This window comes from Triturus cristatus, chromosome 7 (genome assembly GCF_964204655.1).
Source record: "Triturus cristatus chromosome 7, aTriCri1.1, whole genome shotgun sequence".
NCBI lineage: Eukaryota > Metazoa > Chordata > Amphibia > Caudata > Salamandridae > Triturus > Triturus cristatus.
In genome coordinates this window covers 1,375,430,651-1,375,574,829 of record NC_140590.1, presented here as the reverse complement: position 1 = coordinate 1,375,574,829, position 144,179 = coordinate 1,375,430,651, and positions in this window count along the sequence as shown.

The following is a 144,179-nucleotide window of genomic DNA, read 5'->3' as shown; positions in this document are numbered from 1 at the left end:
TCATAAGGTCTGTATTGGCCTGGCAAGGAAACTGATGTGTATGTGTGAAATGTTTTTTGCAGTGCCATCGAATGCAGGAAAGTGAACCCAAGAGTAGAATACCTCTGTCTTGTATACTTCGTGGGCCTCAACCACAAAGATAACATCTCCCACTATAACAGTGAGTACTGGTTGCAGCAATAGTGCTCTAACAGAATGTATGCAATTAACAGAAATAATAGCAGCTAGCACCATATTTAATTAACGGAATTCAAAGAAAGGAAAATTCCATAGTGCAGCGGTGGATCCTCGTTGTGGGCGGACGTGCGTCGCCCCACTACTCTCTTACAGAGCGAGAAGCAGAAACATAAAATGGTATTATGAATACCATTTTATATCTCTGCTTTTAGCACTGCGAGATAGCAGAAGGGTTTGGTTGGGGGTGGGCGGGTGGCCAGGTCTGCTCGAGGGCAGGGGAGTAGTGGCTAGCCCAAAGCTGCGGGCCCTGAGTGTTTGGTCGGCCCTCTGGGGCTGACCAAACCAGTCATGCGCATTCTCCCTTTTCTCCATGTTGGCTGAATGCAGCCTACATGGAGAAAATGGCCTCCCCATAGACGCCTGTGTGCTTGGCGTAGCAACCAATCAAAACGCTGCCATTGCAGCATAGTGATTGGCTTAGGGGAGGGAAGGGAGGCTGCCTGCTTCCTGTTCTTGCTGAGGCGGGAAAGCAGGAGCAGACCCAGCAGTGAAAACGTGGGACCCCGGAAAGCTACGTTTTAAAAAATTATTTAAACCCCACCTCCTGCGCGACCCCCCTTCTCTCGTTACCACTCGCCCGTCCCCCCCACCCGTGAGCCATGCCGCCCGCGACTGCTATAGTGCCGTAACCATTTTAAGGTTCAAGCTTGAACAACCATCAGACTAAAAAAGGATTAATCCCTAACACCACAAACGTCTCCATATAAGGTGAAAATGCGACCTTGAGTACATGCAAGAACTACTCAGGAGACCCTTTAAATAAGTACATGACCTAGAACATTGGTGGCACCATGTTATACAGTTCCTACAGATTAGGTAGGACTGTGTATCTGCACAAAAAAAAGTCAGAATATGGGAACTCAGTTCACACATATCATCAGGAAATGTTGGCCTAATTCCTAGCTAGCTGACAATGTCCCATCTGAACCCCTGAACTTACCAGGGTACCAGACGGCATCAGCAACCTCAAACATAAACACTCTTTATTGCCCAAGGAAATCATGGCAACAGATCTACCCTTTCATTGTTTATGTTTGCACGCCCAAGGTAAACATAAGAAAGATACAAATTGGTTTTTCAAACATTTATTCAAACAATCTTATTCTTGATTAACAAGAGAGTGGTGCAATTATTAAACAGAAGAAGCATATCATTGTAACCAGCATTACAAGAATTGTGAAAAAGATAAACAGTTCAACCATTGTAACATTAATAGGTCAATATATGATTACACTATTATTCTCCTACCTACCTCTGCCCATACTTTAGGGAGTACAGTGCGAGTACTCTTTGCCAGATCCCTAGCGATAGCCTAACCCCCATGCCTGAGTGGGATGTATCAGGAAGCCAGTCTGTCTAGAACAGGTTATAGTCCTTTGCAGGATAAGGTTCAGAGTCAGCAGGACTGCATCTGTGCCACTGTGTGTTGCGTTCCAGGACAAACAAAAAGTGCTCCTCTGCCGAAAGTAATGCAGAGGTGGTTTATATAATAAAGGCACTGTTCCAATTGCTCTGTGCCAAAGGTGTAGAGCTGATGTGATGGTGTGTCTGTAGTCTTAGAGCTGTCTCCAACCAGATAACCAAATACAAGGGCATTGCGTTCTATGTGCCTAGCCTTGGACAGAGTGTAAAAGCAACGTGATAATAATGCTTACTAAGAAATAAACTGCATGCAAAATACCTTCCTAGTACATTATTGTGTAAGTGTAAAACATGTAAAAAGTTACCATTAGAATGAAATGTTACGCTTAAAACATGAAGCTAAAATGGAGACTTAGAGTGGGACCTGTTGCGCCCCACAACAGTGAGAGCAATCTGCCTGTACCATGATGTGAGAACATAGGTACTCAGGAACTTGGCAGTGCCCAGCCTGTCGATGAACTCATCAGCTCGGGGGATGGGGTGTGTGTCGGTCTTCATAATGGAATTGAGTCCCCTGTGGTCCATACAGAACTTAAATTCTGAAGTGGTGCCGGGTGGGGGAGCATCTTGGAGACCTCCTCCTTGATACTGGCCGTCACCTTGTCTTACAGCCTGCAAATTTAGTTTTTAATAGGCAAACTGTCCCCAGTGTTGATGTCATGGATGGACAGGCGTGTGAGGGAGAACATTGAGGAGAACTGCCCTAGCAGCTTGTGACATTGACTCTGCTGTTCTGTGGTCAGAGTAGGGGAGAGGTCAACATGCTCTACTGACCCATCATGCTCTTGGGCAGACAGGAGGTCAGGGAGATGCTCGCTCTCCTCTTCCATTCCTTCATCCAGGAGCATGCCTACTTCAGACCTCTCAAAGTGTGGGTTGAGGCGGTTCATGTGGAGCACCAGGTAGGTGAACTCCCCCTTCTGCTCCTTCACCTCATATAAGCCTATCCAGTGATCTTGGATGGCTCTGGGCTCCAAAAGCTCCATGACCCACACTTTCTGACCATGTTGAAACTCTACCAGAATGGCTTTCTGGTTGTACCAGAGTTTCATAACTCCTTGACTGGCCTCAAGGTTGCTTTTTGCCTCTTCCCGAAGCAATGCATCTGGTTGCAGAGGGCCAGTACGTAGCTGACCACACCCCAAGTTGGTTTCCTGGGAGTTTGCACCCAACCCTCTCTCAGATGTACGATCTTTAAAGCTCTTTATGGTAATAGACCAGCCTTTATTTCATCTAAGATGCTACATTACGTCCCCACTCGTAACGTACGATCTATCCATTTGAATCTGCTAGTCACCCCCACCTTCAAACGCAAGAGACTTGGAGGTTCTCGATTTGGAGTTTTAGCTCCTCAGTTCTGGAATTTGCTCCCGATAGAGTTGAGGACAGTCACCTCCTATGCTCTGTTCAGGAAACAGCTGAAGACATGGCTGTTCTCTCAGGCATACGATAACTAGCTCTCTTTCCTCTAGTGCTTCATCACATCTTCCTTAGCGCCCAGAAGCCGTTGGTGAACAAGCGCTTGATAAGTCTCTTATAACATAACATAACATAACAGAAGGCTAAGAGTTCCCCTAACATGGTGGCCTCTGGGTAGCGGGTGGCATGGTCCACCAAGACTAGGATGAACCTGTTGCCTAAAGCTGTCTTGGGGTCCATGGGTGCTGACACAGAGGTCTGTCTCCTCAGCAAGCTTCCTGGGGTCAGTCAGCCTGCGGTCCACTAGGTCCTGCCACAGCTCTGTAAAAGATATTGAGCATGTGCCAAGTTGTACAGCCCATCATAGTCATTGACTTTGCTGCCCCTCACCTTGCCCTTCAGTGCCTCGCTGGAATAGTCCAAAACTTCCACCCAAGACTGATTTGGGAGCTTGTGGCTGTCCCTAAACCTCTGGCCATACTTTTCAGACGTCAGCCCAAATTTAGCTAGCAAGATGGCTTTCAAGGCTGTGTACCTGGTCTGGTCCTCAACGTCTAAGGTCAGAAGAGTGTCCCTCCCCACTAGAGGCATATGCTTTCACACACCACCCCCTGTGCTTCTCTGGGATTTTGTGTACTCTTAGCTCACCCCATTTGTCAATTTCTTCTAATGCTACATAACATGTTATGCTACATAACTGGGCACCCACTCTTTGGGTATCCGGACCATCTTGTCTCCTCCAGATACTGAGTGTATGCTGCCACCACTGCAATCAAGTAGCAAAGAGAGTAGATGTGGAAAAACAAAAATAGCCAACCAAGGAGAATTAAAAAATAAACTTAAATTGGTCTTAAATTATTTATGTGGGATGTTAGTGTAACACAAAATTACTGTAAGGCACTGCACAATCACAAGTACAAATCCTCACCACTGAACACCAGTATAAGAAATTGGGTTGTTGTTTGAGGGGGGTGAACCCCTTCCCAAGCAGCAACCACAATTCTTCTCAGGGCAAAGTCACAAGCAAACCCTAAATTAACCTGTGCTTAACCCTTGGGAAGCTTGGCATTGGCTTAACTCAGATGCAATGTGTAGAGTATTTAGCGGCAGCTCCTCCGCTAAGCCGGAGGAGCATCGCCCCACTCCAAACTAAAATGATAATAACTCCACATTATTATCATTTAATTTTTCAGAAGGCCCTGAAGGTGCGGGGCTGCCCACAGAGCAGGGAAATGAGTGGTGAGCAATTTGTAAGTGCGCATGACTGTTTGGTTGGCCGTCTTGGGCTCGCTAAACAGACATGCGCACTTAGCATGTTCTCCACCAGGCTGAAATGCGCAGCCTGGGTGGAAAACAAGCACAGGCTCCGACTGCCTGTGTTAATGCCGAACCACGGCACTTAGAGCAATCATGATACTGCTCTCATGGTGATAACAGCATCATTACTGGCTAGGGGAGTCTGCTTCCTGTTGGATCAAAGAGGATGGACAAGAAGTGGTGGCCGGCAGCGCAGGTAAGTGAATTTTTATTTTTTTCTTAACCCCAGCGCATCTCCCCCCTGCCCCACCACTGCGGCCCCCTAGCTGCCACTACTGAAAGTATTTGTGCAACACTTCAAACAGTAACACAGTAAAAATACACCACAAGAGGATCCCACAACAGGTTAAGAAAAATAGAGTAATATTTAATAAATACATCAAGACCAAAACAACAAAATTCCAATTAGTAGAACAGGATATATTCAATTTTAAAGATTTTAGTGTAAATAGCCCGCTGAATAAAGTGCCTTAAATCCTGGTTTGTGAAGTGTTACTGAGATCCGCATCGAAGATGCGTCATGCAGTTAAAGCGGTGCATCAGTTCCGGGATGCGCGACACTGCGACACTGCATCAACGAGTGCTTGCGATGCAAAGTTTGGCATTGAGAATGCATTGCACAGTTGGGGCAATGCGTCAGTTCCAAGAAGCTGGGAGGCTGCGATGCAAAGTCCAGTGGTGTAGACGAGGCTTCCGTTGACGAGAGATGTGAGGGCCTGCACCGAGGATGCGTTGCACAGTGTCAGTTCTAATGCAGCAGCAGGCTGTGATGTGATGCGGGTCTTGGCGATGGCTCTGATCCACGCAGTGACAACGATGCATCGGTTCAGCTTGGGGTTGTGCTGGACAGCAGAGGAGATGCGTCAGTTCTGCTGAATCCATAGGGGCTGGCAGAGAACCTCAGACCCACTTCCAAGGGCCCAGTACTGGGGTGGCACCACTTGGCATGGTAGACTCACAGATGGCAGAGTCCAGGTTTAGGTGCAAGGTTGTTGGAAGCCTGTTGTGTCTCTGACGCTTCAAATCAGGAGGCCAGCCAACTAGCTCTTGGAGTCACTCTGGGGTTCTGGGTTCAAGAAATGCAGGTCCAGCACTTCTCACCCAGGCAAGAGGGCAGCAGGCAGCAGGTCAGCACAGCAAGGCAGTAGTCCAGCAAGGCAGTAGTCCAGCAAGGCAGCAGTCCAGCAGAGTGGCAGTCATTTAACAGCACAGCAGTCCTTCTTATGATGGAGCAGAGTACAGAAGATAAGTTATAATAGTATTAATAATGAATTAATAATATTACAATTAATGGATTATTCATATTAATATAAACATGCAGAAATGGGGGAGGTATACAAAATGTTGTACTACCCGCTCCAGCACTTACATGTCTAAGTATCCACAGGTCCAGAAGTTTAATTGAGAGTTGGTGTCTAAGGTTCAGTATTTATACCCAGTTCTGCCTTTAAAGTGGTGGAGAAGCTTATGGAGGTTTCCCTTTGAAGTCACCAGGCATCCTGACTTCCTTGTCCTGGCTCCAGGTGAACTATCAGGGGTATGCAGCCCTTTGTGTGGAGGCAGGGCGCAGCCTATTCAGGTGGGACTGTGCCAAGTTCTTCCCTCCCATCCTGCCAGTGATAACCCACCCAGGCACACCTAAGCTCTCAATTGTGTGTGGCTGTCTAGGAAAATACACAAAGCCCAACTGTCAACTACACCCAGTCATGTGACTCAGATACAGGCTACATGCATGAAATGGCTGAGGCAGATAAATGCCCAAAAACGAGTTTGGGTCGTGCACAAACTGCAGGTTGAAAACGTTAAATATGTTGTCGGGTGCCACAGAGGTATCACTCTCATAACCCAAGGAGTGTGTATAATCTGAAAAGTCCCATGCGTTGGCTGACAACAGACAACGTCCCTCTGGGCGCGCCGTGGAAGCTTCGCTGAAAGCGAATGAAACGTTTGTGATAAAACGTTGAAACAAAACTAAGGTTGATGCTTGATTCCAAAATGTATTCACAAAACTCAAAGGTTGATTCCATGTAGTCATATACTGGAGACTATTCCATGAAATAACATTGTTGTGTTGAGCCTCATCCCCAATGTTAAACTTGATCCCAATGCATTTCGGGCCCCTCTGGCCCTTCGTCAGGGGAATCTACATAACAAAGAAATATGTGCATATAACTAAATGATACAATGAGGGGTTTGCCATTTAACAAAAGACAAAAGGACACTGCCTGAAAAGTGAGATTACCCTAAAGAAACCACAGTGTGACGGTGCTTTAGAAAGATAATCACCAAGACCTGGTTCGAGTGTAAATGTTATGAGTTCATCGTGTTGGACGGCATGAAACACAGTCAAAAAAATGTGAAGAAGTGCTAACAGTCCATTAAGAAGAATGAGCAAACATTGACGAAGCGGAAAAGAAAAGTTCACCCTTGAACGTGCTCCGTGACTTGTTTGGTGAAAAAGAAGGAAGGAAAAAGGAAAAGTTCCTACGGTGCCAAACACTATAAAAAACACCCGTGTGACGTATAAAACATGGCTGTGCTCAATCATTCCCGGGGAGTCGGTGCGAGTTTGAAAAAACCATGTTGTGAAAAGACAAACAAAAGTGCTCCGATTCAAAGGAACCGCATAGGTGAAAGAAACGCTTGTTTAAAACTCGCTGGTGAAGCGGAGCTCCATACCTGTTGTATACAACGGCGTCAAACAATCCTGTATCGGGTTTGTTGGTGCTCCAAGGGGCGTGCTCTTAAAGAGGATATCCGCAAGGACCGGAAGTGAAACAAAGGGATGTTAAACCGCGAGTGTGCATTGTCGTGATAGCTGAAAGTGGGCGCCATCTTACAAGTAGTGAAAAAGTATGAAAAGGGAAGAGTAAAGAGTGCCCAGGTTAATAAGAACCAATAAAAAGAGGAAAGCAAACATGGGTGGAAAACGAGAAAAACTGTGTTGTAATCATACGTAGATGATGAAAACTTTTAACAACTGTGCGTTGTTTGATGATATCATGAATCAAAGATAACAAGCAAATTCCAAGCGGTCATTGAGACCCTTTGGTTTCAAAGATTCCAATTTGTAAATCCAATGATTTTCACATTTCAACAAGAAAGAGTTATTGTCTCTGCCTTCCCTTTTCACCACAGTCTCTAGTATCATGAATTTCAGTTGTGCAATGTTATGCTGATTGTCAAGAAAGTGCATTGCTATGGTCGATTTTGAATTGCTGGTGCGTATGTTGCTCTTGTGTTCGTGTATGCGTGTCTTGATCTTCCTTTCGGTTTTGCCCACATATACGAGGCCACATGGGCATTTCAGTAAATAGATTACATTGGTGGTGTCACAGGTGGCATTTACTCTTAATTTGATCGGGGTGCCCCTCATGGGGTGTGCTATTATGTTGCCCTTAATGATGTTATTGCAGTTGCTGCAGTTTAAACAGGGGATTGTCCCCCGAAATTCCGCGATAGGTGTTCCGATGTTGGGTCGAATCAATTCTTGTATGTTTTTGCTCCTGGTGTGTGCGAACATTGGTGGGTCGCTGAAGATGCCATTGAAATCTGTTTCAAGGGCCAGGACTGGCCAGTGCCTTTTAATGGTTTGTTTGAATCTGTGGCTCATGGTGGAGAAACGGGAGACCACCACCATGCGATTTTGTACTTTTCGTATAGTTGGTTGCAGTAGAGTCTCACGTGATGTACTGGCCACTTTGGTGATAGCATTCTGTAAAATCACTTGAGGATAGCCACGGGTGGTGAACCGTTGTACCATTGCCTGTGTTTGTAACTCAGAATGATCTGACACTATTCTTTTCACCCTGAGCAGTTGCGAGAATGGTAAGTGGTTTTTCAGTGATGGTTGGTGAAAACTTGTGTAATGTAGAAGATTGTTGCGATCGGTTGGTTTCCTGAACATGGATGTAATGAGTTGTTTGTCACATATTTTCAACAGGACAGCCAAATAGGTGATGGATGTATCATGAAAATTGAAAGTGAACTGAATGCGATCGTTGATCAAGTTCAAATCATCCAAAGCTGACTGAAGGGAATTCAATGTGCCAAACCATAATACAAAAATTTCATCAATGTAACGCAAAAAAAGTCGTGCGTGTTTTTGCCAAGTGTCCAGACTTAAAATGAATTTGCTTTTTCAAACTCGCACCGACTCCCCGGGAATGCTTGAGCACAGCCATGTTTTATACGTCACACGGGTGTATTTTATAGTGTTTGGCACCGTAGGAACTTTTCCTTTTTCCTTCCTTCTTTTTCACCAAACAAGTCACGGAGCACGTTCAAGGGTGAACTTTTCTTTTCCGCTTCGTCAATGTTTGCTCATTCTTCTTAATGGACTGTTAGCACTTCTTCAAATTTTTTTGACTGTGTTTCATGCCGTCCAACACGATGAACTCATAACATTTACACACGAACCAGGTCTTGGTGATTATCTTTCTAAAGCACCATCACACTGTGGTTTCTTTAGCGTAATCTCACTTTTCAGGCAGTGTCCTTTTGTCTTTTGTTAAATGGCAAACCCCTCATTGTATCATTTAGTTATATGCACATATTTCTTTGTTATGTAGATTCCCCTGACGAAGGGCCAGAGGGGCCCGAAATGCATTGGGATCAAGTTTAACATTGGGGATGAGGCTCAACACAACGATGTTATTTCATGGAATAGTCTCCAGTATATGACTACACGGAATCAACCTTTGAGTTTTGTGAATACATTTTGGAATCAAGCATCAACCTTAGTTTTGTTTCAACGTTTTATCACAAACGTTTCATTCGCTTTCAGCGAAGCTTCCACGGCGCGCCCAGAGGGACGTTGTCTGTTGTCAGCCAACGCATGGGACTTTTGAGGCAGATAAATGCCAACTTTCTAAAAGTTGTACAAAATGGAGGTTTGGCACTGGGACCGTAGCGAGGTGGGGCCTTTTTATACTGAAAAACTAGGGGAGTTACCTTGTTCCTGCTCATTAATTCAACAGATACACATTTAAAATTTGACTTCACTATAAGTTAGGATTTTTCATTACAATCCCAAGAAACACCAAACATGAACTAGTTACCTGTTCCCATTTGGAAAATACAGCTTAATAAAAATAATAAGTTAACTCCAAGGTTATCCTGTGGAAGAGGTAGGCCTTGCAGTATTGAAAAACAAATTTAAGAATGTGTTACTACCAGGACATATAACAATTACATCTTCTACTTTTTAAATATATGGCTCACTGCCCTCTGGGCTGTCCAGGGCCTAAACTAGGGATGACTTATATGTATAAAAAGGAAGGTTTATGCCTGGCAAAAGGATTAATTTGGCAGGTAGGTTGAAATGATAGTTACAATTGCTCACACAGGCTGCAATGGCAGGCCTGAGACATGTTTAAAGGGCTACTTATGTGGGCGGCTCAATCAGTGCTGCAGGCCCACTAGTAGAAATTAATTTACAGATCCTGGGCAAATGTAGTGCCACTTTACTATGGGGGGCTTACAAGTAAATTAAATATAGCAATTGGGGAAAAGTCAATGTTAGCATTTTTTAAGGAGTTAACACATGTGCTTTAACACTGGTCAGCAGTGTTAAAGTGCGCAAAGCCCTAAGGCCAGCAAAAACGAGATCAGCAGAAATAGAGGAGGAAGGCAAAATGTTTGGGAGAATGCCACCCTAAGGGTGACAGGTCTAACAATTGCCGCATTTGCATAGTTTACCAGACTGTCTTTTAAGATTAGAGATCTTTAAATTCCGAATAGGTTGTCATCCATTGTTTTCTTATCCGTCACTGGAAGTTAGAGTTACAAAATAATGAGGGAAACTGTTTTGTGCTTTTAGTTGCAAAAGTTCTTGAATGCATGTGGTGTTCAATTGTTTACTATTTTTAGATCTATGGCGTAGGATTTTAAATCCCATATTTTTAATGTGTAATGCTATGCCTCATACAGCAGAAGACTATATTTGATTCACGAAGTGATGAAACATATCAGTTGTATTTTTCAGTTGTGTTTTGCAGAAAATCAATAAAAAGGAGGTTATTCCTTTAAGCAAATGGTTTACTTCATTGTAAGAACCATTTTGCAATAGAAAACTGTTATTTTTGCGAACGCCGGGGTTTGTGAACGCAAAATGCTTTTGTACATCTGGCCCATTGTTTTCTCAGTCAGTGGCCTTTACACAGACTATTTTATATTGTAATGTGACACTAATATGCCCAGATGCCTCGTTGCAACTCTTGGCTCCACTCTAGAGTAATAAATCTCATGCTCACATTGCACACAGCACCAAAGGTTCAGCCATCAAATTTCCGATCTTGCGATGTCGTCTGCCTTGCTAACAAGTTAACACATAACCTCAATGTGAGATCTATCCATAATAAAACCTTTAGTACTTTAGAGATTGTCTCTCGATAATATACATGCCCAAAATTACTAAAGCTTTATGCCAGCACTAGCGTGATGCAAAGCTGCTGGGATTTTCTTTCCATTGCAAAAGGTGCTGTGCTCCATAAAGGTTTATTTTTCCCAGCACAAAAACAACTTTGTACCACTTTACCTCAAGAGGGCATTACTGGTTTGGACACAAAGTCTTATTCACTAAGCTAGAGATATTGGGCTTTTTGTCAAAAACGAACTCTTGCTAGAAGCAGACTCAATCAAGAGGGAATTTGGTCATTTGTTGATGAAACACAGGCATTGAATGTACATGGAAGTGCAGTGCACATATCCAGTGCATCTGAGCCTACTGAGTTTGTCTGTGCTTGGGAATTTGTGCTAGTGTTATGTTCCGGGTTAGGCCCATGTAGCTCATTTTCTTCATCTTTTTCACAATAACATATCTGCAGTGAACTTTTGCACATATTTGCATGCATGACCATGTTGGATTAGTTTCTCTGAAACCACTTTGTTTACACATCTTGCTTTGCACAACATTATCACGATGCCTCGAACATCATGTACAAGGCCTCTTTACGCACTATGTACAAATGTCGTTCTATCTTCATCCACGGGCAACAGAGCTATCAAATATCCATAACATCGCTAATCTACAACGTGCATTGCAAGGCTGCTTTCTATTATAAATAATGAGCATCCTAATAGATTATCAAAGGAGGCACTTCAGCTGACACAGAGGGACCCTGCATGCGGGGCCTTCACCACGCAGCGGTCTGACATCTTGTGAAGGGTGTCCAGTTTGTGACCAAGACGGGGTCCTTCATTCTCCCTCGCCCGGTTATGGAGTTGGATCGGCCCTAGGGGAGATTCTTGGCTCTACATCTTCACACACTCTAGGTACACTTAGAGTAGAATTTGCATAGTAGTAGTACGCCTGATTACTGCCTTGTTTATATGCCTGCATATAAACATTGTTTTAGCACCATGGAAGAGATTTACCTATTATTTACTCTTTTGGTGCTCGTAATCACTTTCATCTCCTTTTGTCTGCTGATTATCGCAGCACATGTATTCTATACAAGAATACAGCTGGTTCAATAAATATATTGAAAGCGTCCCACTGTATATTTTGTATATTTCTCTGAGCACATGTACGCACAAGTGACTGAGCGAAAGGTTCAGATCTGTTTCCACGATCCCTGAGGGGTCAGGGTTGTCATGTTCAGTGGTTGCTAGAAACTATGTGCTCCCTGGCAAGGTTAGAGAGGGCTTACGGTGGCACTGTGCGCTAGCTGGTCTCTAGGACAACATATCTTACGGGGGTGCCCGTAATCAGTCTAGGCACCTCGCCTAAAGTTTATGTTGTCCAACAAACGCACAGGTCCAACAGATTAGTGGGAACTACACAACACTAGAAGGGTACAAATCCTACGCTAGACAGCGCACACTTGCCTCTGCAACATGGTGTAAGACTGTGTATTGTCAAGGCAGCTTCTGTGTGCCAGTGCATGGGATCACACCACAGCAGGCCATTGTTTGTAGATAAGGCACTGCACTGTTTTTCCGTTCACACAGCTCACCAAAACTTGAAGCCGCACTGCATTGTGTAAAGTTTTTCAAATCTGGACCACGGAGTCACACAGAGCTCAGCTCCTGGTAAGTAAGAGACGGACTCAGATCTTTGCTCTTGATGATTCTTGGAATCGCTCAAAAATTGCTGTTTGTAAGTTCCATCCATAAAACCCAAACTCACTCGGAGATCTGCTCTTGATAACACTGGTGCTCATTGTCTTTGATAGTCCCTAGATCCACTCGTAGTGTTTATTGCTCCTGATAATATCCCTACTTACTCAGGTCTCTGCTCCTGGTGATAAAGATTCACTCAGAGTGCCACTTCAGGTGATGATACATGTATGCAGATCTCAGCCTGTGCCGATACTCAGAACTTTTGATAATGCATACACTCACTCATAGGTCTGTCAATAATACTTGTACTCTACAACCGCCGCGGTCCGTGCAGGTAACAGCGGTGGGGCGGTGTAAGGGGGGATTTCGAGGGACAATGAGAGGATGTGGTCCGTCAGCTAGACTGCCAACTTTGGTGCTGGAAACCAGGGTTCGAGCCTCGTTGTCGCGTCCACATCCTGTGATTCTGGGCAAATCACTTAATCTCCCCATGCCTGAATATGTAATGTAAAGATGGTGCTCATGTACAGCGCTCCAAGACCTTCGGGTCGAGTTTGCGCTATATAAAAGATGCAACAAAAAAAAAATGCAGAGAGAAAATTAATTATTTATTTATTTCCCCTCTGCATCGTCACTCAAATCCACTCTCACCCGGCCCCACCGTCCCACCGCTGTTACCTGCACGGACCGCGGCTGCTCTACAATTGAGAGCGCAGTTATGAGTGAGTCTGAGTATGGTCAGGACTGAAGCTTGATAATGCACTGACTGTTTCAGAGCTCTGCTCGACAATAGATATATCAGTACATATCCATTCATTACAATGCAGATTTAGTTAGCTCTCTGCTCTTGCTGCATGCTAAATTCGCATGTGTTAGCCCATTAATGACAATATTTTGCTAATACCATACTTGTTTTTCTTTCATACTAGTTTAACTTTTTTTTTTTTATTGTATTCATTTCATCGCATGACCTCCAGCGTTGGCTGTTGAACATCGGGTTCTATTGTGACATGTGAGGAAGCTGACATCTTTGAGCAGAAGACAAAGAACGTAGGGATGCTAACTCATGGGTAAGAACATGCGTGTTTATTTACATTAAACAAATAAGGAATAACCCGCTCTAAGCAAGTGTGTGCCATAATAAACACCAGTCCTCATCGTGATCAAAATGGCAGTGACAAAAATGAAAGACTTGAAAGTGTGCCGACATAAATATAGCCATGATAAAACAAGAGACGCGCTGCACAGACTCTTTAAGAAGCTTGACAAACATCTCGCTCGTGACTCAGCCGGAAATTCCCTTTGAAAGGTGTTATCCATGTTCTGGAGGACAGGACCAAAGTGGAAACTGAAAGCAGCCCGGGCAGACCTGCCCACACATTACATACCGAGTGAGTGCAGAAAGCGAGCCTGACCGCTGCAAGGGGAGGTTTGGGGTGTCCTTTCCCAAAGAAAGTCAAAATAAAAATGCAAAAATGGAGCGTTTTGCTACACATTTTCAGTACAGAACCTTGTCCAATCATTGAATCGATGGAGGGGGAATGGAGACATGGCTATGTGGCTCAATGAATGAATAGTTGGATGGTGGAGGAGTGTGTAGATGAATTAATTCAAAAATGGATGACAAAGAATAGAGCCTTTTAGTTATGTGGATCAAATGGCCTCAATGCACCAATCAAGGATGGGTGCTCTAGTTTTCATTTTAGCCTTCACATTAAAACATCACCCTCCCCAAACACGAAAACCACCAAACCCTGTAAAAACATGTATAGCCCTGATGTATTTAACACAGTGTGCTAGTTTATTGTCTCAAATAATTCAACAAAATGCATTAAGCTTTGATCTAAAACGAGAGAGAGAAAGAGATAACCATGTAATGACCGAACTGCATAGTGCAAAACCAAGAAAAGCTTTGTCAATCCAAGCTATCACTTGACTGCATTGTATGATCCTAAACAATTACTTTTTATTAAAATGCCTCCTTCCCCTCTTCACCATATGACAGCACTTTTAAATAGGCCTGGGCGGTGAACACCACTCTATTCGTGGAGTTTGCAGAGTTTTTTGCACTCCGTACTCTGCAGGCGGTCACGGATGGTCGCTACCACTTGCGTTGAGAATCCTTCCGTTTGCTTTGAGGAAGCTGCCACTCGAGTAGAAATTCTAATCGAGTGGCTGAAAGAAGCAGCTCCCTCTTGCGCTGCATATGATGCCATTCACGCTGATTTTACAGCACAGAACAAACATCCAGCACTAAAAATGAGTGTGAACGGCGCAAGAAAACGTTCTCTGCCGCTCCTGGAACTCCACGTAGCTTGGCGGAGTTTTTTTTGTCACTTCGCAGAGTTTTGCGTAGCGGTAGTCCGCAAACTCTGCCCAGGTCTACTTTTAAATACATCAGTTCAGGTTGTGCTCCGCACAAAAACAAAAGATTGCAATGTTAATCAATCTATAGTAATACCCTAGGCCACATATCGGGTGAAAGACATAACTGACCTCCCTCTTCATTCACTAATAGCATCATCATCAGAGCAATGGCAGAGGAGCATTAATCTTTCTAAGTTCATAATTAGAATCACTTCTAACAATTCTCATTCAATTCAATATCTAATTTAATATACTTAACTGAAATGAGTTTCATGGCTCACATTATAAAGAAATACACTGTTCGGAATTTGAAGAGTCTTTATCATATATGTACTTGACTCTCTGAGACAAGCAACAACAGGAACCACCCAAATGCAAAACCAAATGGTTTTGAAATTAGCTTATTTTGATTGGGCATGATTTAAAACCATTTGTTTTGCACTGTTTGTAAAGCGCAAGAGCGCTACAGGCAGGAAATACGGCCAGGCTGGCCAATGCAACAAACCCGATCCCCATCAGCAAGTAAAACCACTCCCTGTCAGCCCACGGGGAAAATGCCTGGTGCCTGGTCCGGTGAGTCCAAGCCTACAAGAATACTATTGAGTCACTCTCTTAAATCGGCATGTGAAAGGAATAGAGAACTTTAAATGTTAACTCATCTGTATATCACTTGTTGCCACAATCTTGTGGCTCCTTGATGCTGTGTAACAGGCGTTACTATTGGCCTTCTCAATGATACCTGTAGTATCAGGCTCAGAAGTGCGATAAACTAGGTGAACCCCTGCTGAGATTCAAACCAGTGTTCTGCATGGTGACATCTCAGAAGTTGCATTAAATGATTGAGCTATCTCACACCTCTGCTAAGAACCATTGTCTTTACGAATTTGTGATGATTCCAAACCTGCCAATTCACATGATGGCACAGTATGTCACAAGATTTTTGCTGCTTTCACACGGTAACCAGGTGAGGAGGCGATATCACACGCTGTAAGACATTATGAGCTGGAAACCCCCACAGAGAGTAGGTTCTAGCTCCTTTGTGAAGGCTCTCACAGGGGCGTAGCTTTTTCAGTGAGATTCAGGGGGTGAATCTGAAATTTCCCAATTAAGAAAGCAGTGGGCTGCAGAGTGGGGGGGAGGAGATGTCCAAAGATCGGGATAGACTGTTTCCATGAAGAACAGGGGCAGTGCTGATTTCCATTAGGTGCCCTCTGGTTACCTTGGGACAGTGGTAGAAATACGATGGCATGGAATGCTACCTTGAGTGATTGCCACTGATAAGACCATTTGTAAGCATTCATCCCATCACCTTTTGGGTGTTTGATTGCAAGTAGTATGTTTGGAAACTTGAGACTGGTGAAGCTTTCCAAGCCTAGTACTGCTGCTGTATGTGAATTCAATAAAGTAGCAATTTTGCATCCATTCAAAGAATACTTCTACGGGTGTAGATTTCCAACTTTTTTGGTAAACCGGTCACTTTATATTTTTAAGATCCTGGTCAAATAAATGAACGTTAAAAACTCTTGAAAAATTAGAACAATAAGAAAAAATGACACGGATATAGCATACCAAACTCAGGGCTCCAGACATACCTACTAAATATGTCACACCCCTAACATCTCTGTTGAAGCTACGTCCATGCCCGTCCAACCTGGGCCTACTATTTCTCCCTAGGAACTCTGGTCACATATAACTCAATGGCCTGGAGTCCCTGCCCTAGTATAACTTATTTTAAATGTATTTTCACTGAACCCACACTTTTTTTCTCTGCCACAAGAAGTCTCAACTGTGCAGTTGTCAATACAGTGTATGCGGGAAGAGCTCTATGTTTCAGGTCCTCACATTTTACAAATAAAGTGATTGACGGCCCAATGTACTAAGCCCAAGTAGCAAATAGAGAAGGGAGCACAGGCAAATTAATATGGTGAGCTGAGCCAGAGCTGAGGCATGGGTCTGGCTTGGCTCTAAGAGTCTGTGCACAAGCAAATTCCTGAAAAAGTTTGTCATCTATAGCATGGAACAAATAATGTAAAAATATGATATAAGATCTTCAGAATAAAAAAAAGTACATTTCTTTAAGTTGCTGAAGCATTTCGTCTTATTACATTAGATTATATCACTACATAGACAGACATTTATTAAAAGTAATAGTTTTTAAAAACATTAATGGCTCGCTCACCAACGACAATGCTACTAGTGATCTAAGAGGCTAATCAGTAGTCACATAAAATGCTTCTCAAGGCTCTCCAAACACCTGCTGTGTCTGCATCCTGGTGCCTCGCAGAAGAGGGCTGTTTCATACTCAGTGCTTCGTAAATATGGCTAACTTTCTGTTAGAGAGTTCTTTCATGAAGCAAACGTCCTGCTGGCCCCGGACTGACCATCTACCTGTGACAGGGAATACCCTTTTGATACCTGTGCTGTTGGTGGGCACCCCATGCCAGACCATCCTTTCAGGAGGAGGTCACACCACCTTCCAGCCAGACCCACAAGATTCCTTTCCTGGAAGAATTCACACTTCCTTGCAGGGGGCCAGCAAGCTGCCAGGTGACAGTTGGGGATTAACTCTGAAAAGGCTACAAGAGAATTTAGGCAGAAAAATTACAACTTTCTAAAAGTGGCATTTCCAAAATAGTAATTTAAAATCCAGCTTGATTATTAGATTGGATTTTTTATTACTATTAATGTCAGTCCTTGAATCATGGTTCTTGCTATGACCAAACCAAAGTTATGCACTATTGGGTATTACAATGTAACCCAGGGCTTTTCTATGGGTGAGCTTGCTTTATCACAGTGGAAAAGAATTTTGGATTTTTTTAACTGGCAGGACACATGTTCAACTCTTTAAATACCATGCGCCCTGCCCTATGCGCATTTACGGGCATATTTATCAAAGAGTTGCATTGCTTTCTGTTAGAGAGTTCTTTCAAAATGCAAATGTCCTGCTGGACCCAGACTGACCATCTCTCTGACCACCTTTATTAATCACATAGGCAAAAATGCTGGCTATTTACACAATTGTTGTGAGAAAGTGCGTTTTTACTTGGAGGGGATGTGAGTCCTTACCAAAAAATAATGTCACAATTCCGTTTCAGGTCTAGTTAGGACTCAACAATTTAAATCTGAGCTCAACCTTTGGTATCTGTAGCACAGAGCAAAAAGACTTAACTTAGGAGAAACGTGTAAAGCATTTATCAGTAGCAAAACAGTCAAAAAGTAGAAAACACAACTCAATAAAAAGTTCACTTCAAATGATAAAAATAGAGAAAATGATAATGAACAAATAAACACAATAACAAACATCTGATTTAAGGAATCCAAGACATGCTTTTTCAAAGTTTCAGATATTTCTAGCGCCAAAAATGCACAAAAAGTCAACCGCAGGTATTTGGTCTCGCTAGACCGGGTCAAAGTTAAAAGTTAAGGCAGACCGTGATGGAGCATGAGTCGGATACAGGGACCAAGTTCTTCCCAGTGGAAATTTTACCTTGTGATTTAGTCATTTTTCTAAAGAAAGGTCCACGTAGATTAAGGCGTCAGCCGGTTGGGGTGCCAGCTGGATCTGAAGAGGGGCTTGTCACCGGTGGCCAGCTGAAGCACAAGACCTCGGTAGGAGCTTCGGCTCTCGCAGGAAGTGTGAGACTTTCAGATTTAACAGCTGGAAAACTCCTAGGGGGGCGAGGTCTGAAGTCCCGGCCCAAGAAGGTGTTGTCATGGTCTGGGTACTGCTCTGCATTAGTCTTAGTGAAATCCCCTACATTTGGTCGGAAGTCAGAATCCTTTCAGCAGGGCAAACCGACAAGTTAAGTCCGACCGGGCTGTTCAGTGTCAGCGGCTATGGCTTAGCAGTGATCCAATGGTAGCCTCAGGTTCTTTTGAAGAATAGTTTAGAAAGAATTTCTAAGTTTCCAATCTTGCAATTTTGGAAGGGAAAAGAGTGCACTCTAACACCAGCCAAGTGTCCAGGACCTTTTGGGCACCACTTGGTGGTTAGGACTCACTCTCCCAGAAGCCAACAAAAGGGTCCAGAGCAAATCCAGCTGGAACTGGTCAGGTAGCCTCAGCAGAGATTTCGGCTTCTTGCAGCTTTTCTGTTCCTTGAGCTAAAAAGGAGGCTAACCAGCTTGCTCATTGAGCCCACTCATCTGTCCTAGGTAAAAGTTGGGAACATTTCCAGCCCTTTGGGGTTTTTCTTCAAAGGTTTAACAGCAGATGCACCTTCTTCACGGGTCCAGATGTGTTCCAAAGAGGATTATAATGGTGTCACTTTTATGCCCTGTGCCAGCTAGTGGGTGAGGGAAAAATCTTGGCCACTGCATGAACAATGGGGTAAAAATTTCCAGGGGTACCCTTACCAATGATTGCAACACTTCCTGTGTGTTTTATTGGAAACTATCCCACAGTGCCCCTCTCTACCTAAAACCAATATGACAGAACATTTCTTCCCTTGTACAGAGCTCTAGGCACACCCATATGGTGTGTTTAGGAAAATGAGAGAACTTCCCCCAAAACCAATTCAAAAACAAGTTTTCTCTCCACTGTGATTGGTGCCACTCTTGATAATTGGACATTGAATGGGATAGGCCTAGGGGTGAATTCCATCTACCTGTGACAGGGAATACCCCTTTGAAGCTTGTGCAGTTGGTGGTCACCCCATGCTAGACCATCCTGTCAGGAGGAGGACATACCTCCTCTTAGCCAAGGTCCATTTTTCCTTTCCTGGGAGCCATTCACACCTCCTTGCAGGGGGGCAGCAGGCTGCCAGGTGACATCTGGGGATTAACTCTGAAAAAGCTACAAGAGGCTTTAGGCAAGAAAAAGATAATTTTCAAAAAGTAGCATTGCCAAAATAGTAATTTAAAATCCAACTTGACTTGATTGGATTTTTATTACTATTTATTTCAGTCCTTGAATCATGGTTCTTGCTGCGCCCAAACCAAAGTTATGCATTATTTGGTGTTACGATGCAGTCCAGTGCTTTTCTATGGGAGAGCCAGCCTCATCCCAGTGAAAAACAACTTTGGACATTTCTCATTGGCAGGACGCATGTCCAACTCTTTAAATATCATGCACCCTGCCCTGTGGGTATTTAGGGGCATATTTATCAAAGGGGTCTGTCGCCCTTGCGCCACGCAATGGGACACAAGTGCAACCAACAACTAAGGTATATTTATCCAGTTATGCAAGGCCACCGTGCATGGTGCTGCGTGGCTTGATGAATCTAGAGTAAAGCAATGCAGCGCAAATCGCCTTGTTGTGTTACTCTGCCCCATGGAGGAGTTCCATGGGTGCAGCGTGGGTGTTCTCATGCATCCACCCATGGCTTTTTGCACATTCTCAGATTTACCAACACTGGTAGTCCTGGGAATGCATCAAAATGCTACGCCTCCCCAGGTGAGACGGAACAAGGAGAAATATCTTTATTTCTCTTTGTTTTTCCTCTTTCTATGTGTGCTGCGTTCTGCACTATATAATGTTAAATACGCCCCATTCCTGCCCTTTACCTCTCATGCAGCCCAGCAAAGTAGCTTGCTGCGATGCGTGCTTTCCTGATAAATGTGCCCCTTAGGATCTACTTTAGGGTTACAATAGAATAGAAAGATTTTGATCTGGAAAATTTGCAGTTAAAAACTACACATTCAGGTTGCAGGGCCTGGCCTAAAGACATGCTTTGCCTTGATACTTCAGTGGTTGCACAATAGGTGCTGCAGTGTACTAGTGATATTTAACTTAAAAGCCATGGGTACACAGAGCACCATCCACTAAGGCCTTATAGTAAAGTTAAATATACCAAACAGGAGTTAGCCAATTGTACATGTTGTTAGGGGTCATAGCACATATACTAGGCATTGGGCAGCGGGACCCCAGTGTTCAGAATCCATACAGCAGCCATAAATCCAGCAAGAAGGGGAGGGTGATGATACATTATTAATATTTATTAGTTTATTATTTTATAGTCTTATAAAGCGCACAGCTATACAAAAAGGGTTTCCCAGTGCTAAGTATGACAAAAAAAACTGATTGTCAACTTAGTATAGCCAGGTCTTCTAGCTTTCAAGCTTCAAGTCTCTGAGGGATTTGGGAAGGGAGTTCCACAGTCTTGGACCTAACACTGCGAAAAAATATCCTCCCATCTGGGCCAGATAGAACCTAGGTAAAATGGAAAAGGCCAGGTTGTGAGATCTCAAGGTACGAGAAGGGATGTAAGGTATCACTAGGGCCAGAATGTAACGTGGACCTATTCTAGCTATGGCCTTAAACATGTAGCAGAGAGCCTTAAATTGAATCCATTTAGAGACTGTGAGCCAATACAGCTCAATGAAGAGATGTGAGACTGACGCATGCCTAGGAATCTGAAACAGCAATCTGGCCACCTAGTTCTGGACCATCTGCAGATGCCTGATAGATGCCTGGTGCATAAAGGGTGTCTTCCTATAATTGTTATCTACCTCCTACGTGTTCTTCCCTTACATCGTACCTTTTCAGCAGACACCAATGGCTAGATTTAGAGTAGAATTGCACTCAAAAACGTGTCACCAAACACCGGATCCTCCATCCATGGATCTGGTGGTCCAACTGTAGTGTACACCAAAGTGCAGTTTTAGAAACTCCACAAAAGATGGTGGCAATTGTGTGGTTGCGTCAGTTGCAGATCAAACACCATGATTAGCAGAGTTGGTACGAGAGAGCCATGAAAAGGGGAGCAGACTGTCATGATTGCCGGGAACAGAGGCACGACGCCGCTAGCGAATCTCCCACCGCGTCTAGCTATCGCGCATGCGCGATAGCGTCCAGCCAGTAGAAAAGCCTAACGTCCGGTAGTCTCGGGGCTTCGCGTTCTAGTGTTGCCCCGCAGGCTGTTCGTTGGACTTCCTGTTTCCTGTTTCCCTTGGATTGCGTGTTTCGTAGTATTGGACTTCCTCGCGGTACGGATCACATCGTGTGTGGCCGTTAGTACGTTCTTTTGTTGGGTGTACCCATGAGAGGCTTCTCTCTTTGACAGAGCTCTGTTTCTTTTTCCGTACTTCAGTCCGCTTTTTGTTGGTTCCCTCAGTAAGGCACGGCTGGACTTGGTTCTTCCGGTTTAGGATTTCCTGGTTCGCGAGGGTCAGAGCGCTCCGCCCGCCTTGCCGGATTTCGTCCCGCGGGCCGGCCGGGTGTCTCTGCCCTGTCTCCTTCCCACCCGGATTACAGCTGCTGACCTACCAGTTATCCCGGAGGGGGGTTCCGGTCTAGCTTACTCCAGTTTTTCTCCCAGTCCTCCATCCTGAACTACTCTTCGTCTTTCCCTGCTGCCTCGTCTGGAAACTGGCTGAAGACACCTCTGCACAAGCTTGTGAGATTCCTCTTACTGTGATGGCCTCCGGATTCCCCTTGTAAGATAAATGGTAAAGGGGTATGGGGGGTCTAAGAGTTTCCTTTGGTAGACTCAGGCTATTGTTTCTTTTTCTGTTATAGGGATGATACGTGAACACTACATCAAGAAAGGGGGATTACTAGCTTCCGCTTTCCTGACATCTTCTGTTATCCTGAACAACCCTATAGATATTTGCAGGCTTCTAGCAGTTAGGTAACCAAGGGAGAGAAGCTACATAGGGGTTTTCTACTAGGGTTATCGTAGGTGTGCTAGGGCTACTTATATTGTTCTTTTTTACACTTTTGCAGAAACACTGTTTCACAGACACAGACACAGTTCCACAGACACAGTAGAAGGAAGAGGACAGCAGCTCCTGAGTTTCTTTTCCCCTCTATCCTTGTTTTGTTTCCCCTCTTTCCGCCACTACCTATGCGCTCTAGGGATTGATAGAGGCACTAGGTTGGGGTAGAAGGTTGGGACTTCTCTACATCTACAGCTGGTGTTCCTTGGCGTCCCTGCAGAACTTTGACCGGGTAAGATCCTTACAGAACGCGAAGCCCACGTGGTGTGTTCTGCCCGGGCGTCATGGAACTACAACAGGTGACGTTGGCGGATCTCGCCAACATGATTGGGAATCTCCAGGCAGAAACCCAGGCATTGGCATCAAGGGTGAATTCTATACAAAGGGAGAGACATGGGGAAGGCCGTTCTAGGGACTCCGCTCCAGTAATACAGGTCACTACTCCTCCATCAATCCCTCTTGCCCCACCTGAGAGGTTTACTGGCGATTCCTCCAAGTTTTCCACGTTCATTAGTCAGTGTCAATTGCATTTCACTTGCAAAGCTCCCTGTTTTCCCACTGATCAGGCTAAGGTGGCCTTCTTGATATCGTACTTAGGGGGGTCTGCTGCCAATTGGGCGATTCCGTTAATAGAAAGGGATGACCCTCTTTTACAGAACTATGGGGCTTTCAAGGACGAATTCAAGAAGGTATTTGATAAGCATACGTATACGCTCTCTGCAGATACGGATTTGCTCTCCTTGAAGCAAGGGACCAATGAGATTGCCACCTACATCACTTCCTTTCAGCGGTTAGTAGTTGAGGCAGGTTGGCCCGAGGAAAAACGTGGTACTCTGTTTTATAGAGGTCTTAGAGATGAGATCAAGGACGCCTTGTCACACATAGTGGACCTTCCCCGTTCCTGTAAAGACCTAATTGATTTTGTAGTTCAAATCGACCATCGTTTACAGGAACGTAAGAAAGAGAGAGGAAAGACAGAGGTTCGGGTGGTGACGATAAGGGAGAAAAAACCTGACTTCCCCTCTACAGTAGAGGAAGCAGAGCCGATGCAGATTGGTATTGTGAGAGGCCCTCTGACCCCAGAAGAGAGACGCCGATGGAGAGAAAACAGGTTGTGTCTGTGTTGTGGTAAGGCGGGACATTTCTTGAGATCCTGTCCTACCAAGCCTGGGCCACCCAAGAAGTCGGAAAACTAGGAAGCCCGGAGACCTGTGAGACAAGGACTTCGGGTTATTCTGGATTGAGTGTCTCTTCTTCCGACCCCATAGCGACTTCTTCTGGTCATTTCTTTGTCCCGGCTGACTTGTTTTGGGAACAGGGAAAGGTTAAGACTCAAATTATGTTGGATTCAGGGGCTTCGGGGAACTTTATGGATAAGACATGGGCTCAGGAACATCACATTCAAACACAAGACAAAGGGTACGGAGAGACAGTCACCACCATAGACGGGAGTGTATTAAAATCAGGACCCATCACACATAAGACCGAATCCGTCAAGGTACTCCTAGAACCTAATCATGTTGAGCAGGTTGAATTCGATCTAATCCAGTCTCCGCAGTTTCCTGTTCTTCTAGACCTACCCTGGTTAAGGAAGCACAATCCCCTCATAGATTGGCATAAGGCCACTTTACAGTTCCGACCAGAGTGCTGCAAAGCACATACCCTAGCTGTCAGTCAAAACGAAGATGTTGTGATTACAGAGAGGGAAGAAGTGTTGCCTGAGGTGTATCAAGACTTAAGCTCCATTTTTGACCCTAAGGAAGCCACTTCCTTACCGCCTCACAGACCCTTCGACTGTCGTATCAATCTCCAAGCAGGAGCCAAGATACCATTCAGTCGAGTCTACTCCCTGACTGAAAAGGAAAACCTTTATCTACGTGAATATCTTGACAACATGCTATCGTTAGGGTTTATTCGTCCCTCCAAATCCCCTGCTTCTTCATCTCTGTTCTTTATCCCTAAGCGGGAAGGGGGTCTACGCTGTTGCATAGATTACAGGGCCTTAAACAAGATAACCATAAAGAACAGGTACCCTCTTCCACTCATCTCCTCTCTCCTAGATAGAGTAAAGGACGCCCGTGTGTTCACAAAATTGGACTTACGGGGGGCGTATCATTTGGTACGGGTAGTGGAGGGAGATGAGTGGAAGACGGCTTTTTGTACCAAGTATGGACTTTTTGAATATTTGGTAATGCCCTTTGGGCTTTGTAATGCGCCCTCTGCTTTTCAGTTCTTTATAAATGAAGTGTTAAAAGACTTGTTGGACATCTTTGTGATTGCCTATATCGACGATTTGTTGATATATTCGAAGTCACTACAAGAACACATACCACATGTAAGGCAGGTTTTGAAGCGCCTGCAGGACAACCAGCTGTACTGTAAGTTGGAAAAGTGTACGTTTCATGTACAGTCGGTTCCCTTTTTGGGGTTTATTATCTCTCCACAGGGGTTACGTATGGATCCACAGAAGGTGGAGGCCATTTCTCGGTGGCCTGCTCCCCAAAAGGTCAAAGAGATTCAAAGCTTCATTGGTTTTGCCAATTTTTATCGGCGCTTTATCGATGGCTTTTCAGGACTAGTGGCACCTATCACGCGGTTGCTCAGGAAGGGTATTCCGTTCATGTGGTCAGCTGAAGCCAATAAAGCGTTTCGAACCTTAAAGGAGGCATTCACCCAAGCCCCAGTACTCCAACACCCAGACCCGAGTTATCCCTTTGTGTTGGAAGCGGACGCTTCTCAAGTCGCAGTAGGTGGGGTACTGTCACAAGCGGATAAGACCACCGGAGAATTGCATCCAGTAGCCTTTTTTTCACACAAATTAAACCCAGCGGAAGTGAATTATGCTGTGGGAGACAAGGAGTTATTGGCCATTAAAAAGGCTTTTGAAGAATGGCGACAATACCTGCTGGGAACCAAATATACGGTGACTGTGTATACGGATCACCGTAATCTGCAATTCTTAAAATCAGCTAAGGCCTTATCCATGAGACAGCTCCGTTGGGCCCAGTTCTTTAGTGAGTACGACTTCACAATACAATACCGTGCGGGTAGAAAGAACGGCAAGGCCGATGCCATGTCTCGATTAGGGTTCGAGGTACAAGAAGAGCGGGTGGAACCTCCCCTAATCATCCCGCCAGACAAGATCATAGGAGTGTTATCTGAAGAAGAGTTCCTCATGGAAGTATTGAAGGAACAACAAAGTGAAAAGGGGCAGGAACTGATTAAGGCAGCAGAACATGAGAGTAGGGATGGGGTTGCGTATGTACAAGGAGGAATAGTCCTTACTACCCTAGACCTGCAGAAACAAGCTTTAGAGTGGTGCCATACTCATCCTTTGGCAGGTCATCCAGGAATAAAGAAAACCATAGACAATGTACGACGCCGGTTTTGGTGGTCAACATTAGGAAAGGATGCTGAGCAATATGTCAAGACGTGTCATGTATGTGCCCAAAGCAAAGTATCTCATCAAAACCCCGCGGGGTTGCTCCAACCATTACCCACTCCTCCTCTTCCCTGGCACACTGTGTCTTTAGATTTCATTGTAGAACTCCCACCTACTTCCAGGGGCCATAACACGCTGTTAGTAGTAGTGGACTTGTTTACGAAGACTGCTCACTTCATCCCCCTAAAGGGATTACCCACTGCAGCGGAACTTGCCACTGTTTTCTTACAGCATGTGGTTAGGTTACACGGATTCCCCTCGGTGGTAATTTCGGACAGAGGCGCCCAGTTTGTTTCCCGATTTTGGCGACAGCTATGCTCCTTACTACAAATTGATGTGAGACTGTCATCTAGTCGCCATCCACAGACAGACGGGCAGACCGAGAGGGTCAATCAGTGTTTTGAACAGTACGTGCAGAGTCAGTCCTTACACTCACACAGCGATTGGGATAAGATGGTGTGGGTGGCTGAATTCGCATACAATAACAGCCAACATGCATCCACGAAATACACACCCTTCTTTTGTTCATATGGTTTCCATCCTAAAGCTTTTCTCTCTCCGATTCTATCATCTTGCAACGCACCTGCGGTTAGTGAGTTCATTCACGATATCCAACACATACATCAGCTGACACAGATCAATCTAGACCAAGCAAAGGCAGCTTACAAGAAGGGAGCAGATCGACATAGACAGACAGAACCGAAGTATAAGGAGGGGGATGAGGTATGGTTATCCGCCAAATACATTCCATTGAGGGGGTCTTGTAAATTCAAACCCAAGTTCCTTGGACCCTACCCAATCTCTAGAGTCATAAATCCGGTGGCGATGGAACTAAAACTCCTTGAGACTATCAAAGTACACCCCGTTTTTCATGTCTCACTGATCAAACCTGTGGAACCCGGCACTCGTCTTCCTACTCACCCTGCTCCGGTGTTGGTTAACGGAGAGGAAGAATACGAAGTGGAATCCATTATTGACTCTCGACGGAGTAGACGCCGTTTACAATATTTGATACAGTGGAAAGGGTATGGAATAGAAGAACGCACATGGGAACCAGCCAGTCAGGTGCATGCTCCCAGATTGATACGTTTGTTCCACCGAAGACATCCTCACAAGCCCAAACCCGTGGGGGGAGTGTTGGGGGGGGTGTACTGTCATGATTGCCGGGAACAGAGGCACGACGCCGCTAGCGAATCTCCCACCGCGTCTAGCTATCGCGCATGCGCGATAGCGTCCAGCCAGTAGAAAAGCCTAACGTCCGGTAGTCTCGGGGCTTCGCGTTCTAGTGTTGCCCCGCAGGCTGTTCGTTGGACTTCCTGTTTCCTGTTTCCCTTGGATTGCGCGTTTCGTAGTATTGGACTTCCTCGCGGTACGGATCACATCGTGTGTGGCCGTTAGTACGTTCTTTTGTTGGGCGTACCCATGAGAGGCTTCTCTCTTTGACAGAGCTCTGTTTCTTTTTCCGTACTTCAGTCCGCTTTTTGTTGGTTCCCTCGGTAAGGCACGGCTGGACTTGGTTCTTCCGGTTTAGGATTTCCTGGTTCGCGAGGGTCAGAGCGCTCTGCCCGCCTTGCCGGATTTCGTCCCGCGGGTCGGCCGGGTGTCTCTGCCCTGTCTCCTTCCCACCCGGATTACAGCTGCTGACCTACCAGTTATCCCGGAGGGGGGTTCCGGTCTAGCTTACTCCAGTTTTTCTCCCAGTCCTCCATCCTGAACTACTCTTCGTCTTTCCCTGCTGCCTCGTCTGGAAACTGGCTGAAGACACCTCTGCACAAGCTTGTGAGATTCCTCTTACTGTGATGGCCTCCGGATTCCCCTTGTAAGATAAGTCGTAAAGGGGTATGGGGGGGTTCTAAGAGTTTCCTTTGGTAGACTCAGGCTATTGTTTATTTTTCTGTTATAGGGATGATACGTGAACACTACATCAAGAAAGGGGGATTACTAGCTTCCGCTTTCCTGACATCTTCTGTTATCCTGAACAACCCTATAGATATTTGCAGGCTTCTAGCAGTTAGGTAACCAAGGGAGAGAAGCTACATAGGGGTTTTCTACTAGGGTTATCGTAGGTGTGCTAGGGCTACTTATATTGTTCTTTTTTACCCTTTTGCAGAAACACTGTTTCACGGATACAGACACAGTTCCACAGACACAGTAGAAGGAAGAGGACAGCAGCTCCTGAGTTTCTTTTCCCCTCTATCCTTGTTTTGTTTCCCCTCTTTCCGCCACTACCTATGCGCTCTAGGGATTGATAGAGGCACTAGGTTGGGGTAGAAGGTTGGGACTTCTCTACATCTACAGCTGGTGTTCCTTGGCGTCCCTGCAGAACTTTGACCGGGTAAGATCCTTACACAGACTTTAACATTTGTGTCCCTAACATGTTGTGAAACACCCCCAATAAGTGAAGGTGACAGGGTATAGAGGCACTGACAATTTCCCCTTAATTTGGCTGATTAATTTCCAGTGTCTGTATCAAGTTGCACATATTTGACAATCCTATGCCGGTTCCAGGGACATTTCCAGAGAGGTCCTCCTTGCCACCCCCAATGTAGCTCCTCTGGACAGACAATTTAATGGAGAAACCTCCACTGCCATGGTGGAAAACTCAAAATGCACTGGTTGTTCCACAAGCAGTATGATCACGGACCTAGATCACTGACACGGCTGTATGGAAATTCTGCCAGGAATGCTCTTCATCAACTCCCACTGTTTTCGGATTTTGTTTTCTTAGTTGTTGTCCAGTGTTAGTCAACATACATTTCAACGACTGTATATGTATGTAAGTAAGCTCTTCAGGTGAAATAATCAAAGGGATGCTCTGTACAAAATACAATCTCCTTATTTGGTTTTGCCTTAAAGAATACAGTGTTCCATTCTGCAAGAAACCTTCTCCAGACAAGCTGATGCAACACGGTCTTAAAGTCATCTGTCTATGGACTGTTTCCCTTTTGACTTCCAATGCTGTAGGTGCAGCTCAGAACGGTTTAAAAAGTCAAATTTTACCCTTGTCCCTCTAACAGCTAATTTCTTGTTCAGGCCTTAGTTCAAAAGTGGATGATTTCTGCGCAGGTCCAATAAATAGGGATCATCGTGCCATTAATTTCCCTAACATTCCAACAAAGATTAGATTGTGTCAATCTAAGTTTATATATTTTTCCACCAGCCAAACAAATCTAAGCCATGCTCTATGGTGCTCCCACCTAATCTCCAAGTACTTGGAATACCATGTAATGTTCTCTTAGATGTTAGAGCACATAAGATTGAACATATCATGACACTGTGGATCTCTAAAGGAAATAACCTGCGTGTATCGCAAACTAATTTTCTTTTTGAGTTCTTTGATATTCTGTACAGTTTATTACATCCGTTTTTGTTGATAACTTTTATTTTTTGCATATTTTCTTTGGCAGTCAACCATGCTTGGAACATTCATGATCTTCATCTGCAAACCTTAACTAAGTTCTCACTTCTTAAAGTCATTTACTTCCTCCTTGAGAAAAAAATATGATGGAATATTTTAAGGTATCTGGCTCGTTGTTTTCGATGTCTGGGAATTCATCTGAATATTATTTTGACTGTATGCAATTTTAAACCCTATCAACCATCCCTACTCTGTGTTCTCTGTGTCTTCACTGTTTACCCCTAACCCTTCTAATATATTTCCTTCTTATTAAGCCTATCCTTAAATATTGATTGATGAAGAATTAATATCCTGATGGGCCAAGCTATTGTCAACATAGCGATGAAGAGCAATGTGACAGTAAAATTGAATCTACACTTTTTAATAAGTATTTGAAATATTCTGTTCGTAATGCTAATAGTATTATTTCTAACATTCCTCAGTAAAAACGATTTTACATTTTTAAAGAGTACTGTACTCAGAATTTAGACATAAGAATGAAACATCAAAAATATATTCAGTATCGGCTATTCATTGAAATAAACAGAGGCTAAAACATGCAGGGGCAGATTGACAAGCAACTTGCGCCACTTTTGCGTCACTTTTAACATGGGAAAAGTGACGCAAAAGTGGCGCAAGGGTCTTGTAAATATGCCCCACAGTACTTACTTTGTATATGTAAAAAAAAGCAAGTTCCCGGGCGCAAAATTTTAATTAGGACCCACCACCGGCACAAAGTTGCTGGAGAGCAAATCTGCCCAGTCTTGATTCCACCTCATGCCTCTTTCTTTCCAAGCTCTCTACACTGACGGTCTCTTTATCTCACGGTTTCAGGCCTTTCGTCCCCATTGAACTGTTGTCCCACCTTTCTCTTCCCACTCCTTTCTCCCTTTGCTGTTAAAAAAAGATACGTCCCAGTCCTCCAAATGTAATGCTAGTACCCAGCACCGCAATCACGGACACAAATTACATACCGATAACGCACAGCCCAAGAATAGTTGAAAAATGCAGACTCAACAATATTGGAAGCCATTTTTCTAAAGCAGCAAGATCATAAGGTATAATTATTGGGTGAATGTCACAGTATGTTTATTTGTGAAAAAAACCTTTACAAAACCGAGGGACACTAATTATAGTAAAATGCCATTAAGGATGCATGAATAATCCTGTTTAGCAGGATGACCTTTCACAATGCTATGGTGGTTAGTGATGTCATCATGGTTGCTGTAATAAACCTGCCTTCTTCAGCCAATAACAACTCCAAAAAAATACAGTCAAACCTGGGCCTCGTTAATGCATCCCGCCCTTCTCCCTTAATTAGTTATTATTTCATAAGACACATCTGAATGGCTTGATGAGAAGATTGTAAGGCTTTGTCTGACGAAACATCCTGACTGTTTTATACACACTCCACATGTCACTTCTAACAGGGGCGTAATAGGGGCCCCCAGAGGTGTGCCCCGCAGTGGTCACCCAAAAGGGGCATCTTTAAACAAATTAAACACTCAGAAGCAGAAAGGCAGTTAGGGAATGGGCAATAGGGCCCCCTCACCTTACCTCGCAGGGCGGACCCTGGGGTTCTGTTATGCCACTGCCTTATAAGGAAATTCAGAAATGACAAACGTGCAATCAATAAACTCCAACAAGCGTGTGCGTGTATGTACGACAAAAAACAACCCTGTAGAGAGAAACTAGTGAATTATTTACATATTTAGCCTTGACAAGGATTACGTTTGACTCTCAAGTAGATAGCTCCATTTTCTCCGAGGCCTGAGATAATTAGATACTCAAACCTATCTTCTGGCCCGTAGTACGGCCAGGTGTCTAGGAGGGAACCACAAGAGAACACGCCAAAAACTGCCCTACCAATCAAGCCAGACGAATTTATTTTGGCAGTAAAGGTCGACATTTCTTAGTTCCCCGAGCCAGGGCTTTACATGGGCACTACAAGGTATCGGTACCTGTACTAAGAGATGGACATGGAAAAAATTATCTCCGGACTCCCTTCAATTGGGATCAGGGGATGGCAGTTGGAAGGGGATGGACTCATCAGGGGGGGGGGGGGTGTCATGAGTAGTGGAGCCTGACACTCTACTCATACATTTATTTTTTTAAACTCTGCCAACAAAGCCAAATGTGAGAGTACATTTGTCTTGCTTACTTAATTGATGACAGGCTGCTTTTTAAAATATCTTATGGGATTAAGACACCTGCTGCAGAGATCCTTATGTACCCAGCAAGTTTCAGTGCATAATAGCAGTAAGATAACTCTGGTGGTTAATGCACTTGCTGGTGAGATCTATGTGCTGCTTTGTATGACATGTGGGTTACTGTTTGGGTTTCAGAGATCCTGCAGATCGCAAGTTTCAATCCTTGTAATATAGCTTAATGTGTTAGCAACTGACATCAAGGTGTAGCATGCAAACTGCAAGGCATGCGTTTAGAACCTTACTAGTTTGTTTCCAGTCTTTTATTAATCTACCGTTGCTAAAAAGGACACTGTAGAGTAGTAATAAAAGTAATAAACTCTTATCAGTAGGTGCTATATATATATGGTTATAAACATTTTCAGTGTTCCATCCATCATCTCCTTGTGTTTGCTTTGTTCACCCTAAGTTGGCAAAAAAGTCCTAGGATGCTTGTTTCTGGTCCAGGAAAAACCTGTCTTGGCAGTTCGGGCTGGACTGTTCCCATGAGGAACAGGGTCAACAGATTTGCATATGGCTGGGTCTGAATTGGGGTGGCAAGCTGAGCTAAAGAACGATGATGGATTCAACCCAGATATGTGACTGGGGGTGAGTATCTGAAAAGTTTCAGTGCTCTGTCCATCATCTCCTTGTGTTTGCTGTATAAGTGTAATTACTCATACAGACAGATACATCAGACATCTCTAACATACAAAGTTTGGAAAAGTCCAAAAACCTCAATTCCATTCCATGTTCTCCAACATTACCAGCAGTACACCTGGAAAACTAGTCAAGGGTCAGGTTTCCAATTGTAGAAGTGGGGAGGTCAGGTGACTTTTCACTAAGTCCCCTATTCCCGCTGAGCAGAGGTCTCCATTATGGAGATCCCCTTTTTAGACTCTCTTATGCAAACGCATATTTTTTCTGTGGAGAAAATCTTTTCCTTCATGGAGAAAGCCATCTCCTATAACCCACTGGGGGTGATCAGTATCCCTTCCCACTCTGAAAAAAGTTACTTCATCTCTCTCTACTTCCTAACTCACTTATGTCAACCTCACTTCTCTCTTAACCCTACTTCTGTACCTCTCAAATTTCACCTCTCTACTATTTTGTGAGCCTACTCTACATCTCTACCCTTTTTACTACCCCAACTGTCTACCTCACCCTTTTATGTGCCTCTCATTCCTGTTTCCATATCACCCTCCTGCATGTTTCCTTCTCTGTACCTCACCTCTCTTAGTACCTCACCTCTCTGTCACTCACTTCAAACTAACTAACTTCAGTACATCACCTCTCCAAATCCTCTAACTCTGTCGTCCTCTTTTCCCTTTACCTCAACTCCTTACTCATTTCAAGATACCTCTCTCTCTAATACTCCTCTTTTTCTCTAACATTACTTTTAGCTCTTCCTCTTTCTCTGTGACTCCTATTATTTCAACCCACCCTTTCACCTCATCTCTCTTTGTACATCTCTCTACCACTGTCTTTAACTTTGTATAGCACAACTCTCTAGCTCTTCATTTAAACCCCCTTATCAATCTTGCCTCTCTTTTTCTAACTCACCTGTCTCGACTTAAACTACTTTCTTTTTTTACCTCCTCTCTTTATACGCTTCACTCCATCACTACATTTCTCTGTGGCTCAGTACTCTTTTTTCCCATTTTGCCTTTCTCTTCAGCTCACTGCTTCTGATACTTCTCTAACTACTTCGTCTTGCTACCTGTCTACCTAGCCCTAACTCTCCTCTCTTTCTCATTTACCTTTCTATCTCAGCCCTTGTTGTACTCGCCCCTTACAGCAGTTTTACTGCCTTATCTGTAGCCCTTTGTACCTCACACTATTACCTATCGCTTTCTTTCTACCTCTTCTTCCTACCTCTTTATAGTTTTCTTTCTAGCTGCCTCAATGTTCTAACTCTCTTTTCTCTCTCTCTACCTCACCTATCTCTGTCCCTACCTCCCTTTCCGATCTACTTCACTGTTCTCACTACCCCACTCCCTTTATCTTTCTGACCGTTTCTTGCCTTATGTTGTGCCCCACAGTTTCTTAAAGGTTATGTTGTAGTTCAATAGTGTTTGGCATTACGAGGGCTTGAATTCGCTGAAAATGGGTCATAACAGTTGAAAGTAGTTAAAAATGGGGGGCCCCAAAATATACCTTGCCAAGTACCTCAAAGATCCTTCAGGTGGCACTGCGAGTGAATGGGGTTCGAAGATGTGCTTCAGACAAGGTGCTATCTGCTTTGAGGCACTTAAGCATGTAGTGTAGTGGAGAGTGGGAGAAAAATATGCAGCCTATAGCATCACGCATTGACCTGGGATACTTGGCAGGCCTGATAGAACTCTCACACTGACAAGACAGGCACTGAGACAAAAACAACAAAAACAGCACGCACTGGGTTTATGAGCAGTCACATAATAGCACCTCAAACAAATAGTATGCTACAAAAGTCTGTTCTCAAAAAACCAACCAGGGGGTGGCTGGGGTGTGCAAGAGTCTGTGCACGTGACAGCCTCGGGAGGACTTCAATGCACTGATGACAGGCGCTGAAAGTCCACATTCCTCGTCCCACAGTGTTTCTAGCGCACGCTTCCTGTTTCCGTCATAGCGTGCACCTGCCATGCCTGTTTCCAGTTGAGTGTCCACGCTCCAGTGACACCTGCCGGCCAGCCGCGTGCCACGCTGTGCGTCACACGCGAGTCATGGCATGTGTCTGAGTGACTGCGATGTTCTTCTAAGTCACACTTCTGTTTAGCCCTGTAGGTTGTTTTAAGGTAAGAAATTGACAACAACAAAAACGTTCGAAGTTAAGCGCCATAAAATGAATGCGGCTCCATAGTTTGCAGTTTGTTTAAAATATATTTATTTTAAGTGAAGCCTCTTAAGTGTTCTTTTTTTATATTTCAAAGTATTTTATTAATTTTATAAGCGGATACATTAGCATTTCTGTTACGAGGTTAACCAAACGTAGTTTGTGGTGCAGTGATTACATGTACTTGAAATATATGTTTAGCTAAACCCCTCTACCTTGACTTGCTGGAAAATAAGGCAAAGGATTATAGAAAGAAAGAGGCAGGAAAGAAAGGTGTGAAAAGAGGATAGAAGAGAGGCTCTATAGCAATGAGCCTAATTGGACTTGTAGGCATGTGACAAAGCCGACCGCCCACTGGTTAGCTTGTGGCAAGATTGGTAGTCATGTAAGGCCCCCCGACGCCTCTTCGGCCATGGTAGTAGTGTTCCGCTCACCCCCCTGCCCACGAGGGAGAGGAGGGAGGGAATCGGAATGGCCTCAAGGGGGTTCGTAAGAGTCTAGGTACGTGTCGAGTGACTTCCACATTCCCCTGGTTGCTGGCCTCCAGGGTGAGATCTGTAGAGCAATGTTATCCGCGCCTCTGAGGTGCGTCACCCAGTTGACCCAGCCTTTGTATGAGGTCTTAGTTGTGTCTTTCCAGTTGGTCAGGACCATTTTTACTGCCACGGTCAGAAGCAGGTCTAGTAGGTCTTTGCCATGCTCTGATCTTAGTCATGTAGTCATGAATGCAGTGGCGAGGGAGGAAAATTCAGCTGTTAGTGTGCAGCACAGTGCTTTATTTATGAAACCAAAGATTTTCTCCCAGAACGTTTTGAGTGTTGGGCAATAGTAGATAAGGTCTGCTAGGTCCCCTTTTTCCTTGCTACAGTTCCAGCATAGATCGTCTTCCCTGAGGCCTAGTGAGAATAATCCCTGCCTTGACGTTCTTTTTCTCTTGAACATCTATCACAATCTATCCTTGAGTCTCAAAGGACACATGGCCAGTGGCGTCGCCCCACTTTCAAACAGTGCGAGAAGAGGAAATATAACATGTGATGCAGCGCAAAGGACAACATTTTACATATTCTCCCTATGTCACAGATTCTTAACCACAAGATTCATTCATACATTTATTCATTGGTGGGGCCCATAACACCAACACTCACTCGCCATTCGATAAATCTCACCCGAATCTGTACACAGGAGAAAAGCCCTGGATATGTGGGTACCTTATTACCTATCAGGATTACATTTCTTTACCTTATTTACACATTGTACATATACCTTTTCAGAATCCTGACCTCAACATCAAGGCACTCCACCACTTGGTCGATGGATCAATTAGTTGGACTGGTTGATGTTGAATTAGAACCAGCTAAAACACAATTAAAGCCTAGGAGACATTTGATATTTTCTGTAAATAATTAAAGAACCACAAACTCATTTCTTATTATTTCAAATTTTGTTTATCTAATTTAGCATTTGAATTTATTTACTAAAGCTCATAATATAAAATTAGTTTTATTTAAAGAAAAATCTAACATTTGGTAAATAAACATGAATTTAGAAAAACGCAGTTAATTAATTACCAATTTGCAAGCGTCAACGACTTTCTGTTCAAACAGAGAGTTATCCGCATTTTCTGGTACAATTCCCAGGACAGGCTGTCTGACCCACAGCAAAGGATCAAACCGTCAGATGAAATATAGGATACACTGCAAACTTCTCTCCCAAGAGCCAAATAAACCCAAGACAAACCATTAAATCGCCACCAGCTCAATGCAGACCCAATGCCATGAAAGATCAAACCCGATGACCACCCCCCAATGGCAGATGAGGGCTTTATATACCCTTTTTTCCTCTTACTTCATATTAACATGCAACATTTTAGGGGTAGAACAAATGTTCTGATTGGACAGTTCGGGTTTATCTGTAAGTTTCTAAAAGTTTCCCAGGGCAAAACTGGTTCTTCATGAAAACTTGGCATAGGAAGGCGCACATTAAACAGTTTCATTTAGCTCCCAGGCGAGACAGCGAATGTAACAGTCTGAGGAAAAAGAAGTCATCTTTCCACAGGTTCTGTATTGTCCTTTCTGCTGTTCCCACACCGTCACTATTGGCAGGTAAACAAGTCACTATCCTTGACAGGGAACACGGTGTCATAAATTCGGGTCGTTTGGTGATCGTCAGAGCCATCCGGACATGCGCAGAAATCATCACGCTCACATGGTGGCATCTGCTTCAGAGTACGCCATCTTGGGAACTGCGGCCTAGTAGGCCCAAATGCCAATTTAAACAAAAACAGACATAACAGTAATTAAAATATAGAAATGAAGATTCTAATGTTTAAACCCACACTAATTACAATGTAATTTAGTATTTCCCTAGCTGTAGCAACATTTAAAGCAATAATACTTACCATTTGATAATTTTTAAAAGCACAAACAATCACAAAGCAACATAAATCATGCAATTTTCTATTTCACCACAATCTATGATTAGTTTGCGTACCATAATTAATTAATTAATTATTCTGCTATGCAATTAGCATTTTAGTCCCATGTGTATCTCGTGTTCATCAAGGTGCAAAGGTTGGTTAGAATGATTACATAATTAATTTCATGCAAATTAGAGGAGGTATACATAATTTTGTTTTACCTGCTCCATCAACCCCCCTTTGGTGATTGTTTTAAACATCACCACTATTCACTAAATTTTCTAAATTTCTCTACGGAAATGGATTTATTCAGTTCCAATTGCATTTGTTTAGGTTAAATCATTGTGTTTTCCATATTGTTCTCTTTTGCTTTCTTGTACACATTCTCTTGCAACTCTTCTAATTCTATTTCTTCTATCTCTATTTCTCTTATTTCCTTCTCTTTCCTTTTCTTGTTTTCTCTTATTTTGTAATTTTCTTCTTTTCATGCACACACATCCTAATCTTAATATTATCACTAAAAAGATCACAAAGGTCACAGGTATCAGTATTTTTCCCACAAAGGAGCTACCTAGTTTTGTTAATAAATTTTTAATAGTGGAAAAACCCTTACCAAGTTTCTCCCATACACCTTCAACCTCCATTTGAACATTTGTTTCACGCAAATCAGTTATATTCTTAATATATTTCTTTAGGTTCTGACTTTCGTCAGGAATATAAGTACAGCAATGTTGTACTTTCAGCATTCCACAGACTCCCGCCTTCTTTTGCCAATATAATATCAAGGGCAAGTCGATTTTGCATTATCATCGCTCTCATGGCAACCATTTCGGTATTGCATTATGTGCATTCAGAGATATTCCAACTGCTGGTATCAGTGCTCCAAAGATATCACCTATAATTTCTGACCAACTCTCCCTCCTTCTACGTGTTAGCTGTTTACCTATTTCGTGCAGTCCGTCATCTCCCCTTTCCACATGAAATATTTTTGGAAAGCCCAGGCCTAAGTAACATGTCCCGTACCAATGGTCCGGTAACCTATAATAAGCTCTGTTCCCACAGATGTAATATATTCCAGGGAATACCGGATCTTTTCCTCCTTTAAATCCCCATCCTCCCATGATTTTCTATAAGTCATGGCATTCACTTGCACCTACAAAATAATTATCATATACAGTATTATCTCTACTAATGCATAACTTCCCTTTCTGGGGCCAATCTAAAGCCATAGCTGGATTTGTTTCTCCCTTTAAATGATTTTCCTTCCCAACATCCCAAAATGTTGTTTCCATCTTTTCCCCAGACACCTTCTTTTGCATTTTAACTCTTCTCTCTTCTACCATGTTCAGGAAAGTTTTCTCTTCTTTTCTTAAACTACAAGTAAGGTTATTCTTAAACACTTCTTCTATAGTTAGTTCTCTTGTTTCCAGGAAAAATTAACTTAATGTTTTACCAGGAATCACCTTGTTTAGTTCAGGACCTACAGGAATCTGTGAGAAAATATTATCCGCATCAGTGTAATAGTATTCTAATTTTCCTGTTTTATAAAACAGACTAGCTAAAACACTACAAGTTATCCCATATGTCAAAGGAAGGTGATGATAAGTAACACCTTCTGATACAGATGCAGGTAACTGCATGCAGACGTAGCAGTCTCTAACCTCCATTGTTTTTACATATTCATACAACAACTTTGAAAAAACATTGTTAGAAAAATCGTTTATGGACTTATCCTTGTGAAATTCTGTTCTATCTACCAGTTTCGTAATATGACTTTCATCAGCCTTTTCATTATTAGTTCCGTTTACTGTGTGTTCATCTATATTTTCGAATGTTACTCTTAATGAAATTGATATTGCTAAAATGATCCAGACAAGCATTAGTAATCCTGTACAACAAAAACACATTTTACACCATCTTCGGAGAAATCCACATGTTGGATTTCTATTTTCATTGTTTGCCATTTTGGTAATGATCAGTGTCTTTTGACTTAGCCTCTTTCCTTCAACAATTTACCTTTGTCTAAACCTAAGGCTTTGGTTGCCTACTTGGTTCTTTTCTGGTCACGTGTCTTGTACGGGTTTTAATTCCTTTTCGATTTGTTTTGCCACTCAATCCATGTATGAATCGTCTTTGTCTTTAGGTTCACAGTCTTTGTTCAGAATTTCCTGATCATCCGTTTCTTCTCTGGTGTCAGACAAGATAACTCTCAGGATTTCCAAATCTTCTTCTCCTTTGTCCACCACCTAGACTTTCTTGGCTATCAACTTCCTCTTGTATATTAGGAAGTGCCACATTATGTCAATTCCGATGACTTGTACTTCTGGTTTGGTTTCTTTATCCTCTTTGCAAGTTTTTCTGATCAGTGTCCTTTTATTTCCCTTGACTAGACACTTCATTCACTTGTTCAGCATTATCAGACTTTATTCTGGTTAGTCGGTATCTCAACCTCTTGATTTTGTTGGGCCAAATATCTTCTTTCAAAGGCCTTTTCAATTTAGATCCTTTCCCTTCTCGTTCTGTCTTCCAAGCTCTTTTCCTCAAAGTTTTCCCACCTTTGCTTTCTTCTTCACTTTCTTCGGATTCTGTATCTGTCTGTATTTCACCTTCTTTGGATTTTATCCTCAAGATTTCAGGTTCACTGTCTGTATCTATCCCTCCTCGTGTTTCTTCCACGCAGTCTTCCTGCTGACTATCTGTCCCTTTTTCTACCTGTGTGTGTTGTGTCCCTACACCTCCTCGGGGATCTTCCGCAATTATCTCACCCTCACTCTCTGTATCTAATTCCTCACCTTCTATCTCTATGATTTTGGGGGGAATTTCTCTTATGCTTGTACTCGGCATTTCTTTTCCAAAGATTACTTGTTCAGTTTTTCCCGTATCGTCATTTATTCTTTCTTGTATTCCCACTGGTTCTGTCTCAGATTCAGAACTGGTATCAGAAATTTCAAGGCGTCTTCTTAGTGGTATATTCTCTTGTCCAAAAATTTGACTTAAACCCTTTTCTCCTGCTTCTGGGTTTGTCTTGTTCTCGTTTCTTCCGATTATGATTCAGAACTGGTATCTGATACTTCTCGTTGTTCCTCTTCAAATTGATCTTTCGGATTTGGGACTCGAAGAGTGTGACTGGCATGAATCCAGTTCTTCACTCCTGCACACTTCACAGCAGTTGTTGTTGTCAGAATCACTTGTCGTGGTCTTCCCCAGCGTGGAACCAGAGAATTTCTTCTTCGGTGTACTTTTGTGCGGACCCAATCTCCAGGACTCAAGTCATGAGCTGGCTTCATTTCAAGAGTGGTCGCATCTGGTCCAACCTGATGAAACACAGAATGTACCATATCAGCCAATCCTTTGCAATAATCCAAGACGAAGTCATCAGATATAGGCAGCAGTTTGTTGACAGGAATAAAAACGTGTCTCATCGCTCTACCCATGATAATTTCACGTGGGCTCAGACCAGTTTTCCTATCCGGAATTGATCTAATTGTCATTAAAACTAGAGGCAAGACATCTGGCCGTTTTAGACCGGTGGCCAAACACATTTTTCCCAATCTGTTCTTTATGGTGCCATTTATTTGCTCCACCACTCCAGAAGCCTCTGGTCGGTAGGCACAATGCAGTTTCTGTTGCACATTCAATGCTTCACAAATCAATTTTATAACCTCATTCTGGAAATGTGTTCCTCTATCTGTTTCAATCGTTACTGGGAAACCAAACCTAGGAATGAACTCTCTCAGTAGGAGTTTTGCTACAGTAACTCCATCATTCCTTCTGGTCGGGTAAGCCTCAACCCAACGTGAAAACAGACAGACAATCACCAGTACATATCTTAGCCTGTTACATGAGGGCATTTCAATGAAATCAAGCTGCATTCGAGTGAAAGGACCTCCCTCCTGTCCTATGGTTCCCAAGCTCACCACAGTTTTCCTTCCTGGATTAACCCCTTGAGTGCCCATGACGAGATGGTCTCGTCATGGGCCGTGGTTGCGCTGTGCCCATGACGAGACTGTCTCGTCATGAGCCCCGCCCGCTAATGAAACGCCCGGCACAGGGCGTGGAAAGGGCGGGGCACTCAAGGGGTTAAATTGCTGGCATATGAGACATCTCTGACAAAGGCTCTCAGCTATAAGCCGAAACTTTGCATTATACCAGGTCTGTTTAAAAAGTCTAATCATGGCATCTCTGCCTATGTGAGCCTGCCCATGGTACATCCGTGCCATGGTTGAGATCATGCTGTTAGGCATTACTGGTCTTCCATCTCTGTAAACCCAAACTCTGTCTACTTCTTGTGGTGCACATCCTGATTTCATCCTCTGTTTCTTCTCCTCTTCCCCTGCCTCTTCCTGTAACTGTCTCACTTCATCCCATGTACTTACAGTGTTAGTAAAAATCAAGGGACATCAATCCATTTTCTTCTCCCTGTTATGATTTAATGAAGTTTGGTTTTGTGCACAGTACTGCGCTAGATCATTGGCAAATTCATTGCCTGTTGACACGTAGTCAGTTCCCTTTCTGTGTGCACTACATTTAATAACATCATTCTGTTTAGGCAGCTGTATCGCCTCAAGGAATTTTCCAACTATATCTGCATTTCTGATTTGAGTTCCACTCGACGTCAAGAAACCTCTTTGGGACCAAATTTGCCCAAAATCATGCACCACTCCAAACCCATACTGACTGTCAGTAATCACAGTGACTCGCAAATTCTTTCCCAACTTGCATGCTCTAATCAGTGCAAACAATTCAGCAACTTGAGCAGATCGTACTCCTTTCAAACAAGATGCTTCCAATACAGTTGCTACAGTACACACAGCATATGCAGCACTCAAAATCCCTTCTCCAGTTCTTAGGCAAGACCCATCCACAAACATCACATAGTCACTCTCTTTCAAGGCCACATCTTTTATGTCCGGACGCGGTTTGGTGCAAAAATCAAGCACTTCCAAACAATCATGATCAACATCTTCTTTCACCTCTGCATTCACAGCATCAGGTAGCAATGTTGGGTTCACATTAGTGCATCTTCCAAGACTCACATTTGTAGCACCCAAAATCACCTTTTCATACTTAGACGACTATCCGTCATGAACTGTGTTTTACTTCTTGTCAAAAGGATCACCACATCATGGGAAACAAACACTCTCACAGGGTATCCCATTACAATTCCTTCACTTTGTTCCAAGCTCTTACAGGTGGCAGCCACGGCTTTCAAACATCCGGGCAATGCTACAGCTACTGGATCTAGTACAGCTGAAAAATAAGCAATCGGTCATCTCAATCGTCCATGTCTCTGCACTAATACAGAAAAAACACATCCATCTCTCTCACTGCAATAAAGTTCAAATTCTTTTTCATAATCAGGCCTTCCAAGTGCCGGTGCTTCACACAAGCTGTCTCTCAATTGTTTAAAAAATTTCATCTCTTCTTTGTTTAGCTCAAGGGGATCTTTCACATCACTCTTTGTAAACCGTACTAGTGGTTTTGCAATCAGCGAGAAATTGCTGATCCACTGACGACAGTATCCCACCATTCCAAGAAACATTCTGACTTCCCTCTGTGTCATTGGGGTTCTCATTCCTTTAATTATTTTAATTCTGTCCATTGTTACTTTCCTCAGGCCTTTTTCAATCTTATGACCTAAGTATTGTACTCTTTCTGACAAAACTGTAATTTTGATGGGGATACTTTAAGTCCTCCATCTGCCAAATGATTTAGCAGGGCAACTGTGTCAAGCACACATTCTTCTCGCGTTTTCGATGCCACTAATAGATCATCGATATACTGAACAAGCACTGAACTTTCTGGCATTTTTAAATCTTCCAGTGACTTCTTTAGAATCTGTTTAAATATTGAAGTACTCTCTGTATACCCTTGAGGGATACGCACCATGCCAAAATACGTTCACCGAACCAGAATGCAAACATTTGTTGGCTATCAGGGTGCAATGGAATAGAAAAGAAAGCATGACACAAGTCAATGACTGTGTACCATTCTGCATCATGGGGAATCTGATATAGAATTACTGAAGGGTTTGGCACGATGGGACAGCAAGGAACAACAATTGTATTCACCTTTCTCAAATCCTGTACTATCCTAAAAGTCCCATTTGGCTTTTTCAAACCCATTATCAGAGAGTTACATGGACTGCTCATTATTTCTCTCAGAATACCTTGTTCAATAATTCTGTCTATTACAGGGGTTACTCCTGCAATTATTTCTGGTGTTAATTTGTACTGAGGAATATTCAGGTAATTTACTCCTTCGTTTACAGTTATTTTTACAGGATCTACTCTTTTCATTAATCCAACATCCTCTCCTCTGAAGTACCACACTTTTGTTCTCACTGTTTCTTTCAATTCTTGAGGCAATCCTTCCAGATCAAATACAACAAATGCCTCAGTAATTTCAGGTTCTAAGTTTGCCATTGTCATTCTATACAGTACATCTTCATCGGGAGTTTCAAAGGCTATACCATCAGGTGTACATAAGATGGTGCAATTCATTTTGCTCAGTAAATCTCTCCCCAACAGATTTACAGGACTAGTGTCGCATACGACAAATCGATGCATATCAGTGAATTTCCCTATTCTAACCTTTACAGGATCAGTAAGATAAGCTTTTATCTGTCTGTTTGAAACTGCAACTACTTGGATAGTTTCACCCGAGAGAGGAAGATTTTTCACTTCAGCTGATCTAATAGTTGAACAAGTAGCACCAGTATCCACTAGGAAAGAAATGTTTACTTCATTCACTTTTCCATCTACAAAGGGTCCTGTCTGGTCTACCTCTAGAGTTGCGCCAAGTACGCACTCCTCTTCCTCTCCTAGGCACCGTCAATAATTATCTTCTGACTCACTCTCATCGCGTTGCAGCCAATACTGCGAAATGGCACCAGCGCGCTGTAGCTTTGTTACCTGTTCTTTGTTGTAGAATCCTGTCTCATTACTGTATCTTTGAGGATTTACGTTCTGTGGAAAAGGTGGCTTTGGCACCTGACACTGTTGGGTAACAACCTGCTGCTGTCGCGGCGGTTGGCAACTCACCTCTTTCTGCACCTGTGGATTTAATGATGAATTATCACCATTAGCTTTCGGTGGCAATTTACACTCAGATTTCCAATGCCCTAATTTTCCGCAATTATGACATGGCCATTTCTTTATAGCTTCCTCTATGCTAATCTGCCCTTTTCCTTTTCCAATATTAGGCTTTTGTTTTGCTTGCCCCATTCCATTAGCTTGCTCGATTAACTGGGCTTCTTGTCGCTCGCTACCTTCACCTGTGCCCACATTGCCTTTTCTTTCAACTTACGTTGTTCGGCTTCAATTTCATCACTAAAATATTTTGCATGTCGTAACACTTCGTCTATGTTTTTGTTTTGCCAATCTACTGTATGCTGTTTAATCATTTCACTAACTTCAGGCCTTAAACCATAAACAAATCTGTACACAAAATGACTCAAATCCTTTTCACTTAATTTCTCGTCTCCACTGTATTGTTTAACCCCTTTAGTGCCACGCCCTTTCCCCCTCCTGTGCCGGGCGTTGCATTAGTGGGTGGGGTTCATGACGAGATAGTCTCGTCATGGGCACAGCGGGACCGTGCTCCATGACGAGACTATCTCGTCATGGGCACAGAAGGGGTTAAAAGCCAACAATAACCTTTTCTAAAACGCATGCACTGATTCTTTAGCCTCCTGGTGAGTTCTGTCAATCTTTACCCAGTCAGTTTCTTTCAGAGGTACTTTATTTTTCAAAAAAGTAATTACCTGATCATATTTTTTCATTACTTCTGGATCGGGGGCTCCCGTTTTAGGATCCCTAGGATATTCTTGTGTTGGCCAATCTATTGTAATCTTACATTCTGCCCATAAATCTGCAGGCACAATTATATCAAAAAGACCATTCAGATCTATCCATAATACTTTTGAAAGTTTTACAAATCTGTCCACCTGTCGGTACCATTCAGCCGGTTTTTCTCTTAACCTTGGAAAATCATTGGTAAACGACAAAATATCCTGTCTAGTCCATGGAACATGCACATATCCTCCTCCAGGAATTTCTCTCCTGGGACATTCTGTTACCACTGGCTCTTTTTCTCTCACTGGGAAAGCTAGAGAGGCCTTATCTGTAGTTTCCTTTCTCCTTCTAAACCATCTACTTTTCCACCGATCCACATCACCCCATTTTCTTAACAATGCAATCAGTTCTTTAATTTGGGTCAATCTCCCTGCAGTATTCAAGTTTGCAATATCCTTTTCAGAAAAATCTGCCCTATATGGCTTCTGTAAAGACCTTATTTTCTCAAAATCGATTCCCATTTCACTCGCTGTCTCTTCTAACTTTTCATGCAAAGTCCTTGCTCTCCAAGTTATGCTTTCACATAAAAACATTAACTCCTCATCTTGCTATGCTTTTAATTTTTCAGTTGAAATGGTTCCTACAATTAACTCTTCTAATGTTACTTTTAATTTTGCTACATCTAAAGGTTGTGGTTCTGTATCTCTTTTCGGTAAACTTCTTAACCAATCACTTAATTCTTCCGAAGTTGGTCCTACAGGGGTTGTCTCTATTCTCATTTTATCTGTCATTCTCTCTGGGGTTTCCATTGCTGATTCTGTTGCAATAGGTGTTTTACTCGCTGGACTTTGATTTACAGTTCCATTTTTAGGTGTACTTAATCCTGATATTCCTGCCATAACCTTCCATTCATTTTCTCCTGAACCACTCCTTTCTTTCTCCTTTTGCATACCGCAATTATATGGGACTGTTAAACAATGCTCACTATCTTTTTGTTTATCAAAGACAGGTATCACTGGTCCTATAGTTACAGGCACAGTCACTGTTTCCATATTCTTAGTTAATTCTCTGATCTTTTCGGTTAATTCAAGTGTAGTTCTACCTAACTGTGCAGATTTTTAGTTTTCAGTTCTTCTGGTCTGGGACATTTCAGAATCTTTAAATGGATTATTTTTCCCCAAATTAGGTGGCATTTACTCAAAAAATGTATTCATTACAGTCTCCTTTGCCGGTGCACTCGGTGTCACCAACGCAGAATCCTGTTGATATGGAGGTTGTTTTTATAAAACATGTGCTCCAACGCTTCATCGTCTGATTCACTCACTCCACATCTGTAACCTTCTGACCCTGTGTTGTTTCTTTTTTCTGTGCATTTTCTGCCACTCATCTTTCCAGCATTTCTCAGAGGAAACATACCATCAGTCATGCTCGCATTTCTCCATCTTCTCATCCTATCATCATGACTTTCTTGACCACAATGTCTACCAAATATATAATTATACCTTCTCCCACTCCAATGCCTTTCCCTTTCATACAGCTCTTCTTCCCATTCAGTCACTGCCTCGAATTGGGTAGGTCTGGGTTTCGGTTCAAACCTCATTATTCTATCTCTTAAATTCCATAATACCGCCAAACTAAATGAACCATTTTTCAGAAACGCTAGCACTCCATCATCTTTGGTATACTTTGCCCAATTCTCCAACCAAATACATGTATGATAACCATATTTCGCTACCATAAAAAATGCTGGCGTGTTACTTGTTTATGAAGAGAGTAGTTGTACTTGAAGTGTGGTAGAGCTCAAAGTGGCTGAGAAATGTTAGGAACAACTCTCTCATGTTTTTATTTTTATAAAAACAGGTATTCAACTTAAAGAAATGTTCATGCAAGGGTTGGGACTGAGAGTATAAGGGGGTCCGCCCTTGGTGTAGGCTTAGGGGAGCTGACAGGCGGATAAAGAAGCATGCGTGGGTGGCAGCTAGCTCTTGCGTAAACTCAATTTTGTGCCTTTTCTGCTTGGACAGTGCACTCATCCTATTAAAGTGGTTCATTTCCTGCTGGGTAGGGAGACTTCCTTTTAGGGTTACTTTTTTTTAAGAGATGCGTGGACTTATTGCGAGATTAGTGGAGGATCCTCATCTGCAACTGCATTTCCAATTCCATTGGAAGATTATCACCATTTTCAAAAATAAACACAGAACATTTGGTTAATTAGTGGGAACATCCCTTTGAGTATGACATGTAGGCCTACCTCTCTTAGTTTTTTTTATGGTATTAAGTGTTGTTGCTTTGTCTGTTAAGCAGTTGATTACATATGTGTGTGCCAGATAGAGAGGATGCGATGCATGAAAATGGGTGAAATTCGAATGTTCTTTTTACATTTCTATGCATGATCCAAGACAGGCACGTGGAACAGTAGAACAACTTAGGATCACTGGAATGGTCCTTTTCCTATCTTTGCATGTGTATGTAATCGATTTTGTCGTTATTAATAATGCATATGCCTAATGCCGTCCGAGTTTATCACAAGCACAGTAATATAACTCATCAATAATTGATTGATGTTTGCTCTTTGCATAACATACGCATTTTATTGTATTACATCTTTCGTTTACCGAAATGGTTCTTTGTTGTTTGTATATTGCGCACGTTCTTGGCTTATATTCAAGGGTAAATTTTCGGTTTATTGTGATTGGCATGATTCAGTTAAGCAACATGTGCACAATTCTCACCAACAATGTGCTATTTGGTGCCTCATGCAGAGCAATGGTTCTCCTTTTGAATTGAATGTACTGTACTGGATATTTATTGTGCTTTTATGCCCGTTTAGGCCGAAATAAAGTTTTGTGATCATGATGCATGATGGTGTCCAGTTTGTTGTTGTACCGTACTGATTAAAGCTTACTGTGGTGGTAGGCCTCTGTGATTCCAGAATCCAGGTTCTGTTACATCCACTTTCATTGGTGTGCTGTTGAGTTGATGAGTTTCAAGTGTGAACGTTGGTGGCATAGAAGATGCAGATCTTCATGGGCAATCCTTGCAGTCCTTGGTCTTTGTTTTGTTGCATGGCAGGTGTGGTTGAATGTTTGTTAATGGGTTGTTTTGTTTGTGAAGTAATGGGTTGTTTTGAATGTGTGCTCATTTAGCTTTGTATCTTAACATATTCCTTAATTTATAGACAAATTGCTTACATATGACATATGCTTGGCTCAGTTTATGTCTCAGCTTTGGCAGGAGGGCATTGCTAGTCCCATAGGAGCCGACAGTATGATATAGTGGTAATATATATTTCTCTGTCAAAGTTACGCCATGCTTTGATCTGGGCTGGATGGTCTCTGCGTAATCATTTGCACCTTGTATCTGCTTTCAGACTTTAGGGGAGGTGGTTTGGATGGCATTGGTTAGTTGGCAGTACATGACAGGAATGAGTGGCTGCTTATGCAGTCTGGAGTAACTGGTCACTTTTTTTACCATTCAAACACTACTCTCCAGAAAAACTCAAGAGAGAAATAAAGGGTGCAGTGCCCTCACCTGGAACTGGAGAACATTGTGCAATATTCAAATTCAACAAACCTTACAAATAGCATAAAAGGAATTTTTTTAGGACAGGTCTGTAGTGGGATAAATTGGTTCAAATGCAGCTACAGCATAATATCAACCTTGCTAATACATCAAATTCTTGACAAACCCCCCTCCCTTAAACAACTTCCCAAAATATACAAACCATTCCCCAACCAACTCCCCCTTCCCCGAAACCTCATTCTGTCTTCTCATTCACCTGCTTTTCCTTACATTCACCACTCTCTCTCTCTCTCACATCCTACCAAGCACCACCAAGTAAAACCTCCTTGTCCTGCTCCAAAGTACCAAACATTGTCTTCCCCTCCCCTGTGCTCCCTGCTACTGCCCGAGGGGTGGATACACCTGCACCTGACTCTCCGTCCTTCCAAACTACAACCTGCACAAACCAAATTACAATCACCTGTCCTACTGTGGCATATCTTGCGTCCATCGCTCCCTTTCACTTTAAACTGCAGGGTGGGTGGGTGGCTCTGAAAACGTTCCCAGCCTGCCCACGTGGTAATAGAGTCAGCACTTGGCTGAACTCTTCACCTTATTGACCCTAAATACCCTGTCACCTAACCCCTCTCCCCCTACCCCTTACCATATCACCTGAATTACACCTTGTGGCCTGTTCCAATGGCACAAAGACACCAAGGGGGAGTCTGGCTTTGCCTTTGCTCCACCCAGGTCCCTTCATTCTCCATTCATGCTGTAGAGCTGAATTGCAAGGTGTCTGAAATCTCAGTTTTAAGATTAAAGGACTTGGCACTGTTAAACTGACTAGAGCAGCAGTAAATGAGTAAAAGGGACCATAAATTGCTCTGTCCTGTTTTAGAAGGTAGCCTCCTTTAATGCAACACAAGCATTAAATGTCATTTTAAATAAGAAAAGTCATTCACTGGGCTTTTCTTGCTTTCCAAGTGCGTAGTTGCTTGAGATGGACGGAGATGGGCCAAGTAGGAAAAGGCAGTGATTTGGTCTCAACTCACATAAACCTGTCCACTAGAAATGATGTCTATGAACTGGCCAGAATTCACCAGGACTACTGTGCTATCCTTTGGTGTATTGCAAAATGATGGCCCTTCTCTCTGCAGTGTTAAGAGGGGCTTGTGTCTCCCATGTCTCATAGATATTCATTAACATTGGTCTAAATAGAGGCATCTTAAAGAGCTGGGGCCCCTACTGCACCACGGGGGCTGCAGGGGCCTGCGTTATGACCCTGTGCAGTAGTGGCTTGTCGCAGGGGTGTAACACATGGGCCTTCAGCTCTTTTGGCACAGGGGGCTCCAATCCTTTGTGGACTCACACTGAGCCCAAGGCGACTGAATATATGTGAGGTACACACTGACATACTGCAATATGCTTGAGATTTGAGGGGCTACCTCTCTAACTGAATACTATACTGTTGTGTCCTTGCCCCACAGATACACAGGAGACAGGTAAGGATCTTATATTCTTTATTCAGGTGTAATATGTTGTGCTGTTCCCACGCACATCTGCCCACGATCTCTCCTCGCTCTGTAGTGTCCCCTCCCACATCCTTGACCGGATGTGGTGTCCGGTTCCCTTGGTGTTCCCACAGTCCACTACAGGGTCCTAGTGCCCTGCCTCAGGTCACTACATCTCCCCCTTTGTCACGAAGAAGTGATGAGAAAAGTGAAACACAGAGATCTGTTGATAGAGGTAGACGCTAGTCTGCCCTGGCACAGGTAGGTGCGCTTCCCATCAATACATTTCTTCTATTAGTCTTTTTGGCCATCTGCATGCTCTTCTCAGGCCGGCCTCTGTCTGTTGCTCTTTTGCTGGTAACCTCACCATTGTCTCTTTCCTTCCTGTTGTGCTCCTGCTCTTCTTGTTCTGCTGTTTCCTTATCTTGGTCTTCCCCTTTCTTCTCCTTTAGTTATTTGAAGTGTGAGCTGTTCCGTGTTATCCTCTGATGTTCTGACTCTGACTCTGCCGTGATCATTGAGCCTTCACTTTAGTTACTATTAGCGGATCTTTGGAGAACATGCTGTCAGATTGTCGTTGACGCACTACCACCGTGTCTCCTTCCTTTAGGTCTGACGAGCTGGCATGCTGCTTGGCATCTGCATATCTTTTCATTTTTTGTTTCTCCTCTCTGTCTTTTTCTGCAATGCTGCTGTGATCTGGCGCCATCGTTACTTCTACTTGTGGTAGCCTCGTTCTGCTTGCTCTTCCCAGTACTAGCTCTGCTGGGCACCTTCCTGTGGAGTTGTGGGGTGTTTTTTCTGTAGTCACGTAGTACCTGGCACAGAGCTTGGCTAAGTGATATCTGCGCTAGCTTCGCCCTTTGAACTGCCTTTTTGATGTTCCCCTTGAACCTCTCCACCATTCCATTCGCTTGAGGCCACAGCGGAGTTATCTTCCTGTGGTTTATCCCTAGATAGGCCATGAATCTGCAGAATTCTTCTCCTGAGAATGGAGGACCAATGTCTGTTTTTAGTGTTTCTGGTGAACCCCATGCTGCAAATATGTCATCTAATATCGGTAATGTTGCTGTTGCCGATGTCGATGGGACGTGTCGCACTATTGGAAATCGTGAATATTCATCGATGACCACAAGCAGGTAGTTGCCTGTTTCTAGGGGCCCAAAGAAATCAGCTGCTAGTGTCGTCCACACTGCTCTTGGAAGTTCTGACATTTTTAGTGGTTCGTGCCTAGCCGGTGGTCCTGTTACTTGACAGAGGTGGCATGTCGTTATGGTGTCCTCTACCATGCGATCTAGGCCAGGGAACCATACTTTCTCTCTTAGCATTTTCCTCGTTGCTACTACGCCTCGGTGTGACTCATGAGCCAGATTTATCAGTTGCCCCCTGAGTGAGCTTGGTATCACTATTCGTGTCCCTCTCATCAGTATTCCTGTGTCTGTCTCCGACAGTACTTTGTGTATCTTCTTTAGAGCTAGTACTTCTTCCTTGCATTCTTCTGCTCCCCAGGTGCAATTATTGTTAATGTGCCTCCATCTCTGCCTTCTCGTTACCTCCATGGCCATTTGCAGTGTGGCATCTTCCTTGGTCTCTCTTGCTAGCTCCGCGAGTGTTATTGGTGCTGGGGTGTTTTGTTTTAGTACGAAGTTGAGGTATTCCTCTGCCATCGATGTCGTCTCATGGGCTTGTGCTAATGGGTGTCTCGACATGTAGTCTGCTGGGTTGTGTTCTTTCCCCGGCTTGTGCACAATTGTGAAGTCATAGTCCATCAACCTTATGCCCCAGCGTTCAATCCTGGGTGGCATTTTGGCTGACGTGCTGCCATAGATCGTCACCAACGCCTGGTGATCAGTTATAATGGTGAATGACTTCCCGTAGATAAACATGTCGTAGTGTTCACACGCCCATACCACTGCTAGGCTCTCCTTTTCTGGTTGCGAGTATGCCTTTTCAATGTCTGTTAAGCTCTTGCTTGCATACGCGTCAATTTTTCGTTGTGAATCTCACCCTGGCTGATGCTGTGCAAGTATTGCTCCTTGTCCTACTGAGCTGCCATCGACAGTCAGTTCAGTGCAGAGCAGGGGGTCAAAGTAGGCCAGATGTTCCACAGTAACCACTGCTTGTCTTATTTCCTCGAATGCCTTGTTGCATTCCTGAGACCAGATGAACTTCTGTCCTTGTTTGGTCAGTTCCCTTAGTGGTGTGATCACTGTGGCGAAGTCCTGTATGTACCGCGCACAGTAACTGGCGAGTCCCAGAAATGATTTTACTTCTGCAACATCCATCGGGGGATTTGCGTTCTTCAGTGTTTCAACTTTGCTGGGGTCTGGCCTCATCCCTTGTTTGGGGAAAAGGTGTCAGAAGAACACTAGTACCCTTCTCCCCAGCTTGCATTTTTCTCCATTCAGTGTTAGGCCCGCTCGCTCCAGTTGTGTGCACACTTGACGCAAAGCTGTGTTATGTTCTTTGTCTGTCTTCCCAAATACCAAAATGTCATCACTATAGTTTAGACTGTTATGTACCTGCCTTATCACTTGCCATATTGTTTCCTGGAATATCTCCGCAGCTGATGAGATTCCGAAGCTCAGTCTCTTGTATCTAAACAGACCCAGATGTGTGGAGAATGTCGTGATGTACCTGGACTTGTGGTCCAAATCTAATTGATGGTACCCTTTGCAAAAGTCCAGCTTCGAGAATCGGCAGGCCCCAGTTAGGCAGCTGATCATGTCGTTTAGGTGTGGCCCCGGGTGACGTTCTCTTGCGATTGCGGTGTTTGGGATCCTCATGTCCACGCAGATGCGGATTTTGGAGGTGTTCTTCTTTGGAACTGCCACAATCGGAGACACCCAAGGCATTGGCCCTTCGGCTGGTTCAATTATATCTTGTGCCAGTAAGCTAGTTATTTCCTCTTCCACTTGTGGTTGTAGGTGAATTGGTACTTGTCTATGATGTTGAGCCACCGGCTTGATTGATTTATTGATGTGTAATGTTATCTGTTTTCCGTTCAGCTTAACAAGACCTTTCAGTATAGCTGGGTATTCTTGTAGGATGTTCTCCGTTTCCGACATGTGGTATGTCATTGCTAGTAGCCCCATCACCTGTGCCATCACATTGCTTAGCAGGCATGGCGCTGGGATGTCACCCTTGAGCACATGTATTTCTTCTTCGTAGGACCTGCCTTTGTACGTTACAGTCTCTGTACATTTTCCCATATTTTCTACCGGGCTTTTGGAGCCCCATGTGAACACATCCACGGTCGACGGTGATAGCTGTGGTTTCACTCTCATTTTCTTGTATTCTGACATGCACATGATGTTGCATGTTGCTCCACTGTCAAGCACAAATTTAGCTTGGTGGTCTCCTACGCCAATGTCCACAGTGGCTGTTTTCTTTATTTGCTGCTTCTCTACAAGATGAACTTGCTCTGTCCCATTGGCTTCTCTGGGTGCGTCTGACATTAGATATAGTCTCGCCTCCCTCACAGGTGCTGCCGTTTCTTCTGATTCGTCGAAGGAGCTGCGATTTGCCGTTTCCATATGTCGGGCGTACCTGTTGCTGGTAATCCGTGGTCTCATTGTTCTGCCTCTCTCATTTCTAAATTGCCTGTTCATGCACGTGCTTGAAAAATGATTGTCCCTGTTGCACTTTCTGCACTTCTGGCCCATTGCTGGGCAGGCACCGTCGTGCGGGAATTCGAGGCCACATCAGTAGCATGTTTGTTGGCCCTTCTTTGGTAGGACCGGCGCCTGGAATTCTTTCTTTTTGAAGTTTCGGGTGACGCGATGTGCTTGCGCCACTCTCTTCTCCTTTCCCATCTCCATCTGCTTGGCGTGCTCTGTGGCCCGTGCTTCCGTGCGAGCCATCGTCAATATCTTTTCCAGCGTCGTTGGTTCCTTCAGAATGCGTGCTCGGAATTCCACTGATTGACAACCTTCGATGATGCGCCATCTTATTGCTTGCTCATTGTCAAATTTTTCAAACTCGCAGTATGTGACCAGTTTTCCCAGTCTTGTTGCAAAATCGTCTAGGCTCTCTTCTCCTTGCTGGCATGCCGTGTTAAATGTGTATCTTTCAAAGTCAACGTTTCGTGGTGGGTCAAATTTCTGTGTGAGACACTGTATCACTTCCTTGTAATCCGCTGTTTGATCAGCGGGGAATGTTAATAACAGATCTTCTATTTCATCCCCTGCGAGATTCAGAAGCAGGTGCAGTTGCTTGCTATCCGGGACGTCTGTGGCACTCATGTAGCGCTTACATTTTCGTATCCATCTTTCTCACCGGATGCCTGCTTGCAGCTCTGATAGGCTGAATGGTAACGGCCTGCGGAAGACTGCTTGCGTGCTCTGCTTCCCATTATTGTCGCTCATTTTCCTTCCTTGGCCCTCCTCTACTCTTCTTCCTCTTTTATTTTCTTAATTTCTTTATTTGTCCATTTGTTTCCTCTTTATTCTGCTTTATTTCCACTGTTTTCCTCTTCTTTTCAGTCTTTTCACTCTGTTTTTCAGTTTCCCTATCTATTTCAATGGCCACCTGACTTCAAAATGGCCGCCATGCTGTACTTTGCTCCTATTGGCTTATTTGCCTGACTCCAAAATGACAGCTGTAGTCTCACAAGGTTTCTTTGTCCCTCTCGCTTTGCCTGACCTCTCAAAATGGCCACCGCTGGTTTCTCGCTTCTGATTGGCCTGCTCTGCCTGACTTCAAAATGGCCGCCGCTCTCGCGAAAGTTAGTTTGAACTAATGCGCGTCTTTCTATTTTAGTCCTCTACAAGCACTCTCAGGTGCTGACGCTTGCCGGCTCTTCTGTTTTTCTGGCAGATGCCTTATTTCTTTCCTCCTGCATGCAGCCTCACAGCGCTCTTACCGCGTCGCTGCTTCTTGGCTGCTTCACTCGTACCAGGGTGGGCTCCTGGCTCCGCTTCTTCTTCGTCATCGTCTCGCCACTCGCCACGATGTTCCTTGTGTTGGCCAGCGGACCAGGGTGGGCTCCTGGTTCCGTCGCGCGTCTTCACAGGGAAACGACGTTCTGATCCACTTCTGCTCTTTCTTGGTGATGGACGATCCCGCCTTCGTTCCCCAGTTGTGTCCTTGCCCCACAGATACACGGGAGACAGGTAAGGATCCTATATTCTTTATTCAGGTGTAATATGTTGTGCTGTGCCCACGCACATCTGCCCACCCTCTCTCCTCGCTCTGTAGTGTCCCCTCCCACATACTTGACTGGATGTGGTGTCCGGTTCCCTTGGTGTCCCCACAGTCCACTACAGGGTCCTAGTGCCCTGCCCCAGGTCACTACATATGCCTTAGAGCTCTGAACTATATAAAGTGTGCATGTCTGAAGGGCAGAGATTGGACTTAAAGACCAGTACACATGCAGTTCCCTTTTTATTTTTGTTTTTGCACTGAATGTCTGGAGCTGCACTTCAGACCATCTGAGTGCAAGGCTGTAAAGACTTGGAAAAGCTGCCCATGCTTGCTGTCTCTCGTACTTCTGTTTTTTTTCTTGCTCTCCATATATCTCTCCTTTTATCTCTCTTCTCCCTTGTTCATCACAAACATCTTCCCTATCCTGTCTGTCTCCTTGCTGTTTCCTATTTCATCCACCATTGCCTCTCTTCCTCTCTCCTGCAATTTCCTCTCCTCTTTTCTGTCTGTTTCCTCTGTCTGTCTTTACATTTACACGTCTCCCTCCCTCTCTCTTTTTCTTCTTCGTTGTCTGCGACCCTCCTTGCTGCAGTATACTCGCCTGCTCTTGCTTTCTCACACATGCTTAGCTGTCGCTTTGTCACATTTCTCTGTCTCATACATACATTAGTCAGTTTGTGGTGCCCTGTCCTCTTCTCTACTGACTTTTTTTTCACCGGATGTCTTTCCCATTCCTCATGTCTTTCCTATTTCACTCTCAATTTCTCTGCTGTTTTTCTCAACTGTCTCTTTACAAACTCTCTCTGTATCTCTGTTGTGTCTTACTCACCTGGCCCTTTATATCCTGTGTGCCACTCTCTGTTTCTCTTTCATCTCTGTCTTTGCTCTCTTAATACTCTTTCACACCTTTTCTTTTCTCACCTTTCTCTTTTTCCTAATAATCCATGCCTCTGCCCCTTAATCAACTGACTTTGACCCCCCTCTCTCTCTCTCTCTCTCTCTCTCTCCTATAGCTGGATTTTTTTAAGTATTGTAGTCTTGCCTGTTCTCTCTCGCTGGTGATTTTTCCCCTCTCTTTCTCTCTGTTCTTTCTTGTTCCCATATGCTCAGAGACAGGGTTGCTCCTTTCCACCAGGGCTCCCTATATTGCAACAATAAATTAAAAGAAGTTACACCATATTGTTTATTTTTGCTCACCACATAGCACATCTCCCAGAGCATGCTGTAGCCAGGTAGGAGCATTTGAGGTTCCTGTACACCATCTTCTCCTCTATCCATATGGAAAATCTTTGGGAAAACCAGGCCTACATAACATGTGCCATACCAATGGTCTGGCAAACGATAATATGCCCTGTTCCCACAAATGAAATATAATCCAGGAAAAACTGGATCTTTTCCACCTTTAAATCCCCATCCACCCATGATTCAGTATGTATCATGGCACTCACTATTTCCTACAAAATAATTATCATATGCAGTTTGATTTCTCCTAATACATAATTTCCCTTTCTGAGGCCAATCTAAAGCCATAGTTGGACTTGTTTCCCCTTTCAAGTGTTTTTCCATCTCTACGTCCCATACTGTTTTCTCCACCTTTCCTTCCGAAGCCTTTCGTTGCATTTTCAGTCTCCTTTCTTCAACCATATCTAAAAATTTATTTTCCTCTTTCTTTAAACTGCAAGTCAAATTATTTCTTAATATGTATTCTAATGTTAGTTCTTTAGTCTCTAAGAAAAATTCACCTAATACCTTTGCAGGTTTTACCTTGTTTAGTTTGTTAATTGATGGTACTTGAGAAAATATAGTATCTACATCTGAAAAATAATACTCTAATTTACCTGTTTGATAATATAAACTAGCTATTACACTACATGTTATTCCATAAGTTACTGGAAGGTGCTGATAAGTCACTCCCTCCGATACAAAGGCAGGTAACTGCATGCAGACATAGCAGTCCCTTACGTCCATTGTCTTTACATATTCATACAACAATTTTGAAAACACATTATTAGAAAAATCAGTTATAGACCTTTCTTTATGTAAATAATTTGTATCTATTCTAGTCAGAACTACCTTTTGAATCTTCCCTATATTAGATATGTTTTCCCTATGTCCTTCTAATGTATCTATAGTAACTTTAAATGAGAACAATAGAGCAAGTATACTCCATAGAAGCATTAATAATCCTGTACAACAACAACACATTTTACACCATCTCTTCAAAAATGTACATCTACCTTTGCTACTATCTATGTTTGCCATCTTTGCTAAAATGGACTGTGTCTTTTGACTTAGCCTCTTCTACTTCACAACTAGTTTCTCTAACCCAAGGCTCTAAGCCCCTACTTGGTTCTACCAGTTTTTGGGTTTTTTCAATATTTTAATTGTCTTTCTCTCAGTTGGGTTCTTGTCTCATTTCAGTTTGGCATTTCATCATTTTTCACTTTTCCTTTGTTTTCGGTATACAGAATGTCCTGAACATCTGCTTCTTCTCCAATATCGGACAAGATAACTCTCAGGATTTCCGATTCTTCATCTTCCTCAACCACTTCCGGTACAACCACCTCTGGATTTCCTTGGCTATCCGCCTCTTCTTTTACTTCAGGCAGGGCCACATACGTCCATTCTGGCGATTTATACTTCTGGTTAGGTTTCCTTGTTCTTTTGCTTTCTTTAACTACAATTGTTTCTTCTTCTTTTGATTTCTCCTGACTCGTCACTTCATTCACCTGTTCAGCCCTTGGTGAATTTACTCGTGTCAGTCGATATCTCAATCTTTTTATTTTATTCGGCCAAACATCGTCTTTTGCAGTTCTTTTCAATTTACTCCCTTTATCGTTCTTTTCAGTTCTCCAAGCTCTCTTTCTTAGAACTCGACCTTCAGGTATTTCATCTTCGCTTTCCTCTGACTCTGTTTCAACTAGCTTTTTACTCTCAACAGTTTCTTTTTCCACCACTTCTTTTGTTTTCCCTACTTCTGTCCCTCCTCGAAACTCCGACACGCAATCTTCCTGCTGACTACTTGTCCCTGCTTCTAACTGAATGTTGGAGTTCCCTACACCTCCTCGGGGGTCTTCCGCAATAATCTTTCCCTCTCTCTCTGTATCTGGCACCTGTCCAGCTAAATGTGTTGTTTCAGGTGGAATTTCTCTCAATCTTTCATCTGGCACTTCCTTCTCATGAATGTCTTTTATTGTCTCTTCACTGTCTTTTTCTTTGTTCTTTCCTTGTTCTTTCCTGGAAGATTGTGCTCTTTGTTCTGTCTCTGAGTCTGAACTGGTATCAGAAATCTGTAACCTTCTCCTCAGGGAACAACTTCTGGGGACAAAAGTTAAACTCGGTTCTGTTTCCCCCCTTTCAGGGTTTTCTTTGTCTTTTGGCTCTCCGTCATCTGACTCAGTACTGGATTCTGATTCATTAAAATACTCCTTTTCTGTGCTGTCTACTGGATTTGGAATTCTCAAAGTATGGCTTGCATGGATCCAGTTCTTCAATCCAGCACACTTCACAGCTGTTGTTGTGGTCAAGATGACTTGTCTTGGTTTTCCCCACCTGGGAACCAAAAAGTTTCTTCTTCTGTGGACTTTTATCCTTACCCAGTCCCCTGGGCTTAGATCATGGGCTGGCTTCTTTTCAAGGGTGGTGGCATCCGCTTCAACCTGATGAAACACAAAATGAACTGCGTCAGCCAGGCTTTTACAGTATTCCAAAACCATGTCATCAGTTATAGTCATCAGCTTGTTGAATGGTATAAAAACGTGGCGCATGGCTCGTCCCATGATGATTTCATGGGGGCTTAACCCTGTAGTTCTGTCTGGAATTGATCTAATAGTCATGAGTACTAGAGGCAAGACATCAGGCCATTTCATACCTGTGGCTAAACACATTTTCCCTATCCTGTACCATTCATCTGTTCCACCACACCAGAAGCCTCTGGTCGGTAGGCACAATGCCGTTTTTGTCGTACATTTAATGCTTCACAAATCAGTTTTATGATCTCATTATGAAAATGTCCTCCTCGGTCTGATTCAATTGTCACTGGGAACCCAAATTTAGGGATAAATTCTCTCAAAAGTAATTTTGCCACTGTCATCCCATCATTTCTTCTTGTTGGAAATGCCTCTAGCCATCTGGAAAATAGACAGACCATAACCAAGACATACCTCAACCTGTTACAGGGAGGCATTTCAATGAAATCCACTTGCATTCTGGTAAAAGGCCCTCCTTCTCGACCTATTGTTCCTAGACTCACTACTGTCTTTCTTCCTGGATTGTATTGCTGACATATTAGGCATCTCTGACAAAGACTTTCTGCTACAAGTCTGAACTTTGTATTATACCAGGTTTGTTTAAAGGACCTGATAATAGCGTCTCTCCCTATGTGTCCCTGCCCATGATACATCCGTGCCATGGCAGACATCATGCTATCAGGCATGACTGGTCTTCCATCTCGATAGACCCACACATGATCTTTCTCTCTTGGTGCACATCCTGCTTTTACCCACTGCTTTATTTCCTCCTCTCCTGCTTCTTCCTGCAATTGTCTTACTTCTTCCCATGTTCCCACAGTGTTAGTAAACATCAAAGAGCAAGAAATCACCTCTTTTTCCTTAGCCCGATTAATTGAATTCTGATTTCGTGCACAGTATTGCGCCATGCCATTCGCAAATTTATTTCCAGTAGCGATATAATCACCAATGCGACTATGGGCAACACACTTTACACACTGTATCACCTCAAGCAACTTTCCAACCACTTCAGTATTCTTAATGGGAGTTCCACTTGAGGTTAAGAATCCTCTCTGCAGCCATATCTGGCTGAAGTCGTGGACAACTCCATAGCCATACTGGCTATCAGTTATCACAGTCACTCTCACACTTTTCCCAATCTTGCATGCTCTCGTCAAAGCAACAAGTTCAGCTACTTGGGTCGATTTTACTCCTTTCAAATAGGATGCTTCCATTATTGCTGCAACTGTGCATACTGCATATTCTACACTTAACACTCCATCATTTGTCCTCAAACAAGACCCATCAACAAACATAACAAAATCACTTTCTGGTAAGGGTTCATCTTTTATGTCAGGTCGTGGTTTTGTACAGAAATCAAGTACATCCAGACAGTCATGATCTGCTTCATCTTACTTCCACATTCTCTGCATCAGGCAACAATGTTGAAGGATTCACATTCAAGCATCTCACAAGACTTACATTTGTTGCACCTAATATGACCTTTTCATACTTAGTCAGCTGACTATGTGTCATATACTGAGTACGACTCCTTGTTAAAAGGATCGCCACATCATGAGGTACAAACACTTTCACAGGATATCCCATCACAATTACCTCACTCTGTTCCAAACTCCGACATGTAGCAGCTACTGCTTTCAAACACCCAGGTCGGGCTACAGCTACTGGGTCCAACATTGATGAAAAATATGCAATTGGTCTCCTCAGCTTTCCATACTTCTGTACTAGAACAGAGAGTGCACATCCATTTCTCTCACTGCAATACAACTCAAATTCTTTTTCATAGTCAGGCATACCTAATGCAGGTGCTTCACACAACCCATCTCTCAATCTTTTGAATGCTGCCAATTCCTCTTTGTATAAATCAATGGGATCTTTCACATCACTTCTTGTCAGTCGTACCAAAGGTTTTGCGATCAACGAAAAATTGCTGATCCTTTGACGACAATATCCAACCATTCCCAGAAACATTCTCACTTCTCTTTGGGTCATAGGTGGACTCATTCTTTTTATGATCCTGATTCTGTCTATTGTTATTCTTCACAGTGCTTTTTCAATGTTATGTCCTTAATATTGTACTTCCTTTTTACAAAATTACAGTTTCGATGGTGACACTTTTAGTCCTCCATCCGCCAAATGATTCAGCAAGGCTATTGTGTCTACCTCACAAGCTTCACGGGTTTTCGATGCCACAAGTAGGTCATCGATGTATTGAACTAACACTGAATTTTCTGGCATTTCTAGATTTTCTGGGATTTCTAGATTTTCCAAGGACTTCTTCAATAGCTGATTAAATATTGAGGGGCTTTCTGTATACCCCTGTGGAATTCGGCACCAAGCCAAAATACGCTCACCGAAACGAAATGCAAAAATTTGCTGACTGTCATGGTGCAATGGGATGGGAAAAAAAGCATGGCATAGATCAATCACTGTATACCATTCTGCGTCATGGGGAATCTGATATAAAATCACAGATGGATTCAGTACAATGGGACAGCATGACACAACAATTTTGTTTATCTTTCTCAGATCTTGTACTATCCTGAACTTCCCACTAGGCTTTTTCAGACCCATTATTGATGAATTACATGGACTACTCATTATTTCTCTCAAAATACCTTGTTTTATCTTTTTTTCAATCACAGGAGTTACTCCTTCAATTATTTCAGGTGTCAATTTATATTGAGGGACATTTGGATAACTTACTCCTTCTTTTAATGTTATTTTCACTGGAGCTACATTTCTCATTAATCCTACGTCTTCTCCGGTGAAATCCCAAACTTCTGCTTTAACAGATTGTCTTAATTCTTTAGGTAATTTGTCAGGGTTAAATACAGCATAGGTTTCAGTAACCTCCTTCTCCCTGTTTGCCATTGCCATTTTATACAGCACATCATCATCTGGTGTTTCAAATGCTATTCCATCTGGGGTACAAAATATAGTGCAGTTCATCTTGCACAACAAGTCTCTACCCAACAAATTCACAGGACTGGTGTCGCACACGACAAAGCAGTGCATTTCAGAAAAAATCCCTATCCTAACTTTCACTGGATCTGTAAGGTAAGTTTTAATCTGCCTGTTGGATACACCAACTACTTGGATCGTTTCATCCGAGAGAGGAAGATTCCTAACATCAGCTGATCTAACAGTTGATCGAGTAGCACCAGTATCAACTAGAAAAGTAATATTTTCATTATTAACTTTTCCATCTACAAATGGGCCTGTCAGGTCTACTTCTAGAGTTGCGCCAAGTACGGACTCTTCTTCCTCCCTTCGGCACCGTCAATAACCATCTTCTGAATCACTCTCATCGTGTTGCAGCCAATACTGCGAAGCAGTGCTAGCGCGCAGCGGTTTATTTACCTGTTCTTCGTTGTAGAATCCCGTTTCATTACTATACTTCTGGGACTTTTTGCTCTGTGGAAAATGTGGTTTTGGCACCTGATTCTGTTGTGTTACAACCTGCTGCTGTCGCTGCGGTTGACCACTCACCTCATTCTGCACCTGTGGATTCAATGTTGCATTTTCATCGTTAGTACTCGGGGGAAATTTACACTCGGATTTCCAATGCCCTATCCTACCGCAATTATGACACGGAAATTTCTTCTTAGCTTCCTCTATATTTCCTTTACCTTTCCCAGGATTCAATTTTTGTCTTGATCCAGTATTATTCGCTTGTTCTGCTAATTTAGCTTCCTGTCTCTCCGCTACCTTTACTTGTGCCCACATAGCCTTTTCTTTCAATTTTTGCTGTTTTGCTTCAATCTCATCACTGAAATATTTAGCATGTCTCAGTACTTCGTCTATTTTCTTATTTTGCCAGTCTGCAGTATGCTGTTTTATCATCTCACTAATTTCTGTACGAAGACCATATACAAACCTGTATACAAAATGACTTAGATCCTTTTCACTCAGATTTTCGTCTTCACTAAATTGTTTAAAGGCCAAAATTAGCCTTTCATAATATGCATGTACTGACTCCTTGCTTTCCTGATTTGTTCTGTCAATTTTTACCCAATCTGTCTCTTTAGGAGGTACTTTGTTTTTCAGAAACGCAATAACCTGTTCGTATTTCTTCATTACCTCGGGGTCTGGAGCCCCTGTTTTTGGATCCCTTGGGTATTCTTGTGTTGGCCAATCTATCATGATTTTGCACTCTGTCCATAGATCTGCTGGTACTATTATGTCAAACAGACTGTTTAGATCAATCCACAATACTTTGGACAATTTTACAAATCTGTCCACCTGTCTATACCACTCGACGGGTTTTTCACGTAGTCGAGGGAAGTCATTTGTAAATGACAAAATATCTTGCCTAGTCCATGGGACATGTACATATCCTCCTCCTGGAATTTCTCTCATAGGGCATTCTGTCACGAGCTTCTCTTTTTCTCTAACAGGTAAAGCTGAAAAGGTTTTATCTGAAATATCATCTCGTTTTCGATACCATCTACTTTTCCATTTGTCCTCATCTCCCCATTTTCTCATCAAAATAATTATTTCCTTATCTGACTCATTCGTCCTGTGGTATTCATATTTTCGATGTCCTTTTCAGTGAAATCTACTCGATATGGTTTCTGTAAGGCTTTTACCTTTTCAATATCTATACCCATTTCATTTGCCACTTCTTCTAATCTTTCATGGAGACTTCTTGCTCTCCACGTTATGCTTTTACACAGAAATAACAACTCCTCATCTTGGTAGGTTTTTAACTTCGCCATAGGGATAGTTCCTACTATTAACTCTTCCAGTACCATTCGTAGTTTAGCCACATCTATTGACTGAGATTCTTTGTCTTTCTTCTGCAAACTTCTCAACCATTCCCTTAATTCCTCTGTTGATGGCCCTACTGACTTCTCTACATTTCCTTGTCCAAAATCCTTTTGTGTTTCTAAAATTGACTCCACTGTTGTTATACGCCTTTCTGCACAATTCTGGCCTACAAACTGATTATTTGAAACATTTGGTTCAATCATACTTATTGTCTGTCTCCATGGATTATCATTTTGACTCATTTTTGGTTGTTCAACCTGTTTATTGCTTTTATAAGGGACCGTCAAACAATGTTCGCTATCTTTCTGTTTATCAAAAATAGGCATTACTGGACCTATCGTTACTGGAACAGTTACAGCTTCCAGATTTTTGGTCAATTCTCTTATTTTCTCTGTTAATTCTAGGGTTGTCTTTGCTAGTTCTGCTGAATTTTCATCGTTTATTTTACCTCCGGACTTCTTTTCTACCTCTCTAATGGAATTGTTTTTTCCCAAATCTTGGAACTCTGGTTCCGATTTTATGATTCGTACTGTTTCTTTCATTGGGGCACTTGGGGTTAATATTTCTGGTTCTGGCCGATATGGGGGTGGATATTTATAGAACATGTCATCAAGAACATCATCCTCTGATTCATTCACTCCATACCCTCTCGATTCCACATTATGTCTCATTTCTACGCATTTTCTTCCTTCATTCTCTGCTGCAGCTCTTACGGGAAACAAAACCTCAGTCATACTAGCATTCCGCCACCTTCTCATTCGATCATCATGATTCTCATGTCCGTACGACCTACCAAACATGTACCTATACCTTCCGCCACTTCTCTGTCTTTCTCGGTCGTGCATCTCTTCTTCCCATTCTGTCAATGCTTCAAATTGTGTCGGTCTAGGTCTTGGTTCTAAATTCATAATTTTCTCTCTTAAATTTCTCAAAACTGCCAAATTGAATGAACCATGTTATGGAAAAGCCAACACTCCGTCTTTTTCAGTATACTTGATCCAATTTACTAACCAAATACAGGTGTGATAAGCATATTGCGCAACCATAAAGGATGCGGGGGTTTTTGGTGGAGGAAGTAACTGTCCTTCCCTAGTTACAATCGGTTTGTCCTTTTTAAACCACTTTTTAATTCTACCAAACCAGGACTTTTTTTTCCTTTTCTGGTAGATTGTAATACAGTTCCCTGTCTTCCGTGTATCGCTAGTCTCTCCTTACAACTGTACCGCTATTCTGTCCAATCGTAGCGCGACTCACACTAACGCACCAATCCGGAGCGTTTACGTCACCCTGTGCTTCTCCACTCCTAGCGCGGCGTACACTAATGCACCAATCCAGAGCGTTCTACGTTTCCGACTGACTGGCCAATCCCAGAGCGGTCGTTCTGACGTCAACAGCCGCTGCCGCAGCTCTTGCTCCTGTCTACCCCTCCTTTACAAAATCCACTCGGTAAGTTTTGTTTCAATTTTACAATTCTGTTAGTAACAACACAAAAACACCACCATTGTCCGCTTCGCAAACCAAGGAATAGCAATAGACCTTTCTCACAAGAATTCCGTCTTTCCCGAGAGCAGCTCTTACCTCTGCCCTACTACGGAATCGTTACTTCCGTTAATAAAGTAGCACATCCCTCTACCTTACCCTTCTAACAAGCATCAGCTAACCGTTTCTCCAGAATTAAGACACATGGTTGTAGACCCAATGCTCCTGAGAAATAAAACTAGAGTTTCACAATTAACCCGAACGCCTTCACATTCACGCACTTTCATGCGAGAAAATGTAGTACATTCACACAGAATCCTGTCTTTCCCGAGAACAGCGAACAGTCTGTCCTACTACACAATTATGACATACGTTAACAAAGTAGCACTTCCCTCTACTTTATCCTTCTAGCAAGCTCAGAGAACACCTGTTACCTTTCCAGTGATAAGCGTTATCGGAATACCATTTGGACTCCTAAGACCAAAATTTCACAGGTGACCTTCGCTATCATACACACTTCTCTCACACAGAAAATATCTCTAATGGCAACACACGACGATGTCACCGAATCGAACCCAGACAATGCGTCGTGCAACTTCAATCGTTACACGTTTCTCCCTGTGTACCTACAGGGCAACAACAATTCCGTCTTTCCCGAGAGCAACGCTTACCTCTGCTCTACTACGGAACCGTTACAAACTTCCGACTTCCTACTTCCCAGAAGCCATGCAAACAACATAGAACTCGACGCGACTCAACATAGAGTGTTAATACATAAACCAATATCAATCAATAACCAATAATCAATAAGCAATTTACAAGCAATAATCACCAAACCAAAACAATAACAATCATCATTCTGTTACCAGAAAAACTGTTGCAGCGTGGAATGTCAAATCCTCCCTTCGTCACAGACCAAATATCGTAATAACACATTAACTCAAATACATTCATTGGTGGGGCCCATAACACCAACACTCACACTTCATTGATCTGCTTTCCCGGGAGGGATAAGTTTCCATACGCTGACATGAAAGGAATATCTTTTCACTAAACCCTAATATACATTGATTGACTTTATTAGGTTCCAACCTTGTGATATTCCCCTCATTTGGCGATGAATCAGTTAGTTGGTTTTGTAATTTGGTCATTCAATTCTTTTATTTATGCTATTCTCTTAATCTAATTTCTTCAAATATTTAACACAACACATTTGTTTATTAATCAAAGCATCGTTTATCTAATTAGATTGCAAATTTTAGAAAATCATCGTCCAAACCGCAGAACATCATATTTACCTAATCTGGCTATTAGTCGTCCTCTAAGTCAGTCAAGTCGTGGAAAAATCTTTAAATTCATCAAAGTCAGGCCGCAATTCAGTCTCTCAAAGATTCAGGATAATAGCTGTCTAGCAGTGTCACCGTCCTCTCCGTCAGCATAACGTCAGGAAAATGAAAGTTCGCTCAAAGAAGGACTACTTAATTCGCTTTCAATACCCACTTTTATAATGAAACTAAAATCAAAATGTATCAAGAATGAGTTTTAGACAGTCCTGATTGGTGGATGTGGGGTCACTTGGTTAAGTTCTCACATAGTCTGTTAGATTAAGTCATCGCACTTGCTGGTTCCGGTTTTAAAGACAGTTCTTTGTCTTGTGGTCCTGGCAACTGTCTCAGTATGACCATAGTTGGTACATCTTTCCTGGGGTCAGGACGAGGCCATTGTTGCTGGCGGTGGCGCAGGCGCATTTCACCCAAAACCTCGTGGGACTGTAGCAGTTGCGTCGTGTGTCTCAGTCGGCCATCTTTACGAAGGCCCAAATGGTCAACTTAGGTAAAACAAACACAAAAACGTAATTAAACATTGAAATGGATAATAAAATGTTAAACCCTCACAAATTCCCCTATTTGTAAGTAATTATCTAGCATACTAGCAACATTCAAAGCGTTTATATTCACCCAGTGATGTCATCTGGCGCAACTTGCAATTACATCACAAAAGCAGCATATATCATACAATATTCTAATCTTCTACCATTAGTATGCGTCCATATATTAGTATACAATTAGTTTAGCCATGCAAAATGCAAATCCCACATGTAATTCTATTGTTAATATAATTGGTCTGTTATCACTTCAACCGGATTAATAATATTACCATTAATTGATTATTCAGATTAATATAAACATGCAGAATGGGGGGGTATACAAAATTTTGTACTACCCGCTCCAGCAATGGTCAATGCTTGGTTGAGAGGCACCTCAAAGTATGAGCGAAGCTAGGCCCCCTGTGACAACTCTGGTACTCTCCTCAAGTTCCAGTTCCAGTATCTCATCCCTGGTGTGTGTCTTGGAGTGATTTACTTTGCAGAATAACTGTGAAATTGTCAGATTACTTTACCTGCCCTCCTCTCAATGATTCCTGACTCCACCTTCAAGTCGGGTGAGAAGCCAGATGTGCTTGTGCTGCCCTCTCCATTGCACACGCCTGTGGCACAGGGAGGATGCTACTTCTGGTCACAGTCATTAGTGGAGATGGGCCATCTTTCCGGTTACCCAGGTTGCTCTCAACTACATTATAACACTGCCTGTGCTGTTAGGGTTGGCTGGCAGAGCAGAATTTGAGGTGAGTGTACACTAAGAAATGTGAAATGAGGCCTACTCAAGTTCCATGGAGATAAGGCCGGGCGGCTGCAGCTTCTAAATGACTGTTTACAATCTCACTCTCTGTCAGTGAAAAAGAGAGCATTATTGACTCCTGTTGTTATAGTGAATGTAGACAAGGGAGAAGGTCTACCTATGGTGATGCACGTATCAGCAGAAAGACGTGTAGAAATGTACGTGGTAAAGGAAAAACATAAGCCCAAGCTATCTACAAGTAGAGCCGCTGGCTTAGAGTAGAGGCCTGGAGGGAAGCAGACACACGTTTTAGTAGACAGAGAAATATAATTAGCAAGCACATCAGAAATGGAAAATCATGGCAGACACTACAAGCATGCATTGCAAGGACACGTCTCTGAAAAAATATGTAAAGTAGACACAAAGGAACAAGATAAGTAGGAGGTTAGGCCTTGCAGAACCGTAGACATGTAGGAAAGAAAGGCATTGCTAAGCGTCAAAGTATGAGACTGTAAAGGACACTTTAGGGAGTGTGACAATGTATCAATTACATGTGCACTTGAGTCGCATTCCATAAACGTATGGTTAGATGTTTTTGTAGAAACTATTACTTCTTGCTGAAACAATACATGATAACGATGTGCCACAGCAAGAGCTTGATTTAATATAGAGACACAATATATGACAAATTACTGGTTTCATGAGTATATAAGAATCTGCCTATTATGTGTAATCTGAGTCCAGTTTTCAGTTCCATGGAGCTGGCTGACCTCCCATCCTTATTTTATCAACTCTATACTATATTGCCAACAGAAGTCGTGTTGTCTCTTTCCTTCTCCGACAACATTTGGAGCCCATCCCAGGCTTCCCAGACTGTGGCCGAGGGGGATGCTGTCTGCCCTGAATTGAATAGATTACTGCACAGATACATCAGGTAAGTAGACACAGTGTGTTATTGATAATACTAAAGTCTGCCTATTCAAGAAGGGTGGGTAAGGTTCCCAGGTTGTCATCGAAAGGGGCGAGGAGAGGTCAAACTTCATACTTAAAAATTCTAAATTGCATGATTCTTTGGTAATCATAGAGTGGAGGGATGAGCTGCATGGCCGGGCGCCAAGATGGCTGCTTGTTTGTGAAGCTCCAGAGCCGCCGCCAGAGAAATGCAGCCATACCACTATGTCACGGCAGCCTAGCAACTGCACATCAGCTTGGAGAGGTTCGTAGCGGTTAAGGAGCAGTCCGGCGGTAGGTAGAGTGCTGTTTTTTTACTTCAGCGACGGTGTGCGGCTGCTTGCCCGCTGCAGCCAGGCGCAGGCCCTCAGAGACCCCGCGACAATAGGGGTCGAGGGTTAGCCAAAGGGCAGGGCAGCTGCAGGGCTAGCCGGCCGCATTGCCAAATCGAGTCACCAGCAGAGGCCTGGAGTGTCTGTGCTGCGGCGGCCGAGTCGCATTGACCGAAACTGCCTTGAGACAACACATCTGTCTACGGTGGGTGAGTCCTGTCCCTGCCCACGTGAGCTTTGCTTGCTCAGTGAATGCTGCGCATGTAAACGGCCCTGGAAGCGGTCCGCATCGGATCTGGGGCCCCTATGTGCAGCTTGGCCCTCATCCCCACGAAGGCCTGTGGCAGATACGTGGCGTACATGACAAGGCACCAAATCAATTGCATTGTTGTTTAAAATATCGGGTGCAACTACTGGAATGGGCGGGTCAGTGTGCACTTAGGACATATTGCCTCTACAGACAAGAGATCGGGTGCTGCGATAAGCGCCGGAGGGCGAGCAGTGGGTTGCTCTACATTTTGACGCGTGGGGGAGACTCTCCCTTGTCGTGGGACTTGGGGGCAGCTGCAGAAGCTCTCGCTATTGAATCAGCTTGCCCACCTGAATCTGAGATGCGGCAGTTGACTTGTATCCAGTAGCAGGGGGCAACATTGGCCGTGGAGATCCTAAACAGCAGCAGTTGTCGTTTGATGCAGCAAAAACTAACAGCCATGATGATTTGATACCAGGGAAAGGGGGGGACATCAGGCCCGCTGGACTCATTTGAAGCTGGCCTCTCCACCGCTGACAGCACCACTGCCATCATGATGGAGCTGCGGGCTGGATTTAAGGCCATCAATGCAAGGTTCGACACGTTGGATGCGCGCCTTGAAGACATGCGTGGACGATTGGACCACCATGAAACACAGATCAACACTGCCGAACAGCATATCTCGCAAGTGAAAGACACCCAGACAGCAATGGTGAAATGCCTGGAGCGGGTTGAGCAGCTCTTGAAGATGGCAGCCACCAAGGCAGAGGATTTGGAGACCAGGTACTGGCGCAATAACATCTGCATTGCTGGGATACCTGAATCCACGAATACGGGCCCCATGGTGGCCTACATTGAGAAACTCCTGATGGAACTGTTTGGAAGGGAGGCCTTCTCCTCAACGTTTGCAGTCAAGAGGGCTCAATGGGGGCTTGCCCCTCATTCGGCCCCTGGGGCCCCTCCCAGATTATTGATTGCCCGGCTTCTGAACTCTCATGATCGAGATACCGCCTTGGGGATGGCCAGAGAGCGGGGTGAGCTTAATCATCAGGGCATGATGCTTTAGTTATATCCGGACTTTACCCCTTTAGATCAAGAGGCACAATGTAAATTCCAAGAGGTAAAATGTCTTCTATTAGCGGCAAATATACGATATGCCATGCTCTAACCTGCCCGTCTACGTGTCCAGGTGGAGGTAAGATGCACATCTTTGACTCGCCCTCAGAAGTCTATGATTTTTAAAAGCGCCGCAGGTTGAGCTCCAACCCCCCTGCTGAGTAAGGAGGCACAGACTTGGAGTGCTTGACTCCATAACTGATGCTCCAATGGTCCTTGGGTAACGTTTTCGACCCACTGCTGATGGCTCTGCTGCACAACTGCTTAAGTTGTCTATTTTCGCCCCTTTGTACCTGCTCTTCTCTTCATATACTGTCTGAATTCGAAATACAACAGTATAATTAAGTAACATAGATATGGCAGTCTCATATGAGCGTTGCCTACCCCCTAGGAGATCTCCTAAGTTCTTTAAATTGTGGTGGTGGGATTCACCTGATACAGGTTGGGTGGGTATCCGCTGTGGGTGGGGGATGGGGGATTTGGGGTTGCTGTTTCTTCTGCTGACATGTTTGAACGTTATATGCAGAGTATTATATCTATAACCACTCAGCCATATGTCAGGATGTACGATAGCGCTAACTTCCATATGCTGGGATGCCAGGGATGATGCAATCAAGTGGGAGGTCTGGAGCACTGGAACTGACCTGTATGTCGTGGAATGTCAGGGGCCTATTTAATCCCCATAAAGGATGGAAGGTACTAGCTTATCTGTGCAGACATGCAGTGAAAATGGCCTTCCTGCAAGAGACCCATTTTACCTCCACCTCCACCGACCATTTTGCATCCATCAGGGGCGATAACTGTTTTTTTGCCAACTATAGCACCTATTCCAGGAGTGTGTGTATTCTGGGGTATAGGTCAGTCCCCTTCCAAGTTCAAAGGGTGGTTAAATATCCAGAGGGACGATATTTGTTAGTAGCTGGGCATATTGGATCGCAGAGTATACTTCTGGGCAACATATAAGCCCCAAATGTCGATGCACTGGATTTTGTTCCTGGCATCATGGCGCATATTACTAAACTGCAGGTCGACTCTATAATATTGGGAGGGGATTTTAACTTGACACTGTAGCCCACTCTGGACACCACTAGTCCTGACCACATCACTAAGCCACACTATGTAAAGGTGCTGCAAGCGCTGCTGCAGACCCACCTGCTGGCTGATGCTTGGCACCACAGACACCCTAATGCCCTGGAGTTCTCTTTTTTCGCAGCACCCCATGGCACATGATCCCCAATAGACCATTGGTACCTCTCCCCAGATTTTCTAGTTCATACAGAAATGGTAGATTATCTCTGTCGGATCATGCACCACTGCTTTTTACCCTTACAACCCCCTGTGTTGCGAGACCGTTCACGCCTTGGCGATTTCGATCGGAGGCTTTGTTGGATGCGGTCTTCAACAGTGAACTCAGGAAGGCCATAGTTGCATATTTTCAAGTAAACGTAGGCTCAGTGCCCTGTTATACCACTGTACGGGAGACATTCAAGGTATGCATATGAGGAATATGCATGACCAAAGAGGCTGGAATACTCCGTGCAATTCGTAGGGACCTAGACACAACTGAGGGAATGCTTAGGGACATGGATACTCAGAGCCCGGCGCAGGCCCGACCCACCCCTCTGCATTAAAGGGCGGCACTCCTTGCAGAGTTTCAGGGCCTTGCTGCACAGGAGATTAACTATATAGGTAAATATACACGGTGAGAGGCCTGGCCGAGCTCTGACTTAGACACCGCCAGCACTCTTCCTACATCACGCAGTTGCAGTTAGATGACGGCACTATTCTTACCCAGGGTCCTGAGGTTTCCGCTGCAATCAGATCTTATTATTCTAACCTATACACAACTCGCTCCCTCCCGACTGACACGGCTCTTGCTGAGTACCTGGCAGACGTAGCGATGGTGTCGATAGAAGGGGGAACCGCCAATTTCTGGCTGAACCTATATCTGCGGACGAAGTAGCATAAGCCATTGAGGATCTGTATGGATCGCGTGCCCCTAGCACAGATGGGCTCACAGGTATATTTTATAAAATGTATAAGCAATTTTGATCCCCCACCTCATTGAGGTCTATGCTGAAGCTCTAGATGCTGGTGTGCTGCCCCCTACAATGCAGGAGGCTATAATCTCCTTGCTTTTTCAGCCAGCCAAACTGCCTGACAGATGTGCATTTTATAGGCCATTGTTGCTGCTTAATCAAGACTACAAAATATTAGCTAAAATACTAGCCACCCATATCTCACTTCTGGTGGATCAAATTATATCTCCCTTTCAAACAGGGTTTGTCCCTAACTGATCTACTGCCATCAACCTCCGCACGATATTTGCAGTAATTAATCAGATTGAGCCCACTCTCCCTGCCGCTGCGATCTTACTTGATGCTGAGAAGGCATTCTATTCATTAGCATGGCCTTTTCTTCACGCCACAATGGGCTAGCTAGGTATTCCGCTTGGATTCCAGAATCTTGTGCGCCTATTATATACCCAGCCTACGGCCAAACTCCGAATCAGCGGAGAACTTACTGATCCATTCACGTTATCGCGGGGCACCAGACAAGGATGCCAGCTCTCCCCAAAGTTATTTATTATTGCGATGGACCCTCTTATGCATCATTTACAGGAGAGACATCTACAGAGGGGATTATAGTTCTATAGAGGCCCACTGCGAGCTGCGCTTTACACAGACGACATGTTGCTTTTTGTCCGGGAGCCAAGTGAAAATCTCGCTCCACTCCTTAGAGAGGTGGTTCGGTTCAGTGTCTATTCTGGACTGGCCATGAACTGGAGCAAGTCGGAGATACTTGCAGGCCCGCCTGGGCTCTTTATCCACAATCCTTCTGCAAAGGCTTCCACGGTCTCCCTCGGAAATTTGCACGATATATACCACAGCATGGGCTTGGGAAAAATTACGAAGATATGTCTCTGCGGAATCCCTTTACTCCCCCCACTTGCCATTGCACGATAACCTGTGGGTCCCCCCCGCTTGCGAGGCCCTGACCAAGCAAGCGCTGGCCAAATGCGGGCTGCCCAGAATGGGTGATCTTTTTCGAAATGCCGAACTACGGGCTGTAGCGCATCTGGCAGAGGGGTATGCAATATCATTACTAGATAGGTTTCTTTTGCACAGAACGCGGGTCTCTGCGCAAACTGTAATAGGCTCCTCAATTTCTGAAGCAAGAGAGTTTCTCCCACTTACACTTACTATTACATCAAAGGATAATTCAGATTTGGTGTCCCCCTTGTACTGACTGGTGCTGACACTCCGGCCCCCCATGGGAGGGAAGGCTCATGCAGCATGGGAGGGAGAACTGGGTCAACCCGTAACCAACGAGATTTGGACCTATTGTTGTGAACAGACATGCTACGTTTCCAATAATTATAGACACAAACTCTCAATTTTAAATACCTACATAGGGTCTACGTTACACCTGCACGCCTCACTAGCATGGACCCCTCTGGACCTCATAATTGCCATAGATGTGCAAGAGACAGTGCAGTTTTTTAGGTCTCGCTAGCATTGCAGAGCGAATGCGCTACCATCGCTTTGCGAGGCATGCAGTATACACTATAGTGTAGAAGCTTCATGGAGGCTCTGTCCACTCTCCGGCCCATCTTCTTCATTGGCTTAGGTTATAAATGCTGCCTTCTGATTGGTTTTAAGCTTGTTAGTCCCTCCCCATGACAGCCATGTCAGTCATTTGTATCCTTCCATGGCTATTGGCCCCTTTACTGCACAGACTACTTTCTTTCTGTCCCTTCCTAAACCCCCCCTCCCAAAGTCCGTGACATCTTGGAGCCCCACCCCCCTCCCGCGCACTCCCGGTCATGCTCGTGCCATCTCGCGGCCGCCCGCACTCACGTTTTCAATTAAATAGGTCTCGTGTTAATGCGAGTCTTGTCGCATTGCCAATGCTTGTTTGGTGTCTGACATTCCTCTTCTCCACTCACAACCAGCTGCACTGTCAACCAACTGTGCCGGCCGCGGCCCGCGAGCGGCTGGACCATTACTTCCAGGGCCTTGGATTTGTAATGCAGTGTAATACAATCCTCTGCTGCGCTCACTGCTAGTAAACCCCACTTCAAGGGGACACTGCGAAGAGAGCGGCTGCAGGCTCGAGAAGCGGTGCGTGCAGGGTGTTGTTGTGTTGTGGGCCCTAGGCCCACATGCTTCTAAAAGGACTGACGCGGACACAGTGTCTATTGTTATTCAACTGGCCACGAGCACATGCACCCAGGCCCTTTCATTAGCAGGCTCACGTCACTCGTGACGCCTGTGAGGGATGCATGTGGGGTGCAAGTGTGCCCACTCCCATAGGGGAGTGGCTACTAAACCAGTGCCTGTCGAGACACTAGAACGTGTCTCGCAGGACACAACATTCCTCCAAAATTTGAATAAAACAAAAGCTCTATAGTTCAACCTACAGGGATAAACAGTAATAAAATATACACCACAGGGTCCATCAGATTCCCGGTTCAGGCATCAGGAGGACGGTGGACAAAGACTGGTGACTTCGACTGTGGCATGGTGATCTCCGCAGGTATTCATCATTTAACCTGATGGGTTCAGGACACGAACTCTTGCAGGAAGATGGCATCTGCGCACTAGTAATGTGCCGGTGTAAGCATGTCCTTTAGTTCCACGTAGCTGACCTGGATGATGGTATGTGGTGTGTAACAATAGTTCTTTAACTGGGTGCATCAAGATCATGGTCGGAGTCCATGGTGAAAGTTCACTGGATGATTTCTGGATCGCCTTAAGTCTCTCTAAGTCTGTCTTGCTGTGTCCGGTGACCTGTCGGTGGGGCAATGTCTCTTCCAGCTGTCCCGCCTGGGGAGGCCCTTCGTCGGGCTTGCCACGGGACTGCTGGTAGGCTGCGATGGGGCTGTGTGTGTGCTGGCTGAGGGCAGCTGCGAACCACCGGGGAGCCAGTAGCCAGTCTCTCGCACAAACCTCAAGGGTGTATGGATCTTGGTCAGGACATGCTCTCGCAGCCGCATTTCAGGTGCAGACCAGGTTAGCAGCCACCCTCCGAGTCTTCTTGCTGTCTACGTTGGCGCTGGTGTAGGACTCCACTCCCTGTGTATTCAAGATGGTTTTGTGTGACGCACTTGATTGAAGACTGGCGTGATGGCAAGGCCAGTCGTGTGGTGAATCTGGACGATGGCTTGTGATGACTTGCTGTGATGATTGCAGGCTTTCAGTCTGAAGTCGATCACCTGAGGCAGGGGCGGCCGGGTGCCTCCACGTTCTCTGGGGAGCACTTGCATTTGTGTACTTGGGCTTCTTGGGCTGTCGGGACTTTGATGACGGAGGGGTGATGAACACGTTGTGAAACATGATGCATGAGACTTGGTTCACACAGGCTGTGTGGCTTACCCTCGGCTTCCCGCTGTGCGGTTGTCAGTTCCTTTTCAGGTTGTCCCCCTCTTCCCTTGTTGTTGCTGTGTCAGGACTCACTCCTGTTGTGGCTTGGGTTTCTTCATCGTCCGGCCCTGCCAATCCCGACTTCCCCTTCTGACCTCAATTGGTTGTCCGATTCTTGGTGTGGACCCTCCGGTCACACTCCCCGTGTCTTGCTGAGTGCGGTGTCGTGCACATGGCACTGATGACGTAGCTGCCATTGGGCCTGGACGACAGGTGGCGATGATTAACTAGGAGAGGAGGTCTCTGGGTGGACGTGGTAGCCACATGATTGCCTCTTCTGGATCTTCTCTTGCACCTCTGGCATTTGTGGTCAGGAGCAGGGATGCCACTCGACTCCGACTGCCAACACTCGGGCTGGACGGTCTCACTGTGAAGCGATGGGAGCAACGCTGTTTGCGCGTGCTGTAGCTTACATGTGTTTCTCCCTTGGTGCTGTCGCCAGGGCCGTCGGTCCGCCTTGGTGGCTGTCCTGTGTCTTTGGAGGTGTTCTTGGCTTGTGGTGCTATGAGTCCTCTTGCTTCTCCTTCCTTTGTCTTTGACACACCTCCGTTTGTCCAGCTCGTCGGGGTAACACGATCTTCACTCTTCTGCTTCTCCTCCGGGTGCAGTGACATGCACCGTGTTCTAACAAGGCCAACGGGCCTATTAACTTCAATGGTCTCCGGACCATACAGGCAAAACTTCAGTCGCTTTTCTCGGCTGCATAGCGAACAGCCATTCATCTTGGGTGCTCCTTTTTCAGGCAGCTTCTCAATGCTCCTACTCTGAGTGTTCCCTCTCTTGTGGTGTACGACTCTCCTCTCATCAGCCTTGGGTCACTGACAATTCCTGCTTCAGACAGTGTGAGGGAGGACACTGTGTTGTCTTCGGCCCGCTGCGGGGCGTCGCTGGTGTGGTGGAGATGTGGATGCTCTCCTCGCTGTGTTGAGCAGCAGCATACCAGTGCTTCATCATTGTGGGGATGTCTCTATCCCTTGGGCGCCTGACCGGACTGTCAGGGTCGCCGGCATGTCTTTCTGCGCTCTTCTTGGGCGCTCTCTCCTCGCTTGCGGTGGTGGCCATTTACCACTGGGATGGGTGGAGCGTGCTTCTCGCTGACTCAGTCTGTGGACTGTCCTTGGGGGTTGGCGCGTGCTGTGCTCAGGGGTCCTGGTGGCGTACTAGCTGTGTGGTGTGGGTGTCCCTAGATTCCTGGCAGCTTTGCAGTTGTGGCAGCTGTGGCTTTCCTGTGGGGGTTAACAGTCAACAGTCTCTTCCCCTCCTGTGTGCTAGGTGGCAACTCTGGGGTTGCATGCATGGTGCATGTTCTCCTTGCTCCTTTATGGGGCTTGGCTGCTTTCGGTCCTTTTCCCTTCACTGGACTCTTGACAGCTTCCTTGGCAGGGCAACTTGGAGCTTGTTGAGGCTCTCTGCTGGATGCATCAGTCTTTTACTGCAGTATGGATTTCCTTGTTGCAGTATCCAGTCTTTCTCCCCCTTTTACTTCTCTTCAGCAGCCTGTAACTGCCTCGCTCTGATCAACTTCTGTGCTCCTCAGTCACTCTTTCCCGGGTCTGTTGCATTTCATTTGTTCAGCGGGTGCGTTAATGCTAGATGGCCACTAGGTGGCGCTGCAGGGCTAACCATAGGACCTTCTATCTGGAACATCACTCGGTTCCGTGGTGCTGCTGTTTGTCCTGCTTTTGCAGGCGTCGTTGGGGGCAGAGAAATGGAGGGCGACTTGTGGCGGGTGTTGCCTTCTTTGCACCCGATGCCCTCACGCTGCAGACACCTGTGTGACTCTATGAATGCTGCCTGTGATGCGTCCACATTGCCAGAGCCTGGATTGGCCGCAGGAGCTATGCATATGCTGCGGGCCTTGCTTTTCATTCTGCTTGTGCTTTTTGTCCCTCAATCATGTGCTGCATACAGCCGGTCCTGTGCTGCTGTGCATTTGCTTGGCAGTGTGTTTCCCCTTTTTCCAAATACACACATGGAGCTGCCTCTCCTTCTGCAGTGTCTGCATGACTTGGCAGTCTTCACTGTGTGGTGACTTTCTTGTGGCATCATGTGTTACACAGTCCTTTCTTTTATTTAGTGGGTGTAGTACTGCTAATAGGCCACACGATGGCAGTGTTGCTTCGTTTCAACTGTGGGCCCAGGACTTTCTCCTGACGCAGATGCTTTGCACTGTCTCCACCCATGTCTTTTTGGGGATGCCGGTGCTAGGACTCCACTTCGGCCCGATCTGCTCCCCTGCCATTGCGGGTCACCTCACACCTAGGTACGTGTTCTATCTTCTTTATTATTACTATTATTTATTTAATAATTTTGCTGCGTGTTGGAAGTGGGTTCTTGTGTTGAAATGATGATCCTTATGCGTAAGTATAGTTTGAAGACCTTTATTAGGTTCTAAGCATGGAGAAAGAAAAACCCACAACCGCTCATTCTGATGTTCCCGCTGCAACTGTCAAACTGGCAGAAGCATGAGAACTCCAGAATGAATGGCATATCAAATAACAATAGCGCACGAGGGCAGGCGCACGGAACTGACAAGTTGTCCTTAAAGAAATAAGGACAACTTGTGACTATAACATCACCCTCTTTTTTTTGACAGAAAAGAAAAGAAACATTATTAGCAAGCACTGAGAAAGTCAAATTTAACAAAACGCACAGAGCAGACAAAGGCAATGAAGAGAGAACAGAAATGAGCATTGGAACAGAAGTTGCATATGATGAAAATAAAAGTTTATGAAAATGAATGGTAAAAGGCAGGAAAGACAGCAGGAAAGATAAATACAAACACCTTATGTACCTTTCTCACAAAAGATAAGCACCCATGAAAATGAATGGAGAGAGGCAGGAAAGACAGCAGGAAAGATAAATACAAACACCTCATGCACCTTTCTCACAAAAGGTAAGCACCCACTCCCTCACACAATTAAATAAAACAACAACCTAAGTACAAACATAATGAGAGCTGGCCAGGCTAACAAGAGTGAAGTACAGGGTTGAGACAAATAGTTGATGAAGTGAATGATGAAATGAGTACAGGGAGATGTGAAAGAGTGAAGGACAGGTGCAGACATAAAAGTTACATGGAACGGTCATTGTAAGTGACGAATCCACGGAGGGGTGGAACGGTCAAACTACTTTTAAATAGTATAATACACTGTAAGTGACTAATCTATAGGAAGTGGAATGGTCAAACTACTTGTAAAATGTAGAATCATTCTAAGTGACGAATCCACGTAAGGTGGAACGGTCAAACAACTTGTACCACATGAAACAATATGTAAAATGCGCAAGTGTGGTAGTACAACATGAAACCATGTGTAAAATGCACAGATGTGGTTGTACCACATGAAACAATATGTAAAATGCGCAGATGTGGTGTAAAGTACCTCTGAAGTGTGAACATGGCACACTGAAGAAAGCAAAATGGACAAGTGAAGTACCTATGAAGTGTGGACATGGCACACTGAACAAAGCAAAATGGACATGTGAAGTACCTATGAAGTGTGGACATGGCATACTGAACAAAGCAAAATGTACATGTGAAGTACCTATGAAGTGTGGACATGGCACACTGAAGAAAGCAAAATGGACATGTGAAGTACCTATGAAATGTGGATATGGCACACTGAACAAAGCAAAATGTACATGTGAAGTACCTATGAAGTGTGGACATGGAACACTGAACAAAGCAAATGTAAAGTACCTATGAAGTGTGGACATGGCACACTGAACAAAGCAAAATGTCAAGTACCTATGAAGTGTGGACATGGCACACTGAACTTATTGTATATGAAAAATGTAAAAACTGCAATATTCACGTAGGTGTGGCATTTGGCATATAATGCCAGACAGTATAATGTAACACCGTAGAACTACACCAATTGCAAGCTGGATGTAAATGTGTGACAATTAATCACACGGCAGCAGGAACAAACTAAGCATGCAAATCATGAAATTACTTATTTCAATTATAAACGTGAAGATATCAGGAAATACTTTTTTTTTTTTAAAACATAACTGCTAAGAATATCAGTCCCAACTATAGAATTATACCGAATGCAAAGGAAAGAAGAAAAACTGTCCCCAAGAAAACAATAAGTTAAAATAAGTAAAGTTGTCACCGTGGTCTTGCTGGATAATTCACCCCGTCTGCTGAATAACAATGTCTCACGTTGAAGCTTAAGACAGAGGTTGCTAGGAGACATCCATAAACAGCTGTGTTGAAATGCGAAGATCGGTTGAAGCATTCCAATGTTTTTGAAGCAAATCAGGCATTCCTATTACCTTGAAGTAAGTCTATGTTACAGGAGGAAAAGCACTCAAGTTGATGAAAGACGACAGAGAAGGAGCGTGGGAGGCCTCTTAATGAAAACTTTCTTGAAAAATGATGACATAGTGGTTGGCACAGTTGACGCCTGGTGGAAACTGGAAGAAATATGCCAAATTCAAGATGGCGGGACGTTTTTGACGTCGTGCAGGGTGGTTAAAGGCACCGAGATGCACCAATTGTTATTGCACAGTTATGCTGACGTAGAGGAAGCGTCACAAAAGAAGAAGAGACATGGAAGGAGCGTCGGGCAGATATAAGGCTGCACGCGCTGAGTGAACGCACAGTGTGTCAGCTCGAGCCAAATTTGAATCGAGGGGCGGTTAGACTGCCGAAGAGGAGTGGTAGATAATGTGAATATAAATAAAATGTAACAGTACTCACATCGGAATCCGTTCCTCCCAAGAAAATAACAGTATGTGTGTGCCAATGGCCTTGTTGTATCAGTGTAATAATTAGTTAAAGCAGGGTCGCTGAGGCGAAACACATTAGTGGCAGGTCACGCCGGGGCAGAAGGCAGGCAGCAAGGTGAGGGGATCTTCTCTCCCGATGGTCCTCTAATAAAGAAGCAGATTGAAGCGGCACTTGAAACTCATTCATAGTTCGGAGACGCTCAGGGGAATGCCAGGATAGGCACTAACTGGCAGGCAGCCGGAACGAAGGAGACAGCAGGACGAAATCTTTAAGCAGGCTTGAGTAAAAAGTTCTCCAATGGCTTGTTTGGCGTTGCTTAAAGTATGGTAATTCGTTTTGTTTGAGTGTTCGAGTAGATAGTTCGTAAGGTGGCAGATGGTAAAATGAAAGCGTTGGAGCCGGTCGGTGGGTTTATTCTTTCTTTCTTCTTGTCCAGTCGTCGCCATATGTTGGAAGTGGGTTCTTGTGTTGAAATGTTGATCCTTATGCGCAAGTATAGTTTGAAGACCTTTATTAGGTTCTAAGCATGGAGAAAGAAAAACCCACAACCGCTCATTCTGATGTTCCCGCTGCAACTGTCAAACTGGCAGAAGCACGAGAACTCCAGAATGAATGGCATATCAAATAACAATAGCGCACGAGGGCAGGCGCACGGAACTGACAAGTTGTCCTTAAAGAAATAAGGACAACTTGTGACTATAACACTGCGTTGACACCCGCGACTTCGGTGTGACATTTCTACCGCTCTTCACTTTAAGTCTACAGCCTCTGTCGAGCTGAACCATTCTTGGGGTCCCTTTGTGTCCTGGCAGAGGTGTCTCTTCACTCACAGGGGCTGCGGGGATCAGGCACCATGCAGGCGCGGCTCCGCTTTCACCTGGCACATCTCCTACCAGGAGCTGCAGTAGGCTCTCTTCACAGGACGTCCTCGCTCCCGTGGATTCAGCATTGTCTGCACTGGCTCTTCTGGGTTGAGGCCTCACCCAGTATCATAGGCCTCTCGCCACTCCTGCGCACCGCTGCACGGCCCTCGTGCAGCGCAGCCGACGGCCTTCGTCTTGCGCCCACTCACAGTAGCTAACGGGGGGCAGCTTACAGAGTTCTGTGCCGGTATGCAGCATTGGTATGCTTAAGGCGCCTCTGTTCCTCACTATGTGTTACCCGGCCAGACATGCCACTTCCCCACGCAGGCTACTCTGATGCTCACCTCTGGCCCTGCGGGCAGTCGCTTCCAATGCGGGTGGGCTCCGCTCTCACGTCATTTGAGCCTCAGCATGCTGGTGGCACAGGGTTCGCCACCGGCTCCCTTACTCGCCAGCCACGTGGTCACTCTTTCTTTCATGTGCCGCCACGCACTTGCAGGCACACCAGGTGCGGGGTGGGCTCTCGATCACCTTCTTCACTTCGTTCAGGCCCGGGGCTCTTCACATGCCCCGCTGGTCGTTAGGCGGGCGGTGCGCCTACTCGCAGTGGGTGCCCTCAACACGGGCAGCACTCTCCCCCTTTTACCAATGTTTCGGACTGCTGCATGCACAGGCACAGCCCCCTCGTCGCCAATGTTGTGTTGTGGGCCCTAGGCCCACATGCTTCGAAAAGGACTGACGCGGACACAGTGTCTATCGTTATTCAACTGGCCATGAGCACGTGCACCCGGGCCCTTTTATTAGCAGGCTCACGTCACTCGTGACGCCTGTGAGGGATGCATGTGGGGTGCAAGTGTGCCCACTCCCCTAAGGGAGTGGCTACTAAACCAGTGCCTGTCGAGACACTAGAACATTTCTCGCAGGACACAACAGGTGTCAGGATGTGGGGGCTGTGGAATCCAACATCGCAGAGTCACTTACTGTATGCACACTGTCAGCTGCAGCAGTTAGCGTGCACAGGCGGCCGCCTCCGTTCACTGGGCCGGGGGCGGCGATTAATTACTGAGGAACGAGAGAGACAAATACACAGGCAGAAATGTGCATTTAGGCAATACTACAGCATGTGTTCTTGAAGGAGTTTGCTGTAGGTCTCTTTTCTGGTCGCTAACCTGTGCCATCGCGTATAAGTGTGGGTCCCTCCTTATAACATTGTATTTTAGGAGACCAGAGTTAAAAAGTAAACATTCTAATATAGACCGCAATGCACTGCAGCAGTCATTGTTTTACCTCGCTCGTGTGTGTGTGGTAAAATGACTATGAGCCACAGTGCTTGTTCGAGTGATTCACTGCATGTATTTAATTGCAGCCGCACCCCCTACTTTCTGCAGCCTGGCGCCCTTCGAGTCACTGCCTGTAAATTGTTTCGGAAAGTAGAGGCCAGATGCGTGACGTCACCACTTTGGATATAAGAGGAAACCATTAGCATCAGACCCAAAACATTGGATGTTCACCAATGTTGGGTAAACATGGTTAAATGCAACATTTAAAATCTATCCCAGAGAAATGGCCAGTTCCGCACAGATTACTACAAATTTAAAAATCGAATTCCTAAATATTCACTCATTCTGCCCAAAACTTTTGCTTTACGTCTCACTTCCCAGTAGTCGTTTGCTGGAGAGCTCTATCCGTGCAAAAAAAGAAAAATAACTGTGCTGCATTTAGTTTTGTGCAATGAGATTGCACACATTTGATGCCCAAAAATAGTCGAGTGCCCCTACTAAATTTTTCATCACCTGGCACTCCCGGTCAGCCACAGGAATTTCTGTTATAAATATACGGCGGAGGACTTGCTCAAAACGTAGACACTGATATCATATTATTTTCATTACAGAATTAGGTAAAGCGCAGCATAATTATTCAGTTTTATTTTTAGTTCTTTATACAATTGCGCTAAGTATTTAAAACAATGTATTCTGTGCGTGCGAGCTCCAGAAAAATGACTGCTAAATAGCGTGTAATGTCACTTAAAGTGGGCAATAAGCAATAACGGCTTTAAAAAAAATAGCTTCGCTGAAGCAGATGCTTTGCATCAACAATTTGCCCACTATATAAAGAGTATGAGAATCCTCACACTGGGAGAGCTAACAATGTGAGGGTGTGGAGGTGGTCTGAAGAGCTGTGCTGAGTTCCAATAAAGGCTATTTTAACAATCATTGGCAAAGTCAATAGGTCTCGTTAATCCAACAGCTATAGACGTTGGCAATGTAAATGCATATATGTATGGCTATAGGGCTGTTATTATTTATATACACAAATACATTAACATTGCAGCGCTTAGATTGCAGAGACCTATTGCCTTTGCCAATGCTCGTTTAAATTAGAAGCAGACATTCCATCAAGCTACTGCTGCTAGTTCTCGAGCAGTATTCTTTGGAGCAGGGTCGCAATAGAGGGGTCCCAGCAGAAACATCCCTTATCTGTTTAATTCAAGAGTCAGTGAATCCGGTTCTTCGCATCAAGTCTCTAGACTATTGTCACTAATATGGTATACATATGCTTATCATGCAATGCCAGTGGAAATAATTGTGGCAGCATGGGGCACTTAACTGGGAAAAGTGTACTAATGAACATACACATTTATTACCACAATGTAAATAAAGGTCAGAGAAAGCATTCCCTTTTTGTCTCACAAAAAGTATTTTTAAATTCTTCAAAGGGTAAAACTAATCTGCTCATGAGGTCTAATTAGTATGATTGCATCTCAATGCATAGATTTAAGCCATGTATATCTCTGTTCTATTTAAATATCTGTTTATTTTCAAATACTTGTATTGCCTACGCCCAGCGAGGTGCACTTTCAACTGTCTGCACCCTTTGTCCTTCCCACGTCCCACATAGATGCCACACAATAAATACCATTTCATGTGGGCTATTATTTTAGACATTTTGGATTGACTCCAAGAGGCTCATCTGTTCGATTCGTGGCACTATCTGGGATCGTTTTTGAGGTATATGATAGAGATCTGAAGTATGTGGTTTGATGCAATTCTCAGAAGTCGTGGACTAGGTAGGTTTGACCTTTGAGATAAATGGGGGCTAATCAGTTTCTTATGCTTTAACACGTCATTCAGTGGATTGCATTATTCTTTCCAGGGCTGGGGTGCCCCACATCCTGCCAATCCGAAGGAGAGGGATGGTCATTGTTGTTTGCTCCATGCATGGCCTGGAGAGCTCACGGTAACAGCGCTGCCGTTTGTTCCTCCTTTGTTCACCTCCGTACTGTTTGGCCAACCTATGATTTTCCGACTTGTCTCTGGTGTGTCTTCTCATAGGGCCGAGAGCGTGGACTGCTTCGACGAGCTTTTATCTGTTAATTGTGCATTCTGTTATACTTTCACACGCATTAACATTTTCTACATTCCTAACTTGAGGTGGCTGATTCAACAAAATAACAAGGATAGAGCTGAGCCAGGGATCTGGCTTGGCTCCTAGAGACTGCACGAGCCGAGCCTTGACAATGCTCAGAATGTTAATCATGCAGCAAACAATATGTAAAAATAGGATATAGTCCCTTGAAAATTAAAATACATGTGTTTATCGCGAGGAAACGTTTTACCTTAGTACACCACATTAAATTACTGCAGTGAGAGGTATTTACTAAAAGTTGTCGTTTTTAAAAATGAACTTAGAAGTATTCCTGCCACCCGCCCTTGTCTCCATCCTGATGGCAAAGCCATTAGTGAAGAAGCAAGTCTAATTGTGGCCCAGATTCTTATTATATATGGCGGAACGTTCTAGTCTAGCAATCACACAAAGAACTGTGAAACAAGCCCTAGGGAGTGAAGTTTACCCCAGAGGGCTCCATCTCGAGGTACCGTAAGTGGTATTCACCAGAGGAAACTGCTCCAGGCAACTATAGTGGTCCCAGATGTCCGGACTTAGAATTATTCAATCCACCTGGGGTGTAGCAGAAGAAGATTTCTTCATCTGAACTAAAAGGAGAACTTCCCATCCAAACCCTCACAAGCCAAAGAAATAGCCCCTCCAACCATTTAGCACTTGCTCTAAACAGGTGGTAACAGTGAGCTTGTAATAGGGGCCCTCGTCTACATCTACTTTATGTTCGGGATAGAAAACAAAAACGGGTCCATTTAATTCATGCTGATTAAAAAGTGTGCAACTGAAATCAAAACACATGTGCTAAACACCAACATTTCTAGTTCAGGGTTTTCATTTCCCAATTAAATGCACTCTGGCATTTACAGTTGTTTGATTTGTTTGACCCAATTCAACCAAAGCAGCTCACAAAAGTGATTATAATAGGAAATCTCACTGCTGGGAAATGCTGCTAGTTGCCCATGGAGCATTCTGGTAGCCCTGACTGTGGCATACTCTAGTTGCAAAGACATGCAGGTGCTGAATTCAAATTGGCATGTAAAGTGCACTATATTCAAAGAGGCCAAGGATGTAATGGGCATTCGATGTGCACCTAGTTCTTAACTATAGGAACAGATGATATGGTGATCAAACCCTTCCACCAACCAGTGCAACTGTTTTCTTCAAGGAGATGCCAAAGTCTGAATGGGCATTGATACTCTCCTACTTTCTCCACTTTCAAACGTGATCACCTCTGCAGACGGGTTAGATATTAAGTGGACACGAAGCCTGGATCCCACCAGAACTAGTTAAGTCTACCCTCTTCTGGCCAAAGTCCAGCTTTCTGTGCTGTCAAGTCAAATATTTATTTCTTCAAGATTAAATTACAACTATGCTAAGGACCTGCAGCATGGAATGTGACAGTAGGTAAAGCTTTTACTGCATGCTCTTGAGTCATTGGCTTTACACGGTCTTCAGATTTGCCTTTGTTGTCTCACTCCTATTTTCCCACCTAAGTTTATACAGGCACACTTAAAAATAAATGTTTTTTTCTTCCTCTTCTACCACTAGTGCCTCTTGAAAGTAACACCCATTCACTTCCCATTCAGTGCAAACAAGTTTCACAGTAAGCCCTGAGGCTTCTGTTCTTATTGTGCTGTCGGGTTCTAGTACACATTGCAATGCAAACAAGCTCAAGATTGATTTATTTCGACCAGTGTTGCTTTTCACAATCTAAACGCCACTCACACCCGTACTCCAGGAAGATTGAGGAGCATCCAACCCCCCTGTCACGAGCATGGTGGCACCAGGGTGATTCATGTAATGCAAAGTGCTCAGTACTTAGCTGAGTCCAGCATCTTAGAACATGTCGCCTGACAATGTGAGAAGCACGTATACCTCTTCAGCTCACATAGGGCCGCCCAATGCAGAAGCAATTCAATGCATATTTTAAAAATAAGTATGTTGTTCGTAAGATGTCATTTATGTGTTGAATGGCTAAACACTTATAAGGTCCAAAAGGCGAGACCGATTGCATTGCAAATGCTTGTTTGCATCTGGCAAGACACTGCCCGACGATCCACACCTATTGGGCAGAAGTATTCAGTTACCTCCATGACTGAGACTGACTTGGCCCGTCGCCGTTGATTGTGCTGCTGGGATATGTCCAACCTCTGCCCACTGGAATACGACGTTTCATGGCCATTGCCCATCTCCTAGTGAAAAGACAGGTATCCAGATGTTGGGTCACTGCTACGGCCCCGGTGGTAAAGGCGTGGCTTAGAGACTTAGGTGCCGATTAGGATCCTGGAAAAAATTTCCCCGTACGACTCGTATCCGGTCTTTTTACAGTACGAATCGTACAAGTGCCGTACAAACTGCCAAGTACGATTCGCATGGGGAAAAGTCCATACGAATCGCATTGGGAATAATTCCCCACACGTCCTCGGGTCGGAAAATGTGTCCGACACGTCCCCGGACGATTTACCATACAAATGTGAAAAGTGAAGTCCGACCGCGCAAGTACGATCTATCCCGTGCATCCGATGTTACAACCGTATGGAAAATGCACCGTACGGACCGAACTCCCATAGCAACCATGGAGACATGTGCCCCCATACGTGCCGAACACCCCCCCAGCCCCCGTGAGTACGTGCCGTACCCCCCCAGCCCCCGTGAGTACACGCCGAACCCCCCGTGTATGTACACCCGTGTACGTATGAGTCGTACCCCCACCCGTATATGTACACCCGTGTACATACGAGTCGTACCCCCACCCGTGTATGTACGAGTCGAACCCCCACCCGTGTATGTACACCCGTGTACGTACGAGTCGAACCCCCACCCGTGTATGTACACCCGTGTACGTACGAGTCGTACCCCCACCCGTGTCTGTACACCCGTGTACGTACGAGTCGTACCCCGAGTCGAACCCCCACCCGTGTATGTACACCCGTGTACGTAAGAGTCGTACCCCCACCCGTGTATGTACACCCGTGTACGTACGAGTCGTACCCCCACACGTGTATGCTGGGGGTACGCACCGTACATACACGGGTGGGGGTACGACTCGTACGTACACGGGTGTACATACACAGGTGGGGGTACGACTCATACGTACACAGGTGTACATACAAGGGTGGGGGTACGACTCATACGTACACGGGTGTACATACAAGGGTGGGGGTTCGACTCGTACGTACACGGGTGTACATACACGGGTGGGGGTACGACTCGTACGTACATGGGTGTACATACAAGGGTGGGGGTTCGACTTGTACGTACACGGGTGTACATACACAGGTGGGGGTATGACTCGTACGTACACGGGTGTACATACAAGGGTGGGGGTTCGACTCGTACATACACGGGTGTACATACACGGGTGGGGGTACGACTCGTACGTACACGGGTGTACATACACAGGTGGGGGTACGACTCGTACGTACACGGGTGTACATACAAGGGTGGGGGTTTGACTCGTACATACACGGGTGTACATACACGGGTGGAGGTACGACTCGTACGTACACGGGTGTACATACACAGGTGGGGGTACGACTCATACGTACACGGGTGTACATACACAGGTGGGGGTACGACTCATACGTACACGGGTGTACATACACGGGGGGTTCGGCGCGTACTCACGGGGGCTGGGGGGGGTACGGCGCGTACCGGGCCCCCTAATCTGGTCGTTTCGCGGCGTACTTCGCTTTTCCGGCACTTTTTGGGTGCCGTAAAAATATTGCCATCCGGACCGCTGTCGGTTCGATTCGTACTTCCTGGGTCGTGAAACGCTGCCTGAAAGCGTCTCGACGTCACGTCGGAGCATTCCCGGATCACATTCGTATGTATATTTTCGTCGGTCGGTGTTTTGTACGACTCGTACGGAAATGGTGTTTCCGTGCGAATCGTACTTCCATGTTTGTAATGTTTTTGTCCCGGGTACGAGTCGGACGGAGAAAACGCTCCGACCGACGGTTCGTACCCGGTTTTTCCAGGATCCTAATCTGCACCTTAATCTACTATGATACTTCTAGTGATACCTATGCTTCATTGCTGCCCCTTGCCTCTAGACCTCAGAATATATGGCAGCCCCTTCGCTCCTTTTTGTTGCTGCACCCTCAGGTTACTGACTAAAAGAACTCATTGGTTGTTTCTTGCATGGTACAGAGTGTGGCAACCTGGAAACTGCTATATACATGCATACATTGGGGGTCGGAGGAGGCAAAAGGGAAGAGTGTAGAGTTTCAGGCCATCCTTGTTTTACTATCCTCTGTGATTGTCCCCACTGAGTGCTGGTGATTCAGAGATTAGATAAGTAACAGTCATAGTGCTCACGCTTGGTTTGAACATGCGGACTCTATGCCGTTTTTTCCAAGCTGGCACTGACTTGTTATGTTATGTTATGTTATGTTATGTTATGTTATGTTATGTTATGTTATGTTAAAAATATTTGTAGAGCGCTCGTACACCAGACGGTTTCATGGCGCTGATGGGAGAGAAGCGGCAGAGATGTAAAAACTGTGACTTACGCATAAACCTGTGTGAATAGAAGGGTTTTGAGGAGGGTTCTAAATCGAGAAAGAGAGGTTTCAAGTCTGAGCTCAATGGGAAGGGAATTCCAAAATTGGGGAGCCAGGAAAAAGAAACTAAGGCCACCGTGTTTTTTTTCGTTTAAAGGGGGGACCACGAGGAGGTTTGAGTGAGCAGAACGAAGAGCGCGTGAGGGTGTATAACAGGGATGCGTGTTATTCATGTCCTGCCCAGTTGAGTTATGGTCATTACCATTGATGAGACACCTTATGTGACTGCACAGGCAGACTTATGTAAGTGTCGCTTAATGTACTCCTGGATATACTCTGCTATTTTTATTGCTACACTTTTTAAAATGTCTATTGTAACTACAGTTATGTACCTATATGACAGATTCATTATCCAGAAAAAATGCAATAAAAACATGTTTAAAAAAAATAGGGTGGAGGGATGAGGAAATGTATGCATGGGGCTTTTCTTTTTTTCTTACTTTTTTTCTGATTGCAATGATATGTTTAGAGAATTGAAATGTGGTGACTCTCGAGATTCACCACAAGATTAGCTAGTGGGAAGAATAACTGGCATTACCCATTGGAAAGCTCCTGAAAGAGACATTTCCTTCAAGGAGTGGCCTGATAGGCAATTGTGAATTACCCAGGGGAAAGATCCTGGAAGAGACATTCCTTGGCCACAGATATCCCAGTTAGATCTGGAGGGCTAATGTAGAAATAGTGAGACCGGACTGGGTAAAAAGTGTGTGAAGTCTGATGTTATAAAGAGACAGTCATTTGATTGGCACCGGCAGGCCTCACTCTAAATGTCAGATGCCCAGCTCCCAAATTCCCAGATTTAAGGTATCTGGAAAACGTTTTTAAAGAAGAGCAACTGAGGCATCAATTGAAGAGTCTGATGGTTAGGAAAGGGGACAGCCGAATAGCTAATGTCGATTACCCCTTCAGTGCCACGCCCTTTCCCCCTCCTGTGCCGGGCGTTGCACTAGTGGGTGGGGTTCATGACGAGATAGTCTCGTCATGGGCACAGCGCAACCGTGCTCCATGACGAGACTATCTCGTCATGGGCACTGAAGAGGTTAACTTTACCCTGACTAGGGCAAGACCCTTGCTTGCGGACCCAAAAAGCATATTAGTTCCAAGTAGATATCACTCCATGAACAAGGAGGAAGACATAAAAGAGTACACTATTTCATAATCACAAGAGGCAAATCATACAGAAGTGGCAGGGTTTCCCGTCGGTTGCCATACAGTCTAATAGAAGCGAGGAACAAAGGCACAAGATCTTTGTGATTTTCCAATACAAACCCCTAAAGTGTCCTGGAAACATTATCTCAGATAAAAACACAGGGAACCAAAATAAAACATCCAAAGACAGGTCTAAAGATTAATTCTCTTTGAGTGAGACTGGTGATTAACTGTGTCAGGTAACAGATGAAATTGAATCACAATTCATATTTCAATGAGCCAATGGAGAACCCTCGTGTCCATGTAACACCCCTCGGTTTCATATAACAGACTCACCCATCATATTAGAGTCCCCCCTTGATGCATTTCTCACAGATATTTACAATTCAGGAGTTTAAAATATGAATAGAAGATCACATCCCAAGCACTGCAAATAGTCATTTATATTCACAACATTGATGTAACATGTATTACCCATAAATGCACCTGCCCCAGATTAGAACCATGGAAGAAGTGTTGCACAGACTAGCGATAAGTATGGCTGAGGTTCACTGATTTGGTCTCATGATGATATACATGGAGGCAGGTAGCACTGCATGAGATCAATATGTGTTCATCACTACCATAGGTTAGCGATATACATACAAGACAAATATATCAGTAAAGGAGACAGGTCCAAAAGGGGCATAAGATAGAGGTCAAACCAACAAGGGAGTAAAAGTGGTACTTCCACTACTCATTGAAAACACACATACATTATCAGGGAACCATGGAGACCCCATTGGAACACATGATAAAAAATGTCCCTTCAGACAAGAATATGATACAAAAGTACTGTAAACAATGGTACAAAGGTAACAAGGGCCACTCTCAGCCATAGCCAAAAGAAAATAGGAACATTTGACAGAGACATAACTGAACATACATTGACTCACATTCACTCTAAGTATAAAAGAAAGAGAAGACACAAAAGGGAAGCCACCCTGTCAATATGACGGGTATTCTGTGAAACAAAAACAAACATGTAACCAACTGCACCTGAAGAGGCAACAACGTAGTCCCCAGAGAAGCCCCGTCTTCTGGTCTTCACCCCATTCTGCCAGCTGTAGGCTACCAATCAATCAATCATGGGTTTGTTAAGCGTGACTACTCACCCGTAAGGGTCTCAAGCCGCTGGGGGGTGGCGGGTGCCGTTGTACTTGTGCCTAAACAGGAGAGACAAAAATCAATGGGAAACGAGGCAACCTCCGACCCCATCCCAACAACTCCTCAGGACGGTCTAGAACCAGACCGAAAAGACAGTCTCATAAATGAATTGCAGCACACTGTGAGACAGGCAGAACGCTCTAGAAGCCCTGCACCCTTTCGAGGACAATGGGCTATGGTACATGTTGTTCTTAGGCTGGGAGATACTCTTCAGAGACTCTGAGAGAGGCAGCTAAGGAATGGATAAGAGAAGAAGAAGGATGGGAGAGGGACATAGAAGCACCACAATATGATGATCCCCAAATGAGTTATAAGATGGAGCAAGGGCAGAGGAAAAGGGGGAGTGGTAAGAAAGGCCTAACGGGGGCACTGATGGATAGGACACTAACCGGAGACCATATAATTTCTGCCAGCTTCCTATGCGGGAGTCATTAATGGCAGTAAGGGTCACCTCAGATATGAGGAAGAAGTCAATCCTAAAAACGGGTTGGTCAGATTAACACCCATAGAGATAATAGAACAAAAGGAGGGTAGTAGCTATTGTCAGCCCTTCTTGAATGAGTGGCAAGTTGGACTGACAAGGAGGAGAGAAAGCTATGGCCTGACAAGGGTCTTTTAAACCCGTCAACTTAGCAACTGTCAAAGATTGTAAACGGCAGGGACAGGGCAACCCAAATTGGAAGTACCCCTATATGGAAGAGTGCTTCGCGGTCTAGGAGGTGTATGCTATAAACAAACCAACTGAAGTGATTCGAAGTAATAGACCAGATCTTAGGTTAGGCCCGAGACCAGTAAATCCTCAACTAATTACTCTTCATTTTCAAGGGTGGGCCAGTGCCCACATATGTACCATGGTCACAAATGGATGAAAAGAATTCAAAGAGAGCACTATCTCCGATGTCTTGCTGAGCAGAAAGGTGGATATGATGCTTTGAAAACCACACTGCTGGAGTGAACCTCGACTTGGGCGAAGTTAAAAGCTTGCTAAGTTCTCTGGTGGGAGACAAAGTAAATGCGATTTTTATCAGCGCAGTGTTCCCTCAAATAACATTGATGAATGCACAGTTTGACGGGTCATCTTTTAACAATATTTGTCAATATGTCTGGGATGCACTCCAGCGGACATACCCAGACAGACCAGACATTGGAGCCCTTACGGTAGAAAGCAAAAAACCAACTGAAGACATTGCAGAATTCATCACCAGAATGAAAGAACTATGGGTACAGGAAGTAGGATGTAACTGGGAACACATGGGAGAATGTAATGTTATTTTATAATGTATTTAAACAGGGCCTGCCCACAGACGTACAAGCAAGCCTAGATGGAATAGTGGTACTTGAGGCTAAACCGTGGCCCAAAATACAATCCCATACAATCTTTTATTTCAAGTGAAAACCGGAGAAGGGTAAAGGGAGGACAGAACAGGCAGGGAGAGCCACAGCTAAGTTGGTGCAACAGAAACTTTAAAAACCAAGTACAGAAAAGGCACTTGCAGCAGCACCACAAATGGCTGCTGCCATGCCACTGCAGGTTCAGGCACCAAGAGGGCCAAGGGCCAGCGCAGGGAAGAAGACAAGGAAGATATACGGTAGGACAACAGTGTTATTATTGTGACAATATGGTTAATTTTGCAAGAGAATGTGGAACAAAAAAGAACAATGAGCAAGCACAGGAAATGATAACCAGGCAGATGAGATCACAACAGATGCAATGGGCTCCCCAACAAAAAGCAACAAAGGGACCCCTGCAGGTCCCTCAGGTTTAGTGGACCGTAAAACAGGGGCAAATACCACAGAATATACCCCAGTTCTTAGAAACACAGGTCCAGATATGGGGAGTAATGGTACAAGAAGAAAATCCCTTTTATGCACAACCCCAAATGTACAGAGGGACACTGACCAACAGCTATGCTCAATGAGAGAGAGCACAGTCAACCTTTATGTGTCCATACTATCGGTAACCCACAAGTCAGAACCCAATGTGACAGTAGTCATAGAAGATTGCCCCTATAGTTTTCTAATCGACACTGGGGCCACCAAATCATGTATACGGGAAGGAACACCACCACTTTCTCACAAATCAATGGACACACAAGGGTTTTCTGGGGCTGTCAGGAGGGTTCCTTTTACTGAATCAGTGAGCATGACTGTAGAAGACATGCAAATTAAAGGACCATTGTTATATATGCCAGAGGCACCAGTCAATTGTTTGGGAAGAAACCTAATGAGTAAGCTGAATATGACCATCTCCTTTTTGGAAGATGGGTCGATGGAATGCCATACACATGGTATCACACCAGATACGATGTTGTCACTCATAGGTCATAAGGACTTGGGACAACAGGTCAGAGCCATTCCTGTGGATAGGGAGGCCTTTTTACGTGTCTTCCCGAGCACTACTCGGGAAGACAGTGCAGATACCAAAAAACTATTGTCCAGACCAGAGAGGCCTGGGGATCCCATAGAAAAACCTGACATTGTGTTTGAAATAGTAGCCCTTGAAATAAGGCCAAGTTATGCATTGTTTATAGTATTTGAAAGGAGACAGGCAGCATGGGCATCAATAGTATTCACGGATCCAGGGGTCAAATTGAGAGATATATCAGATGAAGAAATGTTTGATGAGATCCCATCAATTGAGACAGTGGTATTTGAAATGGATATTCCCATTAAAGTACAACTGTAACATAGGACGGTGCGAAAACACACACAAAACAGTACAGTGAGAGAAAAGGATTTGGCAATGGCACAAAATGTGGACAAATGGGCCACACAACGTGGGACTGATTAAAGGATCTGAATATGTGAAAATAACACTGAACCCGGGGTGCTACTGAGCGGGGTGCACCAAAATACCTTATCCAAAGAAGCAGAAGAAAGCATCTTTCCCACAATACAGGCATTACTTGAGCAGGGTTTAATATACGAGAGATTGTCACCCTATAACACCCCTGTTTTTCTGATAAAGAAGGCTAAGGGGGATACTTGGAGGGTGATGCAAGATTTCTGTCCCCTGAACGACATAGTACTACCAGACCCGTTAGTCATACTGATAAACATTCCTACGGATGCCACCTACTTTTTGGTGGTTGATTTTTTTAAAAAATGGTAGCAATCCATTGCCCCCAGATAGTCAGTATTTAACCGGGTTTATCTAAAGATAGACTCAGTATTGCTACAGAAAGCTTCCTCAATGTGATTTTAAGACCCCAAATATCTTCAACAGGATAGTGAAAAAGAATTTGGCAAACATAAAATGCAAAAGCACACTTTTACAGTATGTGGATGACATTTTGGTGTGTAGTCCCACTGAAAATATATACAGAGATGAAACTATTGGTCTCCTCTGCATACTTGCAGAAAAAGGATGCAGAGTACAATATGTGCAAACAGAAATTCATTATTTGGGACAGATAATATCCAAAGGCGGGAGGGGGGTGGCACCTGACAAAGCAGAGAGCATTGGAAATACGCCCAAGCCCACCACCACAAAGAAGAAAATGCCTTGGACCTTGCAATTAAGTGAGACAGTGAGTATTTGATTATGCCACCCTGACTGCATCACTTCTGACCACTTTAAAAGAGTATAACACACCAAAAAAGGCCCCTGAGGAGGGTTAATGACCTGCAGGGGGCTACTCCCCTTGTAGGAAATATGGCAACACAAACAAGCCACCTTGGTCAGACTAATAACAGCGGAGTGCAAGGGGTCCCTTTTTTAAAAATTATTTTTATTAATAACATAGGGCATCAACAATTCGCATGATCTACACAAAAATATTTCTGGACATCACCAATACACTTTTACCTGTATAGAAGCAATATGTGGACCGAACTTCAATAAGTTTCAGACAACATTTCCGTCCACCATCCCCATCCCTGTCCCTCCAACATCTCTAATCTGACCTTTGTGCAGTGTCTAATCCTGGTGGGTCACATATGTATCCTCTGAATTTGTTCCAATCTCCCCTGACTCTTGCCCATTTTTGGGGGCACCCCCTATGCACATACACTGCCCTTTCTGCTACCATGGCTTCATCCATATCCTTACACCAATCTCGAAGTGCCGGTACCCCGTTCGATCCCCACCTCCTGGCAATATTTCTTTTAGCAATCACGGTTCCCAATGTTACCCAGTCCTGCGCTGGATGAGTTAGATCAGTCGGCTCCCAAATGTTTAATAAGCATTGTTTTGGTTCTGGAAGCACTGATTCCCCCACCGTTTGCGACATAGTCCTCATTATCTTGATCCAATATGCCCTAATCTTAGGACATTCCCATATCGTGTGATAGAAGGTACCCTCTTCCCCACAACCCCTCAGACAAAATTGGTGTGTAGCCATCCCTATTTTAAAGAGGTTCACTCTAGTGTAATATGAACAATGAAGTACTTTCAATTGTATCAGTCGCAGGCGTGCCGATATTGCCACCTCCCGAGGGGACGACAGCGCCTCCTGCCACTCTCCGTCATCCAACTCTCCCAAATCCATGACCCATTTCAGTTTAAGTGCCAACATAGGGTCCGGTAGATTATTCACCAGCTTACGATTGTAAATGAGGTGGCCCGTTTATGCATATATTCTGTTAATAATCTATCCTCCAAGGGGGTGGCCTCGGCCAAGATGGTACCCGCCGGGATAGTCGCCTGTAACACATGCCTCACCTGCAGATATCTATAGAATTCCGACGCAGCAAGTTCATACTTGGCCTGTAAGTGTTCGAATGGTATTACCGCGCCCTTGTCCCACAGATCTCCCACCGTGGATATGCCTATCGCATCCCATTTAGCAAAGCCTTTACTATTCTTCAGTCGTCCGAGACGCTGAGATGCCGAAAGCGGCGTCATTTGCGTAATAACCCCTCTCCAGCCCAGCCTGGTATGCGTCTCGTACCATATATGAACCGTGTGCGCTGTTGGTCCAATCAGGCGTTTGGTTTTTGCTCTATTATACAGCACCGCCATAACTCCACCTTCTCCTAGGCCCTGCCTATCCGCCTGGAACGCTGGATCAGTATGAGGAGCGTGCAGCCAGCTTATTAATTACTTTCAATTGAGCCGCCCAGTAATATAACTGTATATTAGTGAGGGCTATACCCCCGTCATACCAACCTCTGACCAACTTTTCTTGTCCAATGCACGCCGGTTTAGTTCCCCAGATCAGACCTGAAACCTCCGGCGCGATTACTTTAAAATATCTTAGCGGAACTCGAAACGGGGCGTTCTCCAGGACATACAAAAACCGTGGGAGTGCCATCATTTTAAAGAGTGCCGCTCTTCCCAGCATCGTTAACGGCAGTCCACGCCACACCAATGCGTCGCGCTGATACCGGTCCAGGGGAGGCCCAAGATTTCGCTACATGAATTCCTCAGGTGTAGGTGTGATATGAATGCCTAAATATTTGAAGGTCATCTCTGCGACCTGCAACGGGCAACCCCCCGGAAGCAACGGCGTCGGGCCATGCAACACAAAGAGGACTGATTTTGACCAATTAATGGTGTACCCCGACACTCTTCCGAATATTTCACAAATATTCAGGAGCACCCAAATGGAACGCTCGGGAGATGCCAGGTATAGCAGCACATCAACCGCATAGAGGGAGATGCGGTCCTCCCAGTGTGGTGCCCATCTAAGCCCACGAATCATCGGTTCCCATCTGATCCATGCCGCCAGCGGCTCCAGCACTAGGGCGAAGAGCAGCGGAGAGCGCGGACATCCCTGGCGCGTTCCCCTCTCAAGCGGGAAGTCTTCGGATATGTGTCCATTGACAGCCACATGTGCTATTGGGTTCGTGTAGAGCAGCCTTACCCATGCACAAAATTTGGGGCCAAAGCCCACATGCCTGAGGACTGCAAACAGATACGGCCACTCTACCATGTCAAACGCCATTCACGCATCGAGAGGATAACTGCCGGTTCTTGAATGTGGGACATGCGCGCCATTACTCCCTGCAACCGCCGCAAGTTCAGAACCGTGCTCCTATTTGGCATAAAGCCAGACTGATCAGGGTGAATTAAGGTTGCCAGGTGGGGGGGTCAACCGTGTCGCCAGTAGCTTGGCTAATATCTTGGCCTCCGCGTTAATCAACAAAATCGGGCGGTAAGATGAGCACTCCTCAGGAGGCTTTCCAGGCTTTGGGATTGCCACAATGGTGGCCATTCGTTGATCTCGGGGAAGCTCCCCCTCCGCCAAGCTGCCAAGATACATCTTTAAAAGAAAGGGGGCCGTCAAGCCTGCTGTCTTTTTATACAGTTAAATGGGCATACCATTGGGGCCCGCTGCCTTTCCCGATTGTAGGGAACCTGTGGCCAATTGTACCTCCTCAACCGTGAGGTCAGCCTCCAGGAGGAGGGCCTCCTCCGGGGATAATCTAGGCAACTTAATGTTCTCGATGTACGCCTGTGCCTCTGTTGTACCTATAGTCGCCTGTGATTCGTATATCTGCTTAAAATGCCCGGCTAACGTGTTCACTATTTCCTCCGGCGCATCTACCTATGAGCCATCTGGCGTTCGTAGCCGTGCTATCGTTCTCTGCGCTCGTTCCTTTTTGTCGAGCCAGGCTAGCAGTTTATTAGCCTTGTCACCCAGTTCGTATACTGTGTGTCGCGTGGCTTGAATCCGTGCCTTGGCCGTCGCTATCTGGTGTTCCTTAAATTCACATTGTTTGGCATGCAGCATCTGTGATGTCTCTAGTGACGGGCTCTGTAGCAGCGCGTAGGTCTGATTCGATGGTATCTAATTCGGCTTGCGCCGCCCTCTTGTGCCCAGCAACCGAGGAAATGATTTGCCCCCGAATCACCGACTTATATGCTTCCCAGAGAGTACCCGGGGACTGGACTGATGAAGCATTCTCCTGGAAATAATGCCGCGTTGCTGTGATTACTTCCTCTGATATCTTAGGGATTTGTAAATATCCCGGATATACAGGGCAGACACGTCTCCGCGTTTTTTGATGACGCGTATATTTAAACAGTATGGGGGAGTGATCCAAAATGCTCCTCGGGCGAATGTCAACATCCACCACATTCGCAAGAGCCTCTGCGGCTGCAAAAAAATAATCAATGCGCAACAAACTATTATGTACCTCCGACTGAAAGGTAAATTGTTTCGTCTCCGGATGCCTGTATCTCCACACGTCTGTATGCCCGAGTGCCTCGACAAACCCTTCCAAGCGTGGCGTACCTGTCGTGCCCTGTCTGGGGGGATACCTATCTTTCGTGCCATCAATAACAGCATTGAAGTCCCCCCCCATCAGTATCACTCCCTCTGGAAGATCGAGTAAAAACGCACTAAGCGCGGGAAGAGCTACGGAGTGAAGGGCCGGGGGGATATATAAGGATACGATATTATACTGTTTCCCCTCCCACTGACAGGATATTGCCGCAAATCTACCCTGGTCGTCCGTTCGTGTATGGTGCACGACCAGCGGGAATTGTGTACGTACTAAAATCCCCACCCCCCTGGAACCGGAGGAGAACGCCGAGTGCGCCACCATTTTGTATCCCCAACGATCCATAGCCTTACAGGCCGAACCCACCAAATGCATTTCCTGCAACAGAGCCACTGCCGGTGTACATCTCTTTAGATACTGTAAAACGAGACCTCTCTTTATTTTATCCCCCAGCCCATGCACATTCCACGTGAGCAGTGTTAAGGGGGTGACCGGCGACATTAACGGTCCTTGTGAATTGGATTCATTTCGTGTCTGCATCATCCCTGTTCCTTCCGCACTTCCTGTCCTCTCTCAGAATCATGTATGTCGTGCGTCCACCCACCTCTCCTAATCACATATTGAAAGTGTACCATGCCTGCCCTTGAACAAACCTGAACCAAAAAAAGAAACAACCCACTTCTTGCTTCCCCCCCACCCTTCCTCCCAACTCTCCCCCCTCCCCGCCCCTCCTGACCGATCTTCGCCTGTAATACACATAGGTGGTGTAGCCTCTAGATGGACGCGTATGTGCGTAAGAGTTTAGTGGTCCCTCTTGCAGGGAATTTAACCTATCCAACATTTGGTGCAACAGAAACCAGAACCACTGCATCTGTAATGTCATGGCCATCAGAAGTCGAGTGTCCCAAACACAACTAACCAAACCACACCAAACCAAAAATAAAAAAAAACATTCCCCTCTCCCTCCCCCCTCCCTGCGTCCCTGCCAGACGGACCCCCAACTATCCGCCACCCCAACTCAGCAAAGTGCTTTACTCCCACAAACAGTACTTGCGTGCGGGGGAGAAGAAGTCCATGGAGCACCGCCTCTCATCCCCTCCTCACAAATTCAATTGCCAACAGCATCGTATCACAGCCCATCCTTCATTCTGTCCTCTTGGATCTTCACCTACCACATTCTAGTGGGAGTATCTTGTTGCTCACACCTGGGCTCTTGCAGCCGCTACCCTCTTCATATTGGGAAAGCCAGAAAGCGTCTCTTTACTGAGAGGCGACCCAGATAATCCATAGGACCTTGCTTTAGTCTTCGGTCGTAGTATGCAATGAGACGCCCCCCTCCCGCCCTCCCCCGTGATCCCCCACTTCGCCGCCTTCCCTTCGTCGCTGCTACCACCCCTCCGGTCTTCCGAGTCCTTCCACACGTCGCCACCCCTCGAGCCACTCATGGGCCTCCTCCGGAGTTTCAAAAAACCAGGTTTTTCCATCCGCCACGACCCGCAGCCTTGCCGGGAATATCATTGAATAGACGAGTTCCCTACGTCTTTCTTTATGTCGAGAAAGCTCCTACGACGCTTGGTTACCGCTGCCATGTAGTCTGGGAAGAAGGACACCACCGAATTTTGGATCCGTAGTTGAGGGGCCACCCTCGCCGTTTGTAGGATAGCATCCCTGTCTCGAAAATTGAAGATGCGTGCTAGGACTGGTCTGGGAGGAGCTCCCGGCCTGGGTTTGCCCCCTGGGACTCTGTGTGCCCTCTCCACAGAGAAGAAAGTCGAAAGCCCCCTGGGCTGGAGCCTGTGTTTTATGAGATCCTCGACGTAAAGATCCATAGCTGAATTCCCTTCATTTTCGGGGATACCTATAATTCGGACGTTGTTACGCCGAGAGCGCCCCTCCTGATCGTCCAGTTTCTCCATCATAAGTTTATTCTCTGCTTCCAACTGATCCACCCTTTGAAGCAGTGCCGTGGTGTCCTTCGACAAAGATTTAGTCACCTGTTCAACCTCCGTTACCCTGGCCGTCATTTTCTGAAAATCTGCCCGTAGGAAGGAGACGTCCGTGGAGATAGACCCTACCGTCGACTGCACTTTGTCGAGAGCTGCCATAATGTCCTCCAGGGTCACCTTCGTCGCTCCTTCTGACTCAGAGCTTTTTGCAGTCACTTCTTTACTTTCAAGCGGGACTGCAAGGTCCTTACTGTAGGCATACTTGTCTTGCTTGCCCTGCGGGTGCACCCGAGGGCCACTGCCTTCCATTTTCGGCTCAATGACGTCCTGCGTCAGCCGGTAGTCACCGCCGCCTGCCGCGGGAATGCACTCCACATGTGGCCTGTCGGGTTTCCCGCTGCGCTGGCTGGCTAACCTAGGTGGGGCCCCGGACCCTCCAAGCGTCCCTTGTGACCACTCAGCAACGCCTCGGAGCCGACACCACGGCCACTCTGCGGATGCCTTTGGCGGATGAACTGCAGTTCAGAAATAAAATTCAGTAGGTAGTTGAGCTCCTCACCTCCGTTTGGGCCATTATGATGCTGCTGTGCGTTTCTCCCCAGTCAGCACCTCAGACCCTGCATGCCGCCATCTTTAATAAGTCCACACCCGGAGGAGCAGCCCATACGCACACCTCTCATGCAGGATACACAGGCGCCTCTCTGTGCTCAGGCCCTTCCCCGCTCCGGATCCGCTCAGCCGCGCTCCCCGGCATGGGTCGTTCCTCCCTCTGCGTGCGTGCCTCAGGCAGTCCGCCCCCAGTGAAAGCGCCACATCTGTCCTCTCTGTTATCAGCAGGGGTTCAGGGTCGTATGGTGGGGGTCACTATCCAATGCCCCTCTATAGCTTTATAGCCTCAGGCTGTGCTTCCCTGTTCCTTAAAGTCAGCGGAGGGATCGCTCGCCGCCACTGCCGCCAATCGCGCCTCTTCTCGAGCGCACTTCACCTCCGTGCGTCATACTGTTCTCCGTTCTCCGCAAGCCGATGCAGCGCCAGACCCGCTCCGCGAGCGGGGGGGGTGCAGAGAGAGACAGACGCAATCCCTCTGATGCACCCCTTATCGCACCACTGCCTCTCACCAGCATGCCCCCCGCCCCCCATGCAGGCCCACCGTCCACATCCGCCTCCAACGGCCAGCAGCTCACTCCAGTCCCTGGTGGCTTACATGCATCCAGGCCCCACTCTGCAGCGTTCGCCTGCCAGCGATTCTTCCGTCCGTTTTTCCTCGAGAAGCCGCTCAATCAGTGCCCCCCATCTCAGGCTGTGAAGAAGTGAGTTTTGAGGTATCAATAATGACCGGATTCGTAGTCGGATTGTACGGGGAACCGGTGTCACCCTCGGAGCTTCACTAGGTTGCGGCCATCTTGGTCGGCTGCAGGCCACGCCCCCAAGGGGGTCCCTTTTTAAAGGACAAATTCCCTCACCGACCCGTACGTGGCATTCTTCATCATCGGGAATCTACTCGCACTGCGAACCTGGTCACAGTGCTGGCTACAACCCCCTCACTGTGAGAGAGGAGCTCAGGAATGTTTTGTTTGTGATGATAAGGAGCTATACTAAAAAGTTCAGATGAGCTGGGCGAGAAGGGATTATGTGAAGAGAGTGACAGTGCAATTAAAACTGACTACCTTGTGTGTTAAAAATTACTTTTAATAGGGCACACATTGGTCATAAGAGATTAACCTGGGCCACTTATACCTGATTTATCTAATGAAAATAGCAAATTAGAGCTCGATAAGACCAGTCCTTTGGCCACTTTATGGACTCCGCTCATCTTCGAAATAGAGGAATCAGAGGCAACCTCCACTTGTTCCTCGGCATCAACCACTACTAAATCTATGTTGAAAACTATTCTTTAATAAATCTGATCTGGTAAAAATAACCAAGCAGTGCTAGTCAATAGATTTGAGAGCCTGGAGATCAAAGTATCATCTATTAAACAGCAACTTAATGAATTTACTGATACATATAAAGCAATCGACAGAAAGCTACAGAGGTTGGAAACACCAAAAACCCAGGTGGAGGGTAAACCGGAATTTTATGCTATTTTCAACAACTCAATTCTTATGTATTGGCAGTTAACTTCAGACTTTTATCATGGGACCATTTTTAGAGTGTGTATCCCTTTGGGTAATAAGTATAATATGGCTTTGTAAAAAGTATTCGATTTGATCTTTGAAGTTATAAGAAAGAAGGGATGTCAGAATTATATTATATGTTCAGATTTAAATGCTAATTTGTCAGATTTCCCAGGAGAGGTCTACAGAAATGAGGATGTTGAAAATGCTTGGAATACACCAGAAGTGTATTTTTCAAGAATAGTAGGGAGGACAAATGTGGGCTACTAGTACTATAGAAGTTGGCCAGGTTTTACTATGTTGTGTGCAATAGTCACTTTGACTGGCTAAATTACATGATGCAGGGTAAATGGCTCCCTAATTGATTGTGTAATAACTTCCATTGAGTCTCTCTCATCATTTGAAGATATAAAAATGTTAAAATATAAAGTGATCACAACCACTCGATTTGTTAAGCCTCTGGCTAGATTGGAATTGAATTTGAAAGTCAGGAAGACCTTATTAAAATTGAAAAAGGTGAAATCATTGGGTTTAAAACGATATAATGATTCAACATGATATGTCACATGCTGTAGTATACAATTCTGTACTTGAATGTACAAGAAACTATTAAAGGTATAATCTGTAGATGGTCTCCATGGTTAAAATCTATGCACACAAGGAGTTGGGAAAAGGGCCAAATTAAATTAAGTATATTTGTAGGCAAAGAGGTACAGTGGTTGCAACAATAAATTGTCATATTTGATTGCAGCACAAAAGCCTATTACCACGAAAACTAGGCAAACTCAAGAAATTAAGGTGATTACAAAATTATTGTTTTTAATATAAAATTATCATGGTCTCTCTATTCACTTCTCTGGCAGCATTTTGTAATGAAAACCTTTGTTGTATCATTACATTAGGTACCGGAATTAAAAAGAATTCATTACACTCTCTATAACTGAAAAATAATGCTTTAATTTCCTAACTTCACTTTATGCTGTTAGTGACAACTTTGTTAATTTTGAGGTGCCAGAAATGATTATTTATGCTGAGACATATATTAAAGTTACTTTTTGTCATCGTACATAAAGAGGGTAAAATATTCTAGGTTAGCAGTATGAGACTCCAATTTCGGTTTTGAAAAGTGAACCTGCCCTATGAGGGTATTTCTTGATTCTGCTTTTCAAACCTTGTCATGAATCTGTTGTGAGTCGAGGCACATGGAACGGAAGTATTTTGGTCCCTTTGTCTAAACAAGCTTTGGCAAAGACAATAGATCTGGCTGGCATTTTGAGTCCTGATTAAAACATTTTAAAAAGGCTGCAGTGAAAAACAAAATGAAACACGTGTGTTCTCTCTATATAATGTATCAATGAGAATAAAAAATGTTAATGTGTACTTCTGAGATGTAAAAGTCCTAGATTTTTCAACACTATTTGATTGATTAGACAGGATAACACTTTGGGGTAAACTGACATTTCTAAATATACATCTGGGTCTTTTGGCGCTATTGCTAGCTTTTTTTCTTGCAGTATTGTACCGTGCAAATGTGGCCACGCAGAAATAACATTGGCACCAAACTACATCCCTTTTTAGGTCTCGAGCCTAGCGTTGCAGTGCGTAGCACTGCTCGTGCTGCGCTCGCGCCGAGCGAGACCTCCTGTACGGGCTTCAGAAAGCTACCCACACGCTCGTGCGTGTGGGTTTGCTTTAGCCCGCTGTCATTGGCTTTAGCGTGCTTTTAAAAAACAAATACAGCACGCAATTGGGCAAAGGAGGGCGTATGTCCCGCCTTTGCTCTGCCCATTCCCGTGCGTGTCTAGCATGCACAGCAGCGCACGTTTGCCTCACTGCCGCTGCCGCGCTCTCTCGCCCCCGCTCCTCTGTGGTGCGCACACACCACCAGTTTAGATTCCCGGCCCTGCTCCTCTGTTGTGCATGCGCACCATTGGTTTTTTCCTGGGCTCGTATTCATAATGGGGCCCGCGGGTGTCTCTGGACATGCAGGGAACCTTGGCAGCCCCTGCCTGGCTACATCTCAAGCACCTGATGCGCTGGGCAACATTTCAAAGGCGCTGCCGAATGTGTTACCACAGCCTGTTCAGCGGAGCTAGGAGGGACGCCACAGGCAGTGTTACGTTAATGGGTGAGTGGGTGAGCGGGCACAACAGTGTATGTGTTCGTCAGGCTTTGATGGCTGAAAAGATGGTGCTGTTTGCCAGTTCGTGACTTTTCTTAACCCCTCCCCCCTAGAAGTTGCTGCATACATGTGGCTGCGCTTGGAGTGGATCAGAGGCACATGCGCGGTGTGTGGCTCTGGCACCAGAAGCTCTTCTGTAATGAGCAGCCATGACGAGAAATAATTAAAGGCGGGAGATAATTACGCCGCTTCTGGTCAGACAATGCAATAGGTCTCGCATTTGCAAGAGTTTAATCTATTAGCATTGTATATGACAATACCTTTTATCTGTTTTTAAAACAAAATATAAATAAAAGGTATTGTCATTTACAATGCCAATAGCTCAAACCCTTGTAAATACGAGACCTATTGCATTGCAAATGCTTGTTTATTTAGGTACAGCAAGATGAAGTGATTTGTTACAGTGAGGCTCACAGCTTTATAGTCTAACATAGTGTTAAGGAGTAAATGAAATGCACGGAAATTACGCTACTGCAGGCATTAGTAGAGATCAATGCAAAAAGGATACGTGGTTAAAGAGCAATATATGGCTTGGTTTCATAAAGATGAAATGTAGGTTAAAGTTCACCAGAAAGCAGGCACACGAGTTCAGCAGGCTTTCAGTTAAAACGAAAAACATGTTTACAAGCCTTGAAGTCAAATCAAGATCAGATTTTCAGCTCTATGGAGGTGATTGGTCTCCGGACCGTTGTGATTAAACCTACTTTTGCCTTGCTAGATAAGTCTTGTCTCTCTTTATTCCAGTGTTACCCTAACATTTGGCGAGCTGAGCCAGGAGTCCCTATTGCCCTCGACCGACTGCTGTGACGGGACCCCCGCTGCATAGAATACTGCGCATTTATGACAAGGTAAGCAGACACTGAGTTACCTAAAAGTTCTGTCTATTCACGGGGGATGGGTAGGATCCGGAGATTGCCGTCTTTAAGGTAAGGACAATCCAGACTCTGTACCATGTTTGTATATTATATTACTAGTTTCTTTGGCAATGGTAAATGTGGATGAAATGTAAATGGGCAATCGCATGCAAGATTGTCTGTGACTTGGTGGATGCCTTTGGGGATCCTTTTACTCATTTTGCTCACCAGCCTCAAGGGGATGCATGTAATATATTGTTGGCCAAACCAAATTTAATTTTATCTTATGACTCCTTAAGTGTGGAACCAGTTACCACACCCACCTATGTTGGAAGGGGTACCCCAAATCACAAAGATTTGATTATTTGTTCATAGTCATTACGAGAATGGGTGCTGAATTATAGCCTTGCAGACTCTCCACTAAGTGACCATAGACCGTTGGCCCTCTCACTGCATGCCTTGTTTTTTTGCCGCCAAGGCTTACCATGAATTATTCCATTCGCTTAACATTTTCTAGGAACCGTGAGGTGATCAAGAGCTGGGTAAGAAGGATGAAACCACCTATCTAACTCAGCTTGTGGTTTCCTTGCTCCTGGAATTTCTAAACTGCTTAGCTGATGATTTTAAGCAAGGTAATGTTTTGGAGGTTCTGGAGGGTTTTAATAGAATTTGCAGTATGGCCAATAAACTGCTTCTGCCGGCTAAGTTGGGCTGCAGACCGCCAGTTAAATGGTTCGGCCTTGACTACACCAAGACACATAGCCAATTGCTTGCTGCCCTAAAGAAGATGCCAAGATATCAGGAAGGGGTTATAAGCTGTAGATCCTTTCATAAGAGCACCCTCAAAGCACGGAATATTGCCATTAGCGAAGAATCCTTTTCCTCCTTATTACAAACTAGTGAGCCAAGGAACATGAAGGCATTTTGGACAGCACTTAATTGTGACTACTTTGAGAAAACCAATAGCCCTGACATTGACACTGCAAATTCCCCTACCTTTGGGTCTCGAAGCTCTAAGAGGGCCGTGCCACGGAAACTTCAGATCATTTAATTAATGATCTAACGGGGCTGCCCTTAGGTTCCCTTGTACAGTCTCAGCCCCTGTGTCACCTTCGACTACTCCTGAGATAGAATTGAGTGATGTCCTTCTGGCAATAGCAAGCTGCCCAGCTGGACGTGCCCCAGGCCCAGTTAGGATACCCTCTGACATGTTCAAGGCTAATACCTCATTATGGGCCCGCTCTTGACCAATGTCCTAAATGTAGCCTTAGTGATTGGCCCGCCCAAAGGTTGGTCCTATGCCATTATTGTCCCAATATTCAAAAAGGGCTCGAAAGGCGACCCAATGCTACTGCCCCATATATTTGATAAGTTCCTCTGCCAAAGTTATGGGACGTATTTTGCTGGATCGCGTTCAGACTTGGGCCGATGAATACAACGTGCTTTCAGAGGTCCAATTCGGCTTCCGCCCAGGTCTAGGCACTGTGGAGCAGTCACTAAATTGATATATTTTTATCAGTAAGTACAGGGCGTCTAGGAAGGGCATGTTGTAACTGGCCTTTATGGACCTGACTACTGCTTTTGATTCTGTCAACTGGTCCAAGCTCTAGAACATTTTGACTGAGATAGGGGTCGACCAGTGCATTGCCAATTTCCTGAGAGAGCGTCACAATGAGGCCACTGCCAGCGTGAGATTCGGCCCATTTGGAGAGACTACCTCAGCCTTTAACCTGGCTAGAGGGGTGTGTCAGGGCTGTGTTGTGGTACTGTCCCTATTCTCATAGTACATAAATGGCCTGGAGGAGAATTTGCTGGAACTGGGGGCCGATTGCCCCTGCATAGGTGACTGAAGCGTTCTCACTTTAATTCATGCCCATGATGCTGTCCTAATGGGCAGGACTGCAATCGGCTTGCAACACTTGTTGGACTGTTTTTGTCAGTTAAAGGCCAGTTTAGATCTGAGGGTCAAACAGGCCAAGATGCACGTTATGATTTTCGGTGTAAAGAAAAAAGACAGCATCACATTTTGGTAATAGCGCCAAGGTTAGCACTGTGCCTTCGTTCTCGTACCTAGGTATTCCCTTTGACACTCACTTAGCATGGAGCCCCCCAAAGACAAGCAAAGCTGTTGCTTTCTCTAAAGCCGTTGAGGCTCTCCTTATCTTTGCCCGCAGATTAGGCCATAAGCCAATCAAGGAAATAGTGTCCTTTTATAAAGAAATATGCTGTGCTGTCGCCTCCTATGGGGCCAGGTTATGGGGCATTATTGATCAGCAGAGTCTAGAAGCAATTGAGAAAGGTTAGTCTCTGTTCCCAGTAGCAACAGCTCTTTTATGTTCCAGTCCTCTTGTGGCTGAAAATTTGGTCTAGGCTCAAGACCACTTTTAATAGAGCCATGTTTGCTGACTATTTGAAACTGAACTGAAGCCTCACCATTCTCTGGATAAGGTATATTCACGACCCTTGCCTAAGTCTGGGACGCAAAAACGTGTTTATTTCTTCTAATATTGGGGCAGCTGCCTCCCATGCTTATATAAAGAATAAAACATTTTAGCGAGTCAAATAGATGAGAGAATTTGGAGGTTGGTTGATATGCCTACTGCCCAGGGGTATATGCGGATATGTGTAAACATTGGCATATCACCTTACCCTACATGGTTATGTAACAAGCATCACAGATTTTTGTTAGTCATAGTAAGACTATGCACTGTGCACTTTCTGGCCGCCTTTCCTTGTCAGGGCTCCTATTTCCATAGGCTACCTGCCTGTGCCTGACACGATCATTCTGCACAAAGCATTATACACCTTATGTTTTTCTGTAAATTTTATTAATTGCTGAGAAAACGTTACTTGCTACCTTTCTTAAAAGAATCAACTTTTAATTATTTACAGACCCTTTCTTCCATAAAAATGTGTTTTTTAATTGCTACTTTTATTCAATCTTCGATACAGCAGAGGGTGTCACAGATTATGTAGTAACTGAGGTACTTTCCTTTAATTTGCTTGTGTCTGAATGGGTCTTGTATATTTTAGGACAGTTCGTATTTAATGGCTCTTCTTGTCTTCTAATGGCATCCTGCATGTAGTATGATTTTATTGTAGTTTGTACTTATCTGTATAGATGTATTGCTATTATACTTTTATGGTCTAGCTAGATCTTATAAAGTTGTTTATGGTCTGATCTGTGTATGAACATTGCACAATATTAGGTTAGGTTAAGGCGCTAAGTAGTCGGTAGAGAGGTTTTCCCACTATAAAGTTAGAAGTGGTCAAGTGCGAGTGATTCGAAGTTGAGTGTTGAATATGTGTTCCAATATTTTGACATAGAAACAACGTCGCTAAAATTTACGTTCAGTAAGAACAGAACACTCAAATTGCTACCCAGACCTAATGTCTAGAAGTCCCTCCGTGGCCTTTGAAGAGCATAGTTTGAGTGTTGTCCTCTCTTGAGAGCAGAGGGAAGAGACCAATGGCTACGGACCTAGTATGCAGTTTAGAGTTAAAAAAAAACTGTGATTGATTTTAGAAATAGTTTAAGTGCTTATATTTTAAATATGTTGGTGATGAATGTGTGTATGTATATATAAATAGAAATGTGGCCACAGGACAATGTTGTTTTATGTTATGATGCATAATATATAACTAAGAAATATATTGAAGGATTCCCTATCTTATGAAGGATAGTATAAAACTTCAGGAAGGAAGTTTTAAATAGGTAAAAAATCAAGTGAATCGATAAAAAAACGAAATATTCTTATGCAAAATGTTGCTAGAAACACAAGGAAAATGGAGACTCCCCTAGAACATATGGAAATAACCTTTCCTGAAGATCAGAAATATAGACAAGAGTGATTTAAGGCTATCCAGAAGTACACATATCCCTGGCCACAGAAAGAGATATTTGATAATAAAGTATTAGACCCTACTACCACATACCTTAAAAGCAAATATACAGGAGTTAAGTTATAAAAGCGAGAGGCCACCTCAGCCTTGTGGTGAGTTTTTTGTGAGAAGCCTATAAACTCTTTAAATAATGACACATTTTGTACCTTGTCTGCTCCCTCACCCCCATATGATCCTACAAGTTACTCTACCAAGGTACCCGGTATTTATGCATTAGTGCAGTTACAGGAAGCTGTGGTGGGGTTTCAGAATCCAGAGGTTGTGACCCCTCCACTATTTCCAAAGGTACCCCCATAGCGTGGCTCTACAGGCATCAAGGCCAAAACACACAAGTACTCCCAAACAATGAACAAGTGCAGTAGATTCTCATTTCGCTGGAAGCCCAGTCCACATTACATTTAAATCGTGTCTCTCTCCAAGAGGTTAGAGATGAAGGGCAGGGTCCAGGAGACGATGACAATTGGTCATAGATCTCACCAGCAGCATCACATTTGTTACAAAAAAGAGACATAACAGGAAGGGTGGTCAAACAGCGGGGTTCTACCCCACAACGGAGAGATGCAGATGATGCAATAGGGAATGATTATATAGCTAGGGCTGTTCGTATGGCCCGATGGTCAGTACTTCAAGAACAAACTGAGGACTGAGGATGATTTGCCACCTTGGCAAAAGGAGAAAGGAAGAGTTCTAATTACACCACAGGGAATTCAGAAATGGTTGTAATGAAGGGAAGATAGAAAAGATGAGAGATATGCAGGAATTGAAGTATGGATTGAAGGCCTAGTCCCACAGACGAGCCCATGGCAAAGAGAAGGGTTCTTTGATCAACATGACATGGCAAATGCTGAGCATTGTGTCCTCTATGGTGAGGGACATCCGGACTGAGATTATCCCTATATGCGACAGATTCTGCACATGTGGCAAAAGTATGTCAGTCAACATATTTCCCAACATTCCTCTACCCACCTATACCAGATGCCCCTGACATGTAAGAGACCTGGGGCACCTCAATATGTTCCCTGGCCACAAAGGATACGGAAAACCTCAAAGCATTGTTACCACCACTTACAGAGGGAGCAGGAAAATGGATCAGGACCATTAAAAACAAACTGCAGGTGTCACCCTGGCAATAGGGGACATAAAGAGCCTACTTAGCTACCTTATAGGAAAATGAGACAGACTCTGTCTTCCACAAAGCTGGAGTGAGAAATGTCACCCTTACTGAAACCAGATGCGATGGGTCCCCATTTAACTTGGTTTGGTCAGTAGTCTGGGATCACCGGAGGAAAATGTAACCTGATAGGTCCGACATTGGTTCTCTCATGGCTCAATCAATACAGCCAAATGAGGACCCTGCCAATTTGTCAGACCAACCATGCACTCTCTTACCTTAGGTGCACACAGTTGAGTTTCGCAGAGACGTAATGGACCAATTTCCCAGTACCCTACTTAAAAAACAATGTTTTGTAATTCACTAAGGCTACGTAACAGGGTGCGGGGACGAGGGATGGATACTGGACGCTGTTGGGCTCTTGTTTTCAATCTGCGAGGCAACAAGACTACAATTAACTTGACATAAATGTTATCTTGTAGATTTTAGCTAGTTCAAACTTTCCTTCTTAGTTATAGTATCCCAGGAGTTATTAATCCTACCTGCGAGCTTGAGCTGATATGGATTGCGTCCAAGTATTCTTGTGATGGTTGGGTTTTTTCAATGTTATGGCAGGGCGCTTGTATGAAGATGATCCTAATCTTCTTCTGAAGAAGAAAAGAATTAAATGAAGATTCTATTAACTCAACAATACTATAATGTGCTGAAACATGCCTCCGTTGTTTTCCATCACTAAAAGAACTTTTAAAATGAGACAAGAAAAACAAACAAACAAAATTGTACAATCTCTAACAGAATTATAATGATTTAGGAAGTCCCGATTGCCTTTGACTGATGAGAATTATTGTCCGTTCTTGAAAATCCTTTTTCATGCAAAAGTATTCCAATATGCCTTTTAGTAAATAAAAGGCTGTCCAAAAATTGTTCTTAGTTATTTACACAGTCTGGTAGCCAACTTGCGCTGTCTTGCGATGGGCGCCGTAAATAATGTAAAAGTACTTAGCTTTCTTTCTGTTTATTCTCTCCACAGGATATTGCAGCTGACCTAAAATCGAGTTCCCCAGAAGACAAGATGACGCCAGAAATCGAGTCTGAAACCCAGAGAAGAACTTCGTCACTTTCAGGTAAGGCATCTTAGGATACAGATCCTTCCCTGGAGATGAACAGAAGGCTAAGCAATTTCTAGAAGTCGGGTGTGGCAATATATAATATTGCCACACCCAAGATGGCCGCTGCATGTACTGCGTGACGTCGAGTCTGACGTAAGGCAGAGTTCAGTTTGCTCCGCTTCCTCAGATGGCACACAGACGCAAGACCGCTCTACGACGTCAATGCCATTCCCTGGAGCGTCTCTCTTCCACAAACAAACACAGTTCAGCTGGCAACATCATGGATACAAATACGGCACATTGCAATTAACCACTAATACAAATATCCATGTAAATGATAAACGCTTTTCCTGTAGAACAACTAAGCATTTTAAATACGTAAGCAAACGCAACAAAGAGCAATAATGAACCTACCACAACACTTTAAGCATTCATATCATAAATAAACAGTTACACTTACACATCCGGTCATGGAGGTTGCACGGGAAAGGGGTGGGTTTTTATAATTGAATGACTCTGCACTTTGCAGAGCAATGAGGAATGAGGAATCATGACAGTACTGCCCTCTCAAGATCCCTCTAAAACCATGGGAATTGGTTTAGGTTTGTTAGGGTATCGAATATGAAAAGCTTTTACTAATCGTGGGGCATTCTTTAAATGAGCAAGCGGCTCCCAAGACCATTCTTCTGGTCCATACCCTTTCCAATCTATCAGACAATATAACTTCCCACGTACCCGCTTTGTATCAATCACTGCTTGAATTCACATTCCGGGACTCCTTCAGTTTCAATAGGAGGAGGGGGTGTTTTCGTGCGAGTCATGGGATTGTAAGGTTTTAAAAGGGAAACGCGGAAGACAGGATGAAAATGGTATTTTGATGGGAGTGTTAATTGAAGACTTACTGGGTTGTTAAGTTTTTCTACGGGAAATGGTCCAATAAACCCAGGACAAACTTTTTTTATTACTTTTGATCCGTAAATGTTTTGTAGATAACCAAACCTTATCACCAATAGCATACAATGGTTGTGCAGTGTGATGTGCATCTGCAGATCGTTTTTGACTTTCTTTGTTTTTGCCAACTGAAACCGAGCTTTTTTATTGAATGGATAATAAGTTATTTATATAATCACATGTAGAAGGTATCATTAAAGAGAATAACAGTGATCCAGGAAATTTTTTTGGATGAAAACCATAAGCACAGAAAAATGGTGACATATCAATGGATGAGTGATCCATATTGTTATAAGCGAATTCTAAAGCCCATAAAATGTCCGACCAATCTTGGTCACAAGTCACTAACATACACCGCAGGAACTGTTCGATAGTTTGATTGGTGCGTTCAGTTAAACCATCCATCTGAGGGTGATAACTAGAAGAGGTACGTACTTCCATGTTTAAAGATTTACTTAGATTTTGCAAAAATGGGAAATAAATTGAGTGTCTCTATCAGATATAATGATGGACGGTATCCCATGTAACCGAATAATTTATTTCATAAAAATTTGAGCCATCTCCACTGTGGATGGAAGTTTTTTTAATGGAATAAAATGAGCCATTCACATGAAGTGGTCAATTACTGTTAACATTTTAGTGAACCCAGTTTTAGTGAGAGGAAGTTCTACAATAAAATCAAGGGAAACAGTGTGCCATGGTTGTGGGGGTATTGGTAAAGGGTGTAATAACCCACTTGGGGCTTGCTGTACATCTTTTTTTTTAATACATATGACACAGGTATCCACAAATTCTTGAATATCTTTAAACATGGAAGGCCACCAGAATTTCTGTTTAATTAACTGGTACGTTTTTGTAACTCCAGGATGTGCGCTCAACAGGGTGTCATGATATACCTGTATAACATGAGTTTGTACAGTTGTAGATGGTACAAATATTTGTTCATTCATGAACAACATATCATCTTTCCACTAGAGTGAAGGAAACAATTCTTGCCACTCTTGCAAAGTTTTTGTTTTCAGTTCTTCCTGTATACTTGCTTCCAAATCCGTATTAATGACACTGGCTTGAAAGCAATGTGTGGGCAAAATTGTCTGCGCTTTCTCTTGTTGTTTACATATTTCTTCATCTATGCCAATACGTGATAAAGCATCTGCTTTATTGTTTTCTTTTCCTGACTGATATGTGATAATGAAATGGTAATCATTGATAAACAAAGTCCAGCGAAGTTGACGAGCTGAGAGGGCTTTAACAGATCGCAAGGCTTGGAGATTATGATGGTCTGTGTAAATTGTAATTGGATGTCTTGCCCCTAACAAGTAATGACGCCATTCTTCAAAAACTTCAAATAGTTCTCTGTCTGCAATTGCGTAATTTTGTTCTGCGGGGAACGTTTTCTAGAATGATAAGCTATGGGATGCATTGCCCTGTGTCTTTATGTCTTTGTGACAAAATGCCCCCTAAAGCAGATTGAGAAGCATCCTATTCAACTAAGAACGGACGAGAAGGGTCAGGGTGCATTAGTATAGGAGCTGACGTAAATTGCCTTTTCAATTCTTGGAAGGCTGTTTCTGCTAAATCATTCCATTCAAATTTTACACCTTTGCGGAGAGGCTTGGTGATTGGAGTTATGGTCTGAGAGAAATTGTGAATAAATCGCCTATAAAAATTGGCGAATCCAAGAAAGCTTTGGACTTGTTTCACTGAAGAGGGACTAGGCCAAGTAAGTACTGCTTCAATCTTTTTTGGATCCATTTCTATTCCCGAGGAACTAATAATAAATCCCCAAAAAACGTGTGAAACTTGCTTTTTTCTAATTTGACGTATAAGGAATTTTGCAACAGTTGTAGAAGAATGGCTCGTACTTGTTTTACATGCTCTGTTACAGAATTGGAATATATGAGTATATCATCAATATAGACAACACAACAAATGTCCAAGAAGTCTCGCAAAACCTAATTTATAAGAAATTAGGAAGCTGCTGGAGCGCTGCAGAGTCCGAAGGGCATGACCTGATATTCGAAAAAGCCGAATTTTGTACGGAATGCTGTCTTCCACTCATCGCCCTCACGGATTCATACCAGATGGTATGCTCCACGCAAATCAAGTTTTTTATAAATGGTTGCCTGTTTAATTTGATCCAACTAAGTTGGTATCAAAGGAAGCGGGTAACGATTTTTGATAATTACGTTATTCAAGGCGCGATAATCGATGCACGGCATAACTCACCCCCCTTTTTTGGTATAAAAAAGAGGAGACTGGGGATTTTGAATGTCTAATAAAGACATTAGCAAGATATTCATCTAAATAAGTTCGTAAATACTCATTTTCATTCTCAGTGAGGGCATAAATACGACTGTATGGTAAGGTGGCCCCTGGGACCAAATCTATACAACAACCGTAATCTCTATGGGGTGGTGAAGAGTTTGCCTTTTTTTTGTCAAATACATCTAAGAGATCAGAATATTCTTGTGGAACCCCCCTCTAGGAGTAATACACTGTTGGAATTCTTTGGGAAGTCTTAACCTTGTACCCTATCATTCATTACTCTGTGTTGGAAACACTCAGAGCGACAATGTTTAGACTCGAATAATACTGTTCTCTTTATACAATCAATTTTGGGGTTGTGTTGAACTAACCACGGGATTCCTAAAATGAGGCGAAATTTTGGTGCATCTATTATGCCAAAGGTAATAGTTTCACAATGGGTAGACGAACACCTCATAACCAAGTCTTCAGTTTAATCTTGTATTAGCCCTGATGTTAATTTTTTACCATCCACTGTTCATACTATTTCTGGCCTGGATTTTGGTACCGTTCTTCAGTGGTTAATTTGTAAAGCAAAAAGTGCTGGGGCTCTTCTCAGAAGGCAGCGCTAACAGGAGAAATGTGCTGGTGCAAACTGCCTCTTGACTAGAGTCCCAGCACTTATTAACCTGGAGAGGACTTGGCCTAATGGGTAGTGCTGCCGATTTCGGAGCTGAAGAACCCGGTTTGAGTCTTGGCATGGCTCAACATCCTGTGAGTCTGGCGAAAATTATGTGCCTTCTAAATAAGTGTGTCCTTAACTGGTGCTATAAGCACCAGTGCCAAGAATTAGGTGCCGGTGCTGAGCACTGGAAAGCACCGGCTCAAATTAAGCACTGCCGTTCTTAGCCCTAAATTCTGTAAAAATCGTGTATCAATGAAATTGCCGGTAGCCCCTGAATCAATCAAAGCATCTATGGACCAAGTAAAAGCATTATTGTCTAATCATTTTAGGGTTACTTCAATACTGAGATGATAAAAGGTAGCTGTGGGAGCTGTGGAGTCAAAACTAGAACGCTCACTAGACAAACTGACCTCATCTTTCGTCAAGCTTGTTAGTTTTCCAACCGCTGAACGGCAGCTACTTCTGTGACCTTTGATTTACTCTTATTTGGACGGGTAGGACACTCTTTAACGAAATGTTCCGTTTTACCACAATAAAGACATTGAATCAATTTACGGCGTTTTTCTTTTTCTTCCTTGGTGAGGGGTCCTCTAATAGTTCCAATTTGCATTGGCTCCGCTACGTCAAGTTTGTTAGTGGATTTAACCTTGGGACTATTTCGTTCCTTGAACTGAAACATCTTATGGTCAGGTTTACCTCGTTCACCTTTACGTTATAACAAACGATGGTTTAACTTTACCACCAAACCAATGAATTTGCTACAATCCTCTGGCGGGTCTAAAATTTGAGTTACCATGTCTTTAAGCTCATCTCTTAAGCCTCTATAAAAGAGGGATACTCTTTTTTCTTCAGGCCATTCAGCTTCAATTACTAACCTATTAAACAAGGAGATATAATGGAGTAAATCTGACAAGCCTTGTTTTAAGTTAAGTAATTAATTGTCTGCCGATTGTACAAAGACATGTTTGGCAAATATTTTTTTCATGGTGTCTTTAAAACGGCTAAAGTCATAGAGCAGTGGGTCATCACGCTCTACTAAAGGAACTGACCACAATGCTGTGTCCCCACCTAAATAAGACAGGATAAACGCAATTTTAGATTAATCATCAGGAAAAGCTGTAGGTTTTGCAATAAAACGCAGATGACACTGATTTAGAAAAATCATAAATTTAGTACTATCCCCATGAAACCTTTCTGGGGGTGCTAAGGGTACTGAAATAGGAGTGACTACTTGTATTTGAGTAGGTGTAGCGGCTATCGCACCATACAGTGTTTGAGTTGTTGACGGAAAACTAGGCTGAAAATTAGGTGGTTTGAGGAGAGGCTTTCGCATGGTGGGAGAACCCCAAGCTGACCGGTCATGCACAGTAGTTTGTAACGCAGACAGATCTCTGTGTAATGCCACGTTTTCTGATTTGATATCAGCTAGAAGGGTGGCGATATCCTGTAGAGATATTTTCTGAGATTGGTCCATGATGTCTGGGCGAAATGATCTACGTGGGCTTAGCCTTCTGTCAGACCAACCGTGCACTCTCTTACCTAGGGTGCTCACAGTTGGGTTTCGCAGAGACGTAATGGACCAACTTCTCAGTACCCTACTTAATAACCAGTGTTTTGTAATTCACTAAGGCAACGTAACAGGGTCCAGGGAGGAGGGCTGGATACTGGACGCTGGTGGGCTCTTGTTGTTGACCTGCGAGGCAACAAGACTGCACTTAACTTGACATAAATGTTGTCTTGTAGATTTGAGCTAGTTCTAACTTTCCTTCTTAGTTATAGTATCACAGGAGTTAATTATCCTACCTGCGAGCTTGAGCTGATATGGATTGCGTCCAAGTATTCTTGTGCTGGTTTTTTCAATTTTTTCAATGTTGCGGCAGGGCGCTTGTATGAAGATGTTCCTAATCTTCTTCTGAAGAAGAAAATAATTAATTTAAGATTCTATTAACTCAATAATACTATAATGTGCTGAAACATTCCTCAACCTTTTTTTAAATTCTATGCCTTTGTTAGTTTGCACTTACACACTTACTTTCCAAAATTGCCTCCATTGTTTTCCATCACTAAAAGAACTTTTAAAATGAGACAAGAAAAACAAACAAACAAAATTCTACAATCTCTCACAGAATTATAATGATTTAGGAAGTCCCAATTGTCTTTGACTGATGAGAATTATTGTCCGTTCTTGAAAATCCTTTTTCATGCAAAAGTATTCCAATATGCATTTTATTAAATAAAAGACTGTCCAAAAATTGTTCTTAGTTATTTAAGCAAGTCTGGTAGCCGACATGCGCTGTTTTGCAATTGGCGCCGTAAATAATGTAAAAGTACTTAGCTTTCTTTCTGTTTTTCCTCTCCACAGGGTATTGCAGCTGACCTGAAATCGAGTTCCCCAGAAGACGAGATGACGCCAGAAATGCAGTCTGAAACCCGGAGAAGAACTTCATCAATTTCAGGTAAGGCATCCTAGGATACAGATCCTTCCCTGGAGACGAACGGAAGGCTAAGCAATTTCTAGAAGTCGGGTGTGGCAATATATAGTATTGCCACACCCAAGATGGCCGCCACGCTGCTGCACATACTGCGTGATGCAGTTTGTGACGTAAGGCAGAGTTCAGTTTGCTCCGCTTCCTCGGATGGCACACAGACGCGAGACCGATCTCCGACGTTGATGCCATTCCCTGGAGCGTCTCTGTTCCACAAACAAACACAGTTCAGCTGGCAACATCATGGATACAAATACGGTACATTGCAATTAACCACTAATATAAATATCCATGTAAATGATAAACGCTTTTCCTGTAGAACAACTAAGCATTTCAAATATGTAAGCAAACGCAAACGCAACAAAGAGCAATAATTAACCTATCACAACACTTCAAGCATTCATATCATAAATAAACAGTTACACTTACACAACCGGTCGTGCAGGTTGCACGGGAAAGGGGTGGGTTTATATAATTGAATGATTCTGCACTTTGCAGAGGAATGAGGAATCATGACACAATTCCTCAGCAGGATGAAAGATAAATTGATTCAAGAAGTATGCCAAGGTTGGGAAGTAACTGGAAGAAATGCTGTGTTCTTTTATCATGTCGTAAAGAAGGGTTTACCCTCTGATGTGTAGGATAATCAAGACAACATCGTGGCATTGGAAGCCAAACTTTGGACAGAGATACAGGCAGACATAATACATTTTTGTAAAAACAAAGAAGAGAAAAAGTGGAACAAGCAGGAGGTAACGGAGAAGGCAGCAGCCAAGTTAGTACAGTGCAAACTAACAAAGAAGGGAGCAACAGAAGGCATTATAGTAGCAGCCACCATAGTAGCAGCCACCGTTCAGGTGACTGCGATATCTGTGGGTCAGGTCCCAGAGACCAACCAACAACAGTATCCTCAACAGCAAAATAAAACAAGGGTACAGGGAAGTAGTAGAGGAGGACATGGGGGTATAGGAAGGGGTAGAATAGGCCCACAGATGATGGATCAGACATGCCCTTATTGTCATAGATATGGACATTTACCACAGGTAAATATATAAATAATATATGCAACTCAGCCATCACAACAAAATACACAACACCCAGAATTGCCTCAGGTACAACAAGTACCACCACAGCAAAGTTATCCAGCACCCCAATGGTGACAAGGAGGTGTAATTGTAAGAAGAGAAAATCCCTTCCAAACAAATTTCGTGGGAAGATACATACAATGAAGATGCCTACAGAGTAGTCCCATGTCTCCGGTATTGTCAGTACAGGCCAGATGAGGAACCAACTGTGATTGTAGCTATTAATAATAGGAGATGAGCATTCCTCATAGATACAGGAGCTACTCGATCTTGTATCTGATAGGGAGATCTTCCAGTTTCTTACTGATCAATGGACACACAAGGATTCTCTGGGGCGGTAATGAGGGTTCCATCACTAAGCAGGTGTAGATGGAGATTGGAGTAAGGTATGTTGATGTCAGATTACTACTTTCTCTGACTGCCCCAGCTCATTTATTGGGAAGAGATCTTATAGCTAAACTAAACATGACTATTAATTTTAAGTCTGATGGTACTATGATCTGTTCCACTCCTAGAATGCCTCCTTCCAGGATCATGACTGTAACAGTAATTTCTTCTCCTGGAGATCAAATCAGAGCTCGACACACTGATACAGAGGCTTTTACCACAGCGATATACACACAAGTAGCAGATAAACCAGAGCTATTGGGAAGAGAGGTTCAGTTACCGAAGGAGTTCCTTTTCCGATAACACAGACAGGATTCTCGGATATCTGACAGCAAGTTGATACTTCAAATAGAGGCCTTAGAAATAACACCAACCTATGGTGCTCTGATAGCTTGTGGTCAAAACCACATCCTATGGGCATGTGTTATATTCATTCAGCCAGGTAAAACGGTCAAGGAAATACTGGATGACCAGCTATTTGATGATGATCCTAAGTAAACATTTATAGTTTTTCAGGATGACATACTGTTACGGATATATTGGAAGTAAGTACACCTACACCAGGTAGAGCCTTTGATTCTGTCATAGATGCGGATCTTTCCCAAGTACCAGATACTCTGTGGACCAAGGGTCCCCATGATGTAGATCTTATGTGCACCGCCACCCCATTCAGAAGAACGTTAAAAGAGGGTGCTATCTTGCCCCACCATACATACGATAGAGCCAAAGTAAGTGTGTTCTCCGATATGTAGGCAGCACGTAGATGGAGGGATTTTGTGGGCATGATGGGTCAATTCAAGAGTGCAGGGGCACAGGCCTCTATCGTGCAGCAGTATGAGCTGAAAGTTTTATGAAAAGGAAAGTTCCTTCTTTACTCCACTCATGAGGAAGCTCAAAAACTGCTACAAAAGATTGCTCAAGCAAGTGGAAAATATTGAATAGAGGGGCATTTGAACAGAGCGTCATCTTTAGAACTTTCAGACTATATATAGTAATTGGAAGTTGATCGACATTTGGATTGAGGTCTAAGTTAATGGAGTAGGTATTGTGCTGCTGAACTACTATGGGCCAATTTTCGATGAAATTAATGCCCTAATTCAGATATACGATTTGTTGATAAATGGCCATGGCTCTATAATTATCGGAGGTGATTTTAATTTCATACAATATCTAGGCCTAGATACATCCAATAAGGGTAAACAGCAATTAAAACCAAAGACAACTAGACTATTAAGAATTATGAAAGAAGACTTTAACCTATTAGATCCATGACGGCTCGACCACCCAGGCCTTGCTCAGTTTACATGTTAGTCAGCTAGATTTAAAACAGCTTCACAATTGGATTTTTCTTTGAGAAATAAACAACTTGTAAGAGGGGAATCCGTTATTTTTTCTAATTCATTTTCAGTCCATTCTTTAGTCTCCTTGTTAATATATCTACCCAAGCCAAAAAACAAAGAGGTACTTTGACAAAGCATTGCTTTCGTATCCAATATGGGTCTCTGAAATCCGGGAGTTTATACAATGGTTTTTTAGGAGAATATTAATACAGCATCAGGTTTTATGGTCTGGGAAGCTTTTAAGGCGTCTTTTAGGGGACGGGTAATTGGATATAGGGCAAATCTCTATAAACTTAGGCAACATAAGATTGAAGGACTTTAGAATGCTGTAGATCAAGCTTGGGGAGATCTAATATCTAGGGCCCCAGGTGATCCAGAGGAGGAGGCTCTTCAGCAAGAATTACTAAAGGCGAAAGAGCAATGAAAAAACGTCTTTATTCTCGAAGAGATCGCCCGGAGCAAAGCATTCCAACAGAAAGTATATGAAGAAAGCCAACAGATTGGCACATTTTTAGCCTGGTCTAGAAAAACTCAACAGAGTAGGCAATTAATCCCACAAATACAAGATCCCAGTACTGCGAGTCTGGTTAATGACAGAGATCGAATTGCCGAAATCTTTGTGCCTCACTTTAAGAAGATTTATGCAAAGACCCAGCTAGTTAGCACCCAGGCTCTTGAGAATTATTTTACTGCAGTTCAGCTACCCATGATTACTAGGGATGACTGTAAGGTCCGAATGAACCGATTACATCTTCAGAATTAAGGGAAATTGTACAAAGAATGCTAGTGCTAAGGCAAGTGGCAATGATGGAATACTGATCGAAGTCTATACGCTGTTTTTAGATGAACTTTCACCTTATATGATACTCCTGTATAATCAGATCATGGATGGGTTGCCTGTCTCTGTTAGATTTAAGGAATTCGTTGTGATTACTATCTTGAAGGATAAGGACCCTAAAGACCCGAGCTCCTATTGCCCAATAAGTCTATCAAACGTAGACTACAAGCTTTTTATGAAAATTTGGACGAATAGGATCTCAGGAAGTGCGCAACAGGTGATTTATGCCGACCAAACAGGGTTTCTGCCCGGAAGATCGATGGCTGCGAATACCTTTTTTCTGATTCAAGGTATCGATTATTTTCCAGCCAGGAAGGATAGAGCGGCTATTTTAATGATGGATGCAGAAAAGGCACTAGATCTGGTGGATTCGCAGGCCCTGTTTTTTATCCTAAGGAAGTTTGGTTTCCCACTCTGCCTGATAGACATGTTAAGAGGTATTTAAAAGTGGGCCACAGCAAAAGTAATTATAAACGCAGATTATGCGGGAGAAGTGGTAATAAGGCGGGGTACTGGGCAGGGTTGTCCCTGTCCTCCTTTTATTTTCTCTTTTTATTGACCCATTGGCGATAAAGATCTGCTCTAATACATCAATTTTGGCCCCCCTAACAGGAATGGCAAAAATTATGCTATTTGCATATGATTAAAATTTGGATTTGAACCCAGATAAGGCAAACATATAGTCCGCGCTTGGGGAAATTCAGGCATTTACAGAGCTGGGGGAGGGGGGTGTTCAAGGTTAATCAGTTCAAAACACAGCTTCTTTTATTTAATTCACTGAAAGCTGATCTTCCTGAAGGGTTAAAATTCCTGCCATTTAAACCTATTAGGTATTTGGTCTTATATGTTACAGCCGAGTTCTCTCAACTGTTTTATTTAAATTATGTAAAAACTCTTAATAAAATCAAATAAAAGATGGTCGCTTTTACCTCAGTCTATAGAAGGTCGAGTCTCCCTAGTAAAAATGTCTATACTCCCTTTGCTTATATTCCTGTTTATACATTTTCCTTTAAAAGTACCAATCTCATATTTTTAGGAAGTGGATAAAGTTATCCGTGAGTTCGTATGGGGGAAAAAACTGATAAAACTATCTATTTTACAATTTGATATAGAGCAGGGGGGGGCTTGCACTGCCTCACTGTTCTACTTATTATCAAGCTGCGCTAGTTAGTTTTCTATCCTAGCTAGCGGCCCCTTCCTCAAAATTCGATAACTTTTTATTAAGTTCTATGCTAATAGAAAGTGAAATTAGGCTACCAGCATTTCTGTGCACCATGAAATTACCTAAAAAGACAAGATATAAGGTTGTGAATATAATTGTAAATCATATGCCGCGATTTTATGAAACCTACAATGTCCCAACATGCCACGCATACACATTTCTCAAAGACTGTGAGCTATGAGGTCTTCAGCTCTCACAAAAGGGACTGCAGTCCTATAATAATATAGGCTTTCGTAAGTTAGGTGACTTTTATATCGGTTCTAACTTGATAGCGTGGGAAGCATTTGTATTGCAAGCTGAACCCCAAAGTCGAGATCTCTGGTTAAGCTTTGAGCAGATAACAGGTTTTCTTGCAAATAAGTACAAAATAATTAATGAGAGGAAAAGAATTATCATAAAAGCAGCCTTTGATTTGAATCTAAGTGGTGTTGGAAATTTGTACCGGTTACTGCCCCAGGGAACGAATAAGAGTCTCGTTGAGGCAATGCTTCCTAAAATTGGTCAGGAAACTAATTGTAGGTTTAATATTCAGGAATGGCACGGAGTGTGTGAGCTCGGTAATAGGGCTCTGAGGGAGGCCAACTTCAAAAGAATGTTGTTTCTTTAAAGATGGCTGGTGTACTATACTCACCTTAAAATACATAAATGGTTTCCATCAATCCCAAAAGAATGTTTTCGTTGAGATTCGCCAGGGGCACGGGACTGGATACTGTCCTGTTCTGGATTGGTTTCTCTTCACAGCACTGGCAAGCATAACACTGCATAAAAGACAGCACCTGGCATCAGGCTATTAACTCATCTTTATTAATTTCTCAGCTTTTATACATGGCCTACTGATGTGGAGCTACTCTCCACACGTCCTATTCTCTCTGCTTCCCTCAATGTAGTGAGAGGGAAAACTAGTACTTCCTGTCTCCACCCAGGAAGTTCCTGGCATCTCACTTCTGTCTGGATCAGCTAGACCGCTGACCTACTTATATAACAATGTCCTTTCCTGGAGGACATGACATCGCCCCCCCCCACTTACAAAGAAGTTCAGTCAATCTCTTCAGTGCATCCTTTGGGCTCTGTAGTTGGTTTCTTTGCTCTGCAAATGTTGAGAGTGGTTCTGCGGATGTTGAGGGTGATGTCTGTTGCGGGAAGTGTTCGGTAATGAGGTGAGCATCCTTTCGGCTCCTCGATTGGTTTGTTAGCTCTGCTGACCTACTTATAAAACAACGTCCTTTCTTAGAAGACATGACACCACCCCCAATTACAGAGAAATTCAGTCAATCTCTTCAGTGCATCATTCGGGCTCTGTAGTTAGTTTCTTTGCTCTGTGAATGTTGAGAGTGGTTCTGCAGATGTTGCGGTGATGTCTGTTGCGGGGAGTGTTCGTTGGTGAGGTGAGCTTCCTTTGGGCTCCTTGATTGGTTTGTTAGCTGTGTGGATGTTGAGTGGGGTTTCTGTTGAGAAAGGTGTTTGTTGTTTCGATGCTTCACAAGACCAAGGGTCGGCTCTGGGACCCATTTACTTGTTCTGTTTGCCTCACCTACTCCCAGTTGCGTTTGGGAATGTTGAAGTCTTTGACCATACGGGCATATGCATGTTCCTTTCTCATCCTCCTTTCCTTGAGAATGATATGTCTCTGTCAACACATTTCTGCCTTTCTTACAGAGTGATGAGACAGCCTTTTCCCAAAATTTTTGGGTAATGTCCCATACATTCATTCTTATTCTGCAAGCTCTTTGAGTCAGCCGAGCTGTCCCCATCAGAGGTGAAGGTATATTATTCATGTCTTGATGTGAATATAACTGATATAACATGTTGCGTTGTGGGATAAGTGATTGTTCTGAGTCATTGGCATGAGATGTTTTGCTCTGAACGGGAAGAACGTTCTCTGATTCCAATGTGCATTTGGGTGATTGACGGCATTGGCATTTTCTTGATCTTGATTCTGTTGACCTGAGTGATTGTGCAGACATGCTTTCTGAATCAGATGAATCTTCTGCTGATTTCTTTTGAGGAAGTCCTTTTGGGTGTGTTCTCACTGGGAATCTCTTGAGCTGATGGACTGTGATGAACTGCTCCTTGAGTGGGAGCTGTCTTTGGGACGTTTCTTTGGGTACATCTCTCGAGGTGTCTTATGTACTCTTGCAACGGAGGGATAATTTGATAGCCGAGAGTTTATTTCTTTTGTTTGGCCCCAGTGCATTTTGTCTCTGCTCCTCTCATGTGATGTTAATTGTCTCCTCTCAGTTTCCTCCTTATTGTCATGGGTGTCTTGAGTGCGTTTGTATACCCGTTTCCGGTGTCTGAGTGAATTGCCCAGTCTTATGTGGTTTGTTTCTTCTTCTCGCTTGTTGGGCGCACTGTCGTCTGTGCCATGTGTGTGATATATCCCACTGCTTGATGCTTCTTCAGAAAAGTCTAAGAAGTTCGATGAACAGTGGGTGGCTCGGGTGTGTTTGTATATCGGTTTCCAGATTTGGTGTGAATTGCCCAATCTTCTGTAGTTTGTTTTTTCTTCATGCTTGTTGGGCATGGTGTCGTCTGTTCCATTTGTGTGATCTGTCCCACTGCTTGATGCTTCTTCAGAATATTCTAGAAAGTTTGATGAATGACTCCTTGAAGTTATTTCAGTTTGGCTGTCACAATCCCGGAATGTCCCGGTCTTTTGTTTGCCATCCTCCTCTGCCTTTTGTATTGTTGAATCTGAGTATTTCATTTCACTTTGTCTATCGTGATATCTTGCCTCTGGTCTGCCTTTGCCCTCACTCTTTCTAGCTCTATTGGTTTCTTGAGCTTTACTCACTGACATGAGAAACATCTAATTTTTCTTGTCTTCCTTTCTTGAATTGAGGTGCAATTCTCTTGCTTTGGCCCGCTCTCCAGCTTCGGCCCTCCTAATGATTTCCTTTAGCGAGAGCTGCTTCTGAAGGATCTTGCACTTTGTGTCTGATATTGAACAGCCCTCAATTATCCTGAGTCGAATTGCTTCCTCATTTGGGAATGTATTGAAATTGCAGTATTGTACCAGACTTTGTAACCTTGTAATGAAATTTGTTAATGATTCACCTGGTTCCTGCCGTGCTGCGTTGAAGATGAGGCGTTCTTGATCCACGTCTTTCTTTGTGTTGAAATGGGCACGTAGTGTCTCTTTGAGTTTTTCATATGTCTCTGTGTCCTTTGTTGAAAATGTTCTGATTAGGCAACGGCCTTCATGCCTCACCAACTGAAGTAGTAGTAGCAGACGTTTTTTGTCTCTTCGCTCACCGGTTGTTGCAAGAAATTCATCCAGTGATTTCAGCCACCGGTTCAATTTGGGACCCAAATCTTGGGTGCCGGACTGTCTCACTGGGGGTGGCACTTCAATGGAGGGGTTAGATTTTTGTGTTTCCTTTCCCACCAATATGATGGTGGAATGTGCTAGTATGATAATGCCACAGGACTGCTCACTATACTTTATGTATTATTTGTTGGCCCTCTTCGGTAGAGGTCTTGCGTATAATTGTTTTTCTTTGATTTTGGGAAAGCTCACTCAAAGGTGATCACTGTATTCTTTCTGGCAGCTTCACATTTTCTTTGTAGAGCTGTTCCAGCTTTGATGCCCCCAGCTATGTGTATTCCTTTCAAAAGCCAACCTGGCTTGGTGTCTACCCTTAGTATGGCTATCTCAGTAGGCTTCAGTGAGTTAGGCCTGGATTGCCTGATTCCAATATGGCCGCCTCATTGATTTTAGTGGATTTGTCTCAGGGTGCCTGACTTCAAGATGGCCACCCTGTAGACTTCAATGGACTGTCTCTGAACTTGCCTGACTTGGCAACAATGGCCGCCACTCGGCTGCAGCATGCATGGCTTGTAGTTCAGAGAATTCCTGCTTTTCTTTAATGCTGCTTGCTAGCTGCAGGTAATTTGTGCTTCCTCAGCACTAGTACTTTCTTATATTACTTACCTCCGTTATCTGCAGGCGTGATCTTTGATCCCACCCTCGTCGCCAGTTGTCCTGTTCTGGATTGGTTTCTCTTCACAGCACTGGCAAGCATAACACTCTGCATAAAAGACAGCACCTGGCATCAGGCTATTAACTCATCTTTATTAATTTCTCAGCTTTTATACATGGCCTACTGACGTTGAGCTACTCTCCACACGTCCTTCTCTCTCTGCTTCCCTCAATGTAGTGAGAGGGAAAACTAGTACTTCCTGTCTCCACCCAGGAAGTTCCTGGCATCTCACTTCTGTTTGGATCAGCTAGACCGGTGACCTACTTATGTAACAATGTCCTTTCCTGGAGGACATGACAGATACATATATTTTTTTCATTCCCTAAACTACACCACTTCTGGGAGGAGGTGTTTAGGTTTATCAGTGACTGTATGTATAAAGATATTCTACCCTCAACGTCGCTGGCCTTATTTGGATTTTCTCACGTAATTAGACAGCTACCAAAATATAGGCAATATTTTGTTTTCATAGGCATAGCCGTAGCCAGACCCTTGGTGCTGCAAAATTGGAAATCACAGAAGGTGCCTACAATGGCACAGTGGCTTCCTAAGTTGGAATGGGCCTACCAATTTGAGAAGGCCTACGCAAAAAGGGTAGGGGCGCTCCGCAGATTTAGGCAACTTGGGAGGGCTACGTTTTGGTCACACATGCAAACGAAAATGTGTAAAGTAGGCTACTCTTTGTGTAGTGAACAGTGAGGGGGTTTGTATTGCTTTTTTAACTGCTAAATCGATGCTAGTATCCAGAAATATTTTTTGTACTTTTCTAATTGTATTTCAGGTAATCCATGTCTTGTTATACAGAATGCTGGCTATATATGATGTAAAATATAATTTGAATTTATGCTATTGTCTAATGAAATGTGAGGATGAGTCTTATAAAAGAGCGTTAATTTTTTTTTTTTTGTGCCATGATTATTATGTCTGTTATCGAGGCTCAATAAAAAAATGTTTTTAAATAAATAAATAAAGAGGGTGCTATCTTGGTTTGTATTTTGGATTTGTATTTGTAATTAAATTTATAAGGCGCACAGCTACCCGCAGGGGGTCTCCCGGCGCCAATAGAATTAATGATTGCGCATAGAGTTGTTAGTGGGAGAAGAGCCAGGTTTTGAGGTCTTTGCGGAATTTTAACAACGATGGTTCATGTTTAAGCACGGTCGGAAGAGAATTCCACAACTTAGGCGCAACACAGGAGAAGGAGCGTCCGCCCATTCTCGTCAGTTTAAAACGTTTGATCCGGAAGTTGCCTTGAGTGGATGACCTGAGGGGGCGGGAAGGGGAGTATTGTTGGACCAGGGCCCTCAGGTAGCCGGGAGCCGAGCCATGTTTGATTTTGTGCAAAAAGCAGAAGGCCTTGAATTTAACACGGCTATCTATACGGAGCCAGTGAAGGTCTTTCAGATAAGGGGAGATGGAAGATCGCCACGGGACCTTACAGAGGAGACGGGCAGCAGAATTCTGAACGAGCTGAAGTTTCCTCTGAAGCTCTAGGGTGGCTCCGAGGTACAGCACGTTACCGTAGTCCAGGCGAGAGGTGACTAAAGCCTGGACCACTGAGCGTCTGGTCGGGAGTGGAAGCATCCATAGAATTTTACGAAGCCACCCTAGGATGGAAAAACAAGTGGCCGCCACTTTAACCACTTGTTGTCGCATGGAAAGTGAGTCATCCAGGATAAAACCAAGATTGCGAGCCTGGGAGACTGGGATGGGTAGAGGGCCCATTTCTGATGGCCAATGAGCAGAGCTCCAGAGATGCTTTTGCTTGCCCATAATGAGCACCTCCGTCTTATCTCCGTTTAGTTTCAGAAAGTTAGCCTGCATCCACTCTGCTACTCGGCTGAGGCCTAATTTGAGAGCAGATGGAGAGTTTTCAGCAGCCGAGGAGAGGGAGAAAAGGATCTGAGTATCATCGGCATATGAGTAAAGGGAAAGACCAGAGTCTTCCATGATGGTAGCTAGGGGTCTCACGTAGATATTAAAGAGCATAGGGCTCAGTGAAGACCCCTGCGGGACACCATACGCAGATGAACGAACGGAGGAGGAGGAGCCGGAGGAAACCACCTGGAAAGTGCGTTGATTTAAGAAGGAGGCCAACCAGGCAAGAGCGGAGCCCGACACTCCCGCCGATCTTAGGGCTTTCAGAAGAATGGGAAGTGAGACCGTGTCGAATGCGGCGCTTAGATCTAGAAGAATAAGCGCCGTGGTCTCGCCATGGTCAAGGCGGGAGCATAGATTCTCGGTGACCCCCAGAAGAGTAGTTTCGGTGGAGAAATGAGAACGGAAACCCGATTGGGACGGATGAAGAAAACCTGAAGTCTCCACGTGAGATGTAAGGTGGATGTTAACATGCCTTTCCAGGATTTTTGAAAACAGGGGCAGCAAAGAGATAGGTCGAAAGTTGGAGAGCATCTTAGGGTCTGCACCAGATTTTTTGAAGAGTGGCACTACGAGGGCCCTTTTCCACTCCTCCGGAACAGTGGATTCACGCAAAGAGGAGTTCAGAAGTGTTTGAATGATAAGGAGAGCATCAGGGGAAAGCAGGCGGAGGGTGTTCAAAGGAATCGGGTCAAGGGGGGAGCCTGAGTTGACCTTCATTAAGCAGGCAGACAGCGTGTTGGGATTTAGCAGAGATGCCATTCTGAAATCAGAGATGCTTGGGATTGCAGGCTTAAAGAGTCCGGGGTAGAAAGGTTAGAAGGGGGTTTGAAAGGGGGTATAGGGGAAGCGCAGGATAAGGCAGTGTAGATGGTTTCGACTTTCGATATAAAAAAGTCGGCAATTTCATTGCACTCTGCGTCCCCTAACGCAGGTGGGATGGGAACGGTCTTAGAACCGGCTAGCTTTTTGACCATGGATAAAAGGGCTTTTGGGCGATTGATGGCCTTTTCAATTGACTCAGAGACGAACCGGGCTCTAGCCTTTCGACAGGCTTGATGGTAAAGCTTAAGTGCTGAACGGTAAATCAGTCTGTCGTTCAGGGCATAAATTTTCCTCCAGGATCTCTCTAAATGTTTACATTTAGATTTGGATACCTTCAGTTCATCTGTGAACCATGGGGCAGGAGCATGATGAGGGGTCTGTGGACTCGGGCGCAACGGTAGATGAAGGTTAATATTGGAGGTTAACCAATTTGACACTTCCTGAGCTAGGGAGGTGCACCCAAGATTGATATCGGGGCAGGAATCCATGAGAGAGGCATTAAAAGCTGGAATATTCAGCTTGGACCAGGGTCTATAGTTGTTCCTGAAGCCGGGAAGGGGCGTGCATCTTTTAGTGTCAGCGGGGAGAGTGAAATGTATGGCAAAATGATCGGACCAGTCTAGGGGAAGAGCTGGAGAAGAGCAGTCGAGCGGAATGTTTGAGAGGACAGGATCGAGTAAGTGTCCTGCCTGATGGGTGGGGCCGCTGTTACGTAGTGTGAGGTTGATGGCCTCACAATCAAAGAGAAACATTCTGCTGGGTCCGTTCTGTGAGTCCTCTAGGTGGAGATTGAGGTCTCCCACGATGGTAAAATTCGCTGCCTTCATAGCAAGAGGAGCCACCAGCTCAGCAAATGAGGTAAGCCACTGTGTAGGCTGATCGGGGGGACGATAGATTAGGATGCCCGATAGCATCAGTTGGGGGGAAACTGCTAATTTAAACAGAGCGGCTTCGCAATTAGGAAAAGGGACAGCATCCAAAGAGCAGGAATGTATATCTTTAAAAATAATCGCAATCCCGCCACCTTTTCCCGTGCTTCTATCAAGCCTGACTGTTACATATCCTGATGGTAGAGCGCTAGCTACGTCTGGGCCAGAGCCAGCGTGCAGCCAAGTTTCCGTTAGGAACAGGGCGTCTGGCTTGGTGGAGGATAGTAGATCATATATGTGGTCACGATTTTTAGGCAAGGATCTTCAATTGATATTCCAGAACTGATAGGGGGGACTTAAAGGCACGGATGGAGCAGAGTGTTCAGAATAGGAAAAGTTGCAATTTGAGCATCTTTGAGACAGTTTCAGCGAAAAATCAAGAGGTGTGCAAGAGGAGGGGGTAATATTTAAGCGGTGGAGCTCCTTAGAAGTGTAGGTGATCAGGCTGAGGCGTAACTGATCTGATTGGGCAGGGTGCCGGGCAGCAGGGCGCGGACGGGCGCGGACGGGCGCAGACGGGCTTGCCTTCGGCGCGCCTTCGGCGCGCCCGCTGCGCGGTCGGGAAATGGTGTGCTTTACATAGGGAGAGGAGAGGGCGGTACTCATCACAACACAGGTGCGGTCAGCGAATGAGCCCCCAGCGTCAGCAAACCCTGCCTCCAACGCATCCGATGCTGGTGGACTGTGCGAGCAGCGTCCAATCAGTGCGGCGGGACAGGGTGAGTGCGAGTCAGTGTTTAAAGGCTCAACATACAATTCCTAAAAAGTAACAGTGCGCGATAAATAATAAAGTTAAAATTACTGCCTAACGGACCTCCGGCTTCCGCCTCAGAGGAGCAATAATCACAATCTAAAGCGAGCAGGGAGGCGGGAGGTTAAGTAAAGAAATGGGCGGTACTCATCACAACACAGGTGCGGTCAGCGAATGAGCCCCCAGCGTCAGCAAACCCTGCCTCCATCGCATCCGATGCCGGTGGACTGTGCGAGCAGCGTCCAATCAGTGCGGCGGGACAGGGTGAGTGCGAGTCAGTGTTTAAAGGCTCAACATACAATTTTTAAAAAGTAACAGTGCGCGAAAAATAATAAAGTTAAAATTACTGCCTAACGGACCTCCGGCTTCCGCCTCAGAGGAGCAATAATCACAATCTAAAGCGAGCAGGGAGGCGGGAGGTTAAGTAAAGAAATGGGCGGTACTCATCACAACACAGGTGCGGTCAGCGAATGAGCCTCCAGCGTCAGCAAACCCTGCCTCCAACGAATCCGATGCTGGTGGACTGTGCGAGCAGCGTCCAATAAGTGCCGCGGGACAGGGTGAGTGCGAGTCAGTGTTTAAAGGCTCAACATACAATTTTTAAAAAGTAACAGTGCGCGAAAAATAATAAAGTTAAAATTACTGCCTAACAGACCTCCGGCTTCCGCCTCAGAGGAGCAATAATCACAATCTAAAGCGAGCAGGGAGGCGGGAGGTTAAGTAAAGAAATGGGCGGTACTCATCACAACACAGGTGCGGTCAGCGAATGAGCCCCCAGCGTCAACAAACCCTGCCTCCAACGCATCCGATGCTGGTGGACTGTGCGAGCAGCGTCCAATCAGTGCGGCGGGACAGGGTGAGTGCGAGTCAGTGTTTAAAGGCTCAACATACAATTTTTAAAAAGTAACAGTGCGCGAAAAATAATAAAGTTAAAATTACTGCCTAACAGACCTCCGGCTTCCGCCTCAGAGGAGCAATAATCACAATCGGTTAGGGTGAGGCAGTTTCCTCTATCAAATGAAGATGTTGAGGGCATTGCTCCACCATACAGGCGTTAATAGAGCAAGGAGTAATTTATCCTGGATTATCTCCTTGAAACCCCCAGTTTATCAGATTAAGAAATCTATGGGTAGTATTTGTCGTTAGGGTCAAGATCTGCGCACCCTGAACAATGTAGTGGTACCAGAATTCCCAAATGTTTCCAACCCTTCCATTATTTTGTCGAACAACCTTCAGAATGCTTTCTTTAGCATCCCTCTCCATCCAGACAGTCATTATTTGATAGCATTTTCTTGTTGCAAGGCTCAGTATTAGTATTCTCATTTGCCTCAAGAGCATTGTGAATCATCAAGTATTTTCAACACAGTGGTGAAAAATGACCTGTCAAACTTTCAGTGTGATAGTACTCTGTTGCACTACGTAGACAATATATTAGTCTATAGCCCCAAAGAAGAAAAAGTGTAGAAAAGATACTATGGGTCACATGTATGAACCTATTTTGAGTTTGCAAACAGGCCAATTTGCAGAATCGGCCTGCTTGAGAACCCAAAAAAGGCATTCTATGTATCAAACCCTATTTTGCGATTCAGTAACCTGTTAGTGAATTGCAAAATAGGTTTGCGATTCTGTATTTGGAAAGGGCATTTTTAGGGCATCCCTTCCAAATACCGAATCTCACTGTATGGATATATGTTTTGTGACCGTGAATGAGGTCGCAAAACATCCACATTTTACCACCAACTTCAAGTTGGATTTAACCCATTCGCAAATGGGAAGGGGTCCCCAAGGGACAACTTCCCCTTTGGGAATGATGGTGAAAACATTTTTTAAGAGCAGGCAGTGGTCCCACAGACCACTGCCTGCTCTTAAAAAATGAAAAGAAAACTCCTCATTTTTTTCTTTCAAATGCAACCAGTTTTCCATTAAGGAAAACGGCTACATTTCAAAACAAATGATTGCTTTATTGTACAGCAATCACAGACATGGTGGTCTGCTGACCCTAGCAGGCCACCATCCCTGTGATTTTCATACATTAAGAATAGCGATTACCTAATTGCGATTAGCAGAAAATCATAATTGGGCAATCGCTATTCCTAATGTTGATACATGTGGCCCTATATCTCTTCTCGTCACTCTCGCACAGAGAGGATATAAAGTGGAGAAAGACAATGTTCAGTATTGTCAGGAGGAGGTCCAGTATCTAGGGCAATTACTCTCAGCTTCTGGTCGACAAAGGACCCATGAGACAGCAGCCCCTATATGCCAAATGACCGAACCAGAGACTGTTAAGGAAATGCAGAAGTTCCTTAGCCCCTGCAACTATGTGAGGCATTGGGTTTTTGACTGCAGCACTTTATAAGCACCCCTGCTGATCTCTATTAGACAAGCAAAAGACAAATGCGATACAATAACATGGACACCAGAATGAGGGGACATTTCTAACGATTGAAAGATGAGATAACAAATGCCCCAGTTTTGGGGACCCCTGACTACACCACTTCAGCCACTGCAATGGTCAAGCGATGACAACTTTCCTCACACAAAAATATCCTTTAGGACACAAACTCAGTCCATACTTCAGTGGTCAGTTGGACTCAAAAATGAAAGGACATTACCTCTGTAAACAAGCCCTCGTCACTGGAGCCTTTGCGATACAGGCATGCACCCCTATTGTCATGGGGGTAGCTCTGACGCTCTGTGTGGAACATGCCATGTTTGCCATAATTTAAAAGGCTAAGACCACCCTAACCACCCAAAGAGTATCAGGGTACGAGGTAACATTGTCATTCCCATCCATGAAAGTTGTAAAATGCCATATGATAAACCCCGCGATATTTTCTGCTAACCCTGTATTGGATTCTGAGGATAATGCACAAGACTGTGCAATGTATGTCACCTTTCGACAGGCTTGATGGTAAAGCTTAAGTGCTGAACGGTAAATCAGTCTGTCGTTCAGGGCATAAGTTTTCCTCCGGGATCTCTCTAAATGTTTACATTTGGATATGGATACCTTCAGTTCATCTGTGAACCATGGGGCAGGAGCATGATGAGGGGTCTGTGGACTCGGGCGCAACGGTAGATGAAGGTTAATATTGGAGGTTAACCAATTTGACACTTCCTGAGCTAGGGATGTGCACCCAAGATTGATATCGGGGCAGGAATCCATGAGAGAGGCATTAAAAGCTGGAATATTCAGCTTGGACCAGGGTCTATAGTTGTTCCTGAAGCCGGGAAGGGGCGTGCATCTTTTAGTGTCAGCGGGGAGAGTGAAATGTATGGCAAAATGATCGGACCAGTCTAGGGGAAGAGCTGGAGAAGAGCAGTCGAGCGGAATGTTTGAGAGGACAGGATCGAGTAAGTGTCCTGCCTGATGGTTGGGGCCACTGTTACGTAGTGTGAGGTTGATGGCCTCACAATCAGAGAGAAACATTCTGCTGGGTCCGTTCTGTGAGTCCTCTAAGTGGAGATTGAGGTCTCCCACGATGGTAAAATTCGCTGCCTTCATAGCAAGAGGAGCCACCAGCTCAGCAAATGAGGTAAGCCACTGTGTAGGCTGATCGGGGGGACGATAGATTAGGATGCCCGATAGCATCAGTTGGGGGGAAACTGCTAATTTAAACAGAGCGGCTTCGCAATTAGGAAAAGGGACAGCATCCAAAGAGCAGGAATGTATAGCTTTAAAAATAATCGCAATCCCGCCACCTTTTCCCGTGCTTCTATCAAGCCTGACTGTTACATATCCTGATGGTAGAGCGCTAGCTACGTCTGAGCCAGAGCCAGCATGCAGCCAAGTTTCCGTTAGGAACAGGGCGTCTGGCTTGGTGGAGGATAGTAGATCATATATGTGGTCACGATTTTTAGGCAAGGATCTGCAATTGATATTCCAGAACTGATAGGGGGGACTTAAAGGCACGGATGGAGCAGAGTGTTCAGAATAGGAAAAGTTGCAATTTGAGCATCTTTGAGACAGTTTCAGCGAACAATCAAGCGGTGTGCAAGAGGAGGGGGTAATATTTAAGCGGTGGAGCTCCTTAGAAGTGTAGGTGATCAGGCTGAGGCGTAACTGATCTGATTGGGCAGGGTGCCGGGCAGCAGGGCGCGGACGGGCGCGGATGGGCGCAGACGGGCTTGCCTTCGGCGCGCCGTCGGCGCACCCGCTGCGCCCGCCCGCTGCGCGGTCGGGAAATGGTGTGCTTTACATAGGGAGAGGAGAGGGCGGTACTCATCACAACACAGGTGCGGTCAGCGAATGAGCCCCCAGCGTCAGCAAACCCTGCCTCCAACGCATCCGATGCTGGTGGACTGTGCGAGCAGCGTCCAATCAGTGCGGCGGGACAGGGTGAGTGCGAGTCAGTGTTTAAAGGCTCAACATACAATTTTTAAAAAGTAACAGTGCGCGAAAAATAATAAAGTTAAAATTACTGCCTAACGGACCTCCGGCTTCCGCCTCAGAGGAGCAATAATCACAATCTAAAGCGAGCAGGGAGGCGGGAGGTTAAGTAAAGAAATGGGCGGTATTCATCACAACACAGGTGCGGTCAGCGAATGAGCCTCCAGCGTCAGCAAACCCTGCCTCCAACGAATCCGATGCTGGTGGACTGTGCGAGCAGCGTCCAATAAGTGCGGCGGGACAGGGTGAGTGCGAGTCAGTGTTTAAAGGCTCAACATACAATTTTTAAAAAGTAACAGTGCGCGAAAAATAATAAAGTTAAAATTACTGCCTAACAGACCTCCGGCTTCCGCCTCAGAGGAGCAATAATCACAATCTAAAGCGAGCAGGGAGGCGGGAGGTTAGGTAAAGAAATGGGCGGTACTCATCACAACACAGGTGCGGTCAGCCCATTCCTGGCAGTATTGTATATTTATTGATGGATCCTCCACTATTGACCAGAAAACAGGAGTAAGACACACAGGTGAAGCGTTGGTCCGAGCACAGCAGCACAATTTCTCAGACACACTTCACATAGTTGAGCAACTAACACTGCCAACACATTATTCTGCACAAGCAGCAGAATTGATAGCTCTGCCAGTGGCCCTCAAGCAAGGAATAGGAAAATGTATCATGATCTATTCTGATTCGGCTTATGTAACTACTACAGTACATTCAGGTATCATGAGATGGAGAAGAAGGGGTTTCCTCAAATCAGAGTGGATGCCCTGTAATGCATAGGAACTTATTGGAACCCTTAATAGAGGCAATTGCCCTACCACAAGCAGTGGCAGTTGTTAAGTGTGCAGAACACACAAATGCACAGGCCTTTGTGTCACAGGTAAATGTATTGGCAGATTGGGCAGCTAAAGATGCCGGTAGGTCCACACCTCCGTCAGTACCATCAGATTCACAATGTATCCCAGTATTAGTGGCCTAGGCCACCTCGCTGCCTGGAGCCCGAGTCAAACACTACCACAGAAAATATTACATTTTATTATGCTAAGACAGTATGTTACATCTGCAAGAACTACAGGGATCTGCTACACTGCATGAGAAACTGTTACAGGAAGCTAGAGGATGCTCTCAGCCATGGAACAATTTGATCTATAGACAAGTATCCACAGATAAACCAGTGATGCCTCAGGCTTTACTCATAATAGCCATTGATCAATTGCAGTTATCAGCTCACATCTCAAGAGATTACTTGTAAATGCAGATACAACAAGATTGGTTTGTTCCTAATCTGCATGATATGCTTTCATAATTTTACCATTTGCCAACAATTCTCCCCAAGCCCCACATTGGAGGTAATAAATTCTACCATTACACAACAACAAGGTCCTTTAAAGGCTCTTCATATTGATTTTATTGATATGATCGATTGATGTAGCAACTATCGATACCTTATAGTTGTGGTTTGTCCTTTTTCCCAGTGGGTTGAAGCAATCCACTGTGATGCCAAGTCAGTTGCTACTTTCCTGATTCGTGAGGTGATTCCTCACTGGGTAATTTCAGAAGGGATAAAATCTGATAAAGGCACCCACTTTGTTAATTCTAGTTTTATACATCACACAGAAACGCTGGGAATAAAACATGAGTTGTCTTCCGTTTACCACCCCCAGAGTAATGGAATTGTAGAACGCCTTAATGGCTTACTGAAAAATAAAATCAGTAAATTATCTGCCACATTGCACAAAAAGTGGTTGTATTGTTTACCACTAGCACTATTTTCTTTTAGGAACACGCCTAGTTCAGACCACCACCTAACTCTCTATCAGATAGTGACAGGAAGACTCATAAATATGTAAATACCTGCCACTAGAGGTAAGATGAAAGCAGGAAGTACAACTGAAATTCTGCATGAGGAAATACATGTTTATCTCTCTAAATTAATGAAGGCTGCAAAGATAATTTCCAAACAGACAACCAGAGGAAAGGAGAAGCATGCCACCGCTTAGGTCGACCTCCCAGCTGTACAAATAGAAGATCAAGTCTATGTAAAAAACTTTGCCCAGAAATAGAAGTATCCCAAGTTCATCTGACCTTTCTTTGTAATAATGACTACTCCCACACCAGTCAAATTCAACGACATGTAGCCATGGATCCATCTATCGGATGTTCGGATAGACCCCGCTTCAAGCCAAGCATCGTCAGTGATGTAAAAGTGTAAAAGGGAGTAAAAGGGGCAAGATGATTGCAACTGTGAAGACTCCCCGCCTCCACCTCTATTTTGGGCAATTTTTTGATTCTACAAGTAGAAACTTGTGTCTTTTTACGCTGCTGTTGCATTTCTATTGTGACACATGCCTAATCTCTAATCACTATGTCACACAGCTGCAAATAGAAATGCCCACATGTACAAAAGTGTCTCATAATATTCATGCTAGCTTGTTAGATAGCATGTGGTTTCAACACATCAGAAATAGGATTAGAAACCATCAATGAATCATGCTTTGTTTTCTAACTGATCCCCCACGCCACTGGATCAGATAGATTACACTCCACTAAAGAAGTACCGCCGGGAACAGCGGTATGGCTCTTACACTTTTATCTCCGTAGGATTAAGGCCCAAATGCAGCCGACACATGTTGGGGTAGCACATTTTAGAGTTAAATGTCACAAAGCATGACTCTCTTGGAGACATATTACATATCCCCACAGATAGGCAGGATATTAAGGACAAAATAGCACGAATGCAGAAAATATATCATCACAAGACGACATAATGGATAGAAATGGTTCTAGACTTAGGCTTTTTAGGAGTGGAATATCCATCCTCCGGGTGCAATAATTATTTAGTAAACCCTTTGCCCCAAGGTTGTGTTCATAGGCCAGGACTCAAAGTTACTGGATCAGTTTATGCCCATAACCAATGGTATTCTGATATTGAGTTTTCCTGTAGGGTCATGTCCCTATGGAATGGTACTGACATTAGTCAGGATGCAATAGGAAAGTGTGCGCATATAGGGGAAAATAACATTGCACAATACACTTTGGTGGATAGTGTAGTAAGCCCTTGGACAGTAATGCGATTAACATCTGCTTCTTTATGTTTCAGACGGAATGGCACCATCAATGTAGAGAAAAATATAAACTGCAATAAAACAATAGATAACGCCGACATGCGGAGGGGCACCTCCATCCTCAACAACTATTATTGGCAGTGGGGCAAACTGCTATACACCCAGCTGCCACCTAAGTGGAACTGCTTCTGTTCTTTGCTTACTTTGCACACACCAGTCTTGGTCATTCAGGAAAAAATATTTCCAAGTTACATGACCACCCCATGAGCCATCCAACGACCTTGTTGCACCATCACTGGAAGAGAATAGCTGCAGAATATTATGGCCCTGCTACCAGGAAAGATGTTCTCAAGAGCACAGGTTGTTCAATGATGCCCAGCTGTGTTTTTTTGGAAATGTCCTACTGTTTGTTCAGGAAAAAGCAGCTGCTCGATGGTTGCAAATAACTAGATAGGAACTAATGAAGGTGATCAATGCCACAATAGACAGATTTATTGCCATAAAAGAAGAGTTGCGTGCCATGAGAATGATTATCATGCAGCATTGTTCTGTACTTGATCTTATGATGGCCATGGAGGAGCATGTGCCAAGAAAGGGGCTGCTTGCTGTACTTCTGTCCCTGCAAAAGATGCGGACAATGGAACATTGTGGGAGGCCAGACAAATATTGAACAATTTACAAAAGAAAATGGTGGTAGAAGGAGGGGCCACATATGAATTGTTCGAGGGTTGATTTGACTGGTTACCATCCTGGATGTCGATCTGTTTAAACCTTTATAACTACATTATTTATTATTCCCTAAGATATGTTCTGTTTTCCAATTAATTAATCCTTGCTGTATAAGGATGAGTACAAAGGCAGTAGAAATGTCCATGGTCAGGACACCTGTACAAGTTGTAGATGCTCAGGTTAATACATATCATGTGATACCAAGTGCAGATCGAGGATTAGAGGAAGTACTTAAAATATCAACTAGAGGGGGGAATGTTAAGGACAAAATGAAATGCGAGGAAATTGCACTACTGCAGACATTAGAAGTGAGCAAAGCAGAGCGCTACAAGGCAAAAGGGCAATATATGCCGTGGCTTCATAAAGATGCCATGAAGGTTAAAGCTCACCAGAAATCAGAAACACAAGTTCCACAGGTTTTCAGTTAAATAGAAAAACATGTTTACAAGCCTTGAAGAGCTTATAATCACAAAAACAACAGTTGATGGACAGAATGCAGAACAATGTCAAACATTCACCCCAGTACAGAGATCTGGGCCTGAATCCATTGTTTTTTTGCTCACCATGCCAGTCAAGTTTGAACGCAGCCACATGCAAATCAGTCTTGACCCTGTGCCTCATGGGAACAGTCCAGTCCGAACTGCCAAGACAGGTCCTCCCTGGACTGGAAACAAGCCTCCTAGGACCGGTTTCAGGGTTCCACCCTCTTCAGTCAGGATAGCTTGATTCCAGTGGCATGGAGAGAACGGGACCCACGTCTGGGCATACCTGTCTCACTTGGGGTGACAAATGCCAAAACAACATTGGATGGACAGAATGCAGAACAATGTCATAAATTCCCCCCTGTACAGAGATCTGGGCCTGAATCCATCTTTTTTTTGCTCACCATGCCATTCCAGTTAGAACCCAGTCATATGCAAATCAGTCTTGACTCTGTGCCTCATGGGAACAGTCCAGCCCAAACTGCGAAGCCAGGTTCTCCCTGGACTGGAAACAAGCCTCCAAGGACCGGTTTCGGGGTTACACCCCTCTTCAGCCAGGATAGCTTGATTCCAGTGGCATGGAGAGCACGGGACCCACGTCTGTGCATACCCGTCCCACTCGGGGTGACAAATGCAAAAACAGCAGTTGATGGACGGAATGCAGAACAATGTCATACATTCACCCGAGGACAGAGATCTGGGCCTGAATCCATCATTTTCTTGCTCAACATGATATTCCAGTTTGAACCCAGCCATATGCAAATCAGTCTTTACCCTGTGCCTCATGGGAACAGTGCAGCCCGAACTGCCAAGCCAGGTCCTCCCTGGACTGGAAACAAGCATGCTAGGACCGGTTTTGGGGTTTCACCCCTCTTCAGCCAGGATAGCTTGATTCCAGTGGCATGGAGAGCACGGTACCCACATCTGGGCATACCCGTCCCACTCGGGGTGACAAATGCAAAAACAGTTGATGGACAGAATGCAGAACAATGTCATACATTCACCCCAGTACAGACAACTGTGCCTGAATCCATCGTTTTTTTGCTCACCATGCCATTCGAGTTTGAACCTTGCCATATGCAAATCAGTCTTGAACCTGTGCCTCATGGGAACAGTCCAGCCCAAACTACCAAACCAGGTCCTCCCTGGAATGGAAACAAGCATCCTAAGACCAGTTTCGGGGTTTCACCCCTCTTCAGCCAGGATAGCTTGATTCCAGTGACATGGAGAGCACGGTACCCACGTCTGGAAATACCCATCCCACTCGGAGTGACAAATGCAGAAACAACAGTTGATGGACAGAATGCAGAACAATGTCATACATTCACCCCAGTACAGACATCTGGGCCTGAATCCATCGTTTTTTTGCTCACCATGCCATTCCAGTTTGAACCCAGCCATATGCAAATCAGTCTTGAACCTGTGCCTCATGGGAACAGTCCAGCCCGAACTGCCAAGCCAGGTCCTCCCTGGACTGGAAACAAGCATCCTAGGACCGGTTTCGGGGTTTCACCCCTCTTCAGCCAGGATAGCTTCATTCCAGTTCCATGGAAAGCACGGGACCCATGTCTGGGCATACCCGTCCCACTCGGGGTGACAAATGCAAAAACAACAGTTGATGGACAGAATGCAGAACAATGTCATACATTCATCCCAGTACAGAGATCTGGGCCTGAATCCATATTTTTTTGGCTAACCATGCCATTCTAGTTTCAACCCAACCATATGCAAATCAGTCTTGACCCTGTGCCTCATGGGAACAGTCCAGCCCGAACTGCCAAGCCAGGTCCTCCCTGGACTGGAAACAAGCATACTAGGACCGGTTTAGAGGTTTCACCCCTCTTCAGCCAGGATAGCATGATTCCAGTGACATGGAGAGCATGGGACCCACTACTGGGCATACCCGTCCCACTCGGGGTGACAAATGCAAAAAGAACAGTTGATGGACAGAATGCAGAACAATGTCATACATTCGCCCCAGTACAGAGATCTGAGCCGGAATCCATCGTTTTTTTGCTCACCATGCCATTCCAATTTGAACCCAGCCATATGCAAATCAGTCTTGACTCTGTGCCTCATGGGAACAGTCCAGCCCGAACTGCCAAGCCAGGTCCTCCCTGGACTGGAAAAAATCATCCTAGGACCGGTTTCTGGGTTTCACCCCTCTTCAGCCAGGATAGCTTGATTTCAGTGTCATGGAGAGCACTGGACCCACGTCTGGGCATACCCGTCCCACTCGGGGTGAGAAATGCAAAAACAACAGTTGATGGACAGAATGCAGAACAATGTCATACATTCACCCCAGTACAGAGATCTGGGCCTGAATCCATCGTTTTTTTGCTCACCATGCCATTCCAGTTTCAACCCAGCCATATGCAAATCAGTCTTGAATCTGTGCCTCATGGGAACAGTCCAGCCCGAACTGCCAAGCCAGATCCTCCCTGGACTGGAAACAAGCATCCTAGGATGGGTTTCGGGGTTTCACCCATCTTCAGCCAGGACAGCTAGATTGCAGTGGCATGGAGAGCACAGGACCCACGTCTGGGCATACCCGTCCCACTCGGAGTGACAAATGCAAAAACAACAGTTGATGGACAGAATGCAGAACAATGTCATACATTCACCCCAGTACAGACATCTGGGCCTGAATCCATCGTTTTTTTGCTCACCATGCCATTCCAGTTTGAACCCAGCCATATGCAAATCAGTCTTGAACCTGTGCCTCATGGGAACAGTCCAGCCCGAACTGCCAAGCCAGGTCCTCCCTGGACTGGAAACAAGCATCCTAGGACCGGTTTCGGGGTTTCACCCCTCTTCAGCCAGGATAGCTTGATTCCAGTTGCATGGAAAGCACGGGACCCATGTCTGAGCATTCCCGTCCCACTCGGGGTGACAAATGCAAAAACAACAGTTGATGGACAGAATGCAGAACAATGTCATACATTCACCCCAGTACAGAGATCTGGGCCTGAATCCATATTTTTTTGGCTAACCATGCCATTCTAGTTTCAACCCAGCCATATGCAAATCAGTCTTGACCCCGTGCCTCATGGGAACAGTCCAGCCCGAACTGCCAAGCCAGGTCCTCCCTGGACTGGAAACAAGCATACTAGGACCGGTTTAGGGGTTTCACCCCTCTTCAGCCAGGATAGCATGATTCCAGTGACATGGAGAGCACGGGACCCACTACTGGGCATACCCGTCCCACTCGGGGTGACAAATGCAAAAAGAACAGTTGATGGACAGAATGCAGAACAATGTCATACATTCACCCCTGTACAGTGATCTGGGCTTGAATCCATCTTTTTTCTGCTCACCATGCCATTCCAGTTAGAACCCAGCCAAATGCAAATCAGTCTTGTATCTGTGCCTCATTGGAACAGTCCAGCCCAAACTGCCAAGCCAGGTTCTCCCTGGACTGGAAACAAGCCACCTAGGACCGATTTCGGGGTTACACCCCTCTTCAGCCAGGATAGCTTGATTCCAGTGGCATGGAGAGCACAGGACCCACGTCTGGGCATACCCGTCCCACTCGGAGTGACAAATGCAAAAACAACAGTTGATGGACAGAATGCAGAACAATGTCATACATTCACCCCAGTACAGACATCTGGGCCTGAATCCATCGTTTTTTTGCTCACCATGCCATTCCAGTTTGAACCCAGCCATATGCAAATCAGTCTTGAACCTGTGCCTCATGGGAACAGTCCAGCCCGAACTGCCAAGCCAGGTCCTCCCTGGACTGGAAACAAGCATCCTAGGACCGGTTTCGGGGTTTCACCCCTCTTCAGCCAGGATAGCTTGATTCCAGTTGCATGGAAAGCACGGGACCCATGTCTGGGCATTCCCGTCCCACTCGGGGTGACAAATGCAAAAACAACAGTTGATGGACAGAATGCAGAACAATGTCATACATTCACCCCAGTACAGAGATCTGGGCCTGAATCCATATTTTTTTGGCTAACCATGCCATTCTAGTTTCATCCCAGCCATATGCAAATCAGTCTTGACCCTGTGCCTCATGGGAACAGTCCAGCCCGAACTGCCAAGCCAGGTCCTCCCTGGACTGGAAACAAGCATACTAGGACCGGTTTAGGGGTTTCACCCCTCTTCAGCCAGGATAGCATGATTCCAGTGACATGGAGAGCACGGGACCCACTACTGGGCATACCCGTCCCACTCGGGGTGACAAATGCAAAAAGAACAGTTG